A 132,891-nucleotide genomic window follows, 5' to 3' on the forward strand; every position below is an offset into this window, starting at 1 on the left:
TACCCCCCTCCTCCTCTTCCTTCTTCTTTTTAATATTTTGTTTATTCATCTGAGAGAGAGGACAAGCAGAGGGAGGGACAGAGGGAGAGAGAGAGAGGAATAAGCAGTTTTCCTACTAAGCAGGGACCCCATTTTGGGGCTCCACTCCAGAACCCTGGGATCATGACCTGACCCTAAGACTTAATCTACTGAGCCACTCAGGTACCCCAGATGTAGCTTCTCTATATTTAGTTGTGGAATTTGTTTTTCCAGTCTTTGGATCTTTCTCTGATTTGTTGACTTGGATGTGGATGATTTCTATTTGTAAACATGGGATGGGGTGAGCCCAGTGTCCTACTCCACCATCATCCCAAGCTCCCCCATATTAATAATTTATTAAATGGTGAAAAGACAGACTATAGGTGTTATTAATCTGTCATTTTAATCTGTTGAAATAATTTTTTTTCAGCTATCAACCTGTAGTTGACTATGTAGATGCTCAATTTGAGGCCTATCTTCAAGAAGAATTGAAAATTAAACGTTCCTTCATTGACTACCATGATTCCCGTATACATGTGTGTCTTTACTTCATTTCACCTACAGGACATTCCCTGAAGTCCCTTGATCTATTAACTATGAAGAACATTGACAGTAAGGTGTGTTAGATAAATCCATCAACCTACCAAGATTTGATAATTATTTTGTGATAATATATAACTTGAAGGTATTTACATATAAGAACTTGTTAATTTTAATATGTTAAAATATATTTTTTCTTTTCTTTTTTTTAAAATGTTTTTATTTATTTATTTGACAGAGATCACAAGTAGGCAGAGAGGCAGGCAGTTGGGGGTGGGGGGGAAGCAGGCTCCCCATGGAGCAAAGAGCCCAATGTGGGGCTGGATCCCAGGATCCCGAGATCATGACCCGAGCTGAAGGCAGAGGCTTTAACCCACTAAGCCATGCAGGTGCCCCATAATTTTTCTTTTAAAAGAGGTTTTATTTATTTATTTGACAGAGAGAGGGAAAGAGTACGAGCAAGGGGAGCAGCAGGCAGAGGGAGAGGGAGGAGGAGAAGCAGGCTTTCCTCTGAGCAGGGATCCTGATGGGGGTCTTGATCCCAGGATCCTGGGATCATGACTTGAGCTGAAGGGACACGCTTAGCCATCCAGGCTCCCCCAAATATAATTTTTTTCCTGTTAATCCTTAAAGCAGTGCTCTGTGTTTCCAAGGGAAACATACCACAAACTTAGTAGTTCAAACAACAGAAATTAATTTTCTCACAGTTATGGGAATTAGAAGTCCAAGATGAAGGTGTCACCAAGGTTTTTTTTTCCTTCTAAAACCTTTATTTTTATTTATTTATTTATTTATTTATTTATTTATTTAGTGATAGATGGTTGCCTTCTCACTGTGTCCACACATGGTCGTTCCTCTACACATATCTGATGTTTCTTTATGTTTATGTTTCCTATTTTTTAAAAAAGATTTTATTTATTTATTTCACAGAAAGAGATCACAAGTAGGCAGAGAGGCAGGCATAGAGAGGGGGAAGCAGGCTCCCCACTGAGCAGAGAGCCCAATGCAGGACTTGATCCCAGGACCTTGAGATCATGACCTGAGCTGAAGACAGAGGCTTAACCCACATCTCTGCTCAGTGGGGAGCCTGCTTCCCTCTCTCTTTCTTTCTTTTTTTAAATTAATATATTCATTTTCAGCATAACAGTATTCATTATTTTTTTCACCACACCCAGTGCTCCATGCAATCCGTACCCTCTATAATACCCACCACCTGGTACCCCAACCTCCCACCCCCCCTTTCTGCCTACCTCTCTGCCTACTTGTGATCTCTCTCTGTCAAGTAAATATGTAAAAATATTTTTAAAAATATCTAAAAATTTTTAAAATAAAAATTTACAGGTTTTTTTATGATTTAAATCATAGAGGTTGTGGCAGCTTTTCTGTATTTTTGAAATTAATTTCATTCTACAGTACTATAAAACAATTCCATTAACATTTACCTGTTACTCCTGATTGTGTGAATCATGAAATTTTCATGATCCTGGTTAGTGGTCCTATCACAGAGGATTCAGGATTTAATATGTATGTATATATTTTTTCCAGTAGAGGATAAATATACATGTGAAAGAAACTTTTATGTCATGAGTTTTTTTCGACACTTTATTAGGTTGAGGAGAGAAAAAGTTGTAAAATTTTTATCAAAGAAGTCCTGACTTGTGCTATGTATTGTTCAAACTGGAAAGAAATTTTGTAATTTAATTTTGTAATCTAATCTTTTTTTAACATCTTAATTTTATTTTATTTTTTCTAATGTTTCAAGGTTCATTGTTTATGCACCACACCCAGTGCTCCATGTAATATGTGCCCTCCTAATACCCACCAACAGGCTCACCTATCCTGTACCTAATCTTATATGTCACTATGTTGTTGAAAGAAGTTAGAGTTCTAGTCAAAATCAAGAGATGGCTCAATTTCTTGATCATTAGGATATTCAACCACTAGGGACACATAGTTTTATTTTTAATTTTGTGGGTAGCTGTTATCATAAAAAAATTTCCATATATAGAAAATTACTTTTTTACAGGAACATTACATAGAAGGGTGAGCAATGGTGTGTGTGTGTGTGTGTGGGTGGGTGGGTGGGTGTCTGCTGTCTTCTCTTCTAGGTTGTTCAATTCTCTTTGCAATAAGTGACTTTAATCCCTCAAATATGAACACTTAAGGGATTATTAACATGGAAATTTCTACTTGTTATGTGTTAAGGTTTTGCTATCATTAGAAGATAGCTTTCTCAGCAATATGACCCAAGATATTTATGTTAAACTTGAACCTATCTTAGTAGTTCTCTGCTTTTTACTGTGGAAGGTTCTATTTAAGATTCTAAAATTTGAACATCAGTGTTATAGTGAGGCCCTAGATTTGTACAAGGATTTTTTAAAAATGCACTTTGAAAAATCTAAAACAAAAACAATATACCTAGAACTGACTTTTATGCACACTTACACTATCACAGAACTTGACATTATATATCTATGATTTGATAAGATACTTTCACAGTAAAAACAGATATTTTCTAATTTTGTGTATTTTTAATTTCTACAAAGTTTAATTATTAAAATGTAAGCATGGAGACAGGAATGATCATATTGCAGAACTACAAAGAAAAGTTTATGAATAAAATTTCAACCTCAAATATGCAATATAGAAATAATACCTTTTTAAAAATATCAAATGATATTTGTTAGCAAGATTTATATATATATATATATATATATATACACACATACACACACATTTAGTCTTCAAGGTATGGTAACAAAAAAGGTATATTATTTTTAGGTGGCCTTTGAAAATCACAAACAAATATATCTACAAAGACATGGATTTATGGAGAAGGTGATGAAAATGAAAGAGAGAATTAATTTAGTATAAATTAATATAATTGTATAGTATTAATTATAGTAATAATGTAATGTATAGTATTGATGCAAGTTACTCCTGACTTTGAGCACTCAGTTTAAGAAATCAAATTGAATATGAATTAATTTGACTATCTTATTCTATATGTACATTTTAATAACTCTAAATGTGTGGAAAGTTTAAGATAGTTTGAGAAAATAAATTTGGAACTTCTAAACCTGAATTCTGATAAAAGATTAATATTCAAAAGTACTAATGATTTTGGACAGCCATTTTGTGACAGAGGTATGGTAGTAGCCAGTGATTATCTAGTTATAAAAATTTACTGTGAGAGATTATGAGGTTTTGACATAAAAACTCCAGGAATAACAACAAATCCTTGATGGTAAGATTTTGTTTGGCTCTTTATTTACAGGTGAACATTGTACCATTGATTGCCAAAGCAGATACAATTTCTAAAAATGATTTACAGAAATTCAAGTGTAAAATAATGAGTGAATTGGTTAGCAATGGCATCCAGATATATCAATTTCCAACACATGATGAAACTACTGCTCAGGTGAACTCCTCAATGAATGTAAGATTTTTTTTTTAAATTTTTTTTTAGATTTTTTTCCAATTTATTTATTTTCAGAAAAACATTATTATTTTTTCACCACACCCAGTGCTCCATGCAAGCCGTGCCCTCTATAATACCCACCACCTGGTACCCCAACCTCCCACCCCCCCGCCACTTCAAACCACTCAGACTGTTTTTTAGAGTCCATAGTCTCTCATGGTTCACCTCCCCTTCCAATTTACCCAAATTCCCTACTCCTCTCTAACGCCCCTTGTCCTCCATGTATTTGTTATGCTCCACAAATAAGTGAAACCATATGATAATTGACTCTCTCTGCTTGACTTATTTCACTTAGCATAATCTCTTCCAGTCCCGTCCATGTTGCTACAAAAGTTGGGTATTCATCCTTTCTGATGGAGGCATAATACCCCATAGTGTATATGGACCACATCTTCCTTATCTATTCATCCGTTGAAGGGCATCTTGGTTCTTGTGTTATGTTAGTAACCATACAATACATCATTAGGTTTTGATGTAGTGTTCCAAGATTCATTGTTTATATATAACACCCAGTTGTCCTTGTAATATGTGCCTTCCTTAATACACCACCAGATTTACCCATCCCTTCTCTGCCCCCTCTAAAACCCTCAGTTTGTTTGTTGGAGTCCACAGTCTCTCATGGTTCATCTCCCCCTCTGATTTCCCCTAATTCACTTTTCCTTTCCTTCTCCTAATGTCCTCCATATTATTCCTTATTTTCCATAAGTAAGTGAAACCACGTGATCCTTGGCTTTCTCCACTTGGCTTATTTCTCTCAACATAATCTCCTCCAGCCCCATCCATGTTGATGCAAAAGTTGGGTATTCATCTTTTCTGATGGATGAGAAATAGTCCATTATATATATGGACCACATCTTCCTTATATTCATCTGTTGAAGGGCATCTCAGATCTTTCCACAGTTTGGCTACTTTGGACATTGCTGCTATAAACATTGGGGTGCATGTGGCCCTTCTTTTCACTACATCTGTATCTTCGTGGTAAATACCCAGTAGTGCAATTCCAGGGTCACAGGGTAGCTCTATCTTTAATTTTTTGAGGAATCTCTACACTGTTTTCCAAAGTGGCTGCACCAACTTGCATTCTCACCAACAGTGTAAAAGGGTTCCCTTTTCTCCATATCCTCTCCAACATTTGTTGTTTCTTGCCTTGTCAGTTTTTGCCATTCTAACTGATGTAAAGTGGTATCTCAATGTGGTTTTGATTTGAATTTCTCTGATGGCCAATGATGATCAATATTTTTTCATGTGTCTGTTAGCCATTTGCATATGTTCATTAGACAAGTGTCTGTTCATTTCTTCTGCCCATTTTTGACATATCTGTATTTTGTGTGTTTAGTTTGAGAAATTCTTTATCGATCTTGGAAATCAGCCCTTTGTCTGTAGTGTCATTTGCAAATATCTTCTCCCATTCTGGGGTTGCCTCTTTGTTTTGCTGACTGTTTCCTTTGCTGTGTGGAAGCCTTTCATCTTGATGAAGTCCCAAAGTTTATTTTCACTTTTGTTTCCCTTGCCTTTGGAGATGTGTCTTGAAAGAAGTTGCTGTGACTGATGTCAATGAGGTTACTGCCTATGTTCTCCTCTAGGATTTTGATGGATTCCTGTCTCACATTGAGGTCTTTCATCCATTTTGAGTTTATCTTTGTGTGTGGTGTAAGAGAATGGTTGAGTTTCATTCTTCTGTACATAGTTTTCCAATTTTCCAAGCATCATTTATTGAAGCAACTATATTTTTTCCATTCCATATTTTTTCCTGCTTTGTTGAGTATTAGTTGACCATAGAGTTGAGAGTCCATAACTGGACTCTATACTCTTCCATTGGTCTATGTGTCTGTTTTTGTGTCAATACCATGATGTCTTTGTGGTAAACTTTGTAATATAGCTTGAAATAAGGCAATATGATGCCCCCACCCTTGTTTTTCTATTTTAACATTTTTTGGCAATTCAGAGTCTTTTCTGTTGCATACAAATTTTAGGATTGTTTGTTCCAGCACTTTGAAAAGTGCCAATGGTATTTTGATCAGGATGGCATTGAAATTATAGATTGCTCTGGGCAGTATAGACATTTTAACCATGTTTCTTCTTCCAGTCCATGAGCATGGAATGTTTTTCCATCTTTTTGTGTCTTCTTCAATTTCTTTCTTGAGTGTTCTGTAATTCCTTGAGTATAGATCCTTTACCTCTTTGGCTAGGTTTATTCCAAGGTATCTTATGGTTTTTGGTGCTATGTAAATAAAATTGAATCTCCAATTTCTCTTTCTACAATTTCATTCTTAGTATATAAGAAAGCAACTATTTCTATGCATTGATTTTGTATCCTGCAACATTATTGAATTGCTGTATAAGTTCTAGTAATTTGGGGGTGGAGTCTTTTGTGTTTTCTACATAAAGTATCATGTCATCTGCAAAAAGAGAGAGTTAGACTTCTTCTTTGCCAATTTGAGTACCTTTTATTTCATTTTGTTTTCTGCTGATTGCTGTTGCTAGAGGCACTATGTTGAACAATAGTGGCAATAGTGGGCATCCTTGTGTTCCAGATCTCAATGTAAAGGCTCTCAGGTTTGCCTTATCAAGAATGATGTTCTTTGTGGGTTTTTCAAAGATGGATTTTATGAAGTCGAGGAATGTTCCCTCTATCCCCATACTCTGAAAATTCTTAATCAGGAAAGGATGCTATGTTTTGTCAAATGCTTTTTCTGCATCAATTGAGAGGACCATGTTGTTCTTCTCTCTTCTCTTATTGATTTGTTCTATCACATAGATTGATTTGAAAATGTTGAAACACCCTTGCCTCCCAGGGGATAAATTTGGTTGTGGTGGATAATTTTTTAATGTAGTGTAGAACCCTATTACCTAGGATCTTGTTGAGAATCTTGGCATACATATTGGTCAGGGATATTGTTCTGGAATTATCCTTTTTGATGGGGGTTTTTGCCTGGTTTGGGATCAAGGTAATACTGGCTTCATAGAAAGAGTTTGGAAGTTTTCCTTCTGTTTCTATTTTTTGAAACAACTTCAGAAGAATAGGTTTTATTTCTCCTTTTGATGTTTGGCAGGCTTCCTCAGGGAATCCATCAGGTCCTGGCCTCTTGTTTTTTGGGAGCTTTTGATCACTTCTTCAATCTCCTTGCTAGATATTGGTCTATTCAGGTTGTCAAGTCTTCCTGTTTCAGTCTTGGGAGTTTATAGGTTTCCAGGAATGCATCCATTTCTTCTAGGTTGATTAAGTTATTGTCATATAGGTGTTGAAAATAATTTCTGATTATTGTTTCTATTTCCTTAGTGTTAGTCGTGATCCCCCCTTTCAATCATGATTTTATTATTCTGGGTCCTTTCTCTTTTCTTTTGGATTAGTCTGGTCAGTGGTTTATCACCTATTAATTCCTTCAAGGAACCACCTTCTAGTTCCCTTGATGTGTTCTACTGTATATTTGGTTTCTAACTGATTGATCTCTGCTCTAATCACAATTATTTCCCTTCTTGTGCATGGGTTAGGTTTAATTTGTTGTTGATTCTCCCATTCTTTCAGGTGTAAAGACAGTTTGTGTATTCAGGATTTTTCTTTTTCTCTTTTGTCTGCCTTTCTTTTCTTTCTTTCTTTCTCTTTCTTTCTTTCTTTCAGCTTGGATGGCTATGTATTTCCACCTTAGGACTGCCTTTGCCCTATTCCATAGGTTTTGGAATGAAGTGTTTTCATTCTCATTGGTTTCCAGGAATTGTTTAAGTTCTTCTTTGGTTTCCTGGGTGAGCCAAACATTCTTGAGCAGAATAGTTTTTAGCTTCCAAGTGTTTGAATTTCTTACAAACTTTTTCTTGTGATTGAGTTCCAGTTTCAAAGCATTGTGGTCTGAGAATATGCAGGGAATAATTTCCATCTTTTGGTATTGGTTGAGCCCTGATCTGTGACCCAGTATGTGGTCTATTCTGGAGAAAGTTCCATGTGAGCTAGAGAAGAATGAGTATTCTGTTGTTTTAGGGTGGAATGTTCTGCATATATCTATGAGGTCCATCTGGTCCAATGTGTCATTCAAAGCTATTTTTTTTTTTGTTCTCTGCTTGGTTGATTTGTCTATTGCTGAGAATGGTGTGTTAAGATCCTCTACAATTAACATATTCTTATCAATATGTCTCTTTATTTTGGTTAACTGTTGGCTTATGTAGTTGGCTGCTCCCATATTGGGAGCATAGATATTTACAATTGTTAAATCCTCTTTTTGGATAGATCCTTTAAGCATGATGTTGTGTCCTTGTGTATCTCTGACTACAGACTTTAGCTTAAAATCTTATTTGTCTGATCTGAAAATCACTACCCCAGATTTCTTTTTGCAGTCCATTGACATGAAAGACGGTTCTCCGTCCCTTCACTTTCAGTCTGGATGTATCTTTAGGTTCAAGATGTGTCTTTTGTAGACAGCATATGGATGGGTCATGTCTTTTCATCCAATCTTCAACCCTGTGCCATTTCATGGGATCATTTAGGCTGTTCACATTGATTATGAAAGGTATGATTTTATTGTCATCATGTTATTTGAAGTCCTTGTTTCTACAGATTGTCTCCATATATCTCGGTTCTGTATCACTCTTGGGGTCTTTATGCTTTTATAGAACCCTCCTGAATATTTCTTGCAGGGCTAGATTAATGGCCACATATTCTTTCAGTTTTTGCTGGTCTTGGAAGCTCTTTATTTCTCCATCATTCTAAATGACGGCCTTGCTGGATCAAGTATTCTTGGTTGCATGTTCTTCTCATTTAGTACCCTGAGTGAGTCTTGCCTTTATGGCTTTCCAGGTCTCTGTGGACTGGGCTGACATTATTCCTATGTTCCTCCTCCTGTGCCTAACAATCTCTTCCCCCTAGCTACCCTTAAGATGGTTTTCCTGGTTTTAAGATTCGTGAGTTTCACTATTACATGCCTGGAGGTTGGTCTGCTCTCCTCGATCTTGGGGACTGATATTATCTCTGCCTCTAGGATGTGAATGCTTGTTTCATTCTCCAGACTAGGGAAGTTCTCAGCTAGGATTTGCTCAACTGTATCATCTAGTCCTCTCTCTCTCTCCAGCCCTCAGGATCCCAATAATTCTGACATTGGAATGTTTCATGGCATAATTTATTTCTCTAATTCTGTTTTCATGGCTTCTAATCTGCTTGTTCCTGTCCTCCTTCTACTCCTTTTCTATCAGTTTGTCTTTTAGGTCACTAATTCCTTTTTCTACCTCATTTGCCCTAGCTGTTCAAGTGTCTAGATTAGATTTGGTCTCATTAATAACATTTTAAGGTTTTGCTAGATCAGCTCTCACTTCTGCCCTTAGAGAATCTATGTTGCCACTAATTGTTTTCTCCAACCATCTTCTGGTTACCCTGAATTCTATTTCTGGATAGCCACCTTGGATTCTATTTCTGATACCATGCTTATAGCCATATCCTTTAGTTCTGTAGCAGATGTCACAGTCTCTGAATTTTTACTGTGTTGGGGGTTTCTCCTCCTAGGCATTCTAGTGAGGAGGGGTTGAGGGAATATACAGAGACCAAACTGTTGACCACAACCCAAGCAAGATGCACCTGTTTTATAGAGACCTTAGGGTTGTTGGCCTCTTGTTCTTCTGGCTTGTTATCTGGAGGAGGGGCCTGCTGTGCTGTTACTCAGGCAATGCTGTTTGGGGAGAGTTCCCGTGTTCCTTGTTGGGGGAGGGTTGGTCAGGAAAAATCAGTTTTCAGGGGCTTGTTTTCTGGTGGCTTTTCCTGGTGGCTTTCCATGTCTCTACCAGGCACATACAACACAGAATTGACTGTATTCAAACTTCTGTCACAGAACAGAGAGATTGCATTCTGTTCTCCAGAGAGCGCTCCAAGCCATACTGACTTTGTTTTTGTCTATGCTGCTAAAAACCTCAGCATCCTGGGTTGTATGCCATACAGAAGCACTCCCAGCCCTTGCTTCCATGTCCAGACACATCTTTGTCCTTCATGCTTCTAAAACCACCAAATCCTCCCCCAGTTCATTTGCATGCCCCTACAGCTCCAGGTTTCAGTCTGAGGGGCTGCCCTAAGTCCTTTCCATGCCACTACTGCTCTGTGTGCCTGGGCCTGGGCCCCAGTGAGGGACACTTGTGCTCCTGTGTTATTTCACCTTCCCCATAACATGGCTTACACAGAATTGTATCTCCCTGTTTCATACCTTGAAACCAGCTGCCAGAGATAGTCTGTTGGTATAGATCTGGATATATATTCTTACATCTCAAAATGTTCAGGGGTTGTTCAGAATCGTCTGGTAGATATCCAGCTCAATTCAAGGGGCTGGTTGAAATACAGTCCCCTACTTCTCCACCATCTTGCTTGCAAAAAACAAACAAGCAAACACACACACCCCCACACACACACACCCCAAAGAGACTTTAAATCTATTGTAGGAAATCTCTTTTCTCTCTTTCCCTTCAATCCCCTCCCCTTCAACTCTTCCTTCCTTCCTTCCTTCCTTCCTTCCTTCCTTCCTTCTGTTCTCTCTCCCTCCCTCCCTCCTCTTTTTCCTTCCTTCTTTCCTTCCTTTCTTTCTACCTTCCTTTCTTTCTTTCCTTTCTTCTCCTTCTCCTTCCTCCTTCACCTCCTTCTTCTTCATCTTCTTCTTCTTTCTTCCCTTCCTTCTTTCTACTTCCTTCCCCCCTTTCTTTCTTGCTTCTCTTCTCCTCTGCTACCTGTCAGATCGCCTCCTCAACAACCCCAGGCAACCACTAATTGACTTCTGTCTGTAGATGATTGCTCTCTGTTATGGACATATAATATGAAGAGAATTAATGATATTTGGTCTTTTCATGTACTTATTTTCTATTAGCATATCTTCCCAGGAGAAATATTTGTTTATATCCATTTTATAAGGATCAGGAAAATGGAAACAAAGATCCATTTTTCCTTTTTTTTAAATTTCTTTTCAATGAATTCCCGAATTCATTGTTTATGCACCACACCCAGTGCTCCATAATACCCACCACCAGGCTCACCCAACTTCCCACCTCCCTCCCCTCCAAAACCCTCAAATTTTTTTTCTCAGTGTCCACAGTCTCTCATGGCTGATCCCTCCCTCCAATTTCCCAACTCCCTTCTCTCCAGCTCCCCATGTCCTCCATGTTATTCCTTATGCTCCACAAATAAGTGAAACCATAGTTGATTGACACTCTCTGCTTGACTTATTTCACTCAACATAATCTATTTCAGTACCCTAACCCCCCCATCTCCCTCCAACAATCCTGTTTTTTTCCTATAGTTAGGAGTCTTATAGTTCGTTTCCATCTCTGATTTCATCTTATTTCATTTTTCCTTCCCTTCCCCTCTGTTCATGTTTTGTTTCCTAAATTCCACATGAGTGAAATCATATGCTATTTGTCTTTCTCTGACTGACTTATTTCACTTAACATAATACCCTCTATTTCCCTCCATGTCATTGCAAATGTTAAGATTCCATTTTTAGATGCCTGAGTAATATTCCATTATATATATAATCACATCTTCTCTATTCATTCATCATTCAATGGACATTCAATAGACATTTGGGCTCTTTCCATAATTTGGCTATTGTTAATAATGCTTCTACAAACACCAGTACTTTTGTATCCTTTGGGTAAATACCTAGTATTGCAATTATTGGATCTTAAGGCAGTTTTATTTTTAACTTTTTAAGGAACCTCTGTAGAGTTCTCCAGAATGACTGCACCTGTTTGCATTTCCAACAACTGTGCAAGAAAATTCCCCTTTCTCCACATCTTTGCCAACACCTCTTATTTCTTGTGTTGTCAATTTTAGCCATTCTGGCAAGTGTGAGGAGGTATATCATTGTGGTTTTGAATTGCATTTCCTTGATGATAAGTTATGTTGACCATCTTTTCATGTGCCTGTTAGTCATTCGTATGTTCTTTGGGAAAGTGTCTATTTAGGTCTTCTGCCCATTTCTTAACTAGATTATTATTTTTGTTATTGTTGTTGATTTGATAAGTCTTTTATAGGCTTTGGATGCTAACCCTTTATCAGATACAAAATTTGCAAATATCTACTCCCATTCCATTGGTTACCTTTCAGTTTTGTTGATGGTTTCCTTTGCTCTTCAGAGGCTTTTTATCTTGGTGAAGTCTCAATAATTCACTTTTGCTTTTATTTACTTTGCTTCAGGTGATATGTCTAATAAAAAGTTGCAAGGTTGGGGCACCTGGGTGGCTCAGTGGGTTAAAGTCTCTGCCTTTGGCTCAGGTCATGATCCCAGAGTCCTGGGATCAAGCCCCACATCAGGCTTTCTGCTCAGCAGGGGGCCTGCTTACTCCTCTCTCTCAGCCTGCCTCTCTGCCTACTTCTGATCTCTGTCTGTCAAATAAATAAATAAAATCTTTAAAAAAAAAGGTGCAAGCTTGAGGCCAGAGAGGTTTTAGCTTGTGTTCTCCTCTAGGATTTTGAATGATTCCTATATCACATTTAGGTCTTTCATCCCTTTTGAGTTTATTTTTGTTTTATGATGTAAGCAAGGGGTCCAATTTCATCCTTTAGCATGTTGCTCCCCAGTTTCCCTAACACCATTGTTGAAGAGACTGTCTTTTTTCCCTTTGGATGTTCTTTCCTGATTTATTGAAGATTAGTTGACCATAGATTTGAGAGTTCATTCATGGGTTTTCTGTTCTGTTCCATTGATCTATGTGGCTGTTTTTGTTTCAGTACCATACTGTCTTTTTGTTTTTAGATTTTACTTCTTTATTTGACAGAGAGAGAATACAAGCAAGGGGAACTGCAGAGGGAGAAGGTGGAACAAGCTCCTCACTAGGCATGGTGCCTGATGCAGGGCTTGAACTCAGGACTCTGGCATCATGACTTAAACTGAAGGCATACACTTAACGGACTAAGTCACCCAGGTGCTCCTGTACCTTACTATCTTGATGGCTACAGCTTTGTAACATAGTTTGAAACCCAGAATAGTGATGCCTCCAGTTTTGTTTTTCTTTTTCACAATTGTTTGGCTATTTGGGGTCTTTTCTGGTTCCATACAAATTATAGGATCATTTGTTCTAGCTCTGTGAAAACTGCTGATAATTAAATGCATAGATTGCTTTGGTTAGTATAGACATTTTAACAATGTTTGTTGTTCAAAACCATTAGCACAGAATTTGTTCCATTTATTTGTGTTCTCTTCAATTTCTTTCATAAGTGTTCTATTGTTTTCAGAGTGTAGACCTTTTGCTTCTTCAGTTATATATATTCCTAGGTATCTTACTGTTTCTGGTACAATTGAAAATGGGATCAATTCCTTGGTTTCTTTATCTGCTGCTTCATTATAGGTGTACAGAAGCACAACAGATTTTAGAAGAAGATGGCAGAGGAGTAGTGGACCCTGGTTTTGTCTGGCCCCTGGAATTCAGCTAGATACCTATAAAATCTTTCTGAACATCTATGAACTCAACTGGAGCTCTAAGAAAAGAATTGCTGAAATTCTCCGAATAGAAAAGCAACTATTTTTGCAAGGAATCCTAGGCCATGTATCTGAAGATTAAACCATGGGGGTAGGGGGAGGGAGCCTCCATAAGCTGGCTACGGCAAAGTGATATAGCAGTGGAGTGCAAAATCAAAACTTCTAGACATCTGCTTTCTTGATGGGTGTTCTGGTCTGAAAGGCACTCAGGTGGCAAAGCAGGCAGAATCCTAAGTGGAATTAGCATAGTCTCAGGATCCCTGGCGTCACAAAAAGAAAAGGGTACCTGAGGGTTGCAGAGTTTCCAAACACTGGAACAGGGAAGCCAGCTGCAAACAGAGAGGCCAGAAATGGGCTTTCAACTTTGTGTTGCCATAAACTATGAAGCTTGGTCTGGTCAGGCAACCACTCTCAAAGCAAGGGCCCAGCAAGAGGCAGAACTGTGGCAAGACCTTTCTCTAATCCCTGGGAGGAGTGGTGCAGTGCATACCACTGGAGACTCTAAAGTCTGGAGACTCAAAATTGGGTTAGGAGCCCAAGATAAAGATGCTTGTTCACAGCCTGGGTGAACAAAGATGGAAACCAGGGAGACAAGAGTGACTGACTGGTTTTCTGTGAGGACTTATTGAAGAATGGGGGGTGCAGTATTTAAGATCTGGGGCTGGAGATTGAGAGACTGCCATTTTGATATTTATCCTCTAAAAGTGCAGAAATCTTTCAGGGAACAAAAGCCACATAGAACAATCTGGAGGCATTCACACTGAACCCAGCCCCCTAACAAGGACGGTGCAATTCTGAGGAGGCAGACACTTGAGAACCAGTACAACAAATGCCTCCCCTGGAAGATCAGCTGGAACATCCTAATACCAAGGGGTTTCTTTTAATTGGAAAAATGTTTTTATTTTTATAATTAAATATTTTTTATTATGTTCAATTAAGCAATATAGTATATCAAAGTTTTTAATGTAACGTTCAGTGATTCTTTAGCCGCATATAATACCCAGTGTTCATCACAACACATGCCCTCATTAATACACATCACCAGGCTATCCCCTCTCCTCACCCCTCCCTTCTGTAAGCCTCAGTTTATTTCCCAGAGTCCAGAGTCACTCATAGTTTTTTCTCCTTTCTTATTTCTTCCCACTCAGTTTTCCCTTCCTTCCTCTGTGGGCCTCTACACTATTACTTATGTTCCACATATGAGTGAAAACATGATAATTGTCTTTCTCTGCATGACTTATTTCATGTAACTTAATCTCCTCCAGTTCCATCCATGTTGATGCAAATTGAGGGTATTCGTCCTTTCTGATGGCTGAGTAATATTCCATGGTATATATGTGCCACATCTTCTTTATCTATTCCTCAATTGAAAAGCCTGTCAGTTCCTTCCACAGTTGGGCCATTGTGGACATTGTTGCCATGAACATTGGGATGCATGTTCCCCTTCTTTACACTACATCTCTGTATGTGGGGTAAATACCTAGTAGTGCAGTTGGTGGGTTGTAGGGTAGCTCTATTTTTAATGTCTTAAGGAAACTTCATACTGTTTTCCAGAGTGACTATACCAGCTTAAGTTCCCACCCACAGTGTAAGAAGGTTCCCCTTGCTCCACATCTTCATCAACACTTGTTGTTTCCTGTCTTGTTAATTGCCATTCTAACTGGTGTAAACTTATATCTCATTGTGGTTTTGGTTTGCATTTCCCTGATGGCTAGTGATGTTAAACATTTTTTCATGCATCTGCTAGTCATTTGTATGTCTTTGGAGAAGTGTCTCTTCAGTCTTTTGCCCAATTCTTGACTGGATTATTTGGGTTTTGGGTGTTGAGTTTGAGAAATTCCTTATAGATCTTGGATACCAGCCCTATCTTCATTCGCAATATCTTCTCCCTTTTGTGGGTTCCCTCTTAGTTTTCTTGACCATTTCCTTTGCTGTGCAAGAGCTTTTTATCTTGATAAAGTCCCAAAAGTTCATTTTTGCGTTCACTTCCCTTGCCTTTAGAGACATGTCTTGAAATAAGTTGCTGTGGTCAGTGTTGAAGAGATTACTACCTATGTTCTTCTCCAGGATTTTGACGGATTCGAATCACATTGAGATCTTTCATCCATTTTGAGTTTTCTCTTTGTGTATGATGCAAGGGAATGGTCAAGTTTTATTCTTCTGTACATAGCTGTTGAATTTTCCCAGAACCGTTTACTCAAGAGACTATTTTTTTTTTCCATTGGATATTCTTTCCAGATTTATTGAAGATTAGTTGACCATAGACTTGACCATAGACCATTTCTGGAGACTCTATTCTGTTCCTTTAATCTATGTGTCTGTTTTTGTGACAATACCATGCTATCTTGATGATCACAGCACTATTATATAGCTTGAAGTCAAGCGTCATGATGCCCCCAAATTTAGCTTTCTTTTTCAACAATTCCCTGGCAATTCAGGGTCTTTTCTGGTTCCATACAAATTTTAGGATTGTTTGTTCCAACTCTGTGAAAATTTGGCAAATGTATTTTGATAGTGATTGCATTGAAAGCATAGATTTCTGTGGACAGCATAGACATTTTCACACTGTTTATTCTTCTAATCCATGAGAATGAAATCTTTTTCCATCTCTTTGTGTCTTCCTCAAATACTTTCACAAGTGTTCTGTAGTTTCTAGAGTACAGATCCTTTACATCTTTGGTTAGGTTTATTCCTAGGTATCTTGAGGTTGTTATTGTAAATGGGATTGATTCTTAAATTTCTCTTTCTTCAGTTGCATGTTTAGTGTATAGAAATGCACTGATTTCTGTGCATTGATTTTGTATCCTGCCACATTGCTAAATTACTGTGTGAGTTCTAGTGGAATTTTTTGGGTTTTCCACAGAAAGTATCATGTCATCTGCAGAGAGAGAGTTTGACTTCTTCTTTGCCAATTTGACTGTTTTTATTTCTTTTTGTTGCCTGATTGCTTAGACTAGGACTTCTAGTACTATGTTGAACAATAGTGGTGAGAGTGGGCATCCCTGTCATGTTCCTGACCTTAAGAGAAATGCTCTCATTTTTTCCCCCATTGAGAATGATATTCACTGTGGGGTTTTCATGGATGACTTTTATGATAGTAAAGTGTATTCCCTCTATCCCTACACTTTGAAGAGATTTAATCAAGAAAGAAGGCTGTATTTTGTCAAATGATTTTTTTGTGTCAGTTGAGAGAATCCTAAGGTTCTTGTTTTTATTAATTTGGTCTATTATGTTGATTGATTTGCAAATGTTGAACCGCCTTTGCATCCCAGGAATAAATCTCACATGGTCGTGGTGAATAATCCTTTTAATATACTGTTGGACCCTATTGACTAGGACCTTGGTGAGTATTTTGGTGTCCATGTTCATCAAGGATATTGGTCCATGTTTCTCCTTTTTGATGGGGCCTTTGCATTGTTTGAGAATCAAATTAATGCTGGCCTCATAGAATAAGTTTGGAAGTTTTCCTTCCATACCTATTTTTTGGAACATAATGTCAATAGAATAGGTATGATTTCTTCTTTAAATGTTTGGTGGAATTCTTCTGGGAAGACATCTGGTCCTGGACTCTTGGTTTGAGGAGGTTTTTGATTACTGTTTCAACTTCCTTGCTGGTTACTGGTCTGTTCAGATGTTCTACCTTTCCTGTTTCAGTCTTGGTAGTTTCTAAGTTTCCAGGAATGCATCCATTTTTTCCTAGATTGCCTAGTTTGTTGGCATATAGCTGCTGGTAATAAGTTCTAATAATTGTCTCTATTTTCTTGGTATTAGTCATGATTTCTCCCCTTTCATTCATGATTTTATTTATTTGGTTCCTTTCTCTTTTCTTTTTGATAAGTCTGGCCAGTTTTATCAATCTTAGTAATTCTTTCAACAAACCAGCTTTTAGTTTCGTTTATCTCTTCTACTGTTCTTCTAGTTTCTATTTCATTGATTTCTGCTTTAATCGTTATTAATTTCTCTTCTCCTGCTTGGTTTAGCCTTTATTTGCTGTTCTTTATCCAGATCCTTTAGGAGTGAGGTTAGCTTGTGCATTTGGGAATTTTCTATTTTTTTTTTTTTTTTTTTTGAGAGTGGCATGGATGGCTATGTGCTTCCCTCTAAGGACCACCTTTCGAGTATCCCATAGGTTCTGAATTATTGTGTCTTCATTTTCACTGGTTTGCATGAATTGTTTAAATTCATATTTAATTTCCTGGTTGACCCATTTATTCTTTAGCGGGATGATTTTTAACCTCCAAGTTTTTTCATAACTTCCAAATTTTTCCTTATGATTGAGTTCCAGTTTCAAAGCATTGTAGTCTGAAAATTTATAGGAAATAACCCCCACCTTTTGGTACTGGTTGCAACAAGATTCATCAGCCAGTATGTGATATGTTCTGGAGAAAGATCTGTGTGTATTCGAGAAGAATAAGTGTTCTGTTGTTTTGTGGAATGCTCTGTATATATCTACAATGTCCATCTGGTCCAATGTGTCCTTCAAAACTCTTGTTTCTTTGTTGATCTTCTGATTAGATGATTTGTCTATTGCTGTGAGTGGAGTGTTGGTGTCTCCTACTATTAATGTATTATTATCAATATTATTCATTGTTTTGGTTGACAGTTGGCTTATATAGTTGGCTGCTTCCATGTTGGGGGCATAGATATTTATAGTTGTTAGATTTTCTTGTAGGATAGCCCCTTTAAGTATGATATAGTGTCCCTCTACATCTCTTACTACACTATTTGGTTTATTTTATTTTATTTTTTGCCCTTTTCCCCCCTTATTGTGTTATGTTAGTCACCATTCACTATTTGGTTTAAAATCTAATTCATCTGATATGAGAATTGCTACACCAGTTTTGGTTTGTTTTGTTTTTGAAGTCTCCAGGCATGAGAGATGGTTCTCCATCCCATCACTTTCAGTCTGGAGGTATCTTTAGGTTCAAGATGAGTCTCTTGAATTCAGGATATGGATGGTTCCTGCTTTTTCATCAAATTTGAAACTCTGTGTCTCTTGATGGGAGCATTTGGCTCATTTACTTTTAGAGTAAATTTTACTTTTCAAACTATTGAAAGATATGAATTTAGTGCCACCCTATTGCCTGTAAAGTCCCTGTTTCTATAGATTGTCTCTGTAAATTTCTAGTCTATATTATTCTTGGGGTCTTTCTTTTTTTCATAGAACCCCCGTTAATATTTCTTGCAGGGCTGCCTTGGTGGTCACATATTTTTTCAATTTCTGTTGGTCTCAGAAACTCCTTGTCTCTCCGTCCATTCCAAATGACAGCTTTGCTGGTTAAAGTATCCTTGGATGCATTTTCCTCTCATTTAGTACTCTGAATAACTTGCCAGCCCTTTCTGGCTTGCCAGGTCTCTGTAGTAAGGTCTGACATTATTCTGTTGTTCCTCTCTCTGAGAGTAAGAAATCTCTTCCCCCTAGCTGCTTTCAGGATAGCTTCTCTTTCTCTAAGAGTTTCAAGCTTCACTGTTATATGTCAGGGTGTTGTTCTATTACTGTTGGCTTTGGGGGAGTCCTCTATGCCTCTTAGACACGAATGCCTGTTTCCGGATCAGGGGAGTTCTCAACTATGATTTACTTAATTATACTTCTTGCCCTCTCTCTCTCTACCCCCTCGGGGATCCCAGTAATTCTGACATTGGGACTTTTTGTGGTGTCATTGATCTCTCTAAGTCTATTTCCATGGGCTACTGGTGCCTATCCCTATATTCCCCAGCTTCCTTCATTTCTGTCAGCTCTTCTTCTAGATCTTTAATTTTTTTTGTTTTTTTTTCTCAATTTATTTATTTTCAGAAAAACAGTATTCATTATTTTTTCACCACACCCAGTGCTCCAAGCAAGCCGTGCCCTCTATAATACCCACCACCTGGTACCCCAACCTCCCACCCCCCCACCACTTCAAACCCCTCAGATTGTTTTTCGGAGTCCATAGTCTCTCATGGTTCACCTCCACTTCCAATTTACCCAAAAGCACATACCCTCCCCAATGTCCATAACCCTACCCCTCTTCTCCCAACCCCCTCCCCCCAGCAACCAACAGTTTGTTTCGTGAGATTAAGAGTCACTGGTTGTCTCCCTCCCTATCCCATCTTGTTTCATTTATTCTTCTTAAGCCCCCATGTTGCATCACCATTTCCTCATATCAGGGAGATCATATGATAGTTGTCTTTCTCCGCTTGACTTATTTCGCTAAGCATGATACGCTCTAGTTCCATCCATGTTGTCGCAAATGGCAAGATTTCGTTTCTTTTGATGGCTGCATAGTATTCCATTGTGTATATATACCACATCTTCTTGATCCATTCATCTGTTGATGGACATCTAGGTTCTTTCCATAGTTTGGCTATTGTGGACATTGCTGCTATAAACATTCGGGTGCACGTGCCCCTTTGGATCACTACGTTTGTATCTTTAGGGTAAATACCCAGTAGTGCATAGATCTTTAATTTGTTCTTCAGCCTCATTTACTGTAGCCGTTAGTGTATCCAGTTTAGAGGACATCTCATTCATAGCATTTCTAAGTTCATCCTGATTAGATCTCATTTCTGCCCTTAGAGATTCTATATCATCACTAATGCTTTTTTCAAGCTTAGCTATTGACTTCATGATTGCTATTCTGAAGTCTATCTCTGACATATTGCTTTAATCCATTTCCATTAAATCTATGTCAGAGGACATTGTCTCTGGTTCTTTCCTTTGTTGGGAGTTCCTCCTCCTAGCCATTCTGTTGAGGGATGTTTGAGGGAGTGAACAGAGTCCAAAATGTCAACCATGCCCCAAGCAAAATGCACCTTAGAAATAATGTGAGGTAGTCAAAAGCTACTACAGATATGCCACCAAAGCCAAGATGGTCCAAATCAATAAAAAAGAAAGAAATAAAAAAGAAAGAAATATATTCTCCTTTCTTTTTCACTTTAGAAATGTTTTTTCTTATAGAAAAAAATTTTTAAATTTATTTTTTATTTTCAGCATAACAGTATTCATTATTTTTGCATCACACCCACCATTCATTAATTTTGCACCACGGATTGCTCCATGCAATCCATGCCCTCTATAATACCCACCACCTGGTACCCTGACCTCCCACTCCCCACCCCTTCAAAACCCTCAGGTTGTTTTTCAGAGTCCATAGTCTCTCATGGTTCACCTCCCCTTCCAATTTCCCCCAACTCCCTTCTCCTCTCTATCTCCCCATGTCCTCCATGCTATTTGTTAAGCTCCACACATAAGTGAAACCATATGATAATTGACTCTCTCTGCTTGACTTATTTCACTCAGCATAATCTCTTACAGTCCCATCCATGTTGATACAAAAGTTGGGTATTCATTGTTTCTGATGGAGGCATAATATTCCATTGTATATATGGACCATATCTTCTTTATCCATTCATTTGTTGAGGGCATCTCTTTCCACAGTTTGGCAACTGTGACCATTGCTTCTATGAATGGTGGGGGTAGAGATGGCCCTTCTTTTCACTACATCTGGGGTAAATACCTAGCAGTGCAATTTCAGGTCATAGGGTAGTTCTATTTTTAATTTCTTAAGAAATCTCTACTGTTTTCTAAAGTGGCTGCACCAACTTGCATTCCCACCAACAGTATATGAGGGTTCCCCTTTCTCTACATCCTCTCCAACACTTGTTTACTGTCTTAATTTTTGTTATTCTAACTGGTGTAAGGTGCTATCTCAATGTGGTTTTGATTTGAATCTCCCTGATGGCTAATGATGGTGAACATTTTTTCATGGGTTTGTTAGCCATTCGTATGCCTTCTTTGGAGAAGTGTCTTTCATGTCTTCTGCCCATTCTTGGATGTGATTATCTGTTTATTTTGACTTATCTGTTTCTTTCTCTTATAACATGTGCAAAGATAAACTCAAAATGGATAAAAGACCTCAACGTGAGGCAGGAATCTATCAAAATCCTAGAGGAGAACATAGGCAGTAACCTCTTTGACATCAGCCACAGCAACTTCTTTCAAGACATGTCTCCAATGACAAAGGAAACAAAAGCAAAAATGAACTTTTGGGACTTCATCAAGATAAAAAGCTTCTGCACAGCAAAGGAAATAGTCCAAAAAACGAAGAGGCAACCCACGGAATGGAAGAAGATATTCACAAATGACACTACAGACAAAAGGCTGATATCAAAGATCTATAAAGAACTCCTCAAACTCAACACACACAAAACAGATAATCATGTCAAAAAATGGGGAGAAGACATGAACAGACATTTCACAAAGAACGTATACAAGTGGTTACTAGACACATGAAAAACTCTTCATCATCACTAACCATCAGGGAGATTCAAATCAAAACCACATTGAGATATCACCTTACACCAGTTAGAATGACAAAAATCAACAAGACAGTAAACAACAAGTGTTGGAGAGGATGTGGAGAAAGGGGAACCCTCTTACACTTTGGTGGGAATGCAAGTTGCTGTAGCCACTTTGGAAAACAGTGTGGAGATTCCTTAAGAAGTTAAAAATAGATCTTCCCTATGACCCTGCAATTGCACTGCTGGGTATTTACGCCAAAGATACAGATGTAGTGAAAAGAAGGGCCATCTCTACCCCAGTGTTCACAAAATTTTTATTTATTCTTCTGCATTATATTTTCTTTAGATTTTGTCTTAAAGATTTTGACCTTTCTAATTTTACCTCTAGGAATTAATAGGTAATACTTATTTTAAACCAAAATTGATTAATAAAGTAAATACTGTTAATTATTTAATACTTGACATGATGTTTAATGATTTTTATATTTGACATTTCTTGTATATAAACCCTTCTATTAAGGCAATCTATGTAATTCTGACAAATCATGAATTTATCTTGCATATTTCTGCCATCTTTACATTTGGCTCAAAAGCTTATTTTACTGATGATTATTCTTACTTTGCTTATCATCTCCCCCAATCTCCCTTTGGTTTCACATTAATTTTCAGATCCCTCTGACTCTCACTTCCCAGAGTGACCTTTTAATTTTATTTAGAATTCACTAGACATATATAGCATATTTATTAATATACTCTGTATATCCATTAACTAATTATTATAGTTTTTTCTTAATACTTTCCATTTTAACTTGTATACTGGGGTTAAAAGTTGTTTGCATATTATTTCCTCCACATACTTGTGCTTCATGGTAAGGATAAAGTGGAAAATATTGTGTCTAATAAAAATATTTATTTGTATTTCCCCACAGCAGAATCCCTTGCTTTAGGCTCTACTCAGTAGGTAGTTTTCATTTGTGTGCATGGCTGGATGATAATGCTTGCAAAAATTAATTTGCACATATTTACTACCAAGTCTTAAAATCCAAGACTGGGTAATGCCTTGTTTGAATAAACTTACTATGATATTCTTGTCTCTATTGATTTTCATAACAGAAAAATAACAGAGTAGGCCATATTGTTATAAGGGAACATAACTGAAATTGTTATTACTTTTAGGGACAACTACCTTTTGCTGTAGTAGGGAGTATGGATGAAGTTAAAGTTGGAAAAAGAATGGTCAGAGGCCGTCAGTACCCTTGGGGAGTTCTACAAGGTAAATGCGATGAAAGTGAGCAGGTTTGCTCTGGAAAGTGTGTGTGTGTGTGTGTGTGTGTGTGTGTGTGTGTATGTGTGTTCTCATAGTCTTAAAATATTTTAACTTGAGTCAATATTGGTAGTTGTTGTTAAAGAATAAATGAAGGGTTATTCATGAAGAGCACAAATCTTTTCCATATTAGTGAATTCTTATTTTGACTATAATTCATTCTCATAAGAGTTTCGTAGGTGGTACTTTAGAAAAATATTCACAGATGTTTGTTAGAACCTCCTCATTTACCCCAGTCTGACATATGCATGCTATCTCTCTATGCATACAGAATTGCATTAAGAATGTTGAAAAGTGACTTGAACAAAAGAACTTTGAACAAAATTGAATCATAAATATCAGTGTTTAAAACCTGTTGCATAAATAAATTACTGCTTAATTTATAAAGCATTTTTGAGAGGTTACTAGACAAAAAGGATGGTAAACTATTTTTAAAATAAAGAAAGGTAATTTTGGAATTACCTTTGGAAACATTATGCTTAAATATTTATTAAATATTATTATTAGCTATCTAACATTTTAACATTTAATTTAATTAATATTTAATTTAATTTAATATTATTTAGCTATCTAAAAATTTATTAAATGTTATTATTAGCTATCTAACATTGTGATGGTTGAAATAGTATAAAAGGCAGTCATTTATTCTCTGGTTTATATATTTGTAATATAAATTATTGGGGATTAGATTATCTCCACTTAAACTAGTTTCCAAAATATTGTCTTATTATTAGGTATTTTAAAAATTAAATATATGAAATATACTTAAAAACAATATACCTCAATGAATATTAAGTTTGGTTACAATATCATGAACAATAAAATATATATAATGCTCAGTAGTCTGGATGACAAACACAGGAGAGAGCTATGTAAATTTATTGATTGATTTAAAATATTGCTAATTAGGTTTCATGAATATGGGATATAAATACTGTTTGAGAACTAAATCATGCATAGTTTTTAATGCCCTCATGGTAACAGGATTTACATTAATGAAATTATTTACTTTAGTGAAATTAGATAACAGTCTTTGTTAGTGCTCTATGAAATACCTTGGGGGCAGTTTGTAAAATGCTAACAATCATTAACAAAAAACTACACTGTACACTAATATGAATGTTAATTCAATTCCTTATTTATTCATTGGCTAATAAATATAAAGCAAATGTCCTTATCCAAAAATAAACTCTGCCTATAATAGATATATACCATATAATCATAGTTACAGTCACAAAGAATTATATCTATTAATTATAAAAATCTCTTAGCTGTTTTTTTTAGCCCTTTTTTCTTTTTTTTAAAATTTCTTTTCAGTGTAACAGTATTCATTGTTTTTTGCACCACACCCAGTGCTCCATGCAATATGTGCCCTATCTAATACCCACCACCTGGTTCCCCCAACTTCCCACCCAACAACCCTTCAAAACCCTCAGGCTGTTTTTCAGAGTCCATAGTCTCTCATGGTTCACCTCCCCTTCCAATTTCCCTCAACTCCCTTCTCCTCTCCATCTTCCTTTGTCCTCCATGCTATTTGTTATGCTCCACAAATAAGTGAAGTCATATGATAATTGACTCTCTTTGCTTGACTGCTTTCACTCAGCATAATCTCTTCTAGTCCCTTCCATGTTGCTACAAAAGTTGGGTATTGATCCTTTCTGATGGAGGCATAATACTCCATAGTGTATATGGACCACATTTTCCTTATCCATTTGTCCGTTGAAGGGCATCTTGGTTCTTTCCATAGTTTGGCAACCAGGGCCCGTTGCTGCTATAAACATTGGGGTACAGATGGCCCTTCTTTTCACGACATCTGTATCTTTGGGGTAAATATCCAGCAGTGCAATTGCAGGGTCGTAGGGAAGCTCTATTTTAATTTCTTGAGGAATCTCCACACTGTTCTCCAAAGTGGCTGCACCAACTTGCATTCCCACCAACAGTGTAAGACGGTTCCCCTTTCTCCACATCCCCTCCAACACATGTTGTTTCCTGTCTTGCTAATTTTGGCCATTCTAACTGGTGTAAGGTGGTATCTCAATGTGTTTTTAATTTGAATCTCCCTGATGATGAAAATTTTTTCATGTGTCTGATAGCCATTTGTATGTCTTCATTGGAGAAGTGTCTGTTCATGTCTTCTGCCCATTTTTTGATATGATTTTCTGTTTTGTGTGTGTTGAGTTTGAGGAGTTCATTATAGATCCTGGATATCAACCTTTTGTCTGTACTGTCATTTGCAAATATCTTCTCCCATTCCGTGGGTTGCCTCTTTGTTTTCTTGACTGTTTCCTTTGCTGTGCAGAAGCTTTTGATCTTGATGAAGTCCCAAAAGTTCATCTTCTCTTTTGTTTCCTTTGCCCTGGAGACATATCTTGAAAGAAGTTGCTGTGGCTGATATCGAAGAGGTTACTGTCTATGTTTTCCTCTAGGATTTTGATGGATTTCTGTCTCACATTGAGGTCTTTTATCCATTTTGAGTTTCTATTTGTGTACAGTGTAAGAGAATGGTCGAGTTTCATTCTTCTCCATATAGCTGTTCAGTTTTCCCAGCACCATTTATTGAAGAGACTGTCTTTTTTCCACTGTATATTTTTTCCTGTTTTGTCAAAGATTATTTGACCATAGAGTTGATGGTCCATATCTGGGCTCTCTACTCTGTAACACTGGTTTATGTGTCTGTTTTTATGCCAGTACCATGCTTTCTTGGTGATCACAGCTTTGTAGTAAATTTTGAAATCAGGTAACATGATGCCGCCAGCTTTACTTTTGTTTTTCAACATTTCCTTAGCGATTTGGGGTCTCTTCTGATTCCATACAAATTTTAGGATCATTTGCTCCGGCTCTTTGAAGAATGCCGGTGGAATTTTGATCAGAATGGCATTGAAAATATAGATTGCTCTAGGCAGTATAGATATTTTAACAATGTTTAATCTTCTGATCTAAGAGCATGGAATGATCTTCCATCTTTTTGTGTCTTCTTCAATTTCTTTCATGAGTGTCCTGTAGTTCCTCGAGTACAGATCCTTTACCTCTTTGGTTAGGTTTATTCCCAGGTATCTTATGTTTCTTGGTGCTATAGTAAATGGAATCAATTCTCTAATTTCCCTTTCTGTATTTTCACTGTTAGTGTATAAGAAAGCCACTGATTTCTGCACATTGACTTTGTATCCTGCCACATTACTGAATTGCTGTATGAGTTCTAGTAGTTTGGGGGTGGAGTCATTTGGGTTTTCCATATAAAGAATCATGTCATCTGCGAAGAGAGAGAGTTTGACTTCTTCATTGCCAATTTGGATACCTTTTATTTCTCTCTGTTGTCTGATTGCTGTTGCTAGGACTTCTAATACTATGTTGAACAAGAGTGGTGAAAGTGGGCATCCTTGTCTTGTTCCTGATCTCAACGGGAAGGCTGCAAGCTTTTTCCCATTGAGGATGACATTTGCTGTGGGTCTTTCATAGATAGATTTTATGAAGTTCAGGAATGTTCCCTCTATCCCTATACTTTGAAACGTTTTAATCAAGAACGGATGCTGGATTTTGTCAAATGCTTTTTCTGCATCAATTGAGAGGACCATGTGGTTCTTCTCTCTTCTCATATTAATTTGTTGTATCACATTGATTGATTTGCGAATGTTGAGCCATCCTTGTAGCCCAGGGATGAATCCCACCTGATCATGGTGGATAATCTTTTAAATGTGCTGTTGGATCCTGTTTGCTAGGATCTTGTTGAGAATCTTAGCATCCATATTCATCAGTGATATTGGTCTGAAATTCTCCTTTTTAGTAGGGTCTTTGCCTGGTTTGGGAATCAAGGCAATGCTGGCTTCATAGAAAGAGTCTGGAAATTTTCCTTTTGCTTCAATTTTTTGAAACAGCTTCAGGAGAATAGGTGTTATTTCTTCTTTGAAAGTTTGGTAGAATTCCCCAGGGAATCCATCAGGTCCTGGGCTCTTGTTTTTTGGGAGGTTTTTGATCACTGCTTCAATCTCGTTACTAGATATCAGTCTATTCAGATTGTCAATTTCTTCCTGGTTCAATTTTGGAAGTTTATAGTTTTCCAGGAATGCATCCATTTCATTTAGGTTGCTTAGCTTATTGGCATATAACTGTTGATAATAACTTCTGATGATTGTTTCTACTTCCTTGGTGTTCATTGTGATCTCTCTTTTCATTCATAATTTTATGAATTTGGTCTTTCTCTCTTTTCTTTTGGATTAGTGTGGCCAATGGTTTATCGATCTTATTGATTCTTTAAAAAAAACAGCTTCTAGTTTCATTGATAAACGTATCAGCCTGCTCTCCTTTGGGTGCTGCAGAGCCCATGTAAATTCCCCCTTGGCAGCTGGTAGAGCAGTCCCTGGGGATGCAGGATCTTCTGCTTGTACCCAAAACCATGGCAGCAGCGGCTGTCTGAGAAGCTCCAGACCTTCCGAGAGGTTCCAAGCAGCGATCGCACACTGAGATTTTCTTGCAGGCCCTGGGCTGGGAGTGCCTGGTCTTTCTGGGTCTAAGAGCACCGGGCTTGCATGCACCTCTCTCAGGGGAGGCTGCGGGTCACACACGCGTCTCAGGCTCCAGTAGCAGTACACAGGTCTGAGAACACCAGGCTGGGCCTTCACCGCACCTCTCTCAGGGGAGGGTGAGGGGCGTGTCTCAGGCTCTGTAACACAGCTTGGTGTTCTGCCATCTGGTGAGGCTCCCAGCCCCTCACAGGAGCTGGACCCCACGTGTTCTCAGGCATGCTGGCAGCTCAGGGACCGAGACCTGGTTTCTCCACCACACTCTCTCTGGCTCAGCGCCAACAGAGGCTGTCCTGGGTCTGGGGACTTAAGTCCCTGTCCCTAGCCACCCCAATTCCCACAACCCCCCCCACCGCGATCCTTTGCTCTTTCTGAGTGCTTTCAACTAGTCTCCAAGTTAATGCTGGTCCCCAGACGTAGGGCACTTTCATATTAGGGGTATTACTTTCCAATCAGTCGTTTCTGGTGGCTCCCTCCCCCTTTTGTTTATCTTCCAGTATCAGTCTGACATTCCCACTCTGCTTTACCTGCCCACTGGCATCTTCTGCCCCTGTAGAGATCCAGACGTGTATAATTCTGATCTCAGGTTGATTTCATGGGTGATCGGAGTTCTTTGGTAGGTAATCAGCTCACTTTGGGGTACAAGTTGAAAAGGCACCTCCTCCTACTTCCCTGCCATCTTTTCTCCCCTCTTAGCTGTTATTTTAAATGTGCTTTTCATGCATACTTTCACTCAAGAATACTTATTGGGTGTCAAGGATTGGTAATGAATGTTGGTGTTTTCTTATTTTTCTGCCTAGTGGAAAATGAAAATCACTGTGATTTTGTCAAGCTCAGGGATATGCTTCTTTGTATAAATATGGAAGATCTGAAAGAACAAACCCACATTCAGCATTATGAACGCTATAGGTGCTGCAGACTGAAGAAAATGGGCTTTACTGATGTGGGTCCAGACAACAAGCCACTTAGGTGAGTGGAGAAGATCTTGTCAGAACAAGTTAATGGGTGATTTAGAAATCCCTAACAACCATGAGATTCAATCATTTGGAATGAGAATAACTGTACATTTCACATTCTGGGTCATCCTGAATTGTATGTTTATTAATCACCATAGATGGATAGAGTTATTAGCAGCAATGTAATTCAAGGGACCGTTTATATGCTCAAAATGAGTATTCACTATAAATGTATGTTGAAATGTGTTTCCAAAAAATATTATTTTGTTTTTATTTTTGTATTTTATATGAAATAGATGTTCATGAAGGAGATTTTCAAAATTGGCAAAGATTAATAAAGATTGGCAAAGGATACTGAGAAGGATGGCAAAGGGCATTGAATGTTGGATGAAGGAAAGAGGAAAAACAACAGTAATATTGTAGAAGCCAAGTGAAAATAGTTTAAGAGCAGGTGTATTTAGTTATATTTAAGAGGAAAAGGATTTGTACTGCAAAGGATGACAGTGTGGTATGATCCAGGTATATTGATTTTTTAGGTACTTTTTAAAAATTTATTTATTTTCAGAAAAACATTATTCATTATTTTTTCACCACACCCAGTGCTCCATGCAAGCTGTGTTTTTCAACATTTCCTTAGCAATTCGGGGTCTCTTCTGATTCCATACAAATTTTAGGATTATTTGCTCCAGCTCTTTGAAGAATGCTGGTGGAATTTTGATCGGAATGGCATTAAAAGTATAGATTGCTCTAGGCAGTATAGACATTTTAACAATGTTTATTCTTCCGATCCAAGAGCATGGAATGATCTTCCATCTTTTTGTGTCTTCTTCAATTTCTTTCATGAGTGTCCTGTAGTTCCTCGAGTACAGATCCTTTACCTCTTTGGTTAGGTTTATTCCCAGGTATCTTATGTTTCTTGGTGCTATAGTAAATGGAATCAATTCTCTAATTTCCCTTTCTGTATTTTCACTGTTAGTGTATAAGAAAGCCACTGATTTCTGCACATTGACTTTGTATCCTGCCACATTACTGAATTGCTGTATGAGTTCTAGTAGTTTGGGGGTGGAGTCATTTGGGTTTTCCATATAAAGAATCATGTCATCTGCGAAGAGAGAGAGTTTGACTTCTTCATTGCCAATTTGGATACCTTTTATTTCTCTCTGTTGTCTGATTGCTGTTGCTAGGACTTCTAATACTATGTTGAACAAGAGTGGTGAAAGTGGGCATCCTTGTCTTGTTCCTGATCTCAACGGGAAGGCTGCAAGCTTTTTCCCATTGAGGATGACATTTGCTGTGGGTCTTTCATAGATAGATTTTATGAAGTTCAGGAATGTTCCCTCTATCCCTATACTTTGAAACGTTTTAATCAAGAACGGATGCTGGATTTTGTCAAATGCTTTTTCTGCATCAATTGAGAGGACCATGTGGTTCTTCTCTCTTCTCATATTAATTTGTTGTATCACATTGATTGATTTGCGAATGTTGAGCCATCCTTGTAGCCCAGGGATGAATCCCACCTGATCATGGTGGATAATCTTTTAAATGTGCTGTTGGATCCTGTTTGCTAGGATCTTGTTGAGAATCTTAGCATCCATATTCATCAGTGATATTGGTCTGAAATTCTCCTTTTTAGTAGGGTCTTTGCCTGGTTTGGGGATCAGGGTAATGCTGGCTTCATAGAAAGAGTCTGGAAGTTTTCCTTCTGCTTCAATTTTTTGAAACAGCTTCAGGAGAATAGGTGTTATTTCTTCTTGGAAGGTTTGGTAGAATTCCCCAGGGAATCCGTCAGGTCCTGGGCTCTTGTTTTTTGGGAGGTTTTTGATCACTGATTCAATCTCGTTATTAGATATCGGTCTATTCGATTTTTTAGGTACTTTGAAGACAAACAAAACTGAACTGACTGTCTTTGAATTAAATTCTGAAAGATGTCTGACCTAATTTTTATACTTTTATTTTGGGAGAAGAGATGGACTTTTTAATAAAGATGTGCAAACCGGATTTTTTCCCTCAAATCAATTTTTAAAAATGAAGTACAGTTGATACCCAATATTACATTATATTCAAGTGTACACATAATTATTTGAAAACTTTATACATTATACTATGCTCACAAGTGTAGCCACCATTTGTCACCATACAGCACTATTATGATACCACTGACTATATTTCCTATGCTGTACCTTTCATCCCATGACTTTTTATACCATAACCAGAGGTCTGTACCCCCATTCCCTTTCACCTATTTTTGCCAATCTCCCATTACCCTTCCCCTTGGCAATCACCAGTTTGTTCTCTGTATTTATTCTTTTGTTTCTCATTTTCTTATTTGTTTATTAATTTGTTTCGTTTTTTAGTTTCCACATATAAATGAAATTATATGGTATTTTTCTTTCTGTGTCTGACATTTACCTTAACATAGTACCCTTAGGTCCATACTATTTTGATTATTTTAGTGATGATTGTGATGGTGATGATGATGATGCCTGGCTTTATTTTATTTTTATTTTTAAAAGACTTTTTTTTTCCAATTTATTTAATTTCAGAAAAACAGTATTCATTATTTTTTTTCAGTATTCATTATTTTTCACCACACCCAGTGCTCCATGCAAGCCGTGCCCTCTATAATACCCACCACCTGGTACCCCAACCTCCCACCCCCCCCCGCCACTTCAAACCCCTCAGACTGTTTTTCAGAGTCCATAGTCTCTCATGGTTCACCTCCCCTTCCACTTTACCCAAATTCCCTACTCCTCTCTAACGCCCCTTGTCCTCCATGCTATTTGTTATGCTTCACAAATAAGTGAAACCATATGATAATTGACTCTCTCTGCTTGACTGATTTCACTCAGCATAATCTCTTCCAGTCCTGTCCATGTTGCTACAAAAGTTGGGTATTGATCCTTTCTGATGGAGGCATAATACTCCATAGTGGATATGGACCACATCTTCCTTATCCATTCGTCTGTTGAAGGGCATCTTGGTTCTTTCCACAGTTTGGCGACCGTGGCCATTGCTGCTATAAACATTGGGGTACAGATGGCCCTTCTTTTCACGACATCTGTATCTTTGGGGTAAATACCCAGGAGTGCAATTGCAGGGTCGTAGGGAAGCTCTATTTTTAATTTCTTGAGGAATCTCCACACTGTTCTCCAAAGAGGCTGCACCAACTTGCATTCCCACCAACAGTGGAAGAGGGTTCCCCTTTCTCCACATCCCCTCCAACACATGTTGTTTCCTGTTTTGTTAATTTTGGCCATTCTAACTGGTGTAAGGTGATATCTCAATGTGGTTTTAATTTGAATCTCCCTGAGGGCTAATGATGATGAGCATTTTTTCATGTGTCTGATAGCCATTTGTATGTCTTGATTGGAGAAGTGTCTGTTCATATCTTCTGCCCATTTTTTGATGTGTTTGTTTCGTGTGTGTTGAGTTTGAGGAGTTCATTATAGATCCTGGATATCAACCTTTGTCTGTACTGTCATTTGCAAATATCTTCTCCCATTCCGTGGGTTGCCTCTTTGTTTTTTTGACTGTTTCCTTTGCTGTGCAGAAGCTTTTGATTTTGATGAAGTCCCAGAAGTTTATTTTCGCTTTTGTTTCCTTTGCCTTTGGAGACGTATCTTGAAAGAAGTTGCTGTGGCTGATATCAAAGAGATTACTGCCTATGTTCTCCTCTAAGATTCTGATGGATTCCTGTCTCACGTTGAGGTCTTTTATCCATTTTGAGTTGATCTTTGTGTACGGTGTAAGAGAATGGTCGAGTTTCATTCTTCTACATATAGCTGTCCAGTTTTCCCAGCACCATTTATTGAAGAGACTGTCTTTTTTCCACTGTATATTTTTTCCTGTTTTGTCAAAGATTAATTGACCATAGAGTTGAGGGTCCATATCTGGGCTCTCTACTCTGTTCCACTGGTCTATGTGTCTGTTTTTATGCCAGTACCATGCTGTCTTGGTGATCACAGCTTTGTAATAAAGCTTGAAATCAGGTAAGGTGATGCCGCCAGCTTTATTTTTGTTTTTCAACATTTCCTTAGCGATTTGGGGTCTCTTCTGATTCCATACAAATTTTAGGATCATTTGCTCCGGCTCTTTGAAGAATGCCGGTGGAATTTTGATCGGAATGGCATTAAAAGTATAGATTGCTCTATTTAAAAGACTTTTAAAATTTATTTGTCAGTGAGTGAGAGGCAGAGAGAGCTAATTTGGGGGGGGGTGATAGGCTGAGAGAGAAGCAGACTCCCTGCTGAGCAAGGAGTCCAATGTGGGACTCAGTCCCAGAACCCTAGGATCATGACCTGAGCCAAAGGCAGATGCTTAACTGACTGTTCCACCGAGGCGTCCCTGCCCAGATTTATTTTAAATTAGAACCTTGTAAAGTAGAGGTTTCCCCAAATTTTATTATCAAAAGATGTGAACAAGTATGATATATTGAAAAATGATAACAAGAAATCACTAATACAACTGTTTTAAACTTCTACTCTTCTTCAGACATACAATCTATATATTCTTCAATACTAAAACTCCCTTTTTTAAAATCTCATGACATAAAAATTTCTATTTCTATACATGAAGGAAATGTTGGTAAATGTCCTTACATGGGACTTAACATACAATATATATTTTTACAGCTTTATTTATATTACAATTTTAATATGATAGTAATAAATTGGGTTTTTTTTGTAGTTTTCAAGAGATCTATGAAGCCAAAAGACAGAAGTTCTATGATCAATGTCAGAGGGAAGAAGAAGAACTGAAACAAAAATTTATGCAGCGAGTAAAGGAGAAAGAAACAACATTTAAAGAATCTGAAAAAGAGGCAAGTATGCTAATCTGGTATAATTTGTATTCATTTTTAGGTGTATTAATCTCAAGCATTTATTTGATGATTTTAGAGAATATTTTCTTTTTTTTCAAAAGATATTTATGATATGGTTATCTGTTTTGTGTGTGTTGAGTTTGAGAAGTTCTTTATAGATGTTGGATATCAACCTTTTGTCTGTATTGTCATTTGCAAATATCTTCTCCCATTCCGTGGGTTGCCTCTTTGTTTTGTTGACTGTTTCCTTTATTGTGCAGGAGCTTTTGACCTTGATGAAGTCCCAAAAGTTCATTTTCTCTTTCGTTTCCTTTGCCTTTGGAGACATATATTGAAAGAAGTTGCTGTGGCTGATATCAAAGAGGTTACTGCCTATGTTCTCCTCTAGGATTCTGATGGATTCCTGTCTCATGTTGAGGTCTTTTACCCATTTTGAGTTTCTCTTTGTGTACGGTGCAAGAGAATGGTCGCGTTTCATTCTTCTACATGTAGCTGTCCAATTTTCCCAGCACCATTTATTGAAGAGACTGTCTTTTCAAAAAATGGGCAGAAGATATGAACAGACACTTCTCCAATGAAGACATACAAATGGCTATCAGACACATGAAAAAATGTTCATCATCACTAACCATCAGGGAGATTCAAATTAAAACCACATTGAGATACCACCTTACAGGGGCGCCTGGGTGGCTCAGTGGTTTAAGCCTCTGCCTTCACCTCGGGTCATGATCTCAGGGTCCTGGGATCGAGCCCCACATCGGGCTCTCTGCTCAGTGGGGAGTCTGCTTCCCCCTCTCTCTCTGCCTGCCTCTCTGCCTACTTGTGATCTCTCTCTATCAAATAAATAAATAAAAATCTTAAAAAAAAAAAAGAGATACCACCTTACACCAGTTAGAATGGCCAAAATTAGCAAGACAGGAAACAAAGTGTGTTGGAGGAGATGTGGAGAAAGGGGAACCATCTTACACTGTTGGTGGGAATGCAAGTTGGTGCAGCCACTTTGGAGAACAGTGTGGAGATTCCTCAAGAAATTAAAAATAGAGCTTCCCTATGACCCTGCAATTGCACTCCTGGGTATTTACCCCAAAGATACAGATGTCGTGAAAAGAAGGGCCATCTGTACCCCAATGTTTATAGCAGCAATGGCCACGGTCGCCAAACTGTGGAAAGAACCAAGATGCCCTTCAACAGACGAATGGATAAGGAAGATGTGGTCCATATCCACTATGGAGTATTATGCCTCCATCAGAAAGGATCAATACCCAACTTTTGTAGCAACATGGACAGGACTGGAAGAGATTATGCTGAGTGAAATCAGTCAAGCAGAGAGAGTCAATTATCATATGGTTTCACTTATTTGTGGAGCATAACAAATAGCATGGAGGACAAAGGAAGATGGAGAGGAGAAGGGAGTTGGGGGAAACTGGAAGGGGAGGTGAACCATGAGAGACTATGGACTCTGAAAAACAGCCTGAGGGTTTTGTAGGGGCGGGAGGTGGCAGGTTGGGGGAACCAGGTGGTGGGTGTTAAGTAGGGCATGTATTGCATGGAGCACTGGGTGTGATGCAAAAACAATGAATACTGTTACAATGAAAAGAAATTTAAAAAAAGATAGCTATTTATGATACAGGTTTGAACACAAGTTTTAAAAATTAGAGGCAGCAATTTTATTTTTTTCTAGAATATCTAATTCGCTCTTTTAAAAAGTGAAAACAATTTTGTAAGACCTATTTACCTTTGTCTTATCTTATAATTTGGATTTTCAAGCATAAATTTTAATTTATAACAAATTCAAGCTACTGACTTCTGTGAAGAGTCATTACTCTCTGACACTGCTGCTGCATTAGAAAATTTTCTTCTTTTTTATTAGTAAGTGGATAAATATTCACTAACATAAGACCTCAAGAACTTTTAGTTGATGAATCATGTGAGTTTTTTTCATTTCTTTATGTTTCCAAAGAAATGGAAAAAAGACTACTTATATAATTTTGATTATTTGCACCAATGCTTTTTTAACAAAAATATATTTGAAATCAAAAATATCATTCTTTCAAGTAAATGTGGTTTTAACTTAAGAATTTAGTTTAAGGGCGCCTGGGTGCCTCAGTGGGTTAAGCCTCTTCCTTCGGTTCAGGTCATGGTCTCAGGGTCCTGAGATCGAGCCCTGCATCAGGCTCTCTGCTCAGCAGGGAGCCTGCTTCCCTTCTTCTCTCTCTCTGCCTGCCTCTCTGCCTACTTGTGATCTCTGTCAAATAAATAAATAAAATCTTTAAAAAAAAAAGAATTTAGTTTAAAGTAGAAATAGGTCAATTGAACTTTTTCAATAGAAGCAAGATAGTGACTAGGCGCTGTATACCAGATGTCTCAATCATGGTTAATTGAACTATAAGTAATAAAAATTCTATTATCTTAAAGGTAAAGTTTAGAAGTATTCAAGGGTTTCCTATGGAATCTAAGAACAGACAGTATAGTTGGATCTTAGGATAACTTAAACCCAGAGTACAAAGTGACCAAAAACCAAATCAATAATTTAAATCCTCTATTTTTCCCCCTACCTTATTTGTGTACATCTGTTTTTCTCCAGTTCTTCAGTTATATGTTCCCTCAAGAAGAACCAAACAAAAATTGGTTGTGCAAACTGAGGAGTTGCCAGAATTCTTAACACAGATTAATGAATGGCTATAGGAAAAAATTCTGGCAGAAATAAAATATCCAGGACTGTAAAAGCATCCATACAGAACAAAGTGACAGGTAGCAGGCCCACTAGGCTTTCTTCAGAAAAGGAACAACTTAATCACTGAAAACAGAATAAGCAGACAGACAGAAACTAGGATTAGCTGACATGGAAAGTGGAGGCTCATAGAGGTAAAATAAGCTTTTAAGCACATCTAGCAGATAGATTAATCAGAATTCAAAATTACAACTTTATAATTTTAAATACTTAAAAATTGATAAGTTTGTACATCTACACATTACTGAAGATTAGTTCAGCTTTCTTTTCATTTTTTAAAAACTTTAAAATTTTAATTTTAGTGTTATATTAATTTCATACATTACATACAGTGTTATATTAATTTCAAGTATACAATATAGTGATTCAACACTTCCATATGCCATGCTGGGCTCATCATGTCAACTACAATCCTTAATTTCCATCAGTCCTTTCCCTCTGGTAACCATCAGTTTGCGCTCTATAATTAAAAGTCTCTTTCTCTTTCTTTCTTTCTTTCTTTTTGTGGTTAATTAACACAGAGTACAATACTGGTTTCTAGAGTAGAATTCAGTGATTTGTTACTTACATAAATCATCCAGAATTCATTACAAGTGCTCTCTTTAATAGCCATCACCCATCTGGCCTAACCCCCAACCGCCTCCCTCCATTAACCTTCAGTTTGTTCTCTATCACTACAAGTCACTTATGGCTTATTTCCCTCACTCCCCTTTTTCTTTCCACACCCTCCATATGTTCATATGATTTCTTTATTAGATTGCATATATGAGAGAGATCATATGGTACTGGTCTTTTTCTGAGTGACTTATTTCACTTAGCATAATACATCCTTGCTCTATCCATGTTGTTGCTAATGGCAAGATTTCATTCTTTTTGATGGGTGAGTAGTACTGTATTGTATATACATACCACTTCTTCTTTATCCATTCATCAATGGATGGACATTTGGGCTATCTCTGATTTTTGCTATTGTTAAATATGCTGCTGCAAACATCAGGGTATATGTAACCCTTTGAGCCTATATTTCATGTCCTTTGGGTAAATGCTTAGTTAGTGCAACTGCTGTAGGGTAGTTACATTTTTTGCTTTTTGAGGAACCTCCATACTGTTTTCCAGAGTGGCTGCACCAGTTTGCATTCCCACTAGCAACACAATAAGTTTCCCCTCTCTCTGCATCCTCACCAACACCTCTTGTTTCCTGTGTTGTTAATTTTCATCATTCTCACAATTGTGAGGTGATATCTCATTGTAGTTTTGATTGTTTTTTCCTGATGATGAGTGATGTTGAGCATCTTTTTGTATGTCTGTTGGCCATACCATATGTTTTCTTTGGAAAAATGTCTGCTCATGTCTTTTGCACATTTTATAACTGGATTATTTGTGCTTTATTGGGGGGGGTGTTGAGTTTTATAAGTTGGTCGCTTATTTTGGATACTAACACTTAAATCAGATAAGTCATTGGCAAATATCTTCTCCCATTCTGTCAGTCGCCTTTTAGTCTTGTTATTTCTTCACTGTATGAAGCTTTTTATCTTGATAATTGCAAATAGTTTATTTTGCTTTTGTTTCCCTGGCCTCAAGAGACATAACTAGAAATAAGTTGCTATGGCTGATGTCAGAGGTTACTGCCTGTATTCTTCACTAGGATTTTAATGGTTTTCTATGTCATACTGAGATTTTTCATCCATTTTGAATTTATTTTTGTGTATGGTGTAAGAAAGTGTTCACGTTTCACTATTTTTTATGTTGCCATTAAATTTTCTCATTGTTGTTATATTTAGTCATTCTGAATGGTGTGAAATAGTATCTCACTGTGGTTTTGATTTGTATTTCTCTCTCTGTCTCCCTCTTTTTAGGTTTGAGGAATTATTTTTTATGTTCAGTTAGCCAACATGTAGTATATCATTAGTTTTTGATGTAGTGTTAAACGACTCACCAGTCACATATAAAACCCAGTGCTCACCACAACACATGCCCTCCTTAGTACACATCACCTGGCTACCCCATCCTCTCACACTCTCCCTTCTGCAACACTCAGTTTATTTCCTGGAGTCCAGAGTCTCTGATGGTTTGTCTCCCTCTCTGATTTCTTCCCATTCAGTTTTCCCTCCCTTCCCCTGTGGTCCTCTGCACTATTCCTTATGTTCACCTATGAGTGAAACCATATGATTATTGTCTTTCTCTGCTTGACCTATTTCAGCTAACATAATCCTCTTCAGTTCCATCCATGTCCATGCAAATGGTGAGTACTTATCCTTTCTGATGGCTGAGTAGTATTCCATTGTATATATGAGCCACATCTTCTTTATCCTTTCATCTGTTGAAGGGCATGTCAGTTCATTTTACAGTTGGGCTATTGTGAACATTGCTGCTATGGACATTGGGGTGCATATGGCCTTTATTTCCTACATCTATATCTTTGGAGTTACTACCTAGTAATGCAGTTGCTGAGTCATAGGATAGCTCTATTTTTAATGTCTTGAGGAACCTCTACACTGTTTTTCAGAGTGGCTATAACAGCTTATATCCATACCAACAGTGCCTCTCCAAAACTTGTTTTCTGTCATGTTAATTTTTGTGATTCTAACTGCTATAAGATGACATCTCATTGTGTTTTTGATTTGTATTTTCCTGATGGCTAATGATGTTGAACATTTTTTCATACGTCTCTTAGTCATTTGTATGTCTTCTTTGCAGAAGTGTTTCTTCATGTCTTCTGCCCATTTCTTGATGGGATTATTTCTTTTGTGAGTGTTGAGTTTGAGAAGCTCTTTATAGATCTTGAATATCAGCCCTTTATCTGAAATGTCATTTACAAATATCTTCTCCCATTCAGTGGATTGCCTCTTAGTTTTGTTGACTGTTTCCTCTGCTGTGCAAAAGCTTTCGATCTTGATGAAGTCCCAAATGTTCATTTTTGCTTTTCTTTCCCTTTCCTTTATTTTTTAAAAGATTTTATTTATTTATTTGACAGAGAGAAATCACAAGTAGGCAGAGAGGCAGAGAGAGAGAGGAGGAAGTAGGCTCCCCGCCGAGCAGAGAGCCTGATGTGGGACTCGATCCCAGGACCCCGAGATCATGACCTGAGCCGAAGGCAGCGGCCTAACCCACTGAGCCACCCAGGCTCCCTTTCCCTTTCCTTTAGAGACATGTCTTGAAAGAAGTTGTTATATCCAGTGTCAAGGAGGTTACTGCCTATGTTCTGCTCTAGGATTTTGACGGATTTCTGTCTCACATTGAGGTCTTTCATTCATTTTCAGTTTATCTTTGTGTATGTTGTAAGAGAATGGTCTAGTTTCATTCTTTTGCATATGGCTGTTCAGTTTTCCTAGTACCATTTATTGAAGAGACTGTCATTTTTCCATTGGTTATTCTTTCTTTCTTTCTTTGTCCAAGATTACTTGACCATAGGGTTGAGGGTCCATTTCTGGGCTCTCTCTTCTGTTCCATTGATCTACATGTCTGTTTTTGTGCCACTGCCATGCTGTCTTGATGATTGCAGCTTTGTAATATAGCTTGAAGTGAGGCATTGTCATGCCCCCAGCTTTGGTTTTCTTTTCCAATAATCCCTGGTGATTCAGGGTCTTTTCTGGTTCCATACAAATTTTAGGGTTGTTTATTCCAGCTCTGTGAAAAATGCTAATGGTATTTTGATAGTGATCAAATTGAATGTATAGATTGACTTGGGTAGCATAGACAATTTAACAATGTTTATTCTTCCAATTCATGAGCATGGAATGTTTTCCCATCTTTTTGTGTCTTCTTCAATTTCTCTCACAAGTGCTCTGTAGTTTCTAGAGTACAGATCCTTTACCTCTTTGATTAGGTTTATTCCTAGATAACTTATGGTTTTGGTGGTATTGTAAAAGGGATTGATTTTTTAATTTCTCCTTCTTCAGTTACATTGTTAGTGTATAGAAATGCAGTGGGTTTCTGTACATTGATTTCGTATCCTGTCACATTGCTGAATTGCTCTATGAGTTCTAATAATTTGGGGATGGAGTCTTTTGGATTTCCCACATAAAGTATCATGTCATCTGCAAAGAGAGAGACTTTGACTTCTTCTTTGTCAATTTGAATACATTTTGTTGTTTTTGTTGTTGTTGTTGTCTGATTGCTGTTGCTTGGACTTCTAGTACTATGTTGAACAATAGTGGTGAGAGGGGGCATTCTTGTCATGTTCTTCATCTTAAGGGAAAGGCTCTCAGTTTTTCCTCATTGAGAATGATTTTTTTTTTAGAATTTATTTATTTATTTGACAGAGAGAGATCACAAGTAGGCAGAGAGGGAGAGGAGGAAGCAGGCTCCCTGCTGAGCAGAGAGCCCGATGCGGGACTTGATCCCAGGACCCTGGGATCATGATCTGAGCCGAAGGCAGTGGCTTAACCCACTGAGCCACCCAGGCGCCCCTCCATTGAGAATGATATTTACTGTGGGTTTTCCATAGAGGAATTTTATGAAGTTGAGGAATGTTACTTCTATCCCTATTCTCTGAAGAGTTTTAATCAGGAATGGATGCTATATTTTTTTCAAATGCTTTTTTTTTTGCATCAACTGAGAAGACCATGTGGTTATTCTCTTTTCTCTCATTTATGTGTTTTATCGCATTGATTGATTTTCTAATATTGAACAACCCTTATATCCCAGGGATAAATCCCACCTTGTTGTGATGGATAAATCCTTTTAATGTACTGTTGGATCTTATTAGTGAGTATCTTATTGAGAATCTTGGCATCCATATTTACCAGGGATATTGTTCTGAAATTCTCATTTTTGATGGGATCTTTGCCTGGTTTGGGGATCAAGGTAGCCAGTTTTCCTTCTGTTTCTATTTTTGAAACAGTTTCAGGAGATTAGGTATTATTTCTTCTTTGAATATTTGGTAGAATTCTCCAGACAATCCATCAAGTCCTGGATTCTTGTTTTTGGGGAGATTTTTGATCACTGCTTCAATCTCATTGCTGGTTATTGGCCTATTCAGGTTGTTTATTTCTTCTTGTTTCAGTCATTGAATTTTATAGGTTTCCAGGAATGTATCAATTTCTAGATTGATTAACTTACTGACATATAACTCTTGATAATAATTTCTGATGATTGTTTCTATTTCCTCAGTGTTAGTCGTGATCTCCCCCTTTTATCCATAATTTTATTATTTTGAGTCCTCCGTTTTTTTCTTTTGGATAAGTCTGGGTATTGGTTTATTGATCTTATTCTTTCAAAGAAACAGTTACTAGTTTCATTAATGTGTTTTACTGTATCTCTGGTTCCTAATTCATTGATCTCTGCTCTAATCTTATTTCTCTTCTCATGAATGGGGTAGATCTAATTTGTTGTTGATTCCTTCATGGTGTAAATAAGTATGTGCATTCGGGATTTCTCTGTTTTTTTGAGAGAGGTTTGGATGGCTATGTGTTGTCTACGGCCATACCACCCTGAACGCGCCCGATCTTGTCTGATCTCGGAAGCTAAGCAGGGTCGGGCCTGGTTAGTACTTGGATGGATGGCTATGTGTTTCCACCTTAGGACCTCCTTTGCCATATCCCATAGATTTTGGACAGATGTGTTTTCATTCTCATTGGTTTCCATCAATTGATTAAGTTCATCTTTGATTTCCTGGTTGACCCAAACATTCTTGAGCAGGCTGGTTTTTAGGTTCTAAGTGTTTGAATTTCTTCCAAACCTTTTCTTGTGGTTGAGTTCCAGTTTCAAAGCATTGTGGTCTGAGAATAAGCAGGGAATAATCTCAGTCTTTTGGTATTGGCTGAACCCTGATTTGTGACCCAGTATGTGGTCTATTCTGGAGAAAGTTCCATTTGCACTTGAGAAGAATGAGTATTCTTTTGTTTTAGGGTGGCATGTTCTGTATGTTTATATGAGGTCCATCTGGTCCAATGTGTTGTTCAAAGCTCTTGTTTCTATGTTGATTTTCTGCTTAGTTGATCTGTCCATTGCTGAGAGTGGAGTGCTAAGGTCACCTACAATAATGTATTCTTGTATTAATGTATTTGTGAGTTTTATGATTACATGATTGGGTGTTGATCTGCCTTCATTGATCTTTGGGCATATCCTCTCTGCCTCTAGGATAGGATTGCTTCATTGCCCAGATTAAGGAAGTTATCAGCTAGAATTTGCTCAGCTATATCATCTAGTCCTCTCTCTCTCTCCACACCCCCCCTCCAGGGATCCCAATAATTCTGACATTAGAACATTTCATGGCATCTTTTATTTCTCTAATTCTGTTTTCAAGGATTCTAAGTTGTTTGTTCCAGGACTCCTCCTGCTCCTTCTTTTTTATTAGTTTGTCTTCAAGATCACTAATTCATTCTTCTACCTCATTTACCCTAACTGTTAGAGAATTTAGATTAAATTGTATCTTATTGAAAGCATTTTTAAATTCTGCCACATCTTCTCTCACTTCTGCCCTTAACAAATCTATGTTGCCATTAATACTTTTCTCAAGACTGACTATTGTCTTCCTAGCTGCTACCCTGAAGTCTATTTCTGATATCTTGCTTAGATCCATATCCATCAGATCTGCTAGAGATACCATTGTCTCTGGGCCTTTTCTCTGTTGGAAATTCCTCCTTTTTATCATTCTATTGAGTTGTGGTTGATGGCTATGCAGGTGAAAATAACAACCACCCTCCAGGCAATGGCCACCCTGGGAAGTTTTGGAGTAATCAGAAGTCACGACCAAAAAGAAAGAAAGAAAAAGAGATCTAGCCAAAATGAGCCCCAAGAGTAAGATTTATAAAGTACAAAAACATAACAAACAAAGTCCAAGAAAAGAAAAAGGAAAAAAAACTGAACAGAACAAACAAAACCCCCAGACCAAATGAACCCCAAGAGTAAGATTTATAAAGTATGAAAACAAAAGGAAACAGAGAAACAAAAAGACCAACAAAAGAAAAAAAATCCAAAATAAAAAGGTGGAGGGATGGTTATAATCCCTTGATGTGGGTGAGAAAGTGTATTTCAGTTCTTCCTGGGTGTATCTTGTTATCTTTGTTAGAGAACACAACTTTTCAGAGATACAGGGAAATTAAAGCTGGTGTATATATAAAGGTAATATTGAATAGGGAAAAAAGCTTATATCTATCTATCTATAAGAAAGAAAAAGAAAGGAAAAAGTCTATGTATGAAAAAGTTCAAGTTAAAATGTTACTATGTAATATGTTGTATTAAACACCTAGGTGAAATGGTAGTTGGGTGGGGAGGTTAGGTGAGCCTGGTGGTGGGTATTAAGGAGGGCACATATTGCATGGAGCACTGGATGTGGTACATAAACAATGAATCTTGGGACACTGAAATAGTAAAATAAAATTAAAAATAAAAAATGGTAAGTAGGTAAAAAAAATAAAAGAACAAGAATCATGAGAAAGAATTAAAAAGCGAGCAAGCAAGCGAGTGAGAGAGAAAAGTTATATTTGAGAAATATACAGGCTGTGAAGTAATACCAGGAGCTTAATATACTGTTTCCCCTTGGTGCTGGGGTTTTATAGTTTTATGGGGATCCTATGGTGGTTTATTTTTTTAATTTATTTTTATTTCTTTTCAGTGTTCCAGAATTAATTCTTTATGCACCACACCCAGTGCTCTATGCAATATGTGCCCTCCATAATACCCACCACCAGGCTCATCCACCCCCCAACCCCTACCCCTCCAAAACCCTCAGTTTGTTTCTCAGAGTCCACAGTCTCTTATGGTTTGTCTCCCCTTCCAGTTTCCCCCAACTCACTTCTCCTCTCCATTTCCCCAGGTCCTCCAGGTTATTAATTATGCTCCACAATCAAGCAAAACCATATGATAATTGACTCTCTTATTGACTTATTTCACTTAGCATAATCTTTTCCAGTCCCACCCATGTTGATACAAAAGTTGGGTATTCATCCTTTCTGATGGAGGCATAACACTCTATAGTATATATGGACTGTATCTTCTTTATCCATTCATCCGTTGAAGGGCATCTTGGTTCTTTCCACAGTTTGGCAACTGTGGCCCTTGCTGCTGTAAACACTGAGGTACAGATGGCCCTTCTTTTCACGACATCTGTATCTTTGGGGTAAATACCCAGCAGTGCAATGGCAGGGTCATAGGGAAGCTCTATTTTTAATTTCTTAAGGAATCTCCACACTGTTTTCCAAAGTGGCTGCACCAACTTGCATTCCCACCAACAGTGTAAGAGGGTTCCACTTTCTTCGCATCCTCTCCAACACATGTTTTTTACTGTCTTGTTAATTTTTGCCATTCTAACTGGTATAAGGTCATATATCAATGTGGTTTTGATTTGAATCTCCCTGATGGCTAGTGATGATGAACATTTTCTCATGGGTCTGGTAGCCATTTGTATATCTTCTTTGGAGAAGTGTTTGTTCATGTCTTCTGCCTTTTTTTTTTTTTTTGGTTGTGATTATCTGTTTTGTGTGTGTTGAGTTTGAGAAGTTATTTGTAGATCTTGATTATCAGCCCTTTGTCTGTAGTGTCATTTGCAAATCTCTTCTCCCATTCCGTGGGTTGCCTCTTTGTTTTGTTGACTGTTTCCTTTGCTGTGCAGAAGCTTTTGATCTTGATGAAGTTCCAAAAGTTCATTTTCACTTTTGTTTCCTTTGCCTTTGGTGACATATCTTGAAAGAAGTTGCTGGGCCTATGTTCTCCTCTAGGATTTTGATGGATTCTTGACTCACATTGAGGTCTTTTATCCATTTTGAGTTTATCTTTGTGTATGGTGTAAGAGAATGGTCAAGTTTCATTCTTCTATACATAGCTGTCCAATTTTTCCAGCACCATTTATTGAAGAGTCTTTTTTTCACTGGATATTTTTTCCTGCTTTGTCAAAGATTATTTGACCACTGAGTTGCAGGTCGATATCTGGGCTCTCTACTCTGTTCCCCTGGTCTATGTGTCTGTTTTTATGCCAGTACCATGCTGTCTTGGTGATCACAGCTTTGTAGTAAAGCTTATAATCAGGCAATGTGATGCCCCCAGTTTTGTTTTTGTTTTTCTCTTTCAACATTTCCTTAGAAATTTGTGGTCTCCTCTGGTTCCATACAAATTTTAGGATTGTTTGTTCCAGCTCTTTAAAACATGTTGGTGGAATTTTGATCAGCATGGCATTGGAAGTATTGATTGCTCTAGGCAGTATAGACATTTTAACAATGTTTATTCTTCTGATCGATGAGCATGGAATTGTCTTCCATCATTTTGTGTCTTCAATTTCTTTCATGAGTGTTCTGTAGTTCCTCTAGTACAGATCCTTTACCTCTTTGGTTAGGTTTATTCCCAGGTATCTTATGGTTCTTGGTGCTATAGTAAATGGGATCAATTCTCTAATTTCCCTTTCTGTGTTTTCATTGTTAGTGTATAAGAAAACAACTGATTTCTGTACATTGATTTTGTATCCTGCCACATTACTGAATTGCTGTATGAGTTCTATAGTTATGGGGGTGGAGTCTTTTGGGTTTTCCATATAAAGTATCATGTCATCTGTGAAGAGAGTTTGACTTCTTCTTTGCCAAATTGAATACCTTTTATTTCTTTTTGTTGTCCGATTGCTGTTGCTAGGACTTCTAGTACTATGTTTAACCCCAGTGGTGAGAGTGAACATCCTTGTCGTGTTCCTGTCAGCTTTTCCCCTTTGAGAATGATATTCACTGTGGGTTTTTCATAGATAGATTTTACGAAGTTGAGGAATGTTACCTCTATCCCTATACTCTGAAGTGTTTTAATCAGGAATGGATGCTGTATTTTGTCAAATGCTTTTTCTGCATCAATTGAGACGACCATGTGGTTCTTATCTCTTCTCTTATTGGTTTGTTCTATCACATCAATTGATTTGAGAATGTTGAACCACCCTTGCATCCCAGGGATAAATCCCACCTGGTCATGGTGGATAATGTTTTTAATGTTGTGTTGGATCCTATTAGCTAGGATCTTGTTGAGAATCTTAACATCCATATTCTTCAGGGATATTGGTTGGAAGTTTTCCTTTTTGATGGAGTCTTTGCTTGGTTTGGGGTCAGGGTAATGTTGGCTTCATTGAAAGAGTCTGCAAGTTTTCCTTCTGTTTCTATTTTTTAAAACATTATGGAGTATGTTGTATTAAACTTCTAGTTGTACTGGTATGTAGGTTAAAGAAATTAAAAGAACAAGAATCATGAGAACGAATTTTAAAAAAGGTTTTATCTATGAAATATACTAGTTTTAGGGCAATACCAGGAGCTTAATATATTGTTTTCTCCTGATGTTGGGATTTTACAGTTTTATGGACCCTGTAGTGGTTGTCCTCTCATTCTTTTGGCTTGCTTTCTAGGGGAGGGTCCTGTCTCATTGTTTTTCTTTTTTTTTTCTTTTTAAAATTTTATTATTATTTTAAAAATTTTCAATAACAGTATTCATTATTTTTTCACCACACCCAGGGCTCCATGCAATCCGTTCTCTCTATAATACCCACCACCTGGTACCCCACCTCCCACCCCCCACCACTTCAAACCCCTCAGATTGTTTTTCAGAGTCCATAGTCTCATGGTTCACCTCCCCTTCCAATTTCCCCCAACTCCCTTCTCCTCTAAGTCCCCATGTCCTCCATGCTATTTGTTATGCTCCACAAATAAGTGAAACCATATGATAATTGACTCTCTCTGCTTGACTTATTTCACTCAGCATAGTCTCTTCCAGTCCTGTCCATGTTGCTACAAAAGTTGGGTATTCATCCTTTCTGATGGAGGCATAATACTCCATAGTATATATGGACCACATCTTCCTTATCCATTCGTCCGTTGAAGGGCTTCTTGGTTCTTTCCACAGTTTGGTGACCGTGGCCATTGCTGCTATAAACACTGGGGTACAGATGGCCCTTCTTTTCACTCCATCTGTATCTTTGGGGTAAATACCCAGCAGTGCAATTGCAGGGTCATAGGGAAGTTCTATTTTTAATTTCTTGAGGAATGCCTCATTGTTTTTCAGTCAGTCTTGCTTGGGTTGAGTCCTCCTGCCCCCTATCAAGAGCCTGGTCTCTGTGAAACCTGTTTTTCAGGCTTTTGTTCTCTGGAGGTTTTTTGTTCTTTGGTGGCTTTTTGTGGCTTTTTGGCCTTTTGGAGGTTTAGTGTAAAGCAAACTACACCCAGACCTCCATCTCAGAGAGAAGCCTCAGTCTGCTTCACTCTGGGTGGTCCAGAACACACAGACCTCTCCCCTCTGCAAACTCCACTGAGCTGTGTGGCCTCCCACAGGCAGTGTATGTCCCCAATCACCATCTCAGGGTTTGCCTGAAGTGCCCACTTGTCTCTGCACCCCTGCACCACTAAAACTCTGAGCAATTTTGGTCCAGGGAGCCCACTTCTGCTGGCTGCCTTTGCTGGGACTGCTATCTGGGAACTAGGCCCACGCCACCAGATATGCTCAATTATGGGGCTGCAACAGCTAAGAGATCCAGACTAGAGATCAAGCTGAGTTCCTTCAGGCATAGGCTGGGAGTGTCCAGCATCTGGAAACCTGGCCGGTCCTAGAGACTGCCAGCTAGCACCCACATCAAGGTCTCTCAGGCATGGGATGTGGAGGGGAGCGCAGTCAGAACCTAGTCATGCAGTGTGTGTAGAGCGCAAAAGGGTATGGTTCTCGAGAATGGCCACGACTCCCTCAAATGTGGACAGGGGCGGTCCCAGCTGAGCAGTGGTACAAGCAGTGCACAGCCAGGGGCTCAAGGACCAGGAACTGGAGGCTCTGCTGCACTTTCTCCTTCATGGGTGGTTGCTGGTGGTGGCTGCCCTGGGTTCATGGGCTTAGGCCTATGCCCATGACCACCCAATTCCACCAGTTGCACCTTAAGGTTTTTTGCTCTTTTTAAGTGCTTTTAACCAGACACATGAGCATGAGTGTTTTTCCACTCCATGCTTAAAAATGGTCATTTTTAATTTCTTTCATCAGTATTTTATCATTTTCAGAGTATAGATCTTTCACCTCTTCTGTTAGACTTACTCCTAGATATCTTATTATTTTGGTGCAATTATAAATCAGATTTTTTTTAAAAAATTCTCCTTCTGATGTTTCATTATTGGTGTGTAGACATGCAGCAGATTTGTGTACATTGATTTAGTATCCTGAAAATGTACTGAATTCTCTTATTAGTTTTAGCAGTTTTGGGTGGATCTTTCAGGTTTTCCATATAGAGTATAATGTCTTCTGCAAATACTAAAAGTTTTACTTCTTGCTTGCTGTCTTGGATGCCATTTATTTCTTTTTTGTTGTCTGATTGCTATGGCTAGAACTTCTGGTACTATATTAAATAACAGTGGTGAGAGTGGATATCCCTGTTTGTTCCTGACTATAGAGGGAAAGCTCTGTTTTCTCCCTTAAGGATTGTATTAGTGGTAAGTTTTAAATATATGGGCTTTATTATGTTGAATTACATTCCTTCTAATCCTACTTTGTTGGTTTTTTTTAATGAATTGTACTTTTTCATTTGCTTTTTCTGCCTCTATGGAAAACTTCATGTGGTTCTTATCCCTTCTTTTACTACTATAGTGCATCACATTGATTGATTTGTATAGATTGAACTACCTTTGCAGCTCAGGAATAAATCCCACTTGATTGTGGTGAATGACATTCTTAATGTATTGTTGGATTTGGTTTGCCAGTATTTTACTGATAATTTTTGCATCTGTGTTCATAAAGGATATTGTCTTTTAGTTCTCTTTTTTACCTTATCTGTTGTGGTATCAGGGTAATGCTGGCCTCATAGAATGAATTTGGAATTTTTTCTTCCTCTTCTCTGTTTTGGAATAGTCTGAGAAGACAAGATATTAACTCTTCTTTAAGTGTTTGGTAAAATTTGCCTGGGAAATCATCTGGTCCTGGATGTCTGTTTGTTGGGAGTTTTCTGATTATTGATTCCATTTCTTTGCAGGCTATTGGTCTGTTCAGCTTTTCTATTTCTTCCTGTTTCAGTTTTGATATCCAAATGGACTTTATCCATTTCTTCTCAATTATCCAATTTGTTGGCATATAATTTTTCATAATATTCTCTTATAATTGTTCTTGTTCCTACAGTTCTTATTTCTCCTGTATCATTTGTGATTTTATTTATCCAGGTCCTATACTTTTTGATAAGGCTGGCTAGGGGTTTATCAATACTATTAATTTTTTCAAAGAACTAGATCTTAATGTCATTGATCTGTTCTACTGTTTTTGTTTCTCTATCATTTGTTTCTGCTCTAATCTTCATTATCTCCTTCCTCCTGCTGGCTTTAGGAATAACTTTTTTTTTTTTTTTTGCAATCACACAAAGGTTTATTTGACAAGCTTAAGCTTGGGCCCAAGTATACCCGACACAGCGGAGTAGGGACTTGGACCCCGAGCCAGATTATAGTCAGAGTTTTTTTTTTTTTAAATACATTTTTTTATTTTTTATAAATATATATTTTTATCCCAGGGGTACAGGTCTGTGAATCGCCAGGTTTACACACTTCACAGCACTCACCAAAGCACATACCCTCCCCAATGTCCATAATCCCACCCCCTTCTCCCAACCCCTCTCCCCCCAGCAACCCTCAGTTTGTTTTGTGAGATTAAGAGTCATTTATGGTTTGTCTCCCTCCCAATCCCATCTTGTTTCATTTATTCTTCTCCTACCCACTTAAGCCCTCATGTTGCATCACCACTTCCTCATATCAGGGAGATCATATGATAGTTGTCTTTCTCCACTTGACTTATTTCGCTGAGCATGATACGCTCTAGTTCCATCCATGTTGTTGCAAATGGCAAGATTTCATTTATTTTGATGGCTGCATAGTATTCCATTGTGTATATATACCACATCTTCTTTATCCATTCATCTGTTGATGGACATCTAGGTTCTTTCCATAGTTTGGCTATTGTGGACATTGCTGCTATAAACATTCGGGTGCACGTGCCCCTTTGGATCACTACGTTTGTATCTTTAGGGTAAATACCCAGTAGTGCAATTGCTGGGTCATAGGGCAGTTCTATTCTCAACATTTTGAGGAACCTCCATGCTGTTTTCCAGAGTGGTTGCACCAGCTTGCATTCCCACCAACAGTGTAGGAGGGTTCCCCTTTCTCCGCATCCTCGCCAGCATCTGTCATATCCTGACCTGTTGATTTTAGCCATTCTGACTGGTGTGAGGTGATATCTCATTGTGGTTTTGATTTGTATTTCCCTGATGCCAAGTGATATGGAGCACTTTTTCATGTGTCTGTTGGCCATCTGGATGTCTTCTTTGCAGAAACGTCTGTTCATGTCCTCTGCCCATTTCTTGATTGGATTATTTGTTCTTTGGGTGTTGAGTTTGTTAAGTTCTTTATAGATTTTGGACACTAGTCCTTTATCTGATATGTCGTTTGCAAATATCTTCTCCCATTCTTTCAGTTGTCTTTTGATTTTGTTAACTGTTTCCTTTGCTGTGCAAAAGCTTTTGATCTTGATGAAATCCCAATAGTTCATTTTTGCCCTTGCTTCCCTTGCCTTTGGCGATGTTCCTAGGAAAATGTTGCTGCGGCTGAGGTCGAAGACGTTGCTGCCTGTGTTCTCCTCAAGGATTTTGATGGATTCCTTTCTCACATTGAGGTCCTTAATCCATTTTGAGTCTATTTTTGTGTGTGGTGTAAGGAAATGGTCCAATTTCATTTTTCTGCACGTGGCTGTCCAATTTTCCCAACACCATTTATTAAAGAGGCTGTCTTTTTTCCATTGGACATTCTTTCCTGCTTTATCAAAGATTAGTTGACCATAGAGTTGAGGGTCTATTTCTGGGCTCTCTATTCTGTTCCATTGATCTATGTGTCTGTTTTTGTGCCAGTACCATGCTGTCTTGATGATGACAGCTTTGTAATAGAGCTTGAAGTCCGGAATTGTGATGCCACCAACTTTGGCTTTCTTTTTCAATATCCCTTTGGCTATTCGAGGTCTTTTCTGGTTCCATATAAATTTTAGGATTATTTGTTCCAATTCTTTGAAAAAGATGGATGGTACTTTGATAGGAATTGCATTAAATGTGTAGATTCCTTTAGGTAGCATAGACATTTTCACAATATTTATTCTTCCAATCCAGGAGCATGGAACATTTTTCTATTTCTTTGTGTCTTCCTCAATTTCTTTCATGAGTACTTTATAGTTTTCTGAGTATAGATTCTTAGCCTCTTTGGTTAGGTTTATTCCTAGGTATCTTATGGTCTGGGGTGCAATTGTAAATGGGATTGACTCCTTAATTTCTCTTTCTTCTGTCTTGTTGTTGGTGTAGAGAAATGCAACTGATTTCTGTGCATTGATTTTATATCCTGACACTTTACTGAATTCCTGTACAAGTTCTAGCAGTTTTGGAGTGGAGTCTTTTGGGTTTTCCACATAGAGTATCATATCATCTGCGACGAGTGATAGTTTGACTTCTTCATTGCCGATTTGGATGCCTTTAATTTCCTTTTGTTGTCTGATTGCTGAGGCTAGGACTTCTAGTACTATGTTGAATAGCAGTGGTGATAATGGACATCCTTGCCGTGTTCCTGACCTTAGCGGAAAAGCTTTCAGTTTTTCTCCATTGAGAATGATATTTGCGGTGGGTTTTTCATAGATGGCTTTGATGACATTGAGGTATGTGCCCTCTATCCCTACACTTTGAAGGGTTTTGATCAGGAAGGGATGCTGTACTTTGTCAAATGCTTTTTCAGCATCTATTGAGAGTATCATATGGTTCTTGTTCTTTCTTTTATTGATGTGTTGTATCACATTGACTGATTTGCGGATGTTGAACCAACCTTGCAGCCCTGGAATAAATCCCACTTGGTCGTGGTGAATAATCCTTTTAATGTACTGTTGAATCCTATTGGCTAGTATTTTGGTGAGAATTTTCGCATCTGTGTTCATCAAGGATATTGGTCTATAGCTCTCTTTTTTGATGGGATCCTTGTCTGGTTTTGGGATCAAGGTGATGTTGGCCTCATAAAATGAGTTTGGGAGTTTTCCTTCCATTTCTATTTTTTGGAACAGTTTCAGGAGAATAGGAATTAGTTCTTCTTTAAATGTTTGGTAGAATTCCCCCGGGAAGCCGTCTGGCCCTGGGCTTTTGTTTGTTTGGAGATTTTTAATGACTGTTTCAATCTCCTTACTGGTTATGGGTCTGTTCAGGCTTTCTATTTCTTCCTGGTTCAATTTTGGTAGTTTATATGTTTCTAGGAATGCATCCATTTCTTCCAAATTGTCAAATTTGTTGGCGTAGAGTTGCTCATAGTATGTTCTTATAATTGTTTGTATTTCTTTGGTGTTAGTTGTGATCTCTCCTCTTTCATTCATGATTTTATTTATTTGGGTCCTTTCTCTTTTCTTTTTGATAAGTCTGGCCAGGGGTTTATCAGTTTTATTAATTCTTTCAAAGAACCAGCTCCTAGTTTCGTTGATTTGTTCTATTGTTTTTTTGGTTTCTATTTCATTGATTTCTGCTCTGATCTTTATGATTTCTCTTCTCCTGCTGGGCTTAGTGTTTCTTTCTTGTTCTTTTTCCAGCTCCTTTAGGTGTAGGGTTAGGTTGTGTACCTGAGACCTTTCTTGTTTCTTGAGAAAGGCTTGTACCGCTATGTATTTTCCTCTCAGGACTGCCTTTGTTGCGTCCCACAGATTTTGCACCATTGTGTTTTCATTATCATTTGTTTCCATGATTTTTTTCAATTCTTCTTTAATTTCCCGGTTGACCCATTCATTCTTTAGAAGGATGCTGTTTAGTCTCCATGTATTTGGGTTCTTTCCAAACTTCCTCTTGTGGTTGAGTTCTAGTTTCAGAGCATTGTGGTCTGAAAATATGCAGGGAATGATCCCAATCTTTTGATACCGGTTGAGTCCTGATTTAGGACCGAGGATGTGATTTATTCTGGAGAATGTTCCATGTGCACTAGAGAAGAATGTATATTCTGTTGCTTTGGGATGAAATGTTCTGGATATATATGTGATGTCCATCTGGTCCAGTGTGTCGTTTAAGGCCCTTATTTCCTTGCTGATCTTTTGCTTGGATGATCTGTCCATTTCGGTGAGGGGAGTGTTAAAGTCCCCTACTATTATTGTATTATTGTTGATGTGTTTCTTTGATTTTGTTATTAATTGGTTTATATAGGTGGCTGCTCCCACATTGGGGGCATAGATATTTATAATTGTTAGATCTTCTTGTTGGATAGACCCTTTGAGTATGATATAGTGTCCTTCCTCATCTCTTATTATAGTCTTTGGCTTAAAATCTAATTGATCTGATATAAGGATTGCCACTCCTGCTTTCTTCTGATGTCCATTAGCATGGTAAATTCTTTTCCATCCCCTCACTTTAAATCTGGAGGTGTCTTCGGGCTTAAAATGAGTTTCTTGGAGGCAACATATAGATGGGTTTTGTTTTTTTATCCATTCTGATACCCTGTGTCTTTTGATTGGGGCATTTAGCCCATTAACGTTCAGGGTAACTATTGAGAGATATGAATTTAGTGCCATTGTATTGCCTGTAAGGTGGCTGTTACTGTATATTGTTTCTGTTCCTTTCTGATCTACCACTTGTAGGCTCTCTCTTTGCTTAGAGGACCCCTTTCAATATTTCCTGTAGAGCTGGTTTGGTGTTTGCAAATTTGTTCAGTTTTTGTTTGTCCTGAAAGCTTTTAATCTCTCCTTCTATTTTCAATGATAGCCTAGCTGGATATAGTATTCTTGGCTGCATGTTTTTCTCATTTAGTGCTCTGAAAATATCATGCCAGTTCTTTCTGGCCTGCCAGGTCTCTGTGGATAAGTCAGCTGCCAATCTAATATTTTTACCATTGTATGTTACAGACTTCTTTTCCCGGGCTGCTTTCAGGATTTTCTCTTTGTCACTAAGACTTGTAAATTTTACTATTAGGTGACGTGGTGTGGGCCTATTATTGATTTTGAGGGGAGTTCTCTGAACCTCCTGAATTTTGATGCTCATTCCCTTTGCCATATTGGGGAAATTCTACCCAATAATTCTCTCCAGTATACCTTCTGCTCCCCTCTCTCTTTCTTCTTCTTCTGGAATCCCAATTATTCTGATGTTGTTTCGTCTTATGGTGTCACTTATCTCTCGAATTCTGCCCTCATGGTCCAGTAGCTGTTTGTCCCTCTTTTGCTCAGCTTCTTTATTCTCTGTCATTTGGTCTTCTAGATCACTAATTCTTTCTTCTGCCTCATTTATCCTAGCAGTGAGAGCCTCCATTTTTGATTGCACCTCATTAATAGCTTTTTTGATTTCAATTTGGTTAGATTTTAGTTCTTTTATTTCTCCAGAAAGGGCTTTTATATCTCCCGAGAGGGTTTCTCTAATATCTTCAATGCTTTTTTCAAGCCCGGCTAGAACCTTGAGAATTGTCATTCTGAATTCTAGATCTGACAAGGAATAACTTTTGTTCTTTTTCTACCTTCCTTCTGTGTGAGGTTATGTTCCTTACTTGAGATTTTCCTTATTTGCTTGTTGAGGTAGGCCCATATTACTCTATCCTTCCTTGTTAGGACCACTCTAAGTGCATCTCAAAGGTTTTTGATGGTTGTGTTTTCATTATCATTTGTTTCCATGTATTTTTAAAATTTCCTCTTTGTTTCCTGTTTTATCCATTCATTGTTTAATAGAAAGTTGCTTAACCTCAATGTATTCATGGTCTTTCCAGATTTTTTCTTGTGATTGATTTCTAGTTTCATAATATTGTGGTTAGAAAAGGTGCATGGTCCGATTTCAGTCTTTTTGTACTTGTTCAGCCATGATTTGTGACCTAATAAGTGATCTATTTTGGAGAATGTCTCATGTGCTGTAGAAAAGAACATGCATTCTGCTTTTTTTTAAAAAAAGATTTTATTTATTTATTTGACAGAGAGAAAGATCACAAGTAGGCAGAGAGGCAGGCAGAGAAAGAGGGGGAAGCAGGCTCCCTGCTGAGCAGAGAGCCCGATGCGAGGCTCGATCCCAGAACCCTGAGATCATGACCTGAGCCAAAGGCAGTGGCTTAACCCACTGAGCCACCCAGGCGCCCCCATGTATTCTGCTGTTTTAGGATAAAATTCTCTGAATATATTTGTGAAGTCCATCTGGCCCAGTGTGTCATTCAAAGTCCTTGTTTCCTTGTTGACTTTCTGTTTAGATGATATGTCCATTGCTGTAAGAGTGGTGTTAAAGTCTTCTATTGTAATATTATCAGTGAGTTCTGTTATTTTTGTTATTAATTGACATATATTTGGCTGCTCCTAAGTTAGGGGCATAAATATTTTACAATTGTTAAATCTTCTTTTTGGGTAGATCTCTTTATTATGATATATGTCCTTCTTCATCTCTTATTATTGTCTTTGGGTTAAAAGATTTTAAAATTTTTATTTATTTATTAATTTTATTAAGAGCTTTTATTTACTTATTTGAGAGAGTGAGTGAGAGAGAGAGCACAACAACAGGGACAGAGGGAGAGGGAGAAGCAGACTCCTCTGCTGAGCAGGGCGCCTGATGTAGGGCTTGATCCCAGGACCCTGGGATCATGACTTGAGCCAAAGACAGAGGCTTAACAGACTGAACCACCCAGGTGTCCCAACAGTCCTTGGTTTAAAATTTAGTTTGTCTCCTATAAGGATAGCTTCTCCAGGTTTCTTTTGATGTCCATTAGCATGATACATGATTTTCCACCCCTTCAGTTTCAATCTAGAGGTGTCTTTGGGTCTAAAATGAGTCTCTTATAAATAGCATGGTCTTTTGTTTTTTATTCATTCTGATACCCTATGCCTTTTGATTGGAGCATTTAGTCCATTCACATTCAAAGTAATTACTGAAAGACATGAATTTAGTGCCATTGTATAACCTGTAAAGTTGCTGATTCAAAACTCCACACTTCAGAGACCCTGGAAAGGCAGACTCACACTGATTGTCTGGGGAGGTTTTCCTGATGTGGCTAGTGCTGTGTTGTAGCAGAAGATAGTGGCAGGATCATGCAGCACTTTGGAGCTTATGGTGAATTGCAACACACATGGCACTGAGGTTTTTAGCTCTCAGCTGGTGTCTGTTCCTGTGCTGGTGGGTCAGAGCCTTCGATGGCGCCCTCAGGGTCCATTGCCTGTGGGGAGGCCCTGTCACCTCTCCCAAATGCACTCAAGTTCTCAAGCTGTGACTGGAGTTGGCTTGTTACAGAAAGCAGTGTATGATATTTTATGGTAAATTGCAATACCCAGCCAGAACTGTCATCGTCTGTACCTCTCAACCAGCATCTTTTTTCCTGTACTGGTGGGCAGGACCCTTTAATGACACCCACAGGGAACTTTGCCCACAGAGAAGCCATGTCACTTCTCCCAAATGCACTCCAGACAGGGGAACTGCTTCTCAAGGGGGAGCTGAGGCTTCCAGCTGCTGGGGCTAAGCTCTGCTCCCACACAAGGATACCACTTAGTTCCCCAAGCATGAAATGGTGTGTCGCAAACTTCCCATGCCTCAGAATCTGTGTTCTGCTGTCTATAGAAAACTGGTGGTAATGTAAGCCTCTCTTTTCCCCCCATGAATGGTTTTGAGCAATAGCTTTCTTGTACATATTTTCACTGTGTGAAAGACACCTGTCTGTTTTTTCACTTTTTTCTCCTCCGTCTCTCTTTTTTTATGCTTTCTCTCTCTCTCCTCTTCTCTCTTGCTATCCCCTCTTCAGTCAGAGCTCCCTTTCTTGGGGAGCACCCTCTGCTCTTTTCTCCCATGGATCAACTCTCCACAGTTCCTACCTTCTGTGGGTGTTTAGAATGATCCAATCTCGGGGTGACTGGGTGGCTCAGTGGATTAAACCACTGCCTTTGACTCAGGTCATGATCTCAGGGTCCTGGGATCGAGCCCCCACATCAGGCTCTCTGCTCAGCAGGGAGCCCTCTTCCCCCTCTCTCTCTGTCTGCCTCTCTGCCTATTTGTGATCTCTCTGTCAAATAAATGAATAAATTCTTAAAGAAAAAGAGAATAATCCAATCTTTATCTGGCTGTGTTCCAATGACAAGGCAGGCTTAGGGTCACCCCACTCCTCTGCCATCTTACCTCTCTTCCTTTTTTTTTTTTTTTTTAGTCTTTTATCTCTGTGATAAGGATCTCATTGATGTCTTTTATTCTTTTCTGAAGCCCGGTGAGTATCCTTATGCCTGGTCCTTTAAATTCTCCATTAGGCATGCTACCTATATCTTTTTTGCTTCACTCTATGACTTGATTTTACTTTGTTCTTTCATTTGGGATAAATCCTTTTTGTTTTGGTATTTTGACCAAGTCTCTACCTTCTTCTCTGTGTTAGAAGGTCCAGTTATGTCTCTTGCTCCTGAAAGTAATGATCTTATGAAGAAAAGACCATGTAGGGGCCAGGCCTGGCCTTCAGAGAGTGTCTCCAGCATGTCCTGTGTGGACTCTGCTGTTGTGTTTTGGATAATCTATCCATGAGGCCATTCCTCTACAGGGGCACTCCTTGCCAAGAGTGGGCAGTGTTTGGTCTCTGGTCTAAATGTGGTGAGGTTTAACTAGATGTGCTCTGGTCTGCTTGTGAAATGAGACCCGACACCATTTCCTTCATAACTAAGGCCCTGAAGTACTCAGTGGGGAGACGTGGTATGGGTGGAGGTTTGTGCTGGTGTTCTGAGGGAGAGGCCCACTACACTGAGGGAAGCTTGACTAAGAAGAGCAGTCCTGCCAGAATGCAGAGGGGTGAGCTTGGTATAAGGAACTTAGGAAGCCAGTGTCAGTGCTGTATCTATCTGTTCCAGCACGTGGCTCTGTATTTATGCTGAGGAACTTGTAGGCAAATGGTCCCAGCCAGCTCCTTTGTTCCTGGAGAGAAGTCTCAGTGAATGCTGCCTCTCAGGTATGCACTCTGAGAAGAATAAATAATCTTTCACCTATGTGCCCCAGGTGTTCTCCGGATCGCTGTTTCCAAGCAATATGCCCCTGGGTTGTCTGTGTATCTTCTCTCCAGGAGCAGGGCAGTGCCCTCAGGGCTCTATCCCAACAAAGCCTGCTGACCTTTAAAACTCCAGGCTTTAAGCCTGACAGTTTGCAAGAACTCACAAAGCTCAGTCACTCTTACTTTCCAAACCAATGGCTTTGGGGAAATGTTCTCAAGGTGTGTTCCCCTGTGTAGTCCTCTGTCTCATGCCATTTCTGTGTGACAACAGCTCTCTGCCCTTCACAGCACCTGTGATCCATTTCTCCCCAAAATCACATCTCCACACTCCCTACCTTTTCAATGTGGCCTCCTCTCTCCCTTTAGTTGTGGAGTTTGTTCTGTCACTCTTGAGGTTGATTTTCGGCATGTTTAGATAGTTATTTAGGTATGTTTCTGGGATGAGGTGAGCCTCAGGTCCTCCTATTCCACTGCTATTTTGCTTCCAAGACTCACCTTTCCATGTTTAGGGGAAACTTTTTTTTTTCGTTCTGATTTTGCCCTCATTTATAGATACCAGACTATCTTATCCCCAGCTTTTCTAATTGTGTATAGATATTCATTTCCCTCTCAGGGATGAAAATAATATAATTCTAAGAGATATCCAACTTCAGCAGAGGAAAAAGTAATCTTTGTTTTTACACCATGGATCTCAAACTTTGCTGCACGTTAAAATCGCCTAGGAATTTTTAAAAGCTGTGATGCTCAGGTTTCCACTCCAGATACTGTGATGCAACTGATCTGTATACAACCTGTGCACTGGGAGATTTGCAAGCTTACTGAATGATTCTAATGGGCATCTAGAGTTGAGAACCCCTAGTATTAACAATGTTCTATGGTCTTCATAGCCCTATAAATTAGTTAATTAATATTATGGCAGTTTAAGCTCCTAGTCTGTTTTTCAAAAGGTTAAACTGAAAATGAGTCTGTACTTCATAGTTTTACATCATAGTAACCATAACTTTAAAAATAATATGTCCTCTCATGCATACAAGCAATCCTTATGTTGAATAAATTCATGCTAAAGACCCAGGCCTTTCTGTAATGGAAAGTAAGATGATATTATTTCCTTCCTATGGCTAACTGGGCTCATTTTAAGTACCACAGATTAAATGAGATCTCAGAAGCAAGTAAAAAGTAACTGAATGAGGTTTTTGTTTCTTCCTATAATTATGCTAACGAATGCCTTTATCAATTAAATGTCAAGAAATATTTTATAATCCATGTCATATTTTAATGTATGTACTTTTAGTGGACAGGGATTTATCAAATTTTAGTCAAAGAGATTTATGGTAAAATGTAGAGTTAAAAATATTACCTCATTAGGAAAAATTTCTACAATTGAATATTTTCCATAACTTTGTGTTTTATTCCATTTGGTTCAATGGGGACACATTTAAAATTAAAAGAAATTAAATACCTGATTTTTTACTTTAAATATGAAACTTTGAAACTGTTATTAATATCAAGCTCTACTCTGATGTAGTCTGTTTGATAACCAGTAGAAAAGACAAGCATGTTCTTGGGAATGTGTCGCCTGGGAATAGAGTGCTTTTAGTCGTAACTGCACATTTGTTCCCCAGCTACAGGAAAAGTTTGAGCATCTTAAAAGAGTCCAGCAAGAAGAGACAATGAAACTTGAGGAGGAGAGAAGACAATTGGAAGAAGAAATAATAGATTTTTATAAAATGAAGGCTGTTTCTGAAACATTACAGACTCAAGTGTGCACCAATATAAAGAAGGAAAAAGAGCGTAAGAAGTAGTCCTCTCTTACACTTCTGTGTACTGTAGAACCTATCACTCTCAATTCTGTCTTCTGGTGAGATGATCTTTACAGTACTTAACTGTACTAGTTTTAAAATTTGTTTTATTATTGTATATGTTCACCAACTAGAATGTTAACTCCTCAAGAGCAGGTACCTTGACCACCTTGTTAGATTCTGTATCCTCAATGTTTCTAATAAAGACTAGCACAGAATTTCCACTCAATAAGTATTTGCTAAAATGAAAAAAAAAATCAAAGGAATATATAGCACAGTGTAAATAGTGTTGATAAACTGTGAGATTTTTTTAAACTATACCTCTGGCTGTACTTTGAGTGCACATCTTAAAATATATCTGAATATAAGTAGGGGATTTGTTTAAAAAGAAAAAAAAGAAAGAACTTGGGGATTTGTTCATGAGCCATAGGCATAAAATATGGTATAAAACAATCTAATATTGGGAGAGAAGAGTTAAGGTGGTGAAGAAGTAGGGGGATTCTGGGTTTTTCTTGTCCCTCAAACACAGTTGTATTGAGGCCAGATCACTTGGAACACCCAAGAAATTGATCTGAGAATTTGAAGAAGGATGTCCACAGTTGGAGGCAGGTGTGAGGTACATGGAAGTGATTTGGGGGAGAGAAAAGCTGCAGAACGGAGGGAGCTCTTTCCACAGAGAGAAAAGGGAGATTGGGAGAGAAGTGTTGAGAGAGTGAGGTGTCAGGTTCTGGCAAGAAGAAAACCTGGGGGGAACTGAGTGGCACAGGTTTTTCCACAGTGTGTGGAACTCATGCTCAGGGATTTTGAAAACAACATTACTTTTGTAGGAGCAGAACTGTAGCATACACTCCTGGAGAGAAGGAGGGCTCTGGCCTGGGAGTGCACAAAGAATGGTGTAGGGATCAATCACCAGGGTGGCTCTGGGAAAAATTGTTCCCCATTCTGGGGTACATTTGGAGGAGGGTATATTGCCTTTCCAAGGACAATAGACCCTGCAGTCACTAGCAAATGGCCTTTCATAGTTAGGGGTCAAAGGTGAGGGCAGGGGATGGATAACCCAATTGCTGATTTTTGAGGTGAACATACCATAGATTCTGAGCACTGCAAAGGCAGGAGACTGTTTTCTGGGGGCAAGAAGGACTAGTAAGAGTATAGCTGGCCTCTGATCCAGTGGAGGGAGTGGATCCCAATGGTCGGCTCCTTTAAGATTTGGAGTTTTGAATCCCAGCTCTGCCAAATATACAAGGCAGGAAAACTGAGTACTGTGTACGTTAACAACCTTCCATCTCCTGTGAGCGCCTCCTGAACGGCAGGGTGTGTGAGATTCCCTTGTCTAGGAAAGAGAGATGGGGATGTCATCATTTTACTCCCACTATCAACACAGTCAGACATCAGAGAGCAACACAGTGGCCCCCAGTGGAGGTGGGAGTTGCTTACATCAACCTCCATAAGCCTCCCCACCCCATTCTTGGCAACTGTTTTGTTTTTTAAATTTTATTTATTTATTTATTTTAATTTCTTTTCAGCATAACAGAATTCATTGTTTATGCACCACACCCAGTGCTCCATGCAATCCGTGCCCTCCATAATACCCACCACCTGGCTCCCCCAACCTCCCACCCCTTTTGTTTTGTTTTGTTTTTCAACTTATTTATTTTCAGAAAAACAGTATTCATTATTTTTTCACCACACCCAGTGCTCCATGCAATCCATGTCCTCTACAATACCCACCACCCGGTACCCCAACCTCCCACAAAAGAATGTTGTTGGGCGGGTGCCTGGGTGGCTCAGTGGGTTAAGCCACTGCCTTCGGCTCAGGTCATGATCTCAGGGTCCTGGGATGGAGTCCTGCATCGGGCTCTCTGCTCAGCGGGGAGCCTGCTTCCTCCTCTCTCTCTGCCTGCCTCTCTGCCTACTTGTGATCTCTCTCTGTCAAATAAATAAATAAATAAATAAAATCTTTAAAAAAAAACAAAAACAAAAAAAAACAAAACAAACAAACAAAAAAAGAATGTTGTTGGGCAATTCCTCCCAAAATGTCAAAGGAACATGCACAGAAAACTACAAGGCTGGAACTAATAGCACAATTCTGAGAAAAACCTGACACTGGACCCCACAATGGGCCTAGCCCTGGAGATCAGTCCCTAACCCTGGCTTCCCCCTAAAGCTCCCCTCAAATCAGACCTCAGGGCAGATCTCCACACTGGTGTGGGATATACTCCCACCATGTCCTGGACTGTTTGTAACACTCTTATCAGATAGACTCCCACCATCTCCCAGATCATACGTAACTCTAACCCTAGCCCTGGCTGTGGAACTAAAGGTCCCCGAACCCTAGTCCTCAGGGTGCAATCGGTTTGGTTCACCTGACTAATGCCAGACTCATTAGTAAAGAACCTAGAAGGAAACATTGCCCCTTGCAACCACTGGGTGTGGCTGGACAACAGGATTTGAGCCCCAAGCTTGAACCTCAGCATCATTATGAGCATCCTCCTGAGGTGAACCCTGAAGACTGAGCCTCAGTGCAATGCCAGACCTCCACTCAGCCCTCAGAATAGGACTGTGCACCACCATTGCACTGGCCCCTAACCTCTACATGGATCTATAGCCCTAGCCCTAGACCTATCTGTGGCCCTGATGAGACCTGAATCCTACTTGTGAAGCCTGAATGGATTTTGGGCTACTGGGTAACACCAGACTAATTAGGCAAGAACAAAGAAGGCTGAAATCCTGCAACTTGCAGCCCCAGAGGATGTTGTTGGAGATAGACTGTGTTTCCAGTGAAGACCCTGAAACTCACAAAGACAAGGAGCATCTCCCTTGGGCCAAGTGGGAAGCCAGATGCTCTCCTTGGTGCTATCCCTCAACTCAGTCTTTAAGGCACATCCCCTCAATGTCATGGCTTAGGGAACAAGCACCTCCTGGATTCTCACCCTTACCCTAGGCATGACTCGGGCCCTACCTTGGCCTGAATGTGAAGTCTGAGGAACAATGGGACTGGGGATGCAAGATGGGCATAGGACCCCTCTGTCAAGAATTCAGAAACAAGCCAGGCCAAGGGCCAACATCACAGTTGAGACAGCAGCAGTATTCTGGCAAAAACCTGACCCCCAACACCACAATGGGCCTAGACCCTGAGACCCAGCCCCAGTGAACCCTGAGCTTCACTGGAATGCTCATCCTCCACTCAGGCCCCACAGCAGGTCTCCACGCTGCCATTGGATAGACTCCTACTACCTCCCGGACCATGACTCTAACTCTTGCCTTGGTCAGGGCACTGAAGGCAACTACCAAAAAAAAAAATTGGGGAGCTCAATGGATTTGGGACAACTGGAAAATGACTGACCACTGAGGCAGGCAACCAAATGAAACCCTGCATCTTGCAACCCTGCTTTTGAGCAGGAGGTTGGATTCTTTAAAAAATCTCATCCTGGGGCGCCTGGGTGGCTCAGTGGGTTAAGCCACTGCCTTTGGCTCAGGTCATGATCTCAGGGTCCTGGGATTGAGTCCCACGTCAGGCTCTCTGTTCAGCAGGGGGCCTGCTTCCCTTCCTCTCTCTCTGCCTGCCTCTCTGCCTACTTGTGATCTCTCTCTGTCAAATAAATAAATAAAATCTTAAAAAAAAATCTTTAAAAAAAAAAAATCTCATCCTGACCAACAGCTGCAGCATCACCATGAGGCTAAACCAGAAGCTGGAGCTTCACTGTCATGTTAGTTACTAACTTAGCCCTCAGGGAAGGCCCCCTTACTTCCATTAGTTAGGCTCTAACTGCCTCCCATTCACATATCCTAATCCTAGAACAACATCTGGGGCTGACAGCTCCTGAGCCCTACTTCCAAGATTACAATGGATTTGCAAAAGGCAAGAACACAGAAGAAACTGTGCCACATGCAGTCTCTTGGTTCTCTCAGGAGAGCATGGTTCTAGTGAAAAATCCTAAGCTTCATCATCACTAGCAGCATCCCAGTGAGACCAAACTAGAAGCAGGAGCCTCACCCTCAAGGTCATCCTCAACTCAGTCCCCAGGCTGATCTCCTCACTGTCATTGACTCAGCCCCTATTGTTTGGAACCATGGACTGGCACCACAATCCTAGTCCTGGCTGTGGCAATGATAGGGTCTGAGCCTTCAGTCTGAGGGCACAATGGATTTGGGTCCCCTGGCAAATGTCAGACTACTCAAGTTGTAGTACAGAAGTAGTAAGACCATGTCATAGGCAACCCCCAGAATGGAGTGACAGGGCAGGATTTTAGCAAAAATTGAACCCTCTCCCATAGCCCTCAGCAACACCTGGCCACACTGAAAGCTGGAGACTCACCCTAATGCAGTCATCAACTCAGTACTCATGGAGGATCACCACAGTGCCATCAGATAGGCCACCAATACCTCTGGAGAGATCATCCTAATCCTCAAGAGGCCTATGGGGAAGAAAGGGCCTGAATGCTAGGACTCAAGGCACAAGGGTTTGATACAATTAAAACAGAAGGGTATTGAAGGACATCTGTGGAGATGTGGGCAAACTTCCATGGACTTGTGTCTCAGGAAGAACACTATGGAGAAACCATCCTTGAGTTAACGCCCTTCAGGAAGATAGAAGCATTTTCAAAAGTCTCTGTGCCAGCATAAGAAAAGGACCATAGAATTTACTCCAAGAAAGGACACAGTCTAGAAACCAGCTTTCAACTAATGTCTTCTTTCATGAAGACAGAAGCCTTTACAAATGTATGTGTGAAGCACATAAGGAAAGTTCCATATACTTAACTCGAAGAAAGAAAAATGTAGAGGTGCCTTCTTTGAACTGCATCATCAGTTGTGAAACCTGAAGCCTTTTGCAATGTACGTGTGGAAGCATAAGGGAAGTGGTATAGATACTTAACTCTAAGAAAGGACACCATATAGTAGTCGTCTTTTAACTAACATCTTTCATAGAGATAGAAACATTTTAAAATGTGTGTGTGAAAGCACAGGGAAAGGGCCATATGATTTACCCTGACAGCACACCATAAAAAACAACAACAATAACAACAACAACAACAACAAAAAACACAACGCTTTTGACCAACATTATCTTTCATGAGGCCAGAAACATTTTCATATATGTGAGAAAACCTAAAGCAAGAGCTATCTACTTAAGTTTGAGAACAAGTCTGTGTAGAAAACCTCTTTCATATTCATAGTCCCATATTCTTTCACAAAGATAGAGTGATTCCCCAGTTATGTGTGGATGCATAAGGAAAGTATCATATACTTAATCTACCAAAGAACAATACAAAGAAACCCTCTCTCCAGCATCTTCCAATGAATGTATGGGTGGAAGCATAAGGAAATTGCCACATACATAACACTAAGAAAGAACATCGTATAGAAACCATCTTTCAACTCACATGTTCTGTCATGAAAATGGACACATTGGCAAAGGTGTTTGTGAAAACGTAAGGGTAATGCCATTTACGGTATTCTGAGAACCAAGTCTGTTGGGTAGAGAGAATGGACCTTCGAACTAATATCTTGATTCAGGAAGTTAAAAACATTTTTGAATAGGTGTGTTGAAGCTTAAGAAAAGGGCCTTATATAGACTTAACTCTAAGAACCAACAGTGGAGAAACTGTCCTTCAACTAACATGTTCTTTCCAGAAGACAGAAGTATTTCCCAAATGTATCTGAAACATAATGAAAAGGGCAATAAACAAAACTCAGAGGGCCCAGTCTTTATAGATCTTAAATTTGAACTGTTCTCTGGTTTCATGAAGGTAGAGAAGCGTTTTCCAAGTTATGTCTGGAAGCGTAAGGAAAGTGCCCTAAACATAACCCTAGGCAACAACATGGAAGTGAAACTGAATTCCAACTAACGTCTTCTCTCCTCAAGGTAGGATCATGTTCAAAGGTGTGTGTGAAAGTAGAAAGATAGTGTCAGGCATTAAATTCTGGGACATGAGTGTCCATAGAAAGGCATCTTTCCACTGACTTCTTGTTTCATGAAGATAGAAGTGATATCCAGGGTACTGCTGGAAATCCAAACAACATGCCCTATATTTAACTTTACAAAACGGCATGTATAAGAAAAGAAGTTCAACGAACATCTTTCCCGAAGATGGAAGCACTTTCCAACAGTGTGTGATTACCTAAGGAAAGTGACATGGACATATCTCTGAGTAGCAACACTGTAGAAAAAGAACACTTCCATGAAAAGCATTCAGGAAGACAGGAGTGTTTTCCAAATTGTGTGTGAAAGCAAAAGGAAAGTGACATATACTTGAATGTGAGAAACAAGTTCATGTAGCACAAAAGTCTCAACGAACATCTGGTATCATGAAGACAGAGGACTTCCCTCATGAATGTATGAAGGCATAAGGGAAGTGCCCCATACCTAATCCTTATGCTGTCTCACACAGTTTGGAAAATGCTTCTCTCCTTAGGAAAGAGAAGGTAGCCATGTAGAGGGACAGTCTTTCTGTAGTGTTGTTTCGCAGAGTCTGTGGTACTCTCCATATGACTTCGCCAACTCTTTGGAACGTGCAGGACAGGTGGGTGTGAAAGATGGTTCCTCAACAGGGTTGGGTTGTCGGTTGACAGACACATTGATGGCCCATAACCTAGGATTTCACACTCCCAACTGATAAGGGTACTCTCTGCAGTATATGGAAACTTCCCTTGCTTTAACAAACACCAGATCATGTTGTGGATATCTGGAAAGATGATAGAATGCAGGGCGCAATCTATTCAGTGCAGTTTCTTCCTACTTCACAACATTACCATTTCCCTTCAGTGTCCACAAAGTTTGAAAAAGGTTCTATCATCCAGAAGTCAGAAGCCAGAAGCCACGGTTTGGAAAATGCAACTCTCCAAAGGAAAGAGTATTTAACCCTGTGGAGAGACAGGTCTCTTCCAGTGTTATTTCATAGTGTGGTATGTGGTATGTGGTGAAATATGTGATTCACATCTTTCATTCTGTGGTACTCTCCCTATGCCTTCCTCTCCCCTCTGGAACATGCATGGCAGGTGGGAGTGATGGACAGTTCCTCCACAGGGTTGTCTCTCAGTGCTCCATATATGCTACTTAACATAGGCTTCCACACCCACAGCTGATTAGGGTACTCTCTGCATCATACAGAACTTTCCTTTGCTTTCACAACCTCCCAAACATGCTGCAGTCATCTGGAAAAATGTTAGAAGCAAGGTACTCTCTGCCAAGTGCAGTTTCTCCTACATCACTTCATTTGTTTCCCTGCAGCATTCACACAGATGTCTGAAAATGCTTTTATCTTCAAGAAGGCAGATGTCAGCTGTATGTTGCACTGTACTCAGACTTGTTTCTCAGAGTTGAGCACATAGTACTTTCCTCCCAAGTTTTGAAAATGCTTCTAGGATCGGGGAGGAGATATTATTTGAAAGCCCGTATCTCTACAGTTTGACATTTTTATCTTATTAAGCACCAGGCATTTTCCTCATGCTGCCCCCATGGACATTGGAAAACATTATTCTCTTCCCGAAACAAGATGTCTGCCAAAAGCTGTATTTCACGCACACTTATTTCTTCGAAGAAATTGCATGGCCACTTTCCAGTACTTCCTAACAGACTCTGGAATATGCTTCTGTCCTTAGGCAGCAAGAGCTTTGTGGAAGGGCATGTTCTTGGGGGCATTTTTTCTCAGCCTTAAGTAAACAGCCCTTTCCTTATGCTGTCATACACACTTTGGAAAAGGCTTCTCTCTTAAGGAAAGAGAAGGAAACCGTGTGGAGAGATGGTCTTTCTGTAGCGTTGCTGCTCGGAGTTGAGTCTGTGCACTCTCCGTATGCTTCGCCCATCCTATGGTACATGCAGGGGAGGTCGACTCGAAGGACAGTTCCTCCACAAAGTGGTCTCTCAGTGTTAGGTGTATGTCATTTGCTTAATGCTTACACACACACACACACACACACACACACGACAAAGAAACTGCAGTATACGGAACTTTCCCTTGTTTTCACAAACACTCTGACGTGCTGCCATCGCTGGAAAGATGTGAGAAGGAAGACGGTTCTTCCAAGGGCCATTTCTTCCTACTTCATTTCCTGAACATTTCCCTTCAGCATCAACAGAAGTTTGAGAAAGTTTCTATCTTCCCGAAGGCAGCTGTCAGTTGAAATTTGCACAGAATTGTTTCTCAGTGTTGAACACATAGCAATTTCGCGCCCACCCCACCGCAGTTCTGAGTGGTGCCAGCTTCAGGGAAAGAGATGTTAATGAAAACTGGTACCTTTACAGTGTTCCTCCATTCTCTTAGGGAAGCAGCTGGCACTTTCCTCATGCTGCTGCACAGCCATTGGGAAAATTTCCTCTCTTCTCAAAACAAGATGTCTGCCGAAAGGTACATTCCATGCACACTCATTCCTCCGAGGGAAGTGCATGGCTCCTTCCCAGTGCTTTCTCACATATTCTGGAACATGCTTCCGTCTTCAGGCAACAACAGGTATGTGTGAGGGCAGGGTTACCGGGGCCTGGTTTCTCAGTTTTATGTACATAGCCATTCCCTTAGGCTGTCAAGCACACTTTGAAAAATGCTACTCTCCAAAGGAAAGAGAAGTTAACCCTGTGGAGGGAGAGTCTCTCCCAGTGTTCTTTCATACAGTTGAGTGTGTGGCACACTCCTTATGCCTTCCCCTCTGCTCTGGAACATATAGGGCAGGTGGGCATGATGGACGGTTTCTCCACAGTGTTGTCTCTGAGGGTTCGGTATATGCCACCTAACATATGTTTCCACACAGAGCTGGGTGGGATACTCTACAATATACAGACCCCACCATTGCTTTCACAAACACGTGATTGTGCAACAGTCATCTGGAAATACATTTAGAAAGAGGACGTTATCTGTCCCGTGCTATTTCTTCCTTTTACACTTCTGTTTCCTTTAGCCTCCACAGAGCTGTGAAAAGGGTTCTAGCTTCCGGAAGCCAGGGGTCAGTCGCACTGTACCCAGACTGGCTTCTCAGAGTGGAGCCCATAATACTTTCGCCTCCCCCATCCCCAGGTTTGGGGAAATGTTTCTGGGATCAGGAGAGGCGGTGTTACTTGAAAACCGGTATGTCCATAGTTCGTCACTTTTCTCCTGTTTAAGCACCTGGCACTTTCCTCCTGCTGCCCCATAGAGCCTGGAAAAGGTTCTTTTCTTGAAACAAGATGTCTGCTGAAACTGCCTTTCAGGCACATGCATGCCTCTGAGGGATGTGCATGACCCCTTCTCCTTTCTTCCTCACACGCTCTGCAAAATGCTTCTGTCTTCAGGCAGCAATACATTGGAAGAAGGGCAAGTTCTCAGGGGCTGGGGGGTGGCGTTGTCTCTCAGCCTTAGGTAAACCGCCCTTTCTGTATGCTGTCCCACTCAGTTTGCAAAACAATTCTCTCCCAAGGAAAGAGAAGGTAACTGTGTGGAGGCATGGTCTCCCCATAGCACTGCTGCATGGAGTTGAGTGTGGGATGCTCTCCTTATGCATTTGCCCCTCTAAGGAACATGTAGCACAGGTGGGCGTGAAGGACAGTTCCTCCACTGTGTTACTGCTTGGGGACAGAAATATGGCAGTACCTTAGGCTTTCCCCACGCCCACAAGCTGACTAGGGTACTTTCTGCACTACCTGGATCTACTTAGCCAGAGTGACTCCATCTCAGTTAAATAGCCATTTTGTTGTTTATGTAGTAAACTTAGATTGACCCTGCCCCCCCTCCCCCCAGAGGAACTTACTTAGAAACAAGTCTGGGAAACCAGTAAAATATGGCCAACCAGCCCCTGATAACAGAGTCCATATACCAGGACGTGTCAGGTCAGGGGGAGATAACAGACCCCAGAGTGCAAGGATGAGTCAAGGCAGGTGGAGACATCCAATTGGTAAAGCACCTCCCTAACCACCAAAGAATGTGGGCCCTGCCCTTTGGGCACCTTTTGGGTGCCAATTCTGACCAGAGTGATAGGTTAGTTCAAATAGCTACTATAGGGTGAATTGTAACTCAGTTGGCCACCTGTGTGTGGCCAGGTTCACACATGGCCTTTGCTCTATAAAAGTTAGTTTGTGAGGCTGGGAGAGGTCGCCCTCTCTGTAAGAGGCGGCCCTGACTGGTTGGTTTGATTCTCGGTGCTGGTGCAAAATAACGCTTTGCTTGACCTTCGCTTTGTATCAATCTTGCTCCTTTGATCATGGACCCATCAACCTTGCTTTCGCAACCCCCTGAATGGACTACAGTTGTCTGGGAAAGCATTAGAAGCCGGGCGCTTTCTGTCCAGTGCCATTTCTTCCCGCATCACTTTATTTCCATTTCTTTGCAGTGTCCACACAAGTCTGCAAACACTAATGTCTTCCAGAAGCCAGCTGCCAGCCATAAGCTGCATGGTATCCAGAAGTGTTTCTCAGAGTTGAGCCCATAGCATGCTTGGCCTCAGTCCTGAAAATGCTTCCAGCTTCAGGGGAGGAGATGAAGATGTAAATGAAGTGGTACCTTGGCAGTGCTCCGTCTTTCTCTTGGGGAAGCCCCTTAGGTAGGCCCTTCCCTCAGGCTGCTCCATGGCCTGTGGAAAACGTTCCTTTCTTCCCAAAGGAAGCTGTCTGCCAAAGCTGCGCTCCATGCACACTCCTTTCTCTGAGGGAAATGCAGGACCTCTTCCCGATGCTTCCTCATACACACTGGGAAACGCTTCTGTCTTCAGGCAGCAAGAGGCTGGTGGAAGGGCAGCTTCTTGGAGATGCTGTTTCTCAGTTTCAGGGACATGGCCCCTTCCTTTGGCTGTCAAGGACACGCTGGAAAATGCATCTTTCCAGAGGAAAGAGAAGTCAGCCCTGTTGAGGGACAATCTCCCCCAGCGTTGCTTCACAGAGTAGAGTCTGTGGCACGCTCCTTATGCCTTCCCCCTCTGCTCTGCAGCATGCAGGGCTGGTGGGCAAGATGGAGATGGTTCCTCCACAGGGCTGTCTCTCAGGCTTGGGCATATGACACTTACCCTATGTGTCCAGACACACATGCAGTTGAGTGAGGTACTCTCTGCAGTGTATGGATCCCACCCACCCTTGCTTTCACAAACACCTGGTCATGCTACAGTCATCTGCAAAGACATTTAGAAGCAGGGCACTGTCTGTCCCATGCCATTTCTTCCTACTTCACTTCTGTTCCCTTCTGCCTCCACAAAGCTCTGAAGAGGGTTCTAGCTTCTGAAGCCAGGGGTCAGCTGTGAGAACCCAGACTGGCTTTTCAGAGTGGAGCACATAGCACTTTCGCCCCTCGCCCACCAGGTTTGGGGAAATGCTTCTGGGATCAGGGGAGACAATGTTACTTGAAAACCACCAACTGTGCACTGTGTCATCTTTCTCCAGTTTATGCACCTGGTGCTTTCCTCCTGCTGCCCTGGAATCCCAGGCCAGGTCCAGGCAGAGGCCCTTGCAGACATGTGCTGCAGGAAGCGATTTCGCTGGGGGTTTTTCGGCCAATTTTACGAGCTTTCTGCCCAAATCATTTTGGGCAGAACGCTCATGAGAATTTACTTTTGTTGGGCGATGATTTGGGCTGTGCTGGCGCCTGTGGCCTAGAGTGCTTTCTCGCTTGGTGTGTGTCCCGGCCATCCCCAGATGGCATAGTTTCCTCCCAGGTGGCAAGTGGACTCATGGGGTATGTTTCAGGGTTCCCCAGTTTGAGGGCTCGAGGGACAGGCCCCTGAGGAAGGAAGACTGAAAACCCAACAGAGGGTTAGGGCCAGGGCCTAGGGGCATGGCAGGCCTAATCCGCCAGTGCTGGGGCAGGCACCCTAGGGGACTCAGTAGCAGGAGGGACTGGCCTCACATGTGCCTAACTCATAGAGGGCTTTCTCGCAGGCTTTGGGCCATGACCACTCGGGACTTCTGGCCAGGCCCTGGTGGAGACCCTGCAGACATGCACCGCAGTAAACGAGATTGCCGGGGGTTTTCTGGCCAGTTTTCACAAGCTTTCTGCTCAAATTGACATTGATTTGGGCAGAAGACTCCTGAGAATTCACCGGCATTGGGCAGCAATTTGGGCCACGCTGGTGCCCGTGGTCTAGAGCACTTTCTCGCTAGGTGTGTGTCTTGATCATCTGGAAAAGTGGGCCGGCCCCAAGTGATTCCACCAAGGACCCACGCACAGGGTAGTTTTCCAGGGACAGAGCTAAAGGAGGAACTCTTGCTGGGATTCAGCTTCTGAGTTTGTGGCACAGTGTGGTGCCGAATGTGGGGATGATCTCAGGGTGAGCATGCAGCTTTCTCCAGGTCTGAGGGTTTTCTGCAGCTCTGCATGGCACGGTTTCCTCCTGGGTGGCAGGCAAAGTCATGCGGTGTGGTTCAGGGGTCCCCAGTCTGGAGGACTCGAGGGACAGGCCTCTGGGGTGAAAGCATGAAACTCAACCAAGGGTTAGGGCCAGGGCCTAGGGGAATGTCAGGCTCAATCCGTCAGCACCGGTGCGGGCATCCCAGGGGGCTGAGTAGCAGGAGGCATTGGCCATGCATGCGCCTGACTCATAGAGGACTTTCTCACCATGTTGGCCTCTTAGGATGGAAGCCTGAAAACCCAAACTAGGGTTAGGATTAGGATTAATCCTAATTAATCCCTAATTGAGGGCGGGCATCAGGTGGAAGGGTTGTAGTCTGGCTTTGGGTCCAGGGCGTGTGCAAATGCTGAGGGTGGCCTTGGGGGGGCATGCCGGTTTCTCCTGCTCTGAGGTTTTTGTGCAGCTCCAAATGGCACCATTTTACCCTAGGTCAGCAGAGTGCCAGCATGAGTGTCAGGCATCCCCTGTCTGGCATGCTTGGGAGCCAGCCCTCTGGGCACAGGCCCTGCACACCCTACCTAGCATTAGGGTTAGGGTTAGGGCCTAGGGCTATGGCAGACCTGATCTGCTGTAGCTGAGGCTGGCTCTGCTCGGGGCTGAGTTGAGGGCATGTGTCTGGCACTGCGGCAGAATCCGGCTTTATGGCCAGAGGGCTGCTGATGGTTGGGGTGACTTTAGGGTGGCAGCAGTTTTCTCCTCCTCTGAGTGTTTGGCACAGCTCCAAATGGCAGAGTTTCCTACTGCGTGGCTGGCGGAGTCCTGGAGTGTCACTCGGGGGCCCTTGATCCGGGGGTCACGGGAGCCAGGCCCTTCAGAATATAAACCTGAAAACCCAAATTAGGGTTAGGGTCAGGGTATAGGGACATTACAGGCCCGATCTGCTGGCATTGAGGCAGGCTTCCCTTAGGGCTGAGTTGAGGGCATGCCTCTGGCAACACTGCAGAATCTGGTTTAATAACTGGGGGGGGGGGCTCCTTGTGGTTTGGAGCTGCTCTGAGCCCTCAGAGGGGGAGAAACCAGCATACCCCCCTAAAGCCACCCCCACCATCAGCGGCCCACCTGGCCATAAAGCCAGATTCTGCTTCGCTGGTAGACACGTGTCCTCTACTCAGTCTTGAGGGGATCCCACCTCATTGCCAGAAGATTAGTTGTGCCATGCCCCTAGACCCCAACCCTAACCCTAGTTTTGGTTTTCAGGCTTTCATTCCGAGGGCCCTGACTCCAAAGCCCCCCGGATAAAGGACCGCTGAGTGACACTCCAAGACTGCACTGGCAACGCTATATGAAACCGGGCCACTTGGAGCTGCACCAAGCCCTCAGAGGGGAAGAAAGCTGCATGCCCCCCAAAGCCACCCCCACCATCGGCTGTCCACCTGGCCATAAAGCCGGATTATGTCACGGTGCTGGACAAATGCCCTCAAATCATCCCTGAGGGGAGCCTGCCTCAGCGCTGGCAGATGGGGCCTGTAATGTCCTTAGGTCCTAACCCTAGTTTGGATTTTCAGGCTTCCATTCCAAGGGGCCTGGTTTCCAAGCCCCCCGGATAAAGGACCTCTGAGCGACACTCCAAGACTCCACCATCCACATGGTAGGAAACTGTGCCATTCGGAGCTGCCCCAAATCCTTAGTGGAGGAGAAACCTGCATGCCCCCTAAAACCTGCATAGCCCCCTAAAACTGGCGCTGTGGCAGAATCTGGCTTAATGGCCTGGATGGCCATGTATGGTGGGCATGGCTTTAGGGGGGCATGAAGTTTTCTCCCCTGCTAAGGGTTTGGTGCAGCTCCAAATGGCACGGGTTCCTACCATGTGATGGGGGTAGTCCTGGTGTATAGCTCAGGGGTCCTTAATCTGTGTGGCTTGCTGGCCAGGCATCTCGGAATGGAAGCCTGTAAACCCATACTTGGGTTAGGTTTAGAGTCTAGCACATGGCACAACTGATCTGCTGGTACTGAGGCGGGCTCCCCTCAGGGCTGAATTGAGGACATGTGTCCGGCGGTGCAGCGGAATTCAGCTTTTTGGCCAGAGGGGCCACCGTTGGTGGGGATGGCTTTAGCGGTGCATGCACGTTTCTTCCCCTCTGAGGGTTTGGCGCAGTTCCAAATGCCAAGATTTCCTCCCATGTGGTGGGTGGAGTTAAGGGTTGTCACTCATGCGTCCTTAATCTGGGGGGCTTGGGGGCCAGTCCTCTTGGGATGGAAGCCTGAAAACCCAAACTAGGATTAGGATTAGTGCCTATGGGCATGGCAGGCCTGATCTCCCAGTGCTGAGTCATGCTCTGCTGTGGGCTGAGTGGAGGGCAGGCCTCAGGTGGGTTGGAGTCTGGGTTTGGGTCCAGGGGGGTTGCCGATGCTGGGGGTCTCCTCGGGGGGCTTACAGGTTTCTCCCACTCTGAGGTCTCTGCACAGCTCCAAATGGTACCATTTCACCCTAAGAGGCTGGCAGATGCTGGCGTAGGTCTCAGGTGTCCCCAGTCTGGCGGGCTTGCGAGCCAGCCCTTTGGGCACAGAAGTCTGTACACCCCACCTTGGGTTAGGGTTAGGGTTAGGGCGTAGGGGCGTGGCAGGCCTGATCTGCCAGCTCTGAGATGGGCTCCCCTCAGGGCCAAGTTGAGTGCTTGCATCCAGTGGAATCTGGCTTTATGGCGGGGGTCTTCTGACAGTTGGGGTGGCTTTAGGTGGCCATGCAGGTTTTTCCCCCTCTGAGGGTTTGGTGCAGCTCCAAATGGCACTGTTTCCTACCATGTTGCTGGCAGACTTTTGAAGTATAGCTCAAGGGTCCTTGATCGGGGGGTGCTTGGGAGCCAGACCCCTCAGAATGAAGCCCGAGAAACCGAAACTAGGGTTAGAGTTAGGGCCTAGGGGCCTTACAGGCCCAATCTGCCCACGCTTAGGCGGGCTCCCCTCAGGGCTGAGTCTGTCAGTGCGGCGGAATATGGCTTTAAAGGCGGGTTCTGCTGATGGTTGGGGTGGCTTTAGGGGGGCATGCAGGTTTATCCTGCTCTGAGTTTTTTACTCAGCTCCAATCTTCACGGTTTCCTCGTGTGTGGCAGACAGAGTCCTGGGGTATGGCTCAGGTGTCTCCAATCTGGAGGACTTGGGGGCCCATTCTCTGGGCATGGAAGCCTGAAAACACAACCTAGGGTTTGGGTTAGGGCTTAGGGGTATTCAGGCCCAATGTGTCAGTGCTGAGATGGGAACCCTGGGGGCTGAGTCGAGAATGGGGGTGAGGAAGCACTCCAGGCTGTGAGTTTATGACCGGGGGGGCCATCGAAGTTGGGGGTGTCCTCAAGGAGGCTTGCGGGTTTGTTCCATTCCTAGGGTTCCATTCAAAGGTGCAGCTTTGAATGGCACGACTTTTTCCTGGGTGGCAGGCGGACTCCTGGGGTGTGGCCCAGGGGTCCCCAATCTGGAAGGATAGTGCCAGTGTGGCTTCAGAGCTGTGGAGGGTTAGGAGTCTGTGGAAGGCCCGGTAGTGCCAGTTCTATCCACTGGAGGGAGTGGTGAGCTGTGGAGCAAGAGACCCCTGAAGGCATGGCAATGCTGCTTGCAACCACTGGAGGCAGTGGAGAGCTGCCGTGGGAAACCCCAGAGGAGGAGCCTGTGCAGCCTGCTGGCTCTGAGGGCAGTGGGGAGGTGCTGGGTGAGAGACCTTGAAACGTGAGGCACTGCAGCTTGTTTTTACAGGATGGAGTGGTGAGCTGTATAGTCTCTGATTCTCCAGGCTCAAGAGTGGTTGTAAGAAACCCTGGAGCCAGGCCCTCACTCAGCTTTGTGCCCCGTTGCCCCAGGTTTGCTGTCAGGATGTTTCAGGAGGGTCCTCCCGGTGGGGGTCTGGAGTGGGTGGAATCAAACTCGACCCACGGATCCTTTGGAACGGAGGAGTTGAGTGTTTGTTTGGAAGAGTCTATTTGCTTCTCCAAAAAGGACAAGGGCATTGGCCGGCTTGAGAAGGAAATTAATTTCCACTTAATAAACAAGCGTGTGTCTCTCCTTCTCCCAGGAATTGGAGCAGGTGTACAGGATTTCGGTGGGAGGCGCCTCCATATCCGCACCTGACAACGCTTCTTCGCTCTGACTCCACAAGACCTGAAGTTCAGAAATCAGTGTCTGAATCCGTCATGCAGCTTGTCCCAGGACGTCGGCATTCAGAGAAAATAGCAGGCCCGTGGGGCACAGTGGCACATCCATGCCAGCATGGGAGGTCAAATCACCCCAAACATCCTGGGTTTTCTCTTGTCTCCAGTGGAGCCACAAAGTCACACTAACACAGCTGTCAGCAATGTGGAATGGGTATCAAGCTTCCCTGCAGGGAGCACCTGGCAGGGGATCTCACTTTCTCTGTTTATTTCTGGCTCACACAGGTATGTGGAACATCTCTTTCCTAGGCAATCCCTTGGATTCGAAAGGGAAGATGAGATGGACTTGGTGTATGTTTGTAACATAGAATGTGTTTCTTCATTGAACAGTGTTTATTCCATTGGTCCTGGGCTGTGGTGGAATGGCTGGCATCTAGAGTGAGGTGGCTGTTTGTGGTCAGATAGAGACTTGGAGGATGGCTTCTCCTCTGTCCAAGGGGATGTATCCTAATGGATTCATCTTTCCATCCAAAGAGTTCCAATGAGGGCAGAGGGAAAGTTCAAAAGGATTCTGAGGAGGCTTGGATGATTTGAAGTGAAGCTTGACCCAGTTTTACTAAATGAACCATCTAGATAGTTGGACTTGCCATATTTTCTCTTCAGCTTCATGGACGGTGAGGTCAGAAGGAGAGTCTTTGGGAATTCCACTGGATAGAGGCATTCTGATGGCATCACAGGGCATGGCGTCAGGAACCCTGGGTTGATTTTCTGGTGAATTTCTGGGGCTGCTTGCCAGATGCTGTCTGAGTAATGTTATCCCCCAGGTTTTCCATTTCCTTCTTAGGAAATTCTTGGCAGGGAATGTTCTGCTTCAAATGGAACCCTCCTGCACTGTTTGTGGGCATGTGGGCTGTTGCAGCCACTCTGGAAAAGAGCATGGTGGTTCCTCCAAAAGCTAGGAACTGAATAACCCTAGGATCCAGCAATTGCCCTCTTAGGTATTTCCCTAAAGGGCACAAGAATGCACATTCCATGGGGTACAAGCACCGTGATATATACAGAAGCATTTTTAACCATAGCGAAACAATGGAGGGAGTCCCAATGTCCATTCACTGATGAGTGATATATATAGATATATAGATATATAATCTACCACATCTTTCTAATGGAATAGGAGCCATTTGGAAGGATGTAGATGGATTTAGCTAAGCAAAATCGTTAAGAAAAGACCAATAGCCTATGATTTGACTCCTATGGAATTTCAGAAAGAAGGCAGATGAACATAGTGAGGGGAGAAAAATAGGCCAATGAGGAAACTGATTCAACCTTAGAGCACAAACTGAGGGTTGCTAGAGGGCAGGGGTGTGGGGGGATGGTTAAATGGGTGACAGCTATTAGGGAGGGTACTTGTTGTGATGAGCTCTGGGTGTTCTGTGCAGGTGAGGAATCATGAAATCCTACCCCTGAAGCAAAGGAATGAACACTGCATGGAAACAATTGGAATTGAAGTCAGTGAAGAAAAGAATACCATGTTCTACTTCATGAAGAGTGAGGTAAAAACGGAGTCATTTTTGCTCTCCTGTTCTGTCGATGAGCATTTTCAAACACACTGTGGTAGGGTACAGTAGGTTCTGATTGCATAAGGAGCCCTCAGAAAGCAGCCCTGAAAGATTCAGATGTCAGAGCATGTCCATGTTCCATTGATGTGTTCCTTCCAGTATGCCCAGGTACAAAGGTAAGTGGAGAGAAATAGGGCAGAAGAGGAAAGGTGGTGTTAAACATTCAGGAGGTAGCCTTCCCCCTTTCTCATGAAAGCCTTGGGCCAGTGTAAATTGAGAAGAAGGAGGGGGCATCCCAGAGCTTTGTGGCAGATGGGAGAGTCCAGGTCTTCCTAGAGCTGACAGGGGTTCCTGTGGAGATCTGAGCTAGGGGCGTGGCAGGCCCAAACTGCTGGTCCGGAGGTGGATTCCCCAAGGAGCTGATTTGAAGATGGGAGTCAGGCAGTGCATCAGGCTCTGGGTTTGTAGCTGGGGGGGGGGGGGCTGCAGAATATGGGGAGTCCTCATGGGCGCACACAGGTTTCTACGGCTCTGAGGTTTCAGCGCAGCTCCAAATGGACTAGTTTCCTGCTGGGTGGCAGGCAGACTCCTATGGCTCCAGGGTTCCCAATCTAGAGGGCTTGGGGGACAGACCCCTGGGGAAGGAAACCTGAAAATGCAACTTAGGGTTAAGGTTATGGCCTTGGGATATGGCAGGCCCAATCTGCCGGCACTGATGTGGGCTCCCCTTGGGATTGAGTTGAGGGAATGTGTCCGGCAGTGTGGCAGATTTGGGGTTTCTGGCCGGGGGACGACTGATGGTGGGGTTGGCTTTAGAAGGGAATGCAGGTTTCTCCCTCTCTGCGGGAACTGCGGAGCTCCCAATGGCACGGTTTTCCACTGCATTGTGGTCAGATTCCTGGGTTGTCACAGAGGGATCCTTAATCTGGGGAGTTTGGGGGCCATGCTTCTGGTGATGGAAGCCTGAAAACAGAAACTAGAGTTATGGTAAGGGCCTAGGCGCAAGGCAGGCCCAATCTGCCAGTGATGAGGTGGGCTCCCCAGTGGGCTGACATCAGGGTGGGTGTCAGATGGCATGTCAGACCCTGAGTTTGTGGGTGTCCTCAGAAGTGGCATGCTGGGGGTGTCCTCAGAGTGGCATGCAGGTTTCTCCCAGTCTGAGGGTTCTGCAGAACTCCAAAGGGCACGCTTTCCTCCTGTGTGGTGGATGCAGTCCTGGGGTGTCACTGAGGCATCCTTAATCTATGCTGGTGTGAGTCTCAGAGGTGCCCATCAGCGGGCTTAGGGGACAGGCCTCTGGGCATGGAAGCCTGTACACCCCATCTAGGGTTAGGGTTAGGGTTAGGGTTAGGGCCTAAGGGCATGTCAGGCCCAATGTGCTTGCGCTGATTGGGACTCCCCTCAGGGCTGAGTTGAGGGCAAGTGTCCGGCAGCACAGCAGAATCTGGTTTCATGGCCATGGGAGCCTCTCATGGTGGGGTTGGCTTTAGGGGGTCTTGCATGTTTCTCCCCATCTGAGGGCTTGGTGCAGCTCCAAACCACAAGGTTTCCTCCCACCTCACATGTGGAGTCCTGTGGTGTCACTCAGTAATCCCTAATCTGGGGGACATGAGGGCCAGGCCTCTTTGGATAGAAGACTGAAAACCCAAACTAGGGTTATGGTAAGGGACATGTCTGGCCCGATCTTCCAGAGCTGAGGTGTGTTCCCCGGGGGGCTGGGTTGAGGGCAGGCATCAGGTGGTGGTTCGGATTCTGGGTTTGAGTCCAGGGGGACACAGATGCTGGGGGTCGCCTCAGGGGGCATGCAGGTTTCCTTGCTCTGAGGATTCTGTGCAGCTCCAAATGGCACCATTTCACTCTAGGAGGCTGAGCGCGTGCTGGTGTGAGTCTCAGGCATCCCCAGTCTGGTGGGTTTGGGGGCCAGACCTCTGGGTATGGAAGCCTGTGTACCCCACCTAGGGTTAGGGTTAGGGCTTAGGGACATGGCAGGCCTGATTTGAGAGCACTGAGGCAGGCTCCGCTTGGGGGTGAGTTTAGGACATTCATCTGGTGACCCTGTAGAATCAGGGTTTGTCACCAGGGGGGTGCCTATGATAGGGGTGGTTTTAGGGGAACATGCAGGTTTCTCCCCCTCTGAGGGTTCAGCATAGCTCCAAATGGCATGCTTTCCATCCATGTGGAGGGCAGATTCCTGGGGTGTCACTCATGGGTCCTTAACCCAGGGGGGTTTGGGGGCCAGGCTCTTCAGAATGGAAGCCTGAAAACCCAAACTAGAGTTAGGGTTAGGGCCTTGGGTCATTGCAGGCCAGATCTGCCAACTCTGAGGTGGGCTGCCCTCAGGGCTGAAGTGGGGGCATACGTCTGGCATCGCAAATATCTGGCTTTATGGCCAGGGTGCCACCAAAGGTCAGGGTAGCTTTATGCGGGCATGAAGTTTTCTCCCACTCTGAGGGTTTGGCACAGCTGCAGTTGTCAGAAATTCCTACCATGTGGTGTGTGGAGTCCTGGGGTATCACTCAGAGGTCCTTTATCTGGGGGGCTTGGGGACAGGACCCTTGGAATGGAAGTCTCAAAAGCTAAACTAGGGTTTCTTTTAGGGCCTAGGGGCATGGCAGGCCAGATCTGCTGGCACTGAGGCAGTAATGTCAGGGGGGCTGAGTAGCGAGAGGTGTTGAACTTGAACATGAGGTGTTGAACATGAGCATGCACCTGGCTCATAGAGGGCTTTCTGGCAGGGTTCGGACTGCGACCACTCAGGACCCTAGTTTAGGTAAAGGTGGCAGCCCTGCAGGCATGTGTCACAGGGAGGGAGTTCGCTGGGGGTTTCCTGGTCAATTCTCATGAGCTTTCTGCCCAAGTCAATATCCATTTGGGCAGAAAACTCATGAGAATTGTCCAGCGTTGGGCAGCGATTTGGGCTGTGCTGGCACCTGCCGTATTTAGCACTTTCTTGCTAGGTGTGTGTCATGGCCATCTGGGAACACGGGCTGGGCCCACGCAGCTCCCCTGAGGGCCCCGGCACAAGGAACCTTTCTGGAGGCAGAGTTGAGGGAAGGGTTTCGGCTGGGCTTTGGCCTCTGTATTTGCACCCAGTGGGGCACCCAGTGTGGGGTGGCCTCAGGGGCGGCATGCAGGGTAATCCCGCTCTGAGGGTTTTGTGCAGCTCAGAGCAGAACAGTTTCCTCCTTGGATCCAAGCCTTTGCATATGCTGTTCCCTCTTCCAGGAGCACTCTTCTCTCCTCCTACTTCACGTCTGGCTTGTTTCCCCATGGCTGAGCCTCAGTGTGCCCCCGATGACCTGGCTCATGCCTGCTGGATGTGCATGTGCTTTTCCCCCACTTAAATGTAGGGCTGCATGGGTTTCCAACCTTCTAGGCCTTAGAGGCCCCTTTGTAAGATGTGGTGTTTATGGCCCCCATCTCTGGGAGCAGATGGTAGGGAGACCGCATGAGTGGACTCACTCAGGACAGGCTGGGAGATTTACTGTTGCTTAATACAGCCCAGATCTTGAACCCTTGAAGAAGGTGTACATGTTCATAGCCCCCAGCACTGGGGTCCTGATGCCAGCCTCTGACAGTGAACCTCTTCGCACCCTGTCCCCTGGCCCTATAGCTACATGGTTGTCCTGGACCTGTTCTTGCTGATAGTGGAAAAGCCCGTCATGCTGGGATACAGGGTCACCTGCTACTCCTTCACGGACCAGCTGGCTGCTGGGCCCTTGTGTCCCTCCCACCCCAGGGAGGGCTGGTGGGTGGTGGTCCTCGAGGTCTGTGGTTCCCTGCACTGGCAGGATGTGCATCCATGCAACACATGGTGATGGTCAGCTGCTTCTGTGAGCAGCACTTCCTCCATGAGTTGGACGGCTTGGTGTGCAGGCATAGACCTGAAGTTCTGTGACCACATGGGTGTGGAGATCCTGTCCCCCCTCTTTGGCACCCTGTACCCCAGTTTCTACTGGGCAGCCTGCAAGGACTTCAGCTATGAGTGCCAGTGGTAGTCCCAGGCCCACATCCCCCGGGATCAGGGCAACATTTACTACATGGAGGCCTTTTTTGGGGTATTGGTGGTAGAGGTTCACTGACTGACCTTGGACTGTCACGATGCAATGGGGGTCGACCTGGCCAATGGAATGGAGGCCATGTGGCATGACAAGAGCTACCTGAGCAGGTACCTGCTGGACCACAAACTCACCAAGATGCTATCCCCAGAACACCTGTGGGACCTGCAGTGGCTGGGTTGTTTCCTGGAGGACCTGTGGTACCCACAGCTGCTGGGCTGTCCCTTGGAGGACCTGGGGACCTGTGGCTGCCATGCTGCCCCCCTGGCAGACCTGTGGGACCTGCAGATGCTGGGCTGTCCCTGGAGGATCTGAGGGATCCACAGCTCCTGGGTTACCCACCACCCCCCCTCCCCAATCATGGAGAAGCTGAGATACATATCTGTGCCCAGGAATCACCAGGACACCAGGAACACATGAGAGGCTGCCCCCATTTCCATCAGGAGATTCTGCCAGTGGAGCTATCAGAGCAAGTTCCTTCTTATGTCCCCTTGAGGGAGACTGTGAGGTCCAGATGTCCAGGGCCCCCAGCCACACCTGCATGGAGGCCTGCCTGGGGACACAAATTCCTCTCTTTGTGATTACTACATTTTGATAACTTCTGGGTCATTAGCAGCTGTGAACAGCTCCAGTTTTATGTCAGATGTTTTTCCGTGTCAATGCTGAGCAATCTAAAGAACAATCGAGAGAAAAGGTTTCCTCCCTGGTTCTAAACAGACACTTCTTGGTGGGGCTGGGAGTTGCCCTGCAGCTACCCTGGAGCCAGAATTGGCCCTTGCTGGGTCTTCCCTCCCAGTCCCATGGGGCTTCAGGGTCAAGGGTGTGCCGACCCACCTGACTGCCAGAGGCCTTGGCTGTGGCCGCTAGCTCAGCCTCCAGGAGAATGGAACCCTCTGGGTTATATGTGGTTCCTGCCTTGGTTTTAAGTGGCTCTTTCAGGTGCTGGTGTTTGTAAAATGTGGGCACTGGTTCCATCTAGATGCATGTCCTGCTGGGGTTCCTCAGTGCCCACCAGTGGGTTTGCACTTGTGCCCTCATCTGCCTGCACTGTGTCTTCGCAAGCATTCACTGAGTGCCTGCTGTGAGCTCAGTCACCAACAAGGGACAGAGCGTCAGAGCGAGAACTAAGATACAGGATTCCTGCTCCAGGGCCCTCCTGGGACTCACGATGGCCTTGACCTCCTGACTCACTTCTTTCCTATTGTGGTGTACCAGATATAACTGACACTGTTAAGCACATTTCAGGGTCAATTCAATGGCAATAAGTACATCTGCTCTTCTGGACCTGCTACCTCCATCCATGCCACAACTTTGTCTTCACTGCAAACTGAACTCTACTTGCCCTAACCCTAACCCTCCACTTCCCCTCCCCAGCCCTGTCACCCACTAGCTCCTTCTACCTCTATGACTCAGTGTTCTCTGTCCCTCACAAGTGGGGTCCATCAGTATCAGTCCTTTGTGGACTTCCTTATTTCTTGTAGCATAATGACCTCAAGGTCTGTTCTCATGAGCCTGGAGCTGTCCCACTTTTCTCCCAAAGAAGTGACTCAGCCCTTTCCTGTCTAAGCTGAGCTTCCTCAGTCCCCTCTGCCTCCCTCATCTTCCTTCTCAGTTTGAAGATGATCCCATCAAATCTGAAGCTTTGAAGACTTGTTCAGTCCAGATGCCAGGAACATACCCCAGTGGTCTCTGGCCTCACCTACCCCATCTGCCCATGTCATGTGCCTGGACCCCCCACCAGCTAACCACCTGCTCCTCCCACAAGTGTCCCCATCTCAGGAGAGGGAAACACCAAGTCCAGACCTTTGGAGTCCTCTGTGACTTCTCGCTCGCCACCAACTCTTCTGGTAGTGAGGTGGCTACCTTCAGATGCTCCTCGTTACTCCAGTGTCTCTGGTGTCTTCCTGGAACCCTGACCTGGCTGTTTTCAGATAGCTCATCCAGTGGTAACCTCACATTCTGGGAGGGGGATTTGCTGGAGTCCGCAGTGTGTCCTGGTGCCCCACCTTTTTGAAGGCACATTGTTGGGGCTGTCCGAGGACCCAAGACTCTGGGTCTGTGACCTGGAGGGATTCTAAGCAGAGCTGGTGGGATGGGAGGGCTGCAGGGCACAGAGACATGTTTCAGAAAGCTTTCCATGGTCCCAGGCATCCTACCATTTTTTAAACAAAACCCTGAGATCTTTAAAATGCTAGCAGTGTAGCAGTGTGGGCCAGAAAATCACATGCCTCTGTGTGCCCAACACCACCTAAACTATTGGCCCTTTCTTGTCACTTGAGCTGAATACAAAAAAATTGAGAGTAGGAGCTTGAGGGGAGGTCCTGAGTCAGCCTTTGTGTTTGGGGCACAAAGGCCATCCAGACAAGCTTGAGCTGAGCCTGAGGAGGGGGCCTGTTTGGAGACCCCAGCTGCAGATATTGCTGTCTCCTGATGCCCCCTCAGCCCACCCCAGTGCACCTGCTGCTGGGAGAGCCCCATGCCCCCTCCTCTCTGTGGAGGGCTCTCTCCTGCTCCAGGGGTGCTTCCTCCCCTGCCAGTCACAGCCAGCTTACAGCATTGGAGGGTAGATACCCAGATGACCTCCAGCCCTGGGGGCAGAGCCAGTGTGGGTGGGCTGTGGTCTTCCAGTTGGCTTGAGCACCAGGTCCCCACCTTGCTCACTCTCCTGTGGGCTCAGTGTACTACGTCCTCTCTTGGGCTCCCTAGGCCCAAGTCGTCCTCTGCTTGGAAACCGTTCTTGGCCCAGGCTCCACACGCTGGGATTGGGAGCAGATCATCTGGACATTCTGGACTCGTGCTTCCATGCCCATGACGTGGGCCTAGTCTGGCCTCGCAGATTCGTCAGAGGAGACCCAGTACAGAAAGTTGCAGGCCACTACATGGGAGATGCCCAGTGACTGTAGAGGGAGCACACAGGCTTTGCACACAGCACTGGTTTCAAGTGACCCAGCACAGGATCTGGGCACCAGGCCACAGGGCATTGGAAGTCCTGGTGGGGGAGACCCTGGCAGGGGGTAGGGGTCCATGGAAGTGTCCCAGAAGAGGCAGGAGACAAGGAAGGCAACAGGACTGAGCTTCCCCGGGAGGTAGATGGAAGCGTCAGAGGATTACAGAGACCTTTGGGTAAACTTGGAGGCCCTGGAGATATTGGCTGAATTGTCATTTGGTCAGAAAAGTTGTCACAAGCCCCCAGTCAACATTGAATGATTTACTCTTTTTTGCTTCTAGGAATCAGTGCGTATGGGCAGAAACCACCAGAACACATGAAGGAACAGAAAGAAAAAGCAGCTTAGGGTTGTGAAGGCCAGTCTGGGGGAGCAATGGACAGGGAGTGCTTGGGCTCAGGGTCTCCATTGGAGAAGGAGATACCCTGCAGTGATGTTCTGCGGTGTGGTGGCACAGTATTGGGAATGTACTTCATGCTCATGATGTGTTCAAGTGAAAACAAGTAATTTTATTTAAAATAAATAATAGCATACAGGACATGGAAAGCTACTATAATAGTGAATATGTACCAGAGAGAAAGAACATAGGGGGAGGGGATGAAACATTCTGGGGGGACATTGGGGTCAGGGGATGGACCTGAGGGTAATTGTACAGGGACCTCTCCCTGCAGAGTTGTAGGCTTTGGATGTGGCTCTGGGAACCCCACAGGAGCAGGTGTAGGGGCAGGGGTTGGGATTGGGGCAGGGACAGGGTCAGCAGTAGTGGCCAGTGAAGGATCCAGAGCAGGAGTTGGGTCAGAGACAGGAACAGGAGCACAGGCAAGGGCAGGGAAAGGAGCAGGAGCAAGGGATAGGAGTTGGGTCTGGGGTGGGAACAGGGGCAGGGGCAGGGGAAGGGGCAGTGGTCCTGGCAGGGGCAGGGAAGGGTCGGTGGCATTTGAAGGGGAAGAATCAGGGGCAGGGTCTGGGTCTGGGGCAGTAACAGGGGCACAGGTAGGGGAAGGGGAAGCAGTCTTGGCAGGGGCAGGGTAAGGGACAAGGGAAGGGGCAGGAGCAGGAGCTGGGGCAAGTGCAGTGGTGATGGCCCATGCAGGGTCAAGGGCAGGAGCTGGGTCTGTGGCCGGAACAAGGGAACAGGGAGGGGCCAGGGAAGGGGTGGGCCCAAGGGAAGATCTGGGTCAGGGACAAGAACAGGAGCATAGGCAGGGGCAGGGGAAGTGAGAGTAGCTCTGGCAGGAGCAGGGGAAGGGGGAGCAGCAGGAGCAGAGGTGGGGGCAGGAGGAGGAGCCAGCTCTTCCTGAACAGCATCAGTGTCTCTGTGGTCAGGTGCCCGGTCACCTGTTGGCTCCTGGTCTCCAAAGTCTCTACAGTCACCATCTCCCTCTCCCGAGCTGCTGAAGTTGGGACTGGGTCTAGCTCCTCAGCTGGAGTAGCTGTGAGAGGAGAAAAACTCACCCACGTGCCTGCCTCTCCCTGTGCTTTTGCAAAGACAGGGCACAGCCCAGGGCCTCCCAGAGAAGCCACAGCCAGGAAGGCTCTCCTCACCAGGGAGTCTCACTGACTGCAGTCCACCCCTGGGTGCTCTGAGCCAAGTCATCCCTCCTGGCCCCACACCAGCCTGTGGGGGCTTCTCCCTGTGGGGCCCAGCACCGACTCATTCCCACACAGCCACAGGCACCCCATCCCAGCCTTCTCACCCTCGGACTTGGCCTCCGTGCGCTCCGTGTCCAGGACCACAGTCCGATGGCGTACCGCGGGCAGCGGTCTGGGAGGTAGTGGGGGCTTCCCAGGACCGGGGACTCCGGGGTCCGGGAGGAGTGCGTGTCTTCCAGCCTCCTTTCTATTCCATCCGTGGCCTGCAAAGACAAAGATGGGTAGTGCGCAAGAGGCATCAGAGCCCTGCCCGGCTGTACCCACCATCCTCCTGCCCAGTCCCCCTGCTGCTCCCAGATCACACACAGACCTATGTGTGCCCAGCTCTGCACCATCCCTGCAGGGCTCTCAGGATAAACGCTGGGCAGAAGGGTGCAGCCCCCACACCCTGACCCACAGACCCAGGCTTAACCTGGGGTGTGAACATGACCTGCCCACCAGGCATCTGACCCCTCATCAGGCTGCTCCTGCTCTGGGCGTCTCCACCCTCCATGAGTTCTCTCTGTACACAGACATCACACACACACACACACACACACACACACACGGAGGAGACTCAGGGCTATACAGTTCGATCAGAAGGTGTGGGGCTGGCTGATTCTGAGCCTCCCGGTGTCACCTTTTAGTTCTTCCTGTGAAATGGCCAGAGGCGATGGGGAGCCCTGACACAACCTCTGGGGCAGGGGGACATGTTTGCTGGGCATGCTGTCCCCTGCCTGCATCCTCCAGACTGGTATTTAACACAAGAACATCTTGTTTGTTTGAGGATCTCCAAAGAAATGAGCTGGGTAGGGGGCTGTCTCCAGAATGTGGGTGCCTGGATATGTGGGTTCCAAATTCTGTTGGGTTCTGTTGTCAGGAAGTGAGGTCACCACTGCCTGGGGGCTCCTTACCCTACTTCCTCCTCACACCAGAGCTCCCTGAGGGCCCCCCTCCTCCAGCTTCTCAAGGCTCACCCTCCACCCATGCCCCGTCTATACAGTGACACCCACACAGTCTACTCACAGTCCCTGGGAGGCTTGGGTGCAGCTGTTGTCCCCGCTGTGAGGACACAGAGCTGGGTTCAGACCGGGCTCCTGCTCCTGCCCAGGACTGTGTCCCCAGACACATAGTCCCCAGTCTTCCTATCTGCACATTGGGGGTATTCTGGCTTCTACTTCTAGGGATGCCATCAGGGGTAAGACCTCTACATATCTTCCATACCTGCTATGACAGGAGGCTAGTGCACACACTTGGCAATGCAAGGGTGAGCCAGGGGCTGGGTGGTACATGGAACACAGCCCAGAGGGGCCTGGACCTGCTCTGGGATCCAGGCAAAGCCACCCCCCTCCTGCCTGTGTCCCATCACCCATGGGAAGGTTGCAGTGAACAGACCTTGGTGACATAGACTTCCAGGGGCTTCCATTAGGTTTCAGTCCAAGGGGCCCTTCTGTGCCCATGTGCTGGGCAGTCTCTACAGTGGTTCCCGGGCATTCCCAAATCCTGGTCACATATCCCTGTGGATTCCCTCCCCCCAGGGTGGATGGCCTGTGTGACTGTGAGAATGGGACAAAATGTTTAGATGTAATTTCCAAGCTGATTGGGGAAAGTTTGTGACTTCTCCTGGGTCTCTCTCTCCTGTGTTCAGTGTCTGTCTCTGTCTTTGTCTCTGTCTCTGTTTTTGTGTGCCTCTCAGGAGCAGGATCTGTGGGCTCCAGAGGTGATGTGAGAAAGCTCAGAAGCCTCCCTTGTCCCTGTTTCCCTCTCCTGTTCTGATGCTTGGTTCCTTCCTAAGGCCTTCTCACCCTGACCAGAGCACTGACTCTGGAACCTCTTCCAAATGAGGACCCCGAGGCTGCAACAAGGAGGGTCCTAACCTTGATCCCCAGACCAGTGGGTTTAGTGCTCTGCCACATTCTGTAAGTCCAGTTCCTCAGCCCCCCAAGCCTCCAGGCTGTCCTCTGCTCAGAAGGAACTCGAGGGAGTACAAAACATTTTCCCAAGACTGGGAGTATAGTGGGTCAGGGCTGGAGATTCAAGGTCAACAGGTTCTTCTACAAGCCTGTGGGAGCCTAGGGACACCCTGTCTCTATGGCCCCACTGATAGAAGAGTAAGGGGAGGCTTTTTGTGTTGTAGCCCTGTCCACACTGAAGGGTATCTTCCTACTTCCAGTAGTCCTGGATGGTGATGGACACCAGACCGCAGACCCTATCCTCACCCAGTGCCCTGGCAAACCCCCTGGGCCCCTTGCAGACCCCTTGACCATCAGCCTGTTATGTCTCTCCTCCCCATGCTATTGATCTCAGTCCTTGCCAGAAGTCCTGAATCCCTGACCCCATGTCACCCACCTTGTTCCCAGGGTGTACTCCCCTTCTGATCCCTAGCTTGGCAGTCAGAGTGATGTGTGTGTGTGTGTGTGTGTGTAAGCATGTATGCCTCTACCTGTCTAGGGATGCCTGAGGTCATATCCCTGCATGGGATGGGGTGGATAGCTACCCTGAGGATCTGAGGGGCTCTCACCCTCAAAGAAAACCTCATGGGAGGGTCAGGGATTGCCTAGGACTGGAAGGAAGCTCTGCTCCTTGGACTCTGTACCCCTCTTTTGTCCTGGACCAGTCCCTGCCTCTCTTGATCCCAGGTTCCCAACTGTCCCTGAGGGTTGGACATGGAAATGCTTGAACTTGGCTGTTCCTCGAGGGGTAGGTGGAGGTGGAGAAAAGGTGCACCATGCACACAGACCCCCATTCCGAGAGGGCCAGGTGTGCATAGGAAACCTGCACATGGCACCTGTACCATGACCATGGTGGATGTGTACATGATCCATAGCTCCATACCTGACTGGTCCCCCATGTTCCCTCACCACTGCCAAGTGCTCTGTGGCCCCAAAGTCTGCTGAGCACCAGAACCATGCCTACCCTGGGAAGCAAGGCTCAGGGTGCAAGGCCAGGTGGTTTGGACATCTGGGGATGCGAAGTTTCCTGAATACCCCCCACCCAGGTGGTCTGGAATTCAGACTCCCTTCCAGGGCCCAGCTAAATGTGGGGTTAAGCCAGAGGACTTGGAGCCATCAATGGAGGCCGACTCAGGGCAGGGAGAAGATCAGTCCACATCTTCCACTTCTCCTCTCCTCCTTTTGCTTTGTCTTCCTGGTTGTACCCTGGGACAGAGGTCTAGACTGTCCCTGGATTCAGCCCTGGCTAGAGTCGGAGGGGTGGGAAGGAGGACAGGGAGGAGGGGGCCACCACCAGGATGCCCAAGTGTGAGGGTGTTGTTACCGTAATGAGGGACCCTGTGGACACTCATGGATTTCAGCCCTTTTTAGACATAAGCAATGGTCCCAGGACTCAGCCCCTGCCCCCTCCCTCACCCTCCATGAGGGCCCGCATTTCCCCCAGCCCAGTCCTTGTCTGCAGCCAGTCCTCCTCCCAGCCCTAGGAAATTCAGCTGCTCTAGGAGGCGTCAAGCTCATTACAAGTTGGAGCCGAGCCAGCCCTATGGGGCCTGGTTTCAGGTCCTGGAGCCCCACAGTGGAGAGGTGATATGCAGCAGGAGCAGGGAGAGGGCAGAATGGACTCTCCCTGGGGGCCATGGCTCCCTGGTCTGCACAGACCCTGTTGTGTGCTGGCTCCTAGGGTACCCATACTCAAGCTCCCAGGCAGGCTCCAGGAGGGAGATCAGAATGTGGCCTTCAGAGCCAAGAAGAACAGCCCCTCATCAGCTCAGGGGCTGGTGTGTGTCTGGGAAAGCAGGGGAGGGCTCACTCTGGGCTCAGGGAGTCCCTGGCTGGGCTAGTGGTGGCTCGGGAGGGCTGGTCTTCCAGCCCCTCTGCTTAGCAGCCCTGTGACTGGAGTCATTTGCCTCCCCTCTCTGGGCCTCACTCTCTGCCTCTGTGTAATGCAGTGATCCTGAGTGATCACTCCTGTGGCAGGAACATATGGGATGCTGGTGATTGAACTATGGTGGGCACAGAGCCTGGATTGCAGAGTGCTGTGGGGGATGGTGCACAGTGTTGCCAGAGAGCACCTCCTCCCAAAGCCATTCAGCCCTTCCACACAGCTGCCAGGCCCCTAGGAGACCACACTCCTGACACCAGGTCACTATGTGTGGCTCTTCTTCAGCAGTGGGACAGGGTGGGACCCTGGGACATGGGATCAGCTCTTCCCTCTGAGGGCAGGAGAGCAAGGAAGAATTTTCCTGGGGTCCCCCAAGGCTATGTAAGAGGCGAGGTGGCTATCCCCAAGCAGTACATTTGAAATTCAGTTTCTGTTAGAACCTGAGAACTGGGGTTTGGTTCTTTTCCTTGCTGGGCTGACAAGACACATATGCTCTCCATGCCTCCTCCTCGAATGAAGAGTTCGTGCAGGGTCCTGGGCATCCTGGACTTGGGAAGGGGGAGGGGCCAGTCCTCTCTCTGGCTCCTGGAGGAGACCTGTCCTCTCAAAGACAAGATTGTTTCTAGTCAATATCCTGGGCCAGGATGGGAGACAGTCCCTTACAGCTCCTGGCTCTGGGGCTGAGGGGGCATTTTTCAGGCGCAGCAAAGCCCACCGAAAGTAGGGGCTTCAGAAAGAACATATGCCTGGACCAGGTTCTGCCCAGGGTGGTGGCTGCCAACTCCAGCTCTGGAGAAAGAGGGACATCCTCTGCTTCTCTGGGCGTGGGGTCCTCTGACCCATGAACAGGCACTGGAAGGTTTCTAGTCTGACTCTGGAAGTGCACCAGTAGGTCAATCACAATCCACACATGAACACGGACAACGTGCTAAGGAAGTGCCGAAGGTGATCCTATGCCAATGGCCTGTGGTCTGCGGGGCTGGTAGCTTCAGTGCTCTCCAGCGGGCCCCCTTTCCCTGGATGGGAATCCCCCTGGAGTCTCTCTCTTAAGCGCTCTATTCCTGCTGGTTTCAGGACCAAAGGGAGAGACTGTGGTGTGGCTTAGAAGGCTCCACCCTGACCTCCTTCCTTTTTCACGCATCACTACATCACTGCTACCCAAGAAGCAGGGGCTTCTGCTCCCATACTGCCCCACAGAAGGCTGGTTTAAGGCACTAATTCCTTCCATGCCCAGCTGCTCTGACTCTCACATACACAGTGGGCACAGCTGCCTAACTAGGCCAGGAGTTCCAGCAGAGCTCTCCTTTCCTGGGATCAAGGTTCATATTCTTAGCCAGAGAAGGAAGCCCCAACTGTCCTCTGCTAGAGAAGGTGAATTCTTGGACCAGGTGGGCCTCAGGTGCCTGAGGAGAGGTGGTCTCCTGAATTTCCCCTGGAGAGAAGGGTAATGGACATCCCTGCCTGGGAGAATGGTGAGCAGCATCCTTCCTAGGCCACAGGGGCACCCATCACCTAGCAGTGCTTATACTCGGACTCACCCCTGGACACTCTGGCACAGTTTTTAATAGATGTATTTTCAACAGAGTTCAACACAGCAGTGGTGGAAATAGCAGCAGATGAAACAATGCCAATGTCTATGGAGGTGGATTGTGGCTCAGTTAAGCCACTGAGTTTTGAGTTTGGCTCGGGATGTGATCTCATGGTGTGGGATCAAGCCCAGTGTAGGGTCTGTGTTCAGTGCAGTATGGGTTCATGATTCTCTCTTCCCCCTCCTGCCTCTCCCACCACTCTCATGCCATACACTCTCTCTCTAAAATAAATGAGTAAAATATAAAAATGGAATCATACACAATGTACTTTTTAAAAATTATAAAGAATTGAACATTGATTTTTCCATTTTAAGGATTTTCAGTATAAAGTCCACTAGTGTTAAGTGTATTTACACTGCTGTGAAACAGATCTTGAGAACATTTCATCTTACAAATCTGAACTTCTGTTCCCATTATTATTTGTTTTTCATTTAGAAAGCATATTTATTTATTTATTATGTTCAGTTACCACATATAGTACAACATTCATTTTCGATGTAGTGTTCAGCGATTCATTAGTTGTGTTGGCACTGGTGTTAACCCAGTGCTCATCACAATACATGACCTTCTTAATACCCACCACCCTGGTACCCCCCATTTCCCTTCCCTTCTGTAAACCTCAGTTTCATTCCCAGAGTCCAGAGTCTCTCATGGCTTGTTTCCCTCTCTGATTTCTTCCCATTCGGTTTTCCCTCCCTTCCCCTATGGTCCTCCATGTTATTCCTTGCGTTCCTCATATGAGTAAAACCACATGATAAGGGGCACCTGGGTGGCTCAGTGGGTTAAAGCCTCTTCCTTCGGCTTGGGTCGTGATCCCAAGGTCTTGGGAGCGAACCCAGCTTCGGGCTCTCTGTTCCATGGGGAGCCTGCTTCCCCCTCTCTCTCTGCCTGCTTCTCTGCCTACTTGTGATCTCTGTCAAATAAATAAAATCTTTAAAAAAATAATAAGTAGAAAACCGTATGATAATTGTCTTTCTCTGGTTGACTTACTTCACTCAGCATAATCCCCTCCAGTTCTATCCATGTTGATGCAAATGGCAGGTATTCATCCTTTCTGATGGCTGGGTGATATTCCATTGTATATTTGGACCTATCTTCTTTATTCATTCATCTACTGAAGGGCATTTCGACTCCTTCTACAGTTTGGCTATTGTGGACATCACTGCTATGAACATTGGTGTGCACATGTCCCTTCTTTTCATTACATCTGTATCTTTCAGGTAAATACCCAGTAGTGCATTTGGTTGGTCATAGGGTAGCTCTATTTTTAATGTCTTGAGGTACCTCCATACTGTTTTCCAAGGTGGCTGTATCAGCTTGCACTCCCACCACGAGTGTAAGAGTGTTCTTTTACACTGGATATTCATTTCTGATTTGCCAAAGATTGGTTGCCCATAGAGTTGAGGATCCATTTTTGGGTTCTCTAGTCAGTCCGATTGATTTATGTGTCTGTTTTTGTGCCAACACCATGGTGTCTTGATGCTCACAGCTTTTTAATATAGCTTGAAGTCGGGCATCGTGATGTGATGATCCCAGCTTTGGATTTCTTTTTCAACCTTTCCCTTGTTATGTGGAGTCTTTTCTGGTTCCTGTTTGTTCCAGCTCATTGAAAAATGCCAATGGTATTTTGATAGGGATGACATTGAATGTGTAGATTTCCCTGGGCAGCATAGATATTTTGACAATTTTTTTTTAAAGATTTTATTTATTTATTTGACAGACAGAGATCACAAGTAGGCAGAGAGGCAGGCAGAGAGAGAGAGAGGAAGCAGGCTCCCTGCTAAGCAGAGAGCCCGATGTGGGGCTTGATCCCAGGCCCCTGGGATCATGACCTGAGCTGAAGGCAGAGGCTTTAACCCACTGAGCCACCCAGGTGCCCCTATTTTGACAATTTTTATTCCTCCAACCCATGAGCATGGAATATTTTTCCATCTCTTTGTGCCTTCCTCAATTCCTTTCATAAGTGTTTCATAAGAGTTTGGGTCAACCAGGAAATTAAAGAACTTAAACAATTCATGGAAACCAGTGAGAATGAAAATACATTGATTCAAAACCTATGGGATACTTAAAAGGCGGTCCTAAAGGGGAAATATGTAGCCATCCAAGCCTCACTCAAAAAGGTAGAAAAATCCCAAATGCACAAGCTAACCTCACACCTAAGGACTGGAGAAAGAAGAGCAAATAAAACCTAAACCAAGAAGGAGAAGAGACATAAAGATTAGAGCACAAATCAATGAAAAAGAAACCAGAAAAATAGTAGAGCAGATCAAAGTTCAACATTTGCAAATCAATCACATGATTGAGCACATTAATAAAAAAAAAAGACAAAAACCATGTGATCCTATCAATTGATGCACAAAAATCATTTGACAAAATACAACATCCTTTCCCGATTAAACTCTTCAGAGTATAGAGATAGAGGAACATTCCTCAATTTCATAAAAACCACCTATGAAAAGCCCATGGCGAATGTCATTCTCAATGGGGAAAAGCTGAGAGCTTTTCCCTTAGGCTCAGGAACACAACAAAGATGCCCATTCTCACCACTATTTTTCAACATAGTACTAGAAGTCCTAGCATCAGAATCAGAAAACAACAAGAAATAGAATGCATTCAAATTGATAAAGAAGAATTCAAACTCTCTCTCTTCATTGATGACATGATACTATATGTAGAAAACCCAGAAGACTCCACCCCATATTAGGAGCATTTGGTATGGTGCAAATACAATGAATCTTGGAACACTGAAAAAATAAAATTAAGTTAAAAAAATTAAATGTGACTTTACTACATATCCTAAGGGTCAGAGAGGGAATCACAATGGAGATTCTCAACCGTTGTTACCTCAGGGCTCACAGACAATGACACTCTATCTCTGAGGAGCACCATAAATAAGGTAGGCAGGAGTTGAGCCTTAAGTCAGAGTTCTTCCTGCTCCAGCAATACCTGGCAGCCTTGGCCTGTGCCCCCCTGCCCAGCTGCCCTTTCTGGTGGCCCTGAGCTTGTGGGGACAACATGGTCATATGGAGATGGGAAGCTCCACATCCGTAGTGATGATGGCACTATTGTATTGTTCTCACCAGTCCAACAAAATGATTTCTGAGTGAAATATGACAAAATAGCAGTTTCTTGACCTTAAGATTTGAAAATCCTCTTGAGTCATCTATTAGAAATATGGTTTCAACATGTCTTCTTTTCCTGGAAAAAAGGAAGGAAGGAAGAAAGAAAGAAAGAAAGAAAAAGAAAGAAAGAAAGAAAAAGACTCAAATAGTAATCATGGTTTCTTGAGCACCTGCTCTTGAGAGCCATCACACTGGCTCTTTGTGGAATTGTTCCTCATAAACTTCTAAACTGTGACATAGGTATTTTTAGGCACATTTTCTAGGTGGTTAGATAGGGGCTTAGAGATGACTCGAGTAAGAGTGAATTTTAGTGCCAGAAACCTAAATGACACCCCCAAACTGATTTGAAATCCCTTGTTATTCCATACACGGTACTATTTCCCTCTTATCCGTGGTCTTCTCAATCTGAAACATCTCAAGTCTCAGGGTTTTCTTTCATGGCCAACTGGAACAGATTCAGCTGGCTTTTAATCTCTGCCCATCATAATCATTAAGATAATTATCTTAGTGGTGGACCTCTGAGTAAGATACTCAAAGATCTTTAAGAATAGAGACATTATAATATTTTTCTGATATTAAAGTCACTGAAAGAATTACCTTTTTAAAATTAATTCAGAATCTGGTATGTTCAGAATGTGCTGTAAGACAGATCTGAGATAGTATTTAAAAACACTCAGGGGGCGCCTGGGTGGCTCAGTGGGTTAAGCCGCTGCCTTCGGCTCAGGTCATGATCTCAGGATCCTGGGATCGAGTCCCGCATCGGGCTCTCTGCTCAGCAGGGAGCCTGCTTCCCTCTCTCTCTCTCTCTCTGCCTGCCTCTCTGCTTACTTGTGATTTCTCTCTGTCAAATAAATAAATAAAATCTTAAAAAAAAAATAAAAAAAAATAAACAAAAACACTCAGCTCAGCCTCTTCTACAAAGGGAGACTATGCTTGTAAACATTGCTGAACTATTCCTTTACCTACGGTTACTTACTTCCCAACCACTGTAGTGTTTATATGGTATGACTATAACTTACATTAGTCAAAATCTGCAAGGAAAGAACTTAGTGTACCCAACTTTAGGGACACTTTATGTTAATACTAGTGTTGTGACAATGAGCTACCTGTTTTGTTCTATAGTCCAAGGGAATGGTGCCAGACATCTTAAAATGCTGACTTTAAATTATCTGTGCGCTTCAGAGATTTGGGCAGGAGAAGGGGAGGAGCCCAGCATCCGTGAACATTTCTGTTATCTGTGTTGACCATGGAATAGGTAAACTTCTGTTTGATTTCTTGGTACTATTGTTAAAGGTGCTTTTGTCTCAAGTTCTTCCCTTTAGAAGTACTTAGAATGAGGGCGCCTGGGTGGCTCAGTGGGTTAAGCCGCTGCCTTCAGCTCAGGTCAGATCTCAGGGTCCTGGGATCGAGTCCTGCATCGGGCTCTCTGCTCAGCAGGGAGCCTGCTTCCCTCTCTCTCTCTCTCTCTGCCTGCCTCTCCGACTACTTGTGATTTCTCTCTGTCAAATAAATAAATAAAATCTTTAAAAAAAATTTAGAAGTACTTAGAATGAAAATGTGAATTTTAATCTTTTACCATCTATGGGACCAGATCCTGGGCTCCCAGGGAAGCTATCCCTTAACATTTTACCAAGCTCAGAATGATGGGGCAAAACCTCAGAGCATGGGCCCTATTTCTGCCCTAAGCACATGTTTCACATCTGCTTTGAAAAGAAAAAGATCACCAAAGACTGCCATTGCAAACATAAAGATAAGAAAAACAAAAGAACCTCTCCTGCTCACATAAGATTAAAGCCATACTGATCTGCACATACTGAAAACATATGAAAAAGTTCTGGAATGTTCTTCCTCATGATGATGTGTACAAACAAAACAGAATATAGAAATTTGCCCCAAATGTCCCTTCCCTGGAGTCCTCCTTTTTTTTTTTTTTTAAGATTTTATTTATTCATTTGAGAGAGAGAGAGAGAGAGCACAAGCCAAGGGAGAGGGAGAAGCAGGTTACCACTGAGCAGGGAGCCTGATGTGGAGCTCAGTGCAGGGCTTGATCCCAGGACTCTGGGATCATGACCTGAGCTGAAGGCAGACACCTTAAGACTGAGCCACCCAGGTGCCATGATCTCTCCCTTTTTTGTGAAGATTGTGTCTCCCAGGCAGCTGTCTTGACTTGGGTTTGAATAAAACTCTCTGCCTTTCTCTCTAAAATGTTTAAAATGGTTTGTCATTTAGTGTCAATAATAGCAATATCTTTTCTTTTTAAGTGAAAAGTATTCCTGGTTTACAACTCCTACAGCACAGAAGGGTGGTTGTTCTCGTTTATCCTGGAGCTTCCCTGCAGAACCAAGCATATGTATATATATTCCAGCACAAATGGTCTCATCCTAGAGGGTGCTTTGAAGGTCTAAGAAGCACCGCCAACTCCAGGGGTGAGAGTTCTTCCCACTTGGAGCATTACTATTTGGGTCTTAAAATTGTCTTGGAAATGTGGGAAACGATGGCATTTCCTGAAGCCCAAGCCTCAGAAGGTCTGAGAACAGCTGACCTTGTCAGGAGCCAGGCACAGCTCCTCAGGAAGTGTTGGTGCAGGAAGGGAAGGGGCAAGGTTGTCTGCAGAGGAATCTGGGGAAGGGGGCCTGTGTGTGGGGGCCCCGCCCCAAACTCCGCCCATGCCTGTGCGGCCCAGTCAGCTGTACAGGTGGGAAGGGCCTCCAGGATCACCTGCAGTTACAGGAAGACACCGGTTTAAGTTCCGGTGGCTGGATGCAGGCAGGCGCAGCAACCAATGGGCTTGGTTGGTTGCGCATTGACTAGTCACCCTCCCTGACCAGTCACCATGTGGGGGTGGGGCTACCTTTCTGTGGGTGGGCCCCCAGCTGCCCCAGGATGCAGCGGTGAGGGAGGAGAAGGGGAGATTGACCTGTGAGGGTTCCCTGGTGGGTGAGTACACGCTGTGGGCCAGGGTGGGGACCGGGAGCGGGGTAGGTTGAGCGCCACGTGGCATGTGGGGGTACTGGAAGGGGGCATGGAATGAGCTAATCCTGAAAACTCAGATGAGTTCTCCTTTTTCCCTTGAAAGTCTTCTCTGACCTATATCCGTTAATTGGCCATATCCCCCAGATCCCTGAACTCTAGGGCGCCCACTCACTCCAGGTTTTGTGGGATGAGTTGTGGACATTTCAGGTTTCCCTGTGTTCCCCAGGAAAAGTGCATGTAAGGATGGGACACAGTCCCCACGTCAATGGGTTGCAACCCGGTCCCTGACACAGTGCAGGTAATGGACCTTGAGCAGCACCTCCAGCTCAGCAGGGTCCCCTTGTTCAGGCACAAGTGTGGTAGTACCAAACCTCAGAGCCATCCCCAACCTCAGCATTGTGCCCTGTGTCTCTTGGAGATGGTGGTAATGGCCTGTCAGGATCATGCTGGTGGGTCCTCCAGATTACTGTCTCTGGCCCCAGGCACAGGTTTGGTGGTAACAGCCCTAGAGGCATCCCCCCATTTTAGCATTGTGCCCTGTGTCCCTCATGGATGGTGGCAATAGGCTGTCAGTATTGTGCAGGAGGGTACTCCAGGTCCCCATTCCTCCAAGCACAGTTGTGGTGGCAACAAACTCAGAATAGTTCCCCAGCTTCAGCACTGTGCCTCGTGCCCTGGGGTTGTTGGTCATAGGCTGTCAGGATCCTGCAGGAGCATCCTCCAGTTGGGGGCCTGGAAGCTGGAGTAAACCAGATCCCACTCAAGTTGCACGAGGAACAGCTGAGTTGAGGTGTTCATTTGGAAGAGTAATTTCACTTTTCCAAAAAAGACAAAGTCATCAGTCTACTTTCGATGAAGATAATTACCACTTAAGAAACAAGTGTGTGTTTCTTCTTCCCCCAGGAACTGCAACAGATGTGCAGGCCATAGGTTGCAGATGCCTACTTGTGTCCACCTGACAACATTTCTCTGCTCTGGCTCCACAAAACCTGAAGTTTTTAACACGAGCATCTGGGTCACTGATGCTACTTGTCACAGGACATTGATGTTCAGAGAAAGCAGCAGATACATTGGGTGCAATGTCACATCCAAGTCAGGAGTAGAGGTAAAACTTCTCATTAACTCAAAACCTCCTGGGCCTTTCTCTTTCCTCTAGTTGAGTCATGAAGTAAAACTCAAATCACTGTCAGCATTCTGGATTTTGTGCAAGAGTTACTTAGTTTCCCTGCAGGTAGAACATTGCAGGGAATACCCTTTTTTTCTGTTCATTTATTGTTTATAAAATGTAATCTGAACATCTGTTTCTGAGGAAATCACTTTTATTGGAAAGGGAAGATGAGATTTACTCTTTGTGTGTTTTTAACATATAATTTGATCCTTCATCTAACAAGGTTTATTCCATTGGGCCTAGGGTATAGTTATGTGGCCAACATCTAGAGTTGGTGGCTTTTTGTCATCAGATACAGACTTGGATGATGTCTTGTCATTTGTCAAAGGTGGTGTTTCCTGATTGATCAGTCTTTTCATCAAAAGAGTTATAATTAAGGTAAATGGAAAATTCAAAATTATTCAAAGTAGCCATTTACTGTTTAAAAGTTGACCTTGGCTTTCTAGTTTGACTAAATGCATCATCTAGATATTTTGACATGCTGTATTTTTTCTGCAGGTTCTTTGGTGGTGGAGTCAGGAGAGACTTTGGAAATTCTTATGGATAGATGCATGCTGGTTGCTCCAAGGAGCTTGGCGTCAGGAGCCCTGGGGTGAGTTCTGCAACTGCTTGCCTGACCCTTGGTGAGCCAGGTTATCCCACAGAGTTTCTGTTTCCTCCTTATGAAGCTGCTGGCAGGTAATCTCTATGGAAAGGCTTTTTACACAGAAACTGTAATGTGTATTGAAGAGCAAGTAAAAGTCAGATGATTTGGCTGTATTATTCTGTAAATAATAGTTTTAACACCCCGCCCTCCCCCCGCCGGGGTGCCTGGGTGGCTCAGTGGGTTAAAGCCTCTGCCTTTGGTAGAGATCAGGTCATGATCTCAGGATCCTGGGATTGAGCCCAGGATCTCTGCTCAGCAGAGAGCCTGCTTCCCTTCCTCCCTCTCTGCCTGCTTGTGATCTCTGTTTAAATAAATAAATGAAATCTTTAAAAAAATAGTTTTAAACCCCCCTGTCATGAGATATGGTATTTTATTGCACAAGGAGTCCTCAGAAGGCTATAATGAAAGTGTCAGATTTCAGAGCACGTTCAGGTTCCATTGGTACGTTAGTTACCATTGCCAGATAGGAGGTAAGTGGAGAGAAATATGACAGAAGGCAAAAGTAGGTGTTAACCATTCACTAGGTAGCATTCTGCATTTCTCATGAAAGTGAGATGGTGGTATGGGATCATACCTCCTGATGTTTGTGTCTGGGAGAACTCTGAACTTCTACCCCCACCCCTACGTTTTCAAAGCATTCTAAATGGAAGGAAAAGCATGTGCAGTTTCTGGATCTTATGACTCATCGGGTGAGCAGGTCTGAGCCTGGAAGCATTGTCATATCAGACATCAGATCAGACACCGTGAGGCCATGGTGGTGTACCATCTCTCTTGAAGGCAGGCCATCCTGCTCCAGGGACAGGGCTCTGCTCCCTGGCCAGCCCTACTGCTGCAGATGTACCACTATCGTTACTTTCTCTTTGGTTCTCATGCTCTCGGCTCAGCAGGGTTGTTGGTGGGAAGCAGCCCACAGGCAACCTTATTGATTCTTGCCCAGGTGCCCCTTGCTTCCTCAGACGAGGCGCAGCAAGTGTTCTCTGCCTGGTGTCTATGAATTCAACCAAAGGAAGCACTTCTTCCAGAGCCACACCCCTGAGAGATCCTCCGCTTTCCTGTGCTATGCGGAAGAGGCCAGTTTTCATTTGGAACTGAAATCTCAGCCCCTGCTATTAGGTTCCAAGGGCACACAGCACACCAGTCTCCAGGAAGCTCTAGTTCCGCTTGGGGCCTGATGTGCAAGACTGAGGCCAATCCTGGGTTTCCTGCTGTTGCTGATGCAGGTTTCTTCCTGAAAACTGTGCACCAAAGTCTGGTTTGTGATGACATCGCAGGAAAGAGGGATAGGTGCAGCACTCTGCCTGACCATAGAAGAATGCTGGATGTCAGTCACAGGTGGCTGGTGCAGGGAGGAGCGATGGCTGTTTTCCAGGACCTGGACCAGAGGGAGATTGGGGCCCTTGGGATGCTTTTCTGCTCATCTTTCTCGGGTGAGCTCATGAGGAAAGGGGAGAAATTGTGTGTGCTCACCTGTAATCGAGGAAGGTGTCTGGTTTCAGGTTTCGTGTGCAAGTGGATTCCCCTTATGGCTCATTTTCCTGATGGTGGTCATTAGTTGGACCCCTTGGCCCAGGCATCCTGACTGTGCAAGAGCTCTGGTCACCTTTTCCCCCAGGGCTCTGGACTAGGAAATTGGAGTGAGTCAGAAGGGAAACCATTCATGTAGGCCTCTGTTTCTGCCTTGCCAAGATGGACTGTTGACTGTAATTACTGCTCTGGAAATATAATGCGGGAGGCAGGGCTGGGGTGATGAAAGCAAGGTGGGGTGGTGGTTGCTATTCACATAGGGGGAAGTTGGTATTTCACTAGGAAGGTGATACTTGAATCAAGACCTAAAGAAGGTGACTGATATCACATCAAGAGCATTCTAAATGGAAGGAAAAGCATGTGCAAAAGCCCCGGGGCAGGAGCATACCAGGTATGTCCAGGAGTAGCAAGAAGGCCCTTTGGCCACAGGAGGCAGCTTAGGATGTGACATCTGGTAGGTGACAGTAGGGTGACAGAAAGCCATTACAGGGTTGTGACCCCATGGGACCTTGTTTCACTGGGCCATCCCGGCTACAGTGTTGAGAACAGATGACACAGTGTTGAGGATGGATAAGGGAAGTCAGTAATGAAGCTTTTCTAGAAACTCAGGCAAGAGGTGGGTTCTAGTGTGGACCAGATGGGTGGCCTTGGAAGGAATGGTTAATCCTATTCTGGGTACATTTTGAAGACAGAGTTCACAGGATTTGCTGATGGCCTGGATATTGGGGATGGGAGAAAGGAGGAATTGAGAGAACTCCCAGCTCTTGTTGGTTGCCCCAAGTGAGGGGAAGGAAGAGGTTTCTGGGAGTAGGAGGGAGTCTGTGTTCCACATGCTGAGGAAAGTACCTTTCACAGTGGACCTGCCGATGTTCGTGTCTGGGAGAACTGAACTTCTGCCCCCTCAGCAACTTTCAAGTATAAGTCTCCACCATGTTTTCAAAATTCATGGTAAGACACTTGGCTCTTTTGAAAGATCTACATTTTTACCCAGCTTCAGTAGCAGGAAGAAATCTGAAGAGGATTTCCCTCTTAAGAAAAAAGTCAAAGAGTGGACATTGCATTCAGCCTCTGTTTTGTGGGGAACCCCTACAGAGGCAGCGTGCACCCCAACCAGCTCCTTCCTGGGCACTGCTCTCCATATCCAGCCACCAGTTTTTTGAATCGTGTCTGTGAGCATCCATTGTGCTTTGTCTCCATTTATTTTGGGTATCCATTAGGAAGTTGTGTCCTGAGGCTGAAGAAAGGCCAGAGAGAAGAAATTTTTGGAGTCTGATCATGCTCACTAATTTTTCTGTATAATTTAATGGTAATTCCTTCTTTACACAATTTCTGCTGTGAAAGGTTTCCTAGGAAAACTGTACTTTCAAAGAGCAGGGGAACCTGTACCTCTCTTGCAGGGCTAGCTTTAGTTTCCATGTTACCCAGAACATTCCATGACTTGTAGATTTTACCACTCAAACATTGCACCTTTGACTACCTTCATCTGTTTCCTTCCACCCCCCCCCACCCCCACTTCCCTGAATCTGGCAACCAGCATTTTTTTTTCAGTATGTATGTGCTCATTATGTTTTTGTTTCTATGTGGAATGGACATGAAAGCATCTGGTGTTTGTCATTCTGGGTCTAAGTTACTTGGCATAGTGCTCTCAAGGTTTATGTTTCCATGTCTGGTTATTGTGAATGATTTTCCACTGAACATGGGAGTGCATCTGTCTTTTAGAGGGAGTGTTTTTGTGTTCTCCAAAAAATATTCGATAGAGCAATTACTGGGTTTTAAGGTAGTTGTGTTTATTAATTTCAGGAAATTCCATACTGTTTGTCACTGTGGCTGCACCAATGTACATTCCCACCACCAGCCCATAGGGTCCCCTCATTTACACATGCTTGACCAAAGCTGGTGTCTGCCTCTGGGACAATTGCTGTTCCAACAGTTGTGACAGCTGACTCCTGTTTTGACTTACAGTTCCCTGATGATGATTAATGATGCTGAACAACTTTTTCTGTGTCTGTTGGCCACATGTATGGTATCGTTGGAAAGTATCTATTCACATATTCTCTCCATTTTTAAATTTAGTTTTGGTTTAGATTTGTATGTGTTTTGTGTATTTTGCATATTAGTCTCTTCTCACGCTTATGATTTACAGATGTTTTTTGTCATTGGGTAGGTTGCCTTTTAAATTTTTGATGGTTTCTTTTGCCATGAAGAAGATTTCAGTTTGATGTCGTTCCACTTGCTTATTTTTGCCTTTGTTGCCTTTGCTTTTGTGTCTGATCTGAAGACTTTGCCAAAACCAATGTCAAGAAACTTACTACCAGTGTTTTCTTCTTGGAGGTTTATGGATTCAGGTCTAATGTTCAATTCATGCACCCGTTTTAAAATTTCTGTGTGCAGTGTTGTGATTTAGTTACATTCTTCTGCATTTAGTGTCCAGTTTTCTCAGTATCATTCACTGAAGAGACAGTCCTCTCCGCGTTGTACATTTTCTGCTCCTGTGTTGTAATTTAAGACCATATATGGGTGGGTTAGTTTCTGAGCTTTCTATTTTGTTCTATTCTATTCTCTGTGTGTGTGTTTTATGCCAATACCATATTGTTTTGATGACCATAACTTTGTATTCTAGCTTGAAATCTGGGAGTGTGGTGACTGCAGCTTTCTTTCTCCAGATTGCTTTGGGCATTTGGGGTCTTTTGTGAAATTGTATGGATTTTAGAACTGTCTTCTATTTCTTTGAATAATGTCATTGGGATTCGGATAGGGATCTCATCACCTCTGTAGATTGCTTTGGGTATGAAGAACATGTTAACATTATTAACTTTTCCAGTTAATGAGCATGGCATATGCTTCTGCGTATTCGTGTCGTCTTCCATTTCTCTGACCCACACATTCCTCCCCATCCCGAGACATACATGCACTTCTTTTATTTTCCACCATGTGTTCAGTGTACCAGGTCTTTCTTATTCTTGGTTACTCTTATTCCTAGATATTTTTTCTCCATGCAATTGTAAATGGCATTGCTTTCTTAGTTTCTCTTTGTGAAAGTTTGTCTTCAGCATATAGAAACACAAGTTGGGTACCTGGGTGGCTCCGTTGGTGAAGCATCTGTGCTCAGGTCTGGTCATGATTCTGGGGTCCTGGGATGAAGCCCCTGATCGGGCTCCCTGCTCAGTGGGGAGCCTGCTTTTCTCTCTCTCTGCTGCTCTTCCTGCTTGTACTCATGCTTCCTCTGTCAAATAAATATGTAAAATCTTTTAAAAGAAGAAATGCAACAGGTCTCTGTATGCCAAATTTGTATCCTGCAACTTTACTGAATTTGTTTTCTCTAACAAATTTTTGGTGGAGTCTTTGGGGATTTCTATATATAGTATCATGTCATCTGCAAATAGTGACCATTTTCTTTTCCTATTTGGATTTCGTATCTTTTTTTGTCTAAATGTTTTTCTAGGACTTTCAGTGCTCTGTTGAATGAAAGTGGTGAGAGTGGGCATCTATCTTTGTCTTGTTCTTGATCTTAGTGGGGAAGTTTTGAGCTTTTCACTCTTGAGTATGGTGTCAGCTATGGGCCTTTCATATAGGGCCTATTAAAAATATTTATTTATTTATTTTAAAATTTTCTTTTCATTGTTCCAGAATTTATTGTTTATACACCACACCCAGTGCTCCATGCAACATATAGAGCCTTTATTGTGTTGAGGTATGTTCCCCCGATACCCAGATGGTTTAGGGTTTTATCATAAATGCATATTCAATCTTGTGAGACGTTCTTTCTCCATCTATTATAACAATCATATGGTTTTATCTTTTATTTTGTTAAGGTGACGTGTCCCATTGGTGGACGTGCAGACGTGAAATCATCCTTGCATCACTGGAATAAATCCCACTGGACCATGTTGTGGGATTCTCCTGATGTATTGTTGAATTCAGTTTGCTGATTAATTTCTTGAGGATTTTTACATCTGTGTTCACGAGGGATATTGGTGTTTCCTTTTCTTGTAGTGCTTCTTGAATCCTTTTCTTGAATTTTTTTGGTAACAGGATAATGCTTGCTTCATAAAATGAGTTTGAACGGATGCCCTCCTCTCCTATTTTTTAAAGAGTTTGTGAAGGATTTGTATTAATTCTTCAACTGTCTGGCTGAACCCCTCAGTGAAAATTTTTGGTCTTGGACATCTGTTTCTTGGGAGGTTTTGATTATCAATTCAATCTTTTTACTAGGATCATTCTGTTCAGATTTTTTCCCTTTCATGGTTCAGTCTTTCTAGGTTGTTGGTAGGGACTTATCCATTTCTTCTAGGTTGTCCAGTGTGTTGGTCTCTACTTGCTCATAGTACTCTTATGATCTTTTGTGTTTTTGTGGTATTCATTGTCATGATCATCTTTTGTTCATTTTTTAAACGTTTCTCACTTTTTAAAATTTAAATTCAAATTAGGTAAGGTATAGTACATCATTCGTTTTTGATGTAATGTTTAATGATTCATTATTAATGATTCAACTAGTTCAGTAATTCATAGAGTATAACAGCCAGTGCTTATCACCACACATCCCCTCTTTCATGCCCATCACCCAGTTATCCCATCCCCCCACCCACTTCCCTTTCTGCAACCCTCAATTTGTTTCCCAGAGTCAAGAGTCTTATATGGTTTTTCTCCCTTTCAGATATCTTCCCATCCAGGTTTCCCACCCTGTCCCTATGATCCTCTGTGTTTTTCCTTATATTGCACAAATGAGTGAAACCATATGATAACTGTCTTTCTCTGACTGACTTATTTCACTTAGCATAATCCCCTCCAGTTCCATCCGCGTCCATGCAAATGGTAAGTATTCATCATTTCTGATGGCTGAGTAATATTCCATTGTATATATGAACTACATCTTCTCTTTTAAAGGATTTTATTTATTTGACAGAGAGAGAGAGAGAGATCACAAGTAGGCAGAGAGGCAGGCAGGGATATAGGGGGAAGAAGACTCCCCACTGAGCAGAGGGCCTTATGCGGGGCTCGATCCCAGGACTCTGAGATCATGACCTGAGCTGAAGGCAGAAGCTTAACCCACTGAGTCACTCAGGGGCCCCTGAACCGTATCTTCTTTATACATTCATCTGTTGAAGGACATCTCAGCTCCTTCCACAGTTTGGATATTGTGGACATTGCTGCTATGAACACTGGCGTGCATGTGCCTGTTCTTTTTACCAAATCCATATGGTAGTGCAATTGGTGGGTCACTGGGTAGCTTTATTTTTAATGTCTTGAGGAAACTGCATACTGTTCTTCAGAGTGATTGTACCAGCTTGCATTCCAACCAACAGTGTAAGAGGGTTCCCTCTTACACTGTTGTGTAAGATGTTTCACCTCCTCACCAACATTTGTTGTTCCCTGTCCTTTAATTTTTGCCATTCTAACTGGTGTAAGGTGGTGTCTCATTGTGGTTTTGATTTTTATTTCCCTGATGGCAAGTGATGTGGAGAATGTTTTCATGTTTCTGTTAGCCATTTGTATGTCTTTTTTGGAGAAGTGTCTTTTAATGTCTTCTGCCCATTTCTTGAGTGGACTCTTTGTATTTTGGGTGTTGAGTTTGAAAAATTCTTTGTAAATCTTGCATCCCAGACCTTTAACTGTAATAGCATTTGCAAATATCTACTCCTATTCTACAGGTTGCCTTTTAGCTTTGTTGATTTTTTCTAAGCTTTTCATCTTGATGAAGTACCGAAAGTTCATTTTTGCTTCTGTTTACCTTGCCTTTAGAGACGTATCTTGAAAGAAGTTGCTGTGTTGGAGGTCGAAGAGGTTGCTGCCTGTGTTCTCTAGGATTTTGGTGTAAGATAGGAATTAATCATCTTTCTTTCCTGATTGTTTTTGAGCCCTCTCTCTTTCTTGGTGAGTCTAGCTAAAAGTTTGTTAATATTGTTTATCTTTCCAACAAAGGCAGCTCTTATTTTCATTGATCTTTTTTCTTTTGAGTCACCATTGTATTTATTTTCACATTCCTTTTTGCCATTTCCTTATTCCTACTGATTTGGGGTTTTGCTTTTTTTTTTTTTTAAATACTTCTTTCTCATGTAAAATTATAATGTTTATAGGAGAGCTTTCTTGTGGATTGATGAGGACCTGAATTTCTATGAACTTCCTACCTTAGAACTAATTTTGCTGCATCCCGTTTTTGTTTTTTTTTTTTTGTCTTGAGGTACTTTTAAAATTTCTTATGACTTCTTTGACTGTTGGTAGTTTAGTAGCATGTTGTTAAATCTCTACATATTTTTGGCTGTCCCACTTTCTTCTTGTGACTGATTTCTAGTTTCATACCATTGTGGTTGGATAAGATTTGAATCAGAAGGCGAAGTGAGCATTCAGGATAAAGGTTTGTTTACTGGGCTTTTTTTCTGAGGGCAGAGAATGAGCTCCATACAGGGGAAAGTTGACGAGGTGGTGGGGGCGGTCAACCCTTGTTAGAATTACTGACTCCCATGCAGGCAGTGTACCACCATTCACACTGTATTCCTGATGGATTTGCAGTTCATTAGAAACATTTTCTTTGAGGTGCAGGGCTGGGCTTTTCTAACAGAAAGGTGCCATGTGGGTTCATGGCATGGCCCCAGGTCAGCAACCAGGATGTATGGTATTGTGCAGGAACAGAATTTTATTTGAAAGTGACTGAAACAGGGCATGGTGAGCTTCCTGAAAATAGCTGAGGTCCTGAGTGACCCACTGGGTGTGGGTGGTAGAATGGGAAGTTGGGTCTGTTAATCTGTCTCATAAGGTCCTGTGGAAGTCAGGGACACCCTCCTGTCTGTCCAGCTGTGTGGAGACAGGTAGACAGCGTATCTGGCCAAGCACAAGGGTTGCACTGGACCACCACCAGAGGGCAGTGTGCTGCCCTCTTTCTCCTTCATTTCCATAAAAATGGACCAGGGTCTGTGACTGTGATTCCTAGCAGCAGCATGGGGAGAGATCGGTAGTGGTGCACACTTCCTAGGGTTGTGGTCAGGACTAGTCTGGAGCCCACTGAAGTCAACCATACCTGGCACAGAAGGCATCCAGTCACCGTAACTGTGAGCACTGTGCCAGCTCCCATGCTGCTGCCTCCTATTTTTCATCATCTTTATGGTCATGAGCCTCTGCTCTTGCCCCATGTCCTCCAGGGTATTACTCTCCCTCCATCTGGCCCTCTTCTTCTGCCCTGTGTATCCTGATGCCAGGGTACCTTTTCAAGAGGCAGCTCAGTCAGTCCCTTGATGGAACACTTCCATGGATCCCCTGTGAGGTGAGGACAACACCTTACCCTGGAAGGGGGCTGCAGGTCCCCAATCAAGAAAGCCACATCTCTCTTTTTAGCCTGACCTGCCCTCTCCTCAGTCTTCCTCAGAGAAGGTCTTCTCACTTCATGAGCTGACAGCTCTGAACTTAAAAACGAATATTGTTTTCTATTTCTCAATGCCTTAGTTCATCCATGGCATGTCTTTCAAAACTTTCAGTGGGTTTTTTAGCAGTCCTGGAGGGCTGCCTGCTCAAGGACAGGATGACCTGGGAGGGGCATCCTTCCTTCCCATCTTCCTCAGCATGTCCCTGAGCCCTTCAGCCATCTGTCCAACTGAGGGTCGAGGGACCCAAGACAGCCCATCTTGAGCCCAGGCTGGGTCAGCTGTGTAGACCGACATGTACCAGTAGTGGTGGCATGACATGGGCATGGACCTTGCTGGCATGGGCCAGGTGCAGGCATTTTCTCCTTCTTTTTCCTTCCTCCCTTCCTGCCCAGAGATAGCTCAGAACAGACTTCAAGCCCTGCATCTCAGGATCCTGTGACCTGGGCTCCCTGCTTTCAGCTGGTGACCTTAGTGGTTTCCATTGCTTTTGTATCCCATACCCACTCCCATGGCCATTCCTAGATCAGGGGAGGGATCGTACCCTTGTCTGTACTTGGTCCTCTTCCTGTCCGACACCAAGTCCTCCCACACTTGTCTTCCAGGTATGTGCTTGGAAGCAAGCCCATCCACAGGAACTTATCAGCCAAATAGATCCAGGCAATGACCACTGAAGTGGAGATCCAGGTGTATAACAGACCTGCTCTGAAGCCTGTCTCATACTCTATGACAATCTCACATGGAACAGAATTAGTCATAGCTTTCTGGACAGTGAAGTGACATCCGTCTTGACTTACACTCTGGAAAGCATAGGTGCTGACCCCGGATTGAAAGGGACCATGGCTCCTGTGGGCTACAATTAACAGGAAAAGTATAAGAATTCAGTGAAATTTGAATTCCAGGCATAGAGTGAATAATTATTGTAGAGTAAATACTCTCAAGTAAGTCTTATGAACATTGCATAGCTAAAGCTTTTTCAAATAGTTTACTGAAAGAAAAACTTTTTTATTGTTTATTTTAATTGAAGTAGAGTTAACATACAGTGGTATATTAGTTTCAGATGTACAATGAAGTGATTACACGATTCTATATATTACTCAGCTGTCATCAAGAAAAGTGTACTCTTAGTCCCTGTCATCCATGTCACTCATCCCTCCATCCACTTCCACTCTGGTAACCACAGAGCCGGTATTTTGTTTTGTATCTTCTTTCTCCTTTATTTATGTATGTTCGTTTCTTAAATTCCATGTAAGAGTTGCATCAAAAGGCATTTGTCTTTCTCCAACTGACAGATTTCACTTAGGATAGTACTCTCTAGCTCCATCCATGTGTCTGCAAACGGCAAGATTTCATTCCTTTTATGGCTGAGTAATTTTCCACTGTGTGTGTGTGTGTGTTTACATGCATCATCTCATTTATCAAATTATCAAGAAATACTTGGGTTGCTTCCATAGAAACATAGGGACACATGTAACCTTTTGAGTTATTGTTCTCCTATTCTTTGCTAAACACCCAGTAGTGTGATTGCTGGATTATAAGGTATTTCTATATTTAATGTTTTGAGGAACAGTCATACTGTTTTCCACAGTGGCTACAGCAGCTTGCATTCCCACCAACAGTGCAAGAGGGTTCCCTTTTGCCCACATCCTCCCAACATCTGTTTTCTTGTGCTGGTGTTGTTAGCCATTCTGATAGGATGAAGTAATATCTCATGGAACTTTTCATTTGGATTTTCCTGTTGATGGGTGATGGTGAACATCTTTTCACGTGACTGTTGGCCATCTGTATTTTTTTGGAAAAATGTCTGTTCATGTCTTCTCTTTTTTAACTGGATAGTTTTTCGGGTGTTGCATTGTATCAGTTCTACATATTTTGGACACTACCCCTTAATTGCATGGGATATTTGCAAACATCTTCTCCCATTAAGTAGGTTGTCTTTTATTTATTACATTTTCATTGTTCTTCTGCTGTGTGGTAAGTTTTTATATTGATGTAGTTCCAGCAGTTTATTTTTGCTTTTGTTTCCTTTGCCTTAGGAGACATGTCTAGAAAATGTATGGTTCATGTCAGAAGTTACTGTCTGTGCCCTCTTGTAGGTTTTTTTTATGATTTCAGGTCTCACATTGAGGTCTTGAAACTGTGTTGAGTTTATTTGTCTGTATGGTGTAAGAAAGCAGTGTAATTTCATTCTTTTGTGCATAGCTGTCCAGTTTCCCAACACCATTTGTTGTAGAGACTGTCCTTTTCCCTTTTAATATTTTTGCCTGTTTTGCAGAAGATTAATTGGGCACATAATTGTGGGTTTATGTCCGAACTTCTATTCTGTTCTCTTGGTTGCTGTATTTCTGCACCAGTCCCATACTGTTAAGATGACTGCAGCTTTGTACTATAATTTGAAATATGGAACTGTGACTCCTCCAGCTTTGTTTTTCTTTGTAACATTGTGTTGGTTGTTCAGTATCTTTTGTGGTTCAATACAAATTTTTAGGGTAGTTTCTTTGAGTTCTTTCATATTTTTAAAATTTAAATTCAATTAGCCAACTTATCATATATCATTAGTTTCAGATGTAGTGTTAAATAATCTATCAGATGTCTATAATACCAAGTGCTCATTGCACCACATGGCGTTCTTTAATGCCTGTCACCCAGTTACCCTCCCCCCACCTCCTCTCCAGCAACCCTCAGTTTGTTGCTAAAGTTAAGAGTCTATCGTGGTTTTTTTCCCCTCTCTGATGACTTCCCATTCTGTTTCTCCTTCCTTTCCCTACGGTTCTCTGCCCTGTTTCTGATATTTCACATTTGAGTGAAACCATATGATAATTGTGTTTCTCTCATTGACACATTTTACTCAGCATAATATCTTCCAGACCCATCCAGGTTGATGTGAAGATAAGTATTCATCCTTTCTGATGGCCGAGTAATATTCCATTGAATATAGGAACTGCATTTTCTTTATCTATTCCTCTGTCCATAGATATCTGGGTTCTTTCCATAGTTTAGCTATAGTGGATATTGTTGCAATGAACAACAGCGTGCAGGTGCCAGTTCTTTTCACTACATCTCTGTTTTTGTGGTAAAAGCCCTGTAGTGCAATTGCTGTGTTTTAGGGTAACTTTAACTTCTTGAGGAAACCCCGTACTGTTTTCCAGAGTGGAGGTAACAGTATGCATTTCCACCAGGAGTGTAGGAGGCTTTTCCATTCTCTGCATCCTCACCAACATTTGTGGTTTCATGTCTTGTTAATTTTAGACATTCTGCCTGGTGTGATAGGACACCTCAGTGTGGTTTAGATTTGTATTTTCCAGAAGCCATGTGACATGGCACATTTATGCATGTATCTGTTGGTCACATATGTGTCATCATTGGAGAAATGTCTGTTCATATTTTCACTCATGTCTAGGCCTTACATTGGGTTGAGGCCCTGAAGTCTGGAAGATGCAATCAGCCAGAAATGTGGAGAACTTCACAAGGTCTGAGTTAAAGTGGAGTTTTAGGGTGTGTATGAAGCTCAGGGATTTTGTTCAGAGGGTGGATGAAAGTGTAGGTTCACTGACATTGTCTCAGGTTTGCATTCAGATTTCTCATGCTCTGAGTCCAGTCTGGAGGAAAAAAGGGAGTTTCCTTTTGTGTGGCTGGCTGATCCTCTGGTTTTGCTGAAATGTTCCTAATAACTGGGGCTTGGGAGCCAGGCCTCTACAGATGGACCTCTCAGAACCACAAACAGGGTTATGATTAGGACCTAGGAGCATGGAAGGTCTGAACTGCCAACTGTGCGGTGAGCATCCTGGAGGGCTGAGTTGGGGGCATGGGGTAGGGTGAGTGTCCGGTTCATTGTTTCAATCCATGAGCCCTTGAAAGTGGGAGTTCACTGGGATGGAAACAGATAAGCCTTCAGATTTCTACTGACCTTCATATTTACTGGAGTCCATTATGGAAAATTTCCTTCTGGGTGGAAGGCTGAGTCCTCTGGTATTGCTCAGGCATCCCCAAATTCTGGGGCTTTGGAGCCCACCTTTGAGGGATGGATATCAGAAGACCCAACCTAGGGATAGAGTTAGGGTCAAGAGACATTGCAGGCCCAGTCAGCTGACAGTGTGTGCGGTTCCTAGAGGCTAGAATTAAGGATGTGTGTTTCAGTTCAGGTCAGGCACAGGGTCTGTGGCCAAGAGGCTACTGAAAGTGTGGGTTTGCTGGGATAGGCTCAGGTGGGCAGATTTTTTCTCCTGCTTTGAATACTTTCTAGAGGTCTACATGGCACGTTTTCCTCCTTTGTATTAGGCTGAGTCCTGTGGTATGGCTAAGGTGACCTCAGTCCCTGAAGCGGGGGGCCAGGCCCCTAGGAATGGAATGCTCAGAACACAAACTAAGCTTCAGTAAGGGGTTAGGAGCATGGCAGGCCCAGTCTGACGGTGGTGTGGCAAGCTTTCCAGAGGGCTGAGTACAGAGTGCTGGGTAGAGTGAGTGTCAGGTTCAGGTTTATGTCCAGGGAGCTGCTGACTGGGTGAACTCAGTGGTGCATGGCAGATTTCTCCTGCTCAGAATCCTTTGCAGAGTTCCAAATGGTATGGTTTCCTTCTGGGTTGCAGGCAGAGATCAGATATTGCTCAGGTGTCCCCATCCATGGGATTTGTGCGCCAGTCCTCTGGGGACAGAAGCCTGAAACCCAACCTAGGGTTAGGGCCAGGCCCCAGGAACATACAGGCCTGATCTGCTGGAGCTGTGCAGAGCTCTCAAGGGGACTGAGTGGAGAACATGGGTCAGGCTGAGTCAGGCTCCGGGTTGGTGTCTGTGGGGCTACAGAAGATATGGGGCTGCGGAAGATGGGGGTGGCCATGGGGGAAAGGGCAGATTTCTCCTGCTCTGAGTTCTTGGCAGAGTTCCAATGCTACTGTTTTCTTCTGAGTAGAAGGCAGAGTCCTCTGGCATTTCTCAGGGGACCCACATATGTGGGGCTTCGGTAACCTGTATTCTGGGGACCCAAGACAGAAAATGCACCTAAGTTTAGGTTAGGGCTGAGAGTCATGTCAGGCCCAATCTGCCACCCTGAGAGGAGCGGCCTGGGGAGCAGAGTTGAGGACGTGGGTCAGTGTGAAGGTTAGAATTCATGTAGTGTACAGGGGGTTTCTGAAAGTGGGATAGCCTCAGGGGGCCATGAAATATTCTGGTATAGTTCGGGTGTAACCCATCAATGGGGCTTTGGTGTTGATCATGAGAGGACAGAAGACTGAAAACCCAACCTAGGGCTAGGGATGGGGCACAGGGGTATGGCTGGCCTGATCTGCCAGTGCTGAGGCAGGATGTCTGGGGCACCAAATTGAGGGCCGGGGTCAGTTGGTGCATTACGCTCTGGGTTTGTGCCTGGGGGACTGCCGAAGCTGGAGGTGGCTTCAGGGGGCATGCAGGTTTTTCCCATTTTGAGGGTTCTGTGCAGCTCCAAACAGAACAGTTTCCTCCTGGGTGGCAGATGGAGTCCTGGGTTGTGGCTCAGGGGTCCAAATATGGAGGAATTGGGTGCCCAGCCTCTGGGGATGAAGACTGAAAACTCAGCCTAGGGTTAAGGTTAGGGCCAGGGGCATGGTAGGCCTAATTTGCTGACATGAGGAGGGATCCCAGGGGGCTGAATTGAGGGCAGGGATCAGGTGACACAACAGGGCCCAGGTTTGTGGCCAGGGGGTCACTGAAGGAGGGGGATGTGGTAAGGGGGGCATGCAGTTTCTCCCACTCTGGGGGCTCTACTCAGTTTCAAATGGCACGGTTTCCTTCTGGGTGGAAGGCAGGCTGAGTGTCAGCCTCCGCATTTGCGGCCAAATGGTGTGCAGAAGGTGGGGGATGGCTTCAGGTGGGGCATGTAGGTTTCTCCTGCTCTGAGGATCCAGCACAGCTCCAAACAGCTTGGTTTCTTCCTGCATGGTGGGCAGAGTCCTGGGGTGTCACCAAGGGTCTTTAATCTTGGGGGCTTGGGGTCATGCCTCTTGGGATGTAAGCCTGAAAACCAAAATTAGGGATAGGGTGAGGGCCTAGGGGCATGGAAGACCTGATATGCCAGTGCTGAGGCAGGAGCCCTGGTGCACTGAGTTGAGGTCAGGTGTCAGGCGGTGCATTAGCCTCTGGATTTGTGTCCAGGCATTCACATAACCTGTGGGTGACCTCAGGGGTGCATGGAAGTTTCTCCAGCTCTGAGGGTTCAGCGCAGCTCCAAACAACGCAGTTGTGCCCTGGGTGGCAGGCAGAGTCCCAGCATGAGCATCAGGCATCCTCAATCTGGTGGACATAAGGACCAGACATCTGGGCTCCAAAGTCTGTACACCCCTCCTAGGGTTAGGGTTAGGACTTAGGGGCATGGCAGGCCCCATCTGCCAGCACTGAGGCACAATCCCCTTGGGGCTCAGTTGAGGGCATATGTCAGGTGGTGCCTCAGAATACGGGTTTGTGGCCAGGGGTGCTGCAGATTGTGTGTGTGTGGGTCATTAAAGTGGGGTATGCCGGTTTCTCCTTCTCTGAGGATTCAGTGCAGCTTCAAATGGCACAGCCTCCTACCACATGGGAGGCCGAGTTCTGGGGTGTCACTCAGGGGTCCTTAATGAGGCTGGTTTGGGGGTCAGGTCTTTTTGGATGGTAGCCTGAAAGTCCAAACTAGGATTAGCGTTAGCGCCTAGGGGCATGGCAGGTTCTACCTGCCAGTGCTGAGGCAGGCTCCCTGGTGGGCTAAGTTGAGGACGCATGTCTGGAGGTGCGTCAGATTTCAGGTTTGTGTCCGTGGGTTCCACATAAGGTGGGATGGCCTCAGGGGGTCATACAGGTTTCTCCCGTTCTGAGGGTTCTGTGTAGCTCCAAGTAGCAGAGTTGTGCCCTCAGTGGGAGGCAGAATTCTGGTGTGAGTCTCAGGGGTCCCCAATCTGGCTGGGTTGTGGGCCAGGCCTCTGGGTATGATAGCCTGTACACCTCACCTAGGTTTAGGCATAGGGCCTAGGGACATGGCAGGCCTGATCTACCATTTCGGAGGCATGATCTGCTCAGGGCCAAATTGAGGATTTGTCAGTCATTGCATCAGAGTCCGTTTTTGTGGCTAGGGGGCAACCGAAGGTGGTGTTGGGTTTACGAGGGCATGCAGGTTTCTCCCACTCTGATAGTTCAGCACACCTCCAAAAGGTCCATCTTACACCTGCATTGTGGATTGAATTCTGGGGTGTTACTCAGGGATCCTTAATCTCGGGGGCTCTGGTGCCAGGCCTTTAGGGTGGAATCCTGAAAACCCAAACTACGTTAGGGTTAGGGCCTAAGGGCATGGCAGGCCAGATCTGCTGATGCTGAGGCAGGATTTCTGGTGGGCTGAGTTGAGGGAGGGCATCATGCAGTGCCTCAGTCTCTGGGTTGGTGACCATGGGTGCCACCGAAGGTGGGTGTGGCCTCAGGGATGCGTGCAGGTTTCTCCTGCTCTGAGGGTTGGGCACAGCTCCAATGGCACAGTTTCCATCTGGGTAGCAGGTGGATTCCTGGGGTGTGGCTCTGTGGTCCCCAGTTTGGAGGGCTTGGGGGATAGGCCCCTGCAGATGGAAGCCTGAAAACCCAACCTAGGGTTAGGGTTAGGGTCTGGGGCATGGCAGGCCTGATCTGAAATTGCTGAGACCAGCACTCCAGGGGGCTGAGTAGAGGGAGTGTTTGTCCATGTTTGCACCTGGGTTTTAGACTGCTTTCTCATGGGGTTTGGGCCGGGACCACTTGAGATCATGGGCCAGGCCCAGGTGGTTGCCCTGTAGGTCCGTGCCTCCAAAAGCAGTTTCACTGTGGGGTTTTCCAGCCAATTCTCACGAGCTTTATGCCCAAATGGATATTTAGTTGGGCAAGAAACTCATGAGAATTGGTTGGCATTGGTGGCAATTTAGGATGCACTCACACCCGCTGTCTAGAGTGCTTTCTCCCTAGGTCCAGTTGTGACCATCCAGAAACTTGGACTGGGCCCATGCAGCTCCCCTGAGAGACCCAGCTGAGAGGAGATTTCTGGAAGGGTCTCAGGCTGAGAATGAGGCTCCATGTTTCTGGCCCATTTAGGTGCTGAAAGTGGGGGTGGCCTCAGGAGGGTATGAAGGTTTCTCCCCGTCTGAGGGTTTTCTGCAGCTCAAAAGAGTATTGTTTCCTCCTTTGTGGCAGTGGAGTCCTGGGGTGTAACTCTGGGGTTCCCAATCTGGAGGACTTGGGGTCCAGGTCTCTGGGGATGTAAACCTGAACACCCAACCTAGGGTTAGGTTTAGGTCCTAGGGGCGTGGCATACGCATTCTGCTAGTGCTGAGGCTGGCCACCCAGGGGACTGAGTAGAGCCCAGGATTGCCAGCATTCTGGGTCAATTCCGAGTAGTCCTGTGGCCTGTCTCAGAGGTCCCCAACCTGGAGGGACAGTGCCATTGTGGCTTGAGACCTGTGAGGCGTTGTGAGCTGTATTAGGAGACTCATGCCAGTTCATGAATCACAGATGAGATTGACTCGGTGTGTGCTTTGAACATAGAATGTGTTCCTTCATCTAACAGTGTTTATTCCACTGGGCGTAGGCTGTGGTGGAATGGCAGGCATCCAGAGTTACATGGCTGTTTGTGGTCAGGTAGTGATTTGGATGATGTCTTTTCCATTGTCCAAGGTGATGTATCCTAATGGATTCGTCTTTCCATCCAAAGAGTTCCAATGAGGGCAGAGTGAAAATTCAAAATGATTCCGAGGAGGCTTGGATGATTTAAAAGGGAAGCTTGACCTTCTAGTTTCACTAAATGAACCACCTAGATAGTTGGACACGCTGTATTTTCTCTGCAGTTTCATGGGTGGTGAAGTTAGAAGGAGGGTCTTTGGGAATTCCCCTAGATAGAGGCATTCTGGTGGCTTCAAGGGGCTTGGCTTCAGAAACCCTGGGGTGAATTTCTGTGGCTGCTTGCCTGACATTCGGTGAGTCAGGTTATCCCACAGGTTTTCCATTTCCTCTTAGGGAATTGCAGGCACGTAACGTTCTGCTTAAAGCAGAAACCCTCCTGCACTGTCCCTGGGCATGCAGGTTGTTGCAGTCTCTTTGGAAAAGAGTTGGTGGTTCCTCCAAAAGCTAAAATCTGAACAACCCTAGGATCCAGCAATTGCCCTTCTTGGAATTTATCCAAAGGACACAAAACTGCGCATTCAATGGGGTACAAGCACCGTGATGTTTATAGCAGCATTTTCAAGAATAGCAAAACAATGGAGGGACTCCCAGTGTCCATTCACTGATGAATGGAGAAAGAAGATGTGAGAGATGTATCTTCTATCTATCTGTCTATCTATCTATCTATCTAATGGAATAGGACCCAGCCTCAAAAAGAATGAAACCTTGCCATCAGCAAGGATGTGGAAGGATCTAGAGTGGATTAAGGTAAGCAAAATTAGTAAGAAAAGACCAATGGCCTATGATTTGACTCCTATGGAATTTTACCTAATTAATAGCTTTTTTAAAAAATTTCAACTTGTGAAGATTTTAGTTATTTTATTTCTCCAGGAAGGGCTTTTATCTCTTCGGAGAGAGTTTCTCTATTTTCTTCCATGCCTTTTTCAAGCCCGGCTAAAACTTTGAGAATCATCATTCTGAACTCTAGATCTGACATATTACCAATGGCCTTAGTGATTAGGTCCCTAGCCTTTGGTACTGCCTCTTGTTCTTTATTTTGTGGTGAGTTTTTCTGCCTTGTCATTTTGTCCAGAAAAGAATATATGAAGGAGTAAATAAAATACTAAAAGGGTGGAAAAGACCCCAGGAAGATGTACTTTAAGCAAATCAGAAGAGACACTGAAGCATGAGAGGGAGAAAGGGATAAAAAGAAGTTAAGAAAAAAAAATTAAATAAAGAAAACAAAGAAAAAATATAAAAAAAGAAGAAAAAATATATTAAACTGGTGATTAGAACAGGGTCACCCACTTAATTTTGGGAGTACTTTGGTTTCTTAGAAGAAACTACATCCCAAAATTTTAAAGAATGAAAAACATATATAAGGGTAAACACAATGAAGGGATGGAATATGCCCTTTAAGATTAAAAAAAAAGTAATTTCAAAAAAAGGAGTTGATAAAGTAAGTTGGTTGGGAGAATAAAGAAAAAGAAAGTCAAGAGAATTTGCTTGGGCTGGAGACTAGAACCAGCCCAGAGGTAGATTTAGGGTATATATGATCTATTAGAAGAAGTTGTAGCCCAAATTTTCAGAAGAAAAACCCTATGTGTATTCAAAAAATAAAGTTAGATACAATGAAGGATAAAATGTGACTATAATAATGAAGGTTCAAAAAAGATTATTATTTTGATGAAGATATTGTTAAGATAAACTAGTTAAAAAAAGTTAAAAGAGGAAAGGGTAAAAGTTAAAAAGAATTAGCTGAAGAAAAAAAGATTAAAAAAATTAATTAACTGTGAGAGTAAAGAATCATGTGGAAAAAGCCATGAATTCTTTGCTTTGCTTTCTCCTCCTCTGGAATTCTGTTGTTCTCCTTGGTAAGTGAACTTGGTCTTGGCTGGATTTCTTGTTGGCCTTCTGGGGGAGGGGCCTGTTGTAGTGATTCTCCACTGTTTTTGCCCAAGGCAGAATTGCGCATTCATTGGGCCCGCCCTTACTTAGCCTGGCCCCGCCCTTAGCAGGGGCCAGGCTAAGTAATCTGCTCTGGTTCGCCTTTGGGAACTGTTGTTCCCTTGAATGCTTTCGGTAGACTTTCAAAGGATGGGAATGAAAATGGCGGCCTCCCAATCTTCGCGGCCCAGAGGAGCCGAGAGCTCGGGCCCCACTCCTCAGTGTGCTCTCAGAGAAAAGCACTCAATCGTCTCCCTGGTCTCCAGCCGTGATTCGAGCTCACCCGGCCTGTGACCAGTTCCAGGAGTGAGTTGAGAGCTCCCTCCTCTGCTCTGTCTCTGCAGCAGGCTTCCCCGCTCTAATACCTGCGGGCTCTGTGACACTCAGACACCCCGATCCTTCTGTGACCCGCGGGACCTGGGGCCATGCTGACCCCGTGTGGGCTTCACCCTGGTTAGGCCTCTGGAGCGAAGTCCCTCAGTGGAGCAGACTTTGAAAATTCCTTGATTTTGTGTTCCATTGCTCTGCCGTTTGCTAGGAGCTGGCCCCTCCCCCTATGGTCTGTCTTCCGATCACTTTGGATTCACTTCTCTGCCCGTCCTACCTTTCAGAAAGTGGTCCGTTTTCTGTTTCTAGGATTGTTGATCTTCTCTTCAACCTCCCATTGGATTTGTTGGTGTTTGCAATGGTTTGAGAAGCTATCTAGCTGATCTCCTGCTACCTGATGTCGTCTCAGCCTGCTACTTCTCCACCACCTTGACTCCTCCTCCTATGGAATTCCAGAAAGAAAACAGATGAACATGGTGAGGGGAGAAAAATAGGCCATCGAGGGAACAGACTCAGCCTTCCAGCACAAACAGAGAGTTGCTAGAGGGCAGGTGTGTGTGGGAAGGGTTAAATGGGTGATAGCTATTAGGGATGGTACTTGTGATGAACTCCGGGTGTTCTATGCAGGAGAGGAATCACGAAATCCTCCCCCTGAAGCAAAGGAACAAACACTGCATGGAAACCAATTAGAATTGAAGTCAATGAAGAACAGAAGACCATGTTCTACTTCACGAAGACTGAGGTAAAACTGGAATGCCTTTTGCTCTCCTGTTCTGTCGATGATCATTTTGAAGCACTCTGTGGCAGGATACACTAGTTTCCTGTTGCATGAGGAGCCCTCCGAAAGCTGCCGTGAATGATCCAGATCTCAGAGCATGTCCATGTTCCATTGATATGTAACTTTCAGTCTGCCCAGGTACAAAGGTAAGTGGAGAGAAATATGGCAGAAGAGGAAAGGAGGTGTTCATCATTCAGGAGGTAGACTTCCCCTTTCTCACGAACGCCTGGGCCAGTGTAAATTGAGAAGAAGGAGGGGGGATCCTAGAGCTTTGCCGCAGACAGGGGAGTTCTAGGTCTGCCTAGAGCTGGCAGGGGTCCCTGAGGAGAACTGAGCTAGTGGCGTGGTGGGCCCGAAGTGCTGGTGCCGAGGTGAGTTTTCCCAAGAAGCTGAGTTGAAGATGGGGGTCAGGTGGTGCATCAGGCTCTGGGTTTGTAGCTAGGGGGCTGCAGAATGTGGGGGAGTACTCATGGGGACGTGCAGTTGTCTCTCGCTCTGAGGGTTCTGCACAGCTCCAAATGGACTAGTTTCCTGCTGTGTGGCAGGCGGACTCCTACAGTGTGGCTCCAAGGTTCCCAATCTGAGGGATTGGGGGACAGGCCCCTGGGGAAGGAAGCCTGAAAACACAACATAGGGTTAGGGTAATGGCCTTGGGGCATGGCAGGCCTGATCTGCTGACACTGAGGTGGGATACCTCCAGGATTGAGTTGAGGGAATGCGTCCCGCAGTGCAGATGAGTCAGGGTTTCTGGCCAGAGGGACCGCTGATGGTGGGGGTGGCTTTAGAGGGGCATGCTGGTTTCTCCCTCTCTGAGGGAACTGTGGAGCTCTAGATGGCAAGGATTCCCTCTGCATGACAGTCGGGTTTCTGACTTGTTACAGAAGGGTCCTGAATCTGGGGAGTTTGGGGGCCCGGCCTCTTGGGATGGAAGCCTGAAATCAGAAACTAGAGTTATGGTAAGGGCCTAGGGGCATGGCCTGCTCAATCTGCTCGTGCTGAGTTGGGCTCCCCGGTGGGCTGACTTCAGGGTGGGTATCAGGTGGCACGTCAGACTCAGAGTTTGTGTCCAGGGGTGCCACAGAGGCTGGGGGTGACCTCAGGGTTTCATGCAGGTTTCTCCCATCCTGAGGGTTGTGCAGAGCTCCAAATGGCATGGTTTCCTCCCATGTAGTGGGCACAGTCCAGAGGTGTCATTGAGGCATCCTTAATCTATACCGGCGTGTGTCTCAGAGGTGCCCAATCTGGCGGGCTTGGGGGATAGGTCTCTGAGCATGAAAGCCTGTACACCCCACCTAGGGTTATCGTTAGGGCCTAAGGACATGGCAGGTCCGATGTGCCGGTGCTAATGTGGGCTCCCCTAAGGTCCGAGTTGAGGGCATAGATCTGGCATCGCAGCAGAATCTGGTTTTATGGCCATGGGAGTCACCCATGGTGGGGGTGTCATTAGGGGGGCTTGCAGGTTTCTGCCCCTCTGAGTATTTGGTGCAGCTCCAAACCACAAGGTTTCCTCCCATGTGGCTGGTGTAGTCCTGTGGTGTCGCTCTGGAGTTTTTAATCTGGGGGACGTGTCTAGTCCCCCTGGGATGGAAGCCTGAAAACCCAAATAGGGGTTATGGTAAGGGCCTAGGGGCATGGTGGCCCAATCTTCTGATGTTGAGGCGGGGTCCCCTCAGGGCTAAGTTGAGCCAGCTTGGCAGAATCTGGCTTTATGGCCAGGGGGGCTGCAGATGGTGGGAGTGGCTTTAGAGGGGCCGTTTTCTCTCCCTCTGAGGGTTCAGAACAACTCCAAATGGCACAGGTTTTTACTGTGTGGTGAGCTGGGTCCTGGGGTGTATGTCAGGGTTCCTTAATCTGGGGGGTTTTGTTGCCAGGACCCTCAGAATGGAAGCCTGAATACCCAAACTAGGGTTAGGGTTAGGGCCTAGGGGCACGGCAGGCCCGATCTGCTAGTGCTGAGGCAGGATCCTCTCTGGGATGAGTTGAGTTGTGCATTTGGTGGTGGGGCGGAATCCAGTTCTGTGGCCATAGGGGCTGCCGATGGTTGGGGTGGCTTTAGGGTGGCATGCAGGTTTCTCCCCTCTGAGGGTTCATTGCAGCTCCAAACCACAGGGTTTCCACTTGTGTGACAGGCTGTGTCCTTTGGTGTCGCTCAGAAGTCCTTAATCCGGAGGGTATGGGGGCCAGGCCTCTTTGGATGGAAGACTGAAAATCCAAACTAGGATTAGTGTTAAGGCCTAGGGACATGGCAGGCCCGATCTGCTGGAATTGAGGCGGTCTCCCAGGTGGACTGAATGGAGGGCGGGAATCAGGCAGGAGTCGGGGTCTGGGTTTGTCTGGAGGGGCACAGAAGCTGGTGGTGTCCTCAGGTGGCACGCAGCTTTCTCCTGCTCTGAGCTTCCTGCACAGTTCCAATTGGCACCACTTTGCCATAGGAGGCCAGCGGAGTGCTAACCCAAATAGGGGTTAGGGTCAGGGCCTAGGGGCATGGCAGACCAGATCCCCCAGCGAGGGGGTGGGCACCCCAGGGGCTGAGTAGCAGGATGCTTTGGACTCCCATGTGCCTGACTCATAGAGGGCTTCCTTGCAGGGTTCGGGCTGTGAAAACTCCAGATCCTGAGCCATGGGAAGGTGGAGGCCTTGGAAACATGAGTTGCAGGAAGCAGTTTCGCTGGGGTTCTTTCTGGCCAATTCTCATGAGTTTACTGCTTCAATCGGTATCAGTTTGGGAAGAAACCTCATGAGAATTGGCCGCTGTTGGGCGGTGATTCTGGCTATGTTGGCGCCCTGGTCTAGAGCACTTTCTTGCTCGGTGCGTGTCTCAGCCATCTGGGAATACAGGGCAGGCCCACGTGGCTTCCCCAGGGACCCCACACGGGGGAGCTTTCCAGGGCAGTGTTGAGGGAGGGGTTCTGGCTGGGCGTCAGCTTGGGAGTGAGGGATGGCCTCAGGGGGGCATTCATGTTTCTCCTGCTCTGAGGTCTTTCCTCAGCTCTGAATAGCATGGTTTCCTCCTGGGTAGCAGGCAGACTCATGGGGTGTGTTTCAGGGTTCCCCAATTTGAGGTCTCAAGGGACAGGCCCTTGGGAAAGGAAGATGAAAGCCCAAATGAGGGTTTTTGCCAGGGCCTAGGGGCATGATAAGCCTGATCCGCCATCGCCGGTGTGGGCACTCCAGGGGGCGGCATAGCAGGAGGGTTTGGCCTCGTGTTTGCCTGATTCACAGAGAGATTTCTCCCAGGGTTTGGGTTGTGACCACTCATGACCCCAAGCCAGGCTCAGGTGGAGGTCCTACAAACATGCGCTGCCAGAAACGAGGTCGCCAGGGGTTTTCTGGCAAATTCTCATGATCTTCCCAAATCAATATCAATCTGGGAAGAAAGCTCATGAGAATTGGCCGGCATTGGACTGGAATTTGGGCCATGTTGTCGCCCATGGTCTAGAGCACTTCCTCACTCGGTGCATGTCACGGGCATCTGGGAACACGGGCCGGTTCCACACAGCTCCCCTGAGGGCCCCAGGGCAGGGGAGCTTTCCAGGGGCAGAGCTGAGGGAGGGGTTCTGGTTGGGCGTCAGCCTTGGAGTTTTGGCCTGGTGTGATGGAGAAGGTGGCTGATGGCCTCGGCGGGGGTGGGGGGTGGGGGGGGTGAGTGTTTGGGGTGGGGGGGTGGGTGGGGCACCCCCTCCCTATCTGAGGGTTTTCTGCAACTCCAAAGGGTTGGAATCCTCCTGCGTAGCAGTCGGACTCATCTGGTGTGCTTCAGGTTTCCCCAGTTTGAGAGCTCGAGGGACAGGCCCTGGAGAGGAAAGACTGAAAACCCAACTGAGGGTTAGGGCCATGGCCTAGGGGCATGGCAGGCCAAATCCACCAGTGCCGGGTGGGCAACCCAGGGGGATGAGTCAAAGGAGGCGATGGCCTCACGTGTGCCTGATTCGTAGAATGCTTTCCCGTAAGGTCGCTACCTCCTAGGACCCCGGGCCAGGCCCAGGTGAAGGCCCTGTGGACAAGTGCCACAGGAAGCGGGGGTTTTCTGGCCAAATGTCACGAGCTTTCTGCCCAAATCGATATCCATTTGCACAGAAAGTTTGTCAAAATTGTCTGGCGTTGGGCGGCAATTCAGGCCACACCGGTGACCATGGTCTAGAGCGCTTTCTTGCTCGGTGCGTGTCACGGCCATCCGGAATACGGGCCGGTCCCCTGCCGCTCCCCCTAGGTCTCCCGCAAAGGGGAACTTTCCATTGGCCGAGTTGAGGGAGGGGTTCTGGCTGGGCATCAGCATCCGAATTTTAGGCCTGTTTTGGCGTGGATGGTGGAGGGTGATCTCGGAGGGGCATGCCTATTTCTCCATCTCTGAGGGTTTTCCTTAGCTCCGAAGGGCACGGTTTCCTCAGGCAGGCGGACTCATTGGGTGTGTTTCAGGATTCCTCAATTGAGGCCTCAAGGGACAGGTTCCTGGGGAAGGAAGACTGAAAACCCAATGAGGGTTAGGGCCAGGGCTAGGGGCATGGCAGGCCTGATCCGCCAGCGCCAGGATGGATACCCCAGGGGGTTGATTAGTAGGAAGCACTGGCCTTGCGTGCACCTGACTCATAGAGGGCTTTCTCACAGCATTTGGGCTCCAACCCCTTGGGACCCTCACCAGGCCCAGGCAGCGGCCCTGCAGACATGCACCGCAGGAAGCGAGTTTGCCAGTTTTGTTTTCTGGCCAATTCTCATGAGCTTTCTGCCCAAATTGATATCGAGTTGGGTAGAAAGCTTGTGAGGATTGGCCGGCGTTGTGTGGCGATTCAGGATGCACTGGAGTCCGTGGTCTAGAGCAGTTTTTTGCTTGGTGTTTGGGTGCCTTCCGGGAACACAGGCTCGTCCCACATGCCTCTCCCAAGGTCCAACATGCTGGGGAGCTTTCTGCGGGCCTAGTTTAGGTAGAGGTTCTGGATGGGTGTCCGTCTATGTGTTGGAAGCATGGTGGGCCATCCAAGGTGGGGGTTGGTCTCAGGGGGTCGTGCAGCTCAATCCCGCTCTGAGGGTTTGTGCAGCTGCAGTAGCACAGTTTCCTCCTGAGTGGCAGGCGGAGTCCTGCAGTATGGTTCATGGTTCCCCAATCTGGAGGACTCGAGGGTCAGGCTCCTGGGGTCAGAAGCCTGAAAACCCAACCGAGGGTTAGGGACAGGGTCTATGGGCATGGCAGGCCCGATCTGCCAGTGCCACGGTGGGCACTGCTGGGGGTTGAGTAGCAGGTGCCATTGACCTTACATGCATCTCACTCATAGAAGGCTTTCTCACAGGGTTCGGGTCATGAACACTTGGGACCGTGAGCCAGGCCCAGGCAGCAGCCCTTTAGACATGACCCGCAGGAAGTGAGTTTGCCGTGGGTTCTCCGGCCAATTCTCTCAAGCTTTCTGCCCAAATCGATATGGGCAGAAAGCTCATGAGAATTGGCCGGTGATAGGCTGTGACTCGGACTGCGCTGTCGCCTGCGGTCTAGAGCGTTTTCTCACTCGGTGTGTGTTGTGGCCATCCGGGAACATGGGCCGGACCCACAGGGCTTCCCCACATGCCCCATGCAGGGAAGCTTTCCAGGGGGCCGAGTTAAGGGAGGGGGTATGGGTGGGCGTCAGCCTTCACGTTTGTCTCCTGGTGGGAGCAGAATGTGTGGGATGGCCGCAGTGGTATTATGCAGGTTTCTCCTGCTTTGAGGGTTTTGCGTAGCTTCGAGCAGCACCATTTTCTCCTTGGTGGCAAGTGGAATCATGCAGTGTGGCTCAGAGGTTTCCAATCTGTAGGTCTCGAGGCCAGACCCCTAGGGACCGAAGCCTGAAAACCCAACTGAGGGTTTGGGCCAGGGCCTAGGGGCATGGCAGGCCAGAAATTCCATCGCCAGGGTGGGCAACCAAGGCGGCTGAGTAGTAGGTGTCCTTGGCTTCGCCCGCGCATGGTTCTTAGAGGGATTTCTCACCGGATTCCATCCTTGACCACTCTGTTCCCGGGGCTAGGCCCAGTTAGCGGCCCCGTGGATCTGTGCCACAGGAAGCGAGTTCACTGTGTGTTTTCTGGCCAATGTTCATGGCTTTCTGTCTAAATCTTTATCAATTTTGGCAGAAAGTAGAACGCTTGTGAGAATCGCCCAGCGTTGGGTGACGATTCAGGCCTTGCTGGCGCCCGCGGTGTAGAGCACTTTCTCGCTAGGTGTGTGTCGTGGTCATCCAGGAAAGTGGGCCGGCGGCAAGCCATTCCACCGAAAGCACAATGTAGCTTTCCAGGGACAGAATCGAAGGAGGGATTCTTGCCGGGCGTCAGCTTCCGAGTTTGAAGCACAGCGTGGTGCCAAATGTGGGGGATGATCTCAGGGTGGGCATGCAGCTTTCTCCAGGTCTGAGGGTTTTCTGCAGCTCAGCAGGGCACGGCATGGCAGGCAGAGTCATGCGGTATGGTTCAGAGGTCTCCAATCTGGAGGACTCGAGGGACATGCCTCTGGGGACAGAAGCATGAAACCCCACCAAGGGTTAGGGTCAGGGCCTAGGAACATGGCAGGATCGATCCACCAGTGCCGGTGCAGGCATCCCAGGGGGCTGAATAGCAGGAGACATGGACCTTGCGTGCGCCTGATTCATAGAGGGCTTTCTCGCCATGTTGGCCTCTTGAGATGGAAGCCTGAAAATCCAAACTAGGGTTAGGATTAGGATTCATCCTAATTCATCCCCAATTGAGGGCGGGTGTCAGGTGGAAGGGCTTGGCTTTGGTTCCAGGGCACGTGCAGATCCTGGGGGTGGCCTTGGGGTACATGCCCGTTTTTCCCACTCTGAGGTTTTTGGGCAGCTCCAAATGGCACCATTTCACCCTAGGAGGCCGGCGCGGTGTTGGTGGGAGTCTCAGGCATCCCCAGTCTGGCATGCTTGGGAGCCAGCCCTCATCACAGAAGCCTGAACACCCTACCTAGGGTTAGGGCCAGGGTGTAGGGCCATGGCAGGTCTCATCTGCCAGTGCTGAGACGGGCTCCCCTCAGGGCTGAGTTGAGGGCATTTGTCCAGCACCGCCGCAGAATCCAGCTTTATGGCCAGAGGGTTGTTGTTGGTTGGGGTGGCTTTAGGGTGGAAGCCAGTTTCTCCCCTTCTGAGGGTTTGACGCAGCTCCGAACAGCATGGTTTCCTACCACGTGGCTGGTGGAGTCCTGGAATTTTACTCAGGGGTCCTTCATCTGGGGGGCTTGGGAGCCTGGCCTCTCAGAATGGAAGCTTGAAAACCCAAATTAGGGTTAGGGTTAGGGCCTGGGGGTATGGCAGGCCTGATCTGCAGGCACTGAGGCAGGCTCCCCTCGGGGCTGAGTAGAGGGCATGTGTCCATCAGCAGGGCAGAATCCGGCTCTATGGCCAGCAGGGACTCTGATGGCGGAGTGGCTTTAGGGGGGAAGGCAGGTTTCTCCTCGGCTAAGGATTTGGCGCAGGTCCAAACACCATGGGTTCCTAGTGTGTGGCTAGTTTTGGAGTGTTTCTCAGGGGTCCTTGATCTGGGATTCTTGGGAGCCAGGGCCCTCGGAATGGAAGCCTGAAAATCCAAACTAGGGGTAGGGTTAGGGTCTAGGCGAGTTACAGGCTCGATCTACCGGAGCTGAGGTGGGCTCCCCTCAAGCCCGATTTGAGGGCATTTGTCCAGCGGCATGGCAGAATCTGGCTTTATGGCCTGGGGGCCCCTGATGTTTGGGGTGGCTTTATGGGGGCATGGAGTTTTCTCACCCTCTGATGGTTTGGTGTAGCTCCAAACACACTGTTTCATACTGCATTACCAGTTGAGTCTTAAAATGTTGCTCAGGGGTCCTTTATCTGGGGAGCTTTGGAGTCAGGCCCCTCAGAATGGAAGCCTGAAACCCATACTAGGGTGAGGGTTAGGGCCTAGGGGACTTGCACGACTGATCTGCTCCCTCAGGGCTGTGTTGAGGATATGCGTCCATCCGCAGGGCAATATCCGGCATTTGGCCAGGTTTGCCAGCAATGGTGGGGGTGGCTTTCGGGGGGTATGCAGATTTCTCTCCCTCTGAGGGCTCAGGGCAGCTCCAAACTGCAAGGTGTCCTCTCGTGTAGCAGGCAGAGTCATGGGTTGTTTCTCAGGGGTCCTTCATCTGGGCGGCTTGGGGCAAGGCCTTTTGGGATGGAAGCCTGTAAACCCAAACTTTGGTTAGGTTTAGGGCCTAGGGGCATGGCCGGTCTGATCTGATGGTGCTGAGGCGGGCTCACCTCAGGGCTGAGTTGACAGCACGCATCCGGTGGCTTGGCAGAATCCGGGTTCAAGCCAGGGGGGACACCCCTGGTAGGAGTGTCTTTAGGGGGCCATGCAGGTTTCTTCCCTGATAAGGGTTCGGGGCAGTTCCAAACGGCACAGGTTCCTACCACGTGGTGAGTCCTGAGTATAGCTCAGCGGTCCTTAATCCTCAGGATTTGGTGGCACGTCCCCTTGGCATGCAAGCTTGAAAACCTAAACTAGAGTGAGGGTTAGGGTCTAGGAACATGGCCCAACTGATCTGCTTCCACTGAGGCAGGCTACCCTCGGGGATGAGTTGAGGATATGCATCCAGTGGTGTGGCAATCTGGCTTTATGGCCAGCTGCTGAAGATGGTGGGGGTGGCTTTCAGGGGGCATGCAGGTTTCTCCCCTTCTGAGGGTTAGGCACAGCTCCAAACCACAAGGTTTTCTCCATTGTGATTGATGGAGTCATGGGTTGTCACTCAAGTGTCCTTCATCCGGGGGCCTTGGGATGGAAGCCTGAAAACTCAAACTAGGGTTAAGATTAAGGCCTAGGGGCATGGCAGGCCCAATCTGCCTGTGCTGAGGTATTCTCCCCGGTGGGCTGAGATGAGGGTGAATGTCAGGCAACACATCCGTGTCTGGGTTTGGGTCCAGGGGGCACAGATGCTGAGGGTGGCCTTCCACTCAGAGGATTCTGCATAGCTCCAAATCGCACCCTCACATCCCTAGGTGGCCAGCGGAGTGCCTGCATACATTTCGGGTGTCCACAGTCTGGTGGGCTTGGGAGCCATCCCTCTGGGCAGGGAAGCCTGTACCCCCCACCTGTGGTCAGGCTTAGGGCCTGGGGGCATGGTAGGCCCAATCTGATGGCGCTGAGGGGGGGCTCCCCTCAGGGCTGACTTGAGTGAATGCGTCCAGCACCATGGAAGATTATGGCTTTACGGCAGGGGGGCCACTGATGTTTGGGGTGGCTTTAGGGTCGTAGCAGGTTCGTGCCCCTCTGAGGGTTCGGCACAGCTCCAAATGGCACAGTTTCCTATCGCGTGGCTGGTAAAGTCCTGGAGTGTCCCTCAGGGTCCTTTATCTGGGGGCGTGGGAGCCGGTCCCCTCAGAATGGAAACCTGAAAATAGAAACTACGGTTAGGGTTCGGGCCTAGGGGCACAACAGGCTCAAGAGGACGGCACTGAGGCAGGCTCCTCTCAGGGCTGAATTGAGAGAATTCATCTGACGGCGCAGCAGAAACTGGCTTTATGCCCAGGAAGGCTGACCATGGTGGGGGTTGCTAAGGGGGTATACAGTTTTCTCCCTCACTCAGGGTTCGGTGCAGCTCCAAAAGGCACGGGGTTCCTACCTTGTGGTGGGGGAAGTCCTCGTGTATAGCTCAGGGTTCCTTCATCCGTGGGTCCTGGTGGCCAGGCCCCTCAGAATGGAAGCCCGTAAACCCATACTCGGGTTAGGGTTAGAGCCCAACACATGGCACAACGGATCTGCTGGCGCTGAGGCGCGCTCCCCTCAGGGCTGAGTGGACGCCGTGCGTCTGGTCGCGTGGCAGAGTCCGGCTTTATGGCCAGGGGGGCTGCCGATGGTGGGGGTGGCTTTAGCGGTGCATGCATCTTTCTCCCCTTCTGAGGGTTTGGTGCAGTTCTAAACCCCAAGGTTTCCTCCCATGTGATGGGCGGAGTCAAGGTTGTCCCTCATGGGTCCTTCATCTGGGGGGCTTAGGGACCATGCTTCTTGGTCCTGAAAACCCAAACTGGGGTTAGGGTTAGGGGCCTAGGGGCATGTTAGGCCTGATCTGCCGGCACTGAGATGGGCTCCCCTCAGGTCTGAGTTGAGATATGCATCTGGTGGTGCTGGGAATCTGGCTTTATGGCGTGTATGTTTCTCAGCCTCCGATGGTTTGGCGAAGCTCCAAACGGCACAGATTCCTACCGCCTGGCTGTTGGAGTCCTGGAGTGTCGATCAGGGGTCCTTATTCAGGGGTTTGGAAGCCAGGCATCTCAGAATGGAAGCCTGAAAACCCAAACTATGGTTAGGGTTAGGGCCCAAGGCCATTAGAAGCTTGATCTGCTGGTGCTGTGGCAGGTCCGGTCAGGGCTGAGTCGAGGGCGTTCGTCCAAGGCCATGGTAGAATCCGGCTTTATGCCCAGGTCGACCGCTGATGGTGGGGGTGGCTTAAGGGGGGGGTATGTGATTTCTCCCACTTTGAGGTTTCAGCGAGCTCCAATTGGCAAGGTTTCCTCCTGCTTGGTGGGCGGTGTCCTGGGGTGTCCCTCAGGGGTCCTTCATCCAGGGGCTTTGAGGGACTGGCCTCTTGAAACGAAAGCCTTTGCATTAGGTCCTAGGGGCTTGGCAGTCCCTATCTGATGGTGCTGATGGGGGCTCCTCAGGGCTGAGTGGAGGGCATGCATTTGGCAGCTCAGAAGAATAGGGCTCTATGGCCAGGTGGGCCGCAGATGGTGGGGGTGTCTTTAGGGGGGCATGCCGTTTTCTCCCACTCTGAGGGATCGGCGAGCTCCAAACCACAAGGTTTCCTTCCGTGTGGCAGGTGGAGTCACGGGATGTCACTCATGCGTCCTTAATCCATGTGTTTGGGGGCTAGGCCTCTTCAGATGGGAAGAACCGAAACTCAGGTTAGGGTTAGGGCCCAGAGGCATTAGAGGTCCGATCTGCTGGTCCTGAGGCAGGGTCCCCTTAGGGCTGAGCTTCGGGAGTTTGTCCTGCGCTACAGCAGACTCCGGCTTTATGGCCAGGTGTGTGGCCGATGGTGTGGGTGGCTTGAGGGCAGCATCCAGTTTTCTCCCATTCTGAGGGTTCCATGAGCTCCAAACTGCAACGTTTCCTCCCACGTGGTGGCTTGAGTCTGGGGTGTTGCTCAGGGGTCCTTAATCTGGGGGGTCGAGGGACAGGCTTCTTTGGCTGGAAGATTGAAAACCCAAACTACTGTTAGGGTTAGGTCACAGGGGCATGGCAGGCCTGATCTGATGGTGCCGAGGCAGGCTTCCCTTAGGGCTGAGTTGAGGGCGTGAGTCCGGTGGCACGGCAGAATCCGGCTTTATGGCCAGGAGGTACACAGCCGGTGGGAATGGCTTTAGGGGAACACGCAGTTTTCTCCCCCACTAAGGGTTTATTGCAGCTCCATACAGCACGGGTTCCTACCGCATGGCAGGTGGAGTCTTGGGGGGTATTTCAGTGATCCTTTATCCGTGGGGCTTGATGGCCCCTCATAATGAAGGTTGTCCACCCAAAGCAGTGTTCAAGTTAGGGCCTGGGGGCATGGCATAACTGATCTGCTGTCACTCACTCAGTCTCCCCTCAGGGCTTAGTTGAGGACAGGCATCCTGTGGCACAGCAGAGTTCGGCTTCGTGACCGGTGCGGGGGGGAGCCGCGGACGGTAGGGGTGGCTTTATGGGGGCACGCAGGTTTCTCCCACTCTGAGGGTTTCCTCCCTGTGTCCAGCAGAGTCAGGTTGTCACTCGGGGTCCTTAATCAGGGGGGCTTGGGGGCAAGGCTTCTTGGGATAGAAGCCTGAAAACAAAAATTAGGGTTAGGGTTGGGACCTAGGGGCATGTTAGGCCCGATCTGCTGTCGCTGAGATGGGCTCCCCTCAGGGCTGATTTGAGGACATGCATCTCCTGGTGCAGCGGAATCCGGCTCTATGGCCGGGGTGGGGGGCACCGATGGTGGGGGCGGCTTTAGCAGTGCATGCAGGTTTCTCCCCTCTGAGGGTTTGGCACAGCTCCAAACTCGCAGTTTTCCTCCTGTGTGGTGGGCGGAGTCATGGGCTGTCACTCATGGGTCCTTAATCAGGGGGGCTTGGGGGGCCAGGTCTCTAGGGACGGAAGCCTGAAAACCTAAACTAGGGTTAGCGTTAGGGTGTAGGGGCATGGCAGGCCCAATCTCTCAGTGCTGATGCAGGTTCCACTGTTTTTCGAGTGGAGGGCGGGCCTCAGGGTGGGTCAGAGTCAGGGTTTGGGTCCAGTGGGTGATGACGCTGTGGGTGGTCTCAGAGGCTTGCAGGTTTTTGCTGTTTGGAGGTCTCTCTGCACCTCCCAAGGTCACCATTTTGCCCTAGGGGGCCGGTGGATTAGCGGCAGGAGTCTCAGGCATTCTACGTGTGGTGGGCTCGGGAGCCAGCCCTCTGGGCATGAAAGCCTGTATACCCCACCTAGGTTTAGGGTTAGGGCCCAGGGGCATGGCAGGCCTTATCTGCTGGCGCCGAGGGGGGCCCCTCTCAGGGCCGAAATGAGGGCACGTGTTCGGCGCTCCAGCAGAATCGGGCTCAGTGGAAGGGGGTCACCGATGCTGGGGTTGGCTTTAGGGGGCATGCAGTTTTCTCCCCCTCTGTGGGTTCAGCGCAGGTCCAAACAGCATGATTTCCTACCCCGTGGCTGGCAGAGTCTGGAATGTCACTCAGGGGTCCTTTATCTGTGGACACCTC

At 44.7% G+C, this 132,891-nt stretch overlaps 1 protein-coding gene and 1 pseudogene across 1 annotated transcript; both read left to right on the forward strand.

Annotated features, from left to right (window-relative positions):
- The first annotated feature begins 460 nt into the window (after positions 1-460).
- Positions 461-59,971, forward strand: LOC122895300 (septin-14-like). Its single transcript, XM_044232594.1, has 6 exons — positions 461-635; positions 3,836-3,997; positions 22,930-23,026; positions 28,395-28,563; positions 33,237-33,369; positions 59,595-59,971. The coding sequence occupies exons 1-6, from the start codon at positions 615-617 to the stop codon at positions 59,772-59,774; spliced, it is 762 nt and encodes a 253-aa protein (XP_044088529.1). The 5' UTR covers positions 461-614; the 3' UTR covers positions 59,775-59,971.
- Positions 59,972-81,323: 21,352 nt separating this feature from the next.
- On the forward strand, positions 81,324-82,079 carry LOC122896061 (annotated as a pseudogene).
- The last annotated feature ends 50,812 nt before the right edge of the window (positions 82,080-132,891 follow it).

Source organism: Neovison vison, chromosome 14 (genome assembly GCF_020171115.1).
Source record: "Neovison vison isolate M4711 chromosome 14, ASM_NN_V1, whole genome shotgun sequence".
In the NCBI taxonomy this organism is placed as follows: Eukaryota; Metazoa; Chordata; class Mammalia; order Carnivora; family Mustelidae; genus Neogale; species Neogale vison.

Coding starts and splice junctions, on each gene's coding strand:
- LOC122895300 (XM_044232594.1), top strand. CDS start 615: ATGAAGAACATTGACAGTAAG. Junction 3,998..22,929: donor AGGTGAACTCCTCAATGAAT/GTAAGATTTTTT, acceptor TATTACTTTTAG/GGACAACTACCTTTTGCTGT. Junction 28,564..33,236: donor CCAGACAACAAGCCACTTAG/GTGAGTGGAGAA, acceptor TTTTTTTTGTAG/TTTTCAAGAGATCTATGAAG.